This window comes from Tachyglossus aculeatus, chromosome X2 (genome assembly GCF_015852505.1).
Source record: "Tachyglossus aculeatus isolate mTacAcu1 chromosome X2, mTacAcu1.pri, whole genome shotgun sequence".
NCBI lineage: Eukaryota > Metazoa > Chordata > Mammalia > Monotremata > Tachyglossidae > Tachyglossus > Tachyglossus aculeatus.
The window spans coordinates 26,860,659-26,972,348 of record NC_052100.1 but is presented as its reverse complement, the minus strand read 5'-3'; the positions used below and the strand labels follow the sequence as shown (position 1 = coordinate 26,972,348).

Here is a 111,690-nt window from a genome sequence, read left to right as displayed (position 1 = left end):
TGCCTTTCTTTTCAATTTCATCATCTTTGAAACCCAGGAAGGCCATGAGATACCAGCATAAATAAAACAAGATGGCTTTTTGATACTCAAGCTGGACTGAAGAAACCGTATCCTTTGGCCCTTTACTTATTGATGACGTCCCCTGTCCAACTAGACCCATTCGGAAAGCTGGGGGATTGATTTTGGGTGGGTTTTTTTTTATGATATTTGTTAAGCACTTACTATGTGTCAAGTACTTTTCTAAGCCCTCGAACAGATACAAGATAACCAGGTTGAACACAGTCCCTGTCCCACATGGGACTCATAGTTTAAGTAGGAGGGAGAACAGGTATTGAATCCCTGTTTTACAGTTGAGGAAGCTGAGGCACAGAGAAGTTAAGTGACTTGCCCAAGGTCAAACAGCAGGGAAGTGTACTTCCCAAGTGCTTAGTACAGTGCTCTGCACACAGTAAGCGCTCAATAAATATGATTGAATGAAAGTGGCCCATCCAGAATTAGAACCCAGATCCTCTGATTTCCAGGCCCATGATCTTTCTATTAGGCCATGCTGTTTCCCAAAGGACTGGGCTTTGTGGCAAGATTCTTACTAGTCACTGAGGCCAAGTATTATCAACAGAGGTATGCGAATCAGAGGACAAGGATTCTAATCCTGCCAACGCCACGTGCCTCTAGACTGTAAATTCTCCACTAGACTGTAAGCTACATCTGGGCAGGGAATTTGTCTATCAACATCGGTATATTGCACTCTACATAGTTACAGTGTTCTGCACACAGTAAATACCCAAAAAACACCACTGGTTGGTTGCCTGCAATGTGACCTTGGGCAAGTCACATAGCTTTTCTGTGTCTCCATTGCCTTATCTGTGAAATGGGGATGAAATACCCGTTCTCCCTCCTAATCAGACTGGAAAGCCTCTCATGGGGCAGGGATTATGTATAATTTGATTATCTCCCACTAAATTGTAAAATCCTTGAGGGCAGGGATTGTGTCTTCCAACTCTATTGTAATGCACTTTCCCAACCATCATCATCAGTGGTATTTATTGAGCACTGACTGAGGGCAGTGCAACGTACTAAGCGCTTGGGAGAATACAACAGAGTTGGTAAACACATTCCCTGCCCACAATTATCTAGAAACCCAAGTCTAGACAAGTCACTTTTCCTCATCTGTGAAACAGAGATTAAAGGTTTGTTCTCTCTTTCTCTTGGATTGTAAGCCCGTGTAATAATAATAATAATAATAATGGCATTTATTAAGTGCTTACTATGTGCCAAGCACTGTTCTAAGCGCTGGGAGGATACAAGGTAATCAGGTTGTCCCATGGGGGGGCTCACAGTCTTAATCCCCATTTTACAGATAAGGTAACTGAGGCTCAGAGAAGTTAAGTGACTTGCCCAAAGTCACAAAGCTGACAAGTGGCGGAGGCGGGATTCGAACCCATGACCTCAGACTCCAAAGCCCACGCTCTTTCCACTGAGCCACGCTGCTTCTCTAAAAGGCATAAATGTACTGGTATAAGGTATAAGTGTACAAGGTATACATGTACATTTTATAATTATAATGATTCAATATATTTTTATTAATGATGTGTACATATCTATAATTCTATTTATTTATAATGATGCTACTTAGGCCTGTTTACTTGTCTTGATGTCTGTCTCCCCCCTTCTAGACGGTGAGCCAGTTGTGGGCAGGGATTGTCTCCATTTGTTGCTGAACTGTACTTTCCAAGTTCTTAGTACAGTGTTTTGCACACAGTAAGCGCTCAATAAATATGATTGGATGAATAAATGAATTAAAAGGACTATGTCCAATGTAGTTATCTTTCACTGGATTGTAAACTCCTTGAGGGCAGGGATCATGTCTTCCAGCTCTATTGTATTGTACTTTCCCAAGTGCTTAGTACAGCACTCTGCACTCTTTAAGTGCTCAATAAATACCACTGTGACTAGGGCAAGGATTATGGCTCTTTCTGGGCCCTGCACAAACCATTATCACTCAAACCAGACCCTTCAAGAAGCAGTGTGGCCTAGTGGAAAGAGCACAGCCCTGGGGGAGGGGGGCAGGGAACCTGAGTTCTAATCCTGGCTCTGCCACTTGCCTGTGGTATGGCCTTGGGCAAGTCACTTAACATCTCTATGCCTTACTTTCCTCATCTGTAAAATAGAAATAAGATATTCATTTATTCATTCAATCGTATTTATTGAGCGCTTAGTGTGTGCAGAGCACTGTACTAAGCACTTGGGAAATACAAGTTGGCAACATCTAGAGACGGTCCCTACCCAACAGCGGGCTCACAGTCTAGAAGGGGGAAACAGACAACAAAACAAAACATCTACAAAGCATCAAAACAAAAGATATCTACTCTCCCTACCTGAATGGGCCAGGGACTATGTCTGAAATGATTATCTTGCAACTATCCTGGATTTAGCCCAGCACTTGACACATAATATGGCTTCATAAATAACCGCAATCAAAGGTCTAAACAGATTCACAGGTACGCGAGTGGTAGGTATATCTTGATTTATAAGGTGGAAAAATGACTTCACCTTGAAAACATTACTAAGGCCACATCTCCTCCAAGAGTCCTTTCCCGATTAAGACCTCCTTTCCCCAGCTCGCTCTTGGTTCTGTGTCATCCATGTACTTCAATCTGTAACCTTTGGACTTAATATTCGCTTATGTACATATCTTTAAATTATATATTATAAATTATTTATTCATATTAATGTCTGTCTCCCCCTCTAGATTGTAAGCTCTTTATGGGCAGGGAACATGTCTGTTAATTCTGTGGTGGTGTACTCTTCCAGGAGCTTAGGATAGTGCTGTGCATGCAGTAAGTGCTCAATAAATGCTATTGATTGATTAATAATAATTATAATATTATTATTATTAATGATAATAATGGTATTTGTGAAGTGCTTACTATGTGCCAAGCACTGTTCTAAGCACTGGGGTAGATGCAAGATAATCAGGTTGTCCCACCTGGGGCTCACAATCTTAATCCCCATTTTACAGATGAGGGAACTGAGGCCCAGAGAAGTGATGGGACTTGCCCAAAGTCACACAGCTGACAAGTGGCGGAGCAGGGATTAGAATCCACTACCTGTGATTTCCAGGCCCGGGCTCTTTTCACTGAGCCACGTGGCTTCAATTCTTGACTTTTGTTTGATATGCCCTTCCTGAAGCCACACTTTGTTGAACTGAAGATTTGAAGGAACTTGACACTGATTCCCAAATTTCTTCTATAATTTGGAGGCTGAGAGGGATTGGGTGATTTTTGTGGTTAGGAAAACATAATAGACTAAAGAGCAACATTCTGGACAAGGCATTGGACTCCGATTCTAATTCTGACCGTACTGCTAGATTGTCTTGTGACCGTGTCAGGGGACTCAATCAATCTCCTAGTTTCTCCCAGGGAGAGATTAGAATTTCCCATCTGCCTTTTTGGGGTCCCTTGAGGATTAATAAAATGGCTAGGTAACATGGTTGGGGGTTCTGGGATTCTGATGTCACCTGAGCAGAATGAATAGAAGCAGCGTGGCTCGGTGGAAAGAGCCCGGGTTTTGGAGTCAGAGGTCATGGGTTCGAATCCCGGCTCCGCCACATGTCTGCTGTGTGACCTTGGGCAAGTCACTTCATTTCTCTGAGCCTCAGTGACCTCATCTGTAAAATGGGGTTGAAGACTGTGAGCCCACATGGGACAACCTGATGACCTTGTTATCCCCCCAGCAGTGCTTAGAACAGTGCTTTGCACATAGTAAGTGCTTAACAAGTGCCATTATTATTATTATTATATATAATATTATATATTGAGATGCAAGTGCAGGATAAAAATATGGTTAGGACTGAATGTTATATATTATATTATATTATATTATATTATATTATATTAATAATAATAATAATTGCATGGCCTAGTGGACAGGACACAGGTCTAGGAAGTTCTAATCCTGGCTCTGCCACTTGTCTGCTGCGTGACCTTTGACAAGTCATTTCATTTCTCTGTGCCTCATTCATCTCATCTGTAAAATGGGGATTAAGATTGTGAGCCCCAAATGGGACAGGGACTATGTCCACTCCACTTTGCTTGTATCCACCCCAGTGCTTAGTACAGTGCCTGGGAAAGTAAGTGCTTAACAAATACCACAGTTGTTATGCTTCCTGCTAGAATGTCATGGTGAGTTATAATTGTTGTCTTCATTGAGGGGATGGACACTGCGTTGCCATTTTGGGAAGTCTTGGTCTTTCTCTGAACCTACTTGTAAAACCCATCGAAGTTCACTGTGCCTCAAGATTTATTGTGTAGGGGAAAATGAGCTCAAGAAAGCAAAAGAGAATTTGGAATTAATGCCTAGGTTCACCCCCTATACCATGGTATTTATTGATAATTTACAGTGAGCAGAGCACTGAACTAAATGCTTGGGAGAGTACAGTATAGTAGAGTTGGTAGGTTCAATCCCTGTCCACAGGGAGTTTGCAGTCTAGAGGGACTGGGACAGAACTGAACTTCGATCAGTTGTCTATTTTGAGGATTTCATTCTTAAAATGTGGGCCTGACATTGCAGACCTTCCTTCCTTCTTGCCTTCCTGCCTTCCCTTCCCTCCTTCCTTCCTTCCTTCCTTCCTTCCTTCCTTCCTTCCTTCCTTCCTTCCTTCCTTCCTTCCTTCCTTCCTTCCTTTCTTCCTTCCTCCTTTCCTCCCTCCCTTCCTTCCCTCTCTCTTTCTCCCTCCCCCCTTTCTTTTTCTTTCTCTCTCTCTCTCTCTCTCTCTCTCTCTCTCTCTCTCTCTCTCTCTCTCTCTCTCTCTCTCTTTTCCAATGAGATCCTTGGGCCTCCCTGGAACCAGCGGCCAAGTTTGAAGCTTGAAAGTGGACTGTTCTTGTTTACCCAGTTTGCTTCCCTCTCCCAATCTGACTTCCACGCCCATTGCTAGGAGATTTCCCCCTTCTCATCTCTCCATCATCTCGTCCTTCAATTCCTCCCACCACCGCCAACCCAAGAAGCCCTGCAGGAAGCTTTAGGAGTCAACCGAGTCATCGATCTTTCCTTTATGATTGCTTCTGCCCAGCATAGAGTAACCGAGTGAGAGCAATGCTCGGAATAACGGATTTTCAATTAAAGCGGAAAAAAAGAGTAAATAGACAATCAGACGCCACAGGCATGCAATAATTCTGGGCTCTCTGCTGAGAGAATACAAAAATACATGCGTGAGATACTAGTTCCCATGGCAACCACAATTGCAAGACTTTTTTTTCTCCCCATGAATCTGAATTAATAACTGTTTATAAATAGCCCCCCAAAGTTGAGTCACAGGGAATGAAAAGTACAAGCCCCCCCATGCCCCTGGATATTGGGGTATGTGTCCTGGGAGCAGTGGGTGATAATTTCACACAGGAATCAGAGCTCTCCTACATCATATTCCTAGCATAATAGCCTGCCTAGAAGATGACAGCTGAAAAGACAACTCATTCATGTGCTTTGAGTCAACAAGGGATTCAAGGTGAGCACAGATTAAGAGCACAAAGACATTATTTATTAAGATAAGCAGCATAGCCTAGCAGATAGAGCAAGGGCCTGATAGTCAGAAGGACCTGGGTTCTAATCCTGGCTCTGCTACTTGTCTGCTATGTGACCTTGGGCAAGTTACTTAATTTCTCTGTACTTCAGGTACCTCATCCTTAAAATGGGGATTAAGGCTGCGAGTACCATGTGGGATATGTCTGACCTGGTTAGCTTATATCTATCCCTATGCTCAGAACAGCGCCTGGCCCAGTAAGCTCTTAACAATAATAATAATAATGATGGCATTTATTAAGTGCTTACCATGTGCAAAGCACTGTTCTAAGCGCTGGGGAGGTGATAAGGCCACGGGGAGCTCACAGTCTTAATCCCCATTTTACAGATGAGGTAACTGAGGCACAGAGAAGTTAAGTGACTTGCCCAAAGTCACACAGCTGACAATTGCCGGAGCTGGGATTTGAACCCATGACCTCTGACTCCAAAGCCCGGGCTCTTTCCACTGAGCCAAGCTGCTACCGTAAAAAAAATAATGAGCACTCACTAGGCACAGAGTATGGTGCTAAGCACTTGGGAGAGTACAATAGAGTTGACAAAGATTATTCTAGTGCTTGGAGAGATTGCAATCCAGTGGAAGAGTTTAAAATCTCACTTCCGAAGCAGTTTCACTAGCACCACCTACAAGCCCTGCTAAATGGCCAGAGAAAATACCAGACCCAAGATCTTGGAACAGTCGGCTAATCGGCATCGAAGCAATTCTCTGCACGATCCGGTTCTACTGGGAGGTTCATGGGAGGTGGATGGATGACGGCAAGATACCACACAAACTGCTGTGTGGGAAACTGGATTGCAATTGCAATTCCCGGAAGCTTTAAAGACAAGGTGGAGCACGCTCTCAAAACACATGGATGAAATCCCGGCAGCGGACAGACCAGCCTGAAATACGGCAACAGGGAGAGGGAGTGTCCTCTTAGAAAAAGGGCTTCGCGGAGATCAGGCTACCAAAAGGCAGGCTCGACAGGGGAAACAGGCGTTACCAGGGGACAAACCAGCAATCCTTCAATGCAAATAATTCTCCATGATCTCGTGTTGAGTCACACTCACCCACGTGGATGAGATCTGTACATATTTACTAATCTATTTATTTTTTTAATAATGTGCATCTAGCTTTATCTCTATTTGTTCTGACGACTTGACACCTGTCCACATGTTGTATTTTGTTGTCTGTCTCCCCCTTCTAGACTGTGAGCCTGTTGTTGGGTAGGGACCGCCTCTATATGTTGCCAACTCATACTTCCCAAGTGCTTAGTATAGTGCTCTGCTCACAGTAAGCGCTCAATAAGTACGATTGAATGAATGAATGAATGAAAGTAGGACCATCTTGAAAAATGGAAGACAGTTCCATTATGTTATGCTGCCATCCACAAATAGCCTCCTTTTGGTTTGCACTCATCCATTCATTCTATCGTATTTATTGAGCGCTTACTGTGTGCAGAGTGCTGTACTAAGCGCTTGGAAAGTACAATTCAGTAACAGATAGAGACAGTCCCTAGGTGTTAATACTTCTCCAAAGGGCAGAATTTAGTCCAGGGACTTCAGTTTGCTCATCTGTAAAATGGGGATTAAATACTGTTTCCATCACCCTCTTAGACTGTGAGTCCCACGTGGGTCATGGACTGTGTCTGACCTGATTAGCTTGTATCTGTCCCTTTGCTTAGCACAGGTCTTGGCACATAGTAAGTGCTTAACAAATACCACAGTTATCGTTATTATTATTATTATCAGGCCCTGGTCTTGTGCTTCATATCTGTGAATCCTCACTGCTTAGTTCTGTTGGAAGATAATAATAATATCTTATTTATTTATATATATATTAATAATATCTTATCATTACCTCATGATTACTTTCTATTATTAGAGAAGCAGCATGGCCCAATGGAAAGAGTATGGGCTTTGGAGCCAGAGGTCATGGGTTCGAATCCAGCTCTGCCAATTGTCAGCTGTGTGACTTTGGACAAGTCATGTAACTTCTCTATGCCTCAGTTACCTCATCTGTAAAATACAGATTAAAACTGTGAACCTGCTGTGGGACAACCTGATCACCTTGTAACCTCCCCAGTGCTTAGAACAGTGCTTTGCACATAGTAAGCACTTAATAAATGCTATTATTATTATTATTATACAATTATCTTGTATTCTACATTAAGAAGGAAAATTGTGAATATATCATCCAATTCTGGGCTTGGGATTAGTGGTGTAGATTGGGTTGGTGCCCAGAAAAAAAAAAATCTAAATACCTTCCCTTGGGGAGCTTGAAGGAGAAACTCCATTGAGCTCATTAACCCAGAAGGAATAAGATAAATCACTTCTCACTAATTCCTGTAATTTCCCCTTTAGCTCATTTAGCACTATTGTAAATATTCTCCTCCTTTTTTTATGGCTTTTGTTAAGTGCTTACTGAAGCCAGACACTGGGATAGATACCAATCGGGTTGGACAGAGTCCCTGTCCTACATGGGGCACACAGTCTTAATCCCCATTTTATAGATGAGGTAACGGAGGCCCAGGGAAATCAAGTGATTTGTTCAAAGTCATACATTAGACAAGTGGCAGGGCCAGGATTAGAACTCAGGTCCTTCTACCAGGTCTGTGCTGTATTCACTAGACCACACTTTCTTCCTTTGGTTAGAACCCATGCTTCCACTTTGCAAGCAGGTAATTAAAGGACACCAAGTTCTTCCTTAAACCAATAACTTTAGATTATAAAATCACTGTGGGCAGGGAACATGTCTACCAGCTCTGTTGTACTGGACTCCCTCAAGCACTTAGTACAGTGCTCTGCACACAGTAAGTGCTCAAAAAATCATTGATCGATTAATTGAAAACTTTCTCCCCTAAATGACCAGCAATGTGTTGAAATCGATTTACCTCTAAGAGGGTTCCGGGCAGCAATTGGGTTAGTCAGTCAGTCGATCAACCATATTTATTGAGCACTCACTGTGCGCAGAGCACTGTACTAAGCACTTGGGAAGTACAATGTAACAATAAACAGACACATTCCCTGCCCACAGCGAGTTTACAGTCTAGAGGGAGAGACAGATATTAATATAAATAAATAAATCACAGATATGGACATAAGTATTGTGGGGCTGGGGGGTGAATAAAGGGAGCAGTCAGGGTAACACAGAGAGAGCACAAGTGAGAGTACTATGTGCTCTGCACATAATAAACAGATAAAACAATAATAATATGATAATAATAAACAGACACAGTGCTCTGCACATAGTAAGTGCTGAATAAATGCAACTAATTGACTGGCGGCCTCCAACTCAACCCCTTTGAGCAGCTGACCTGTTGCTTGGGGTTGGGACCTGCTGGGATTACCCTGGCAGAGGTGCCACAGAAAGATGGGTACAGAAAGCCAACCCTGTGGATGTCATCGCCTCCATGGGGTATCCTCCTCCCTGTCTGGGGCAGAGGTGCCATATGCCACTTGGCATTACTTCCTACCTGTTCACACTTGCGCATTAATAACAGAAGCCTGGAAAAGAGGAAGAAAATCCAACCTGGTAGTTGTTTCTTGGGTTGCCAAATCCCCAGATCAGGCTGTCTTTAGGCATTTGCGAAACCCATTAAGCACACACTTAATGGATGGGAAAGCAATGAGTGGGTGGCACAGAGTCTTCCCAGAGCTCTGGAGCTTGGAGCCAAACCCTGGCAGTGGAAAGGAGCCATTTGACAAAGGTGATCGCCAAGGGAAGCGATAGAACGGTGAAAAAGATGCCCACCGGGACAGGCAAAACATCTGCCACTCGTTCCCAGACCCAAGACCAAACAGGCGTTTGGGAGGGGAGAAACAGGACCCCGGAAAGAAGGGCACACAAGAGGGACAACGGAGCAGCTGCTTGCAGAGGCTGACTGCGTTGACAAAGCAGACGGCTGCCATCCTGACTAGGAGCTGGCAAGGGGAGGCTAGGTGTCAGGTGAGTGGGCAGGTGTGACAGAAACGCACCTGCCCTCTTTCTGGAGGCTGCGAGCTGAGCTTGGCCACCTGAGAGATGCACACATTTCATCCCGTATTTGCTTTCTGCTTTGTTATGTCTCAGAGGCCAAGCTTTCTTCTCCTTTGTATTTCCCTGGGGCTGCAAGAGCTTTGGGGTTTTGGAAGATTAGTAAGCAGCCATGGTAGGCCGGCAAGTTTAAATTTCAGATTAGGAGTTAATTCTGGTTTATCGTGTGGCCTAAACAAGTTAATTAGCCTCTCTCTCTCTCTCTCTCCCTCTCTCTCTTTTTAGGGTATTAATCAAGTGCTTACAAGGTGCCAGGTACTGTAATAAGAACTGGGGTAGATACAAGCTAATCAGGTTGTGAGCCCACAAGGAGCTCCCGATCTTAACGTCCATTTGACAGATGAGGGAACTGAGGCACTGAGAAATGAAGTGACTTGCCCCAAGCCACACAGCAGATAAGTGGCAGAACTGGGATTAAACCCGGGTCTTTCTGACTTCCACTAGGCCACGCCGCTTCTCTACAGTTCATACCTTAAATATTATTACTTGACTACTATCAGTCTCCCCCTTCTCGAGTGCATGCCTTGTTCTGCTGGGAAGATCATTTTCCTAAAAATTCATTCTGCACCTATCCCCCGACTCTTAAAAAGCTTTCAGTGCTTACCTGTTCCTCTCCCTCCTGCTTACCCACTTTTTTCTGCCACTACACCCCCTGGTACTCAATCAATCCAGCAATGGTCTTCACTGAACTCTTACTCTGTGCATAGTACTATACTAAGTGCTTGGGGAGTACAACACAACAGAATTCATAGGCACGTTCCCTGCCCACAAGGAGTTTACAGTGTAGAGACTCTTCATTCCTCTTAAGCTAACCTACTCACTGTGTCTGCTTCTCATCACTCATTTTCCTTTCTATTTTCCCTTCCTTCTGTGTCACCTGGATCTGTATCCCCTAAGCACTTCAATACTCACTCCACCCCCACCCAATCTCCTGGCACTCTTCCGCTGATCTCTCCCTGATCTGTAATCTATTTAAGGTTTGTCTCACCAAACAACCTGCAAGTTCCTTGTGGTCAGGAATTGTGCCTACTAACTCCATTGCATTGTACTCTCCTAAGCACTTAGTACAGTGCTTTGCGTGCAGTAAGCGCTCAATAAATGCCACTGATTGAGAGATGGATCTTGCTCCCTTCCTCTCTTCTCCCTGAAACTTCATCCTCCTTCACCTCTGGCAGGCAGATGTTCTCCCCATCCTCGAAGTCCTTCTGAAATCACATCTTCCCCAGGAAGCTTTCCCCAATTCATTTCCAGTTTCTCCAACCACCACTTCAGGGTTTCCAGGTACCTAAGCACTTGGGTATTCAAAACCCCGGTAGCCCTTACCACACATCTCTTACTCTCTTACTTATACTCTTACGTACATCTATTATGTCCATTCTGCTCTCCCAAGTTCTTAGTCTAATGCTCCTGCACACTGTAGGCGCTAAATAAATACTACTGATTGATTGATTGACTGTTTTCAACTGTCTCACATAGTGGATAGAGCAGGGGCCTGAAGTCAGAAGGATCTGGGTTCTAATCCCAGCTCCACCACTTGTCTGCTGTGTGACCTTGGTGAAGTCACTTCACTTCTCTGTGCCTCCGTTACCTCATCTGTAAAATGGGGATTGAGACTGTGAGCACCACGTGGGGTAGGGACTGTGTCCGACCCGATTTGCTCCTATCCACCCCAGTGCTTAGTACGGTGCCTGGTCCATAGTAAGCACTTAAAAAATACTACAGTTATTAGAAGAGCAACTCAATCATGAAAGGAGTCTTTATGCTTCTACTGTTTTCCCCACTCTGACCATCCTGAGGGGGATGAAGAGGCGGGATGGAGAGGGAGAGGGGAGGAAAGGTCTCCATTTTGGATGGGGCAAATTTGGGTTTGGAGCTGCTTTGCTTCTGACTGTGCTAGTGAGGGAGGTCACCGCTCAGCTGTGCTCTAGGCTCCTAATTTAGGCTGCACTTAGCAACGTGGCCAGAGAATGCGAGATTGGCAGGACTCTTGGGAGCTTCAAAGGACCCGGCCTCAGAGAAGAGAGGGGAGGAGCGAATCCGGCCCTGGCTTCGAACTCAAAGAAATGGTTTCATTCTGAGACGAGCATCAACACGAGTGGGTCAACACGAGTGGATGCTCTCTCACCTGCGGTGATCTCCTTGGGTCCCTCTGCTCCCAGGGGCAGGACTATTTACCTCAGGGAGCCCCCGGGCAAGGGGGACAAGGCCACAGAGCCACCTCCGTCGAAACCAACATTCCGACCTCTGACCCTCCGTTCTCTGCCGATGAATACCCACATCCCTTAGAAAAATAAACCACAAACAATAAATCTCAAAAAAAATATCTGGCTCAACCGGAGTGCAACAGTTTCTGAGTTTTCCTGGCTGGGAGGGTATGCTTAGCTCACCCTCATTTTCGATCACCCCCTCCTTTTTTGCTCTGGTCTCTCCCCCCAGCTCCCTCCCGAAGGGTTGTGAGACTCCCTCCTCTGAGGCCAGCCAGCAGCAAGTTAAAATAATCTCATTTTAAGTATGTGACAAAAGCACAAAGAATCATCTGAAGGTCTCATGGAAAGAAATATTGGCCGGAGCCTGCCAGGACTCCTTAGATGGTCATGAAGACACTCAGGCTAACTGCTGGATTTTGATGCTTTTCTAGGGAAAGACAGTGTCCAGGCTCATTGTGGACATGGAGCCAGGCAGGTTGCCGACTGAAGTTAGATGAGATAAGGGACAAGAGCCTTTGAGGAAGAGTCTCTGGTGGAGTTGTGATGTTTTAACAGTTTTTTTTCCTTCCCTTGTCCCTCAGACCTGGTGATTTCCCTGGACCCTTCCTCTCATGTGGGTTAGAAAAGGTTCCAGTGCCAAAAAAGACTTAGCAGCAGTGAGTCTGTGAGATCTGATATGAATTGGGCCTTGGTTGTTATTATTTTTCCTGGCATTTATTAATCATTTAGTCAATCAACGGCATTTAAGGAATGCCTACTGAGCACTGTACTAAATACTTGGAAGAGTATTTACTTGGAAAAGCAAACACATCTTCCCTGCCCTCAAAGAGCTTACCCTTCAAGCTTTATATTAGCTACTCTACTCTGAAAGAAACAAGCCTTCTGTGTGTTTGCTGGAAATTTCAGAGGGCTTGCAAAAAGTTCCACTGTGCTCTTCTGAGGCTGTAATAACTGTGGTATTTGTTAAGGGCTTAGTGTATAACGAGCACTAGGGTAGATGCAAGATGTTCATTTAGGACACAGTCTTTGTGTCTCCAGTCCAAAGGGCTCCCAGTCTAAGGAGGAAGGGCAGGGAAAATGCCCCCCGTTTTACCGATGAGGAAACTGGGCATAGTGAAGTTAAGGGAGTCATATAGCAGCCAAGTGGCAGAGCCGGGATTAGAACCCAGGTCTTCTGACTTCTGGTCCCATGCTCTTTCCACTAGCCCGCACTACTTCTCTAGTTTTAAATTCTGACAACCTCGGCCTTTGCTCCTCACCTCTCAGCTTCCACTCGGCGGCCTTTCTTTTGCCTTTCTTTTGCACTTCTAAATTTAGTGTAATCTATTGTTCTGTCTCAATTATTCTGACTACTGTATCCGTAAATATTTTTGTCTGGGTCCCTCATTAGAGGGTCTATCCCTCTTGCTTCTCTTGCATTTTTCCAAACAGTTTAGTACAGTGCACTGTACTCAGTGGGAGCTCAATCAATCAAGCAATCAAATTTATTATTTACTGAGCTCTTACTGTGTGCAGAGCATAGTATTTACTTGGGAAAGTAAAATGTAACACAGTTGGTAGACAATGAGCTTGCAATCTAGCTCAATAAATACCACTCCAACTCCTCTCTTTTTTTAAAAAAAAATGACATTTGTTAAGTGCTTACTATGTGCCACACTTTGTACTAAGTGCTGGGGTAGATGCAAACTAGGCAGATTGGAAACAATCTATGTCCCCCATGGGACTCACTGTCTTAATCCCCATTTCACAGATGAGTTAATTGAGGCAAAGAGAAGTGAAGTGACTTGCCGGAGGTCACACAGCAGACAAATGGCAGAGCGGGGATTAGAACTCAGGTCCTTCTGAGTCCCAGGCCCATGCTCTATCTACTAGGCTATGCTGCTTCTCCTTCTCCTGCTCCACTCTTCCAAAGCCTCAAGATCTCCTTCCCAATGCCCAGCGTGAGAGATTATGCCCAATTATACTCTCACTTGATCCCCCATTGTATTTTGGGTGACCTAAGAGCATGATTTATCCAGAGGTGGGTCAGCTCTTTTTGCAGTCTGCAAGCTGCACACTGCCTGTTCTGCTCAGCACGGGACCATTGGATTGATTGGTGTTGGAAGTAAAATAATTCAACCTCTCAGGGCTGTGGTTAAACCGATCTCCTCATACCCGAGTTGGGGACTGTGAGGATGTCCTTATAACGGAACCAAAGTGGTTTAGAAAACTCTTTGGGTAGAAGACACAGACAAAGCCTCAGTGGGAGACCCTCTCCCAGGAAAACCACTTCGGCAGATCTGGCGGGAGGGAAATATTCAACGGCAAGGAGGAAGAGGCTCATTAAATGGGAGAAATGGTATATGCTAGAGCAAACTCTAGAAAGCCATAAACAATATCGTTAGGAGGAAAGGCCATAGAGATCTTCTATTAGAGTGGAAGCTGGCCCAGAGGCTAGAAAAGCGGAGCGAAAACTTAGAGAGAAAGCCCAACCCAGATACAAAGCTGCTAGAAAACAAAGTGGGTGGATGGGAGAGAGGCGAGAGATCAGGGCAGGAGATGAAGAGTGGGAGAGGAGGAGAGAGGGTCAGGGGGAAGGGGAAAGGAGAAGGAGGAGAAAGGGAGAATAAGAACAGATGATGTTCAGGATAACAGAAAGGGCAGAAACCTGACTTTCTCCCTTCACCTTTCTTTAAAAATGGTACTTGTTAAGAACTTACTACATGTCAAACACTGTTCAAAACGCTGTGGTGTGTTCAAGTTAATTAGGACGGACACAGTCCCTGTCCCTTATGAGGCTCACAGCCTAACTTCCTTCCAGAAAAAACAAAAGCAAGTCTTAGAGGAGCATTATGTTTACTAATTCTACTGCTCCCTCTTGAGGGTTTAGTACAGTGTTCTGCCCACAGTAGACACTCAATGCCACTGATTGATTGGTTAACTGAAAGCTAGATAATGAGCCTGGTCTGAGGGAAATCAGAAATAAGGAGCCTAGGTTTGCTCAAACTCCCAATGGGGCTGCCCTCAAAATACAACCAGCTTCCCACCACCCAAGCAGACACCGCTTCCTCGAAGTCCAAGGCCACTTGCCCTTCGGCAGGTGTTCACACAAATACAACACAGACCCACAAAGAAGACAGGCAGAGGGAAAGGGCAAGGGTCTGAGGGAGGGACACACCAAACCCTCAAACTGGGAAGTCACCGTTCAAAGCTACCAAACAGCTCCAAAAAAAGGAAGAGATTAGATAATGATGATAACAGAGAAGCAGCATGGCTCAGTAGGAAAGAGCCCGGGCTTTGGAGTCAGAGGTCATGGGTTCAAATCCCAGCTCCACCATTTGTCAGCTGTGTGACTTTGGGCAAATCACTTAACTTCTCTGGGCCTCAGTTACCTCATCTGTAAAATGGGGATTGAGACTGTGAGCCCCATGAGGGACAACCTGATAATCTTGTAACCTCCCCAGTGCTTAGAACAGTGCTTTGCACATAGTAAGCACTTAATAAATGCCATCATTATTATTAACAGTTATGTGTTGCCAACTTGTACTTCTCAAGTGCTTAGTGCAGTGTTCTGCACACAGTAAATGCTCAATAAATACGATTGAATGAATAATTGAACAGTGGATTTTGAGTACTTACTATGTGCTAAACACTATGGAGAAGCAGCGTGGCTCAGTGGAAAGAGCACAAGCTTTGGAGTCAGAGATCATGGGTTCAAATCCCTACTCTGCAAATTGTCAGCTGTGTGACTTTGGGCAAGTCACTTAACTTCTCTGGGCTTCAGTTCCCTCATCTGTAAAATGGGGATTAAGACTGTGAGCCCCACGTGGGACAACCCGATCACCTTGTAACCTCCCCAGCGCTTAGAACAGTGCTTTGCATATAGTAAGCGCTTAATACAATGCCATCATTATAGTAGGCAGCTTGATGCTTCTCACCTAATTAGAAGCTCCTCAAGGGCAGAAACCACAATTTAGGCTGTTGTATATTCCTAAGTGCTTAGGAAAGTACTCAGGACACAGAGAGGATATTCAATTCTTTGCAGACCAGACCGATCTTGGGAAACAATTATGGGTGCAAAAATCTTTGCACTCACAGGAAGAAGCAGTGTGGTTTAGTAGATAAGAATATGGCCCCAGACTAAGCCCCCCTTTCCTCTGCTCCTCATCCCCTCCCCATCGCCCCGTCTCCCTCCCTCTGCTCTACACTCTCCCCACCCCACAGCACTTGCTTATATATGTCCATATTTATTATTCTATTTATTTTATTAATGATGTGTATATATCTATAATTTCATTTATTTATATTGATGCTATTGATGTCTGCTTACTTGTTTTGATGTCTGTCTCCCCCCTTCTAGACTGTGAACCCGTTGTTGGGAAGGGATTGACTCTGTTGCCGAATCGTACTTTCCAAGTGCTTAGTACAGTGCTCTGCATACAGTAAGTGCTCAATAGATACGATTGAATGAACGAATGAATGAATGGAATCAGGAGGACCTGGGTTCCAATCCTGGTTCTGCCACTGGTCTGCTGTGTGACCTTAGGCAAGTCACTTCACTCCTCTGTGCCTAAGTTCCCTCATCTGTAAAATAGAGATTAAGACTTGAGCCCAATTTGGGACCAGGGACTGTGTTCAACTTGATTACCTTATATCTACCCCAGTGTTTAGAACAGTGCTTGGCACATAATAAGTGCTTAACATAATAATATTAATTAAATAATATCAAATATATTACAATAACACAATATTATAATATTATTTAATATTAAATAATAATATTAAATAATATTAATAGTATTATTATTATTATTATTGTCACCCACTCTACATTGCATCTGCAAATTAATTCCCCTCTCCCACCTCATGCATCTTCCTGGTGTCCCAGAACCTTCCATGTGACAGGGATCTGCCAGAGTCCGAGAGGCTTAATGAGACATCAAACTGGAAGAGGGAATGAGGTAGGACACCACCAAAGATAGTTTGGCCTTTTGTAGATGAGGCCAAAGAGTTGCATTAGTAAATCAGTCAAGTGACACGATGTATCACCTTACAATTTGATAATGTCAGAGACAGTCTCTTTGGTTAGTTATGAACAGGTCTCTAAATAAGACATGAGGTCCCCGTTGTGGGAGGGTGATTGAGTGGTCAGAGACGGAAGGCTAAAATCCGCTTCTTTTTTTCCATCCAAGCAGCAACCACGTTACTTGAAGCATTTATCCTATCCTGCTTTGATAACTGCATCAGCCTCCTGCTGACCTCCCTGCCTCCTGTCTCTTCTCACTTCAGTCCATTCTTCACTCTTCTGCCCGGATCTTTTTTTTTTTTTAAAGTTCAGTCCATGTTTCCCCACTCCTCAAGAACCTCCAGTGGTTTCCCATTCACCTCCACATCAAACAGAAATTCCTTACCATTGCCTTTATTATTTTGTGGCATCCCCTGTGGCTACAGATTTGCCTTGACCAGAAAATCTGTAAATGCCTTTGGATGGATCAGTTTTGGGGGCATTTATTAAGCACTTCCTCCAAGCCAAGCTCTGGTGTAGAACCAAGATAATCAGACAGTCCAAGGGAGGGCAGATAGTTTAGCCCCATTTTTCAGATGAGGAACACAGAGTCACACAGCAGGCCACAGGGCAGAGCTGAGACTAGAATCCAGGCCTCCTGATTCCAAGCCTCATCCTCTTTCCAGTCAGTCAGTCGATCATATTTATTGAGTGCTTTCTGTGTGCAGAGAACTGTGCCAAGCACTTGGGAGAGCACAGTACAACACTATAACAGACACATTCCTTGTCCACAATGAGCTTACAGTCTAATGTGTCGGCTTCTATTGGTTTGGTGGATTTTCCAGCATCCCCCACTGTAACCCGGCATGTCTGTGTTCCTTGGATACTTTTTCCCACTGGGAGAAGGCAGAGAAGGATGACCTGAACAGGGTTAAAGGGAGCCACTGGTCAGGGGAGGGCCATCCACCCAACCCAGAGTTTGTTTGGCACCAACATTGGGTGGAGACAGATAAGCAACTTGTGACCCGGCATTGTGCCACGGTGCCACATGGGCATAAGTAGCAACATCCAAGAAACAGCTATGAATGTCAAGTGCATCATATTTGCTGAGGCAGAAGACACTGAACCAGCCTGACCTAATAATAAAATAATAATGATTATAGTATTTGTTAAGTGCTTCCTATGTACCAAACACTGCTCTAAGCAGTGGGGGCAGATATAAGGTAATCAGGTTGGACACAGGGGTTCACAGTCTTAATCCCTATTTTACAGAGGTAATTTATGGAAAAAAGAAGTGAAGTGACTTGCTCAAGGTCACATAACAGACAGGTAGAGGAGCTGGGATTAGACCCATGACCTTCTGACTCCTGGGCCTGGGCTCTAGCCACTAGGCTATGCTGCTTCCCTAATCTATTTTCGTGTCTATCTCCCCCTCGGGCAGGGATTACATCTACCAATTCTGTTGTATCCTACTCTTCCAAGTACTTAGTACGGTGCTCTGCACACAGTAAGCATTCAATAAATACCACGGATGGTTTGATTGATTCCTTGTGGTGTTTGCTCCAACTAATACGTCAGGCAGAAGAGTCTAAGGGCAGAAAAACAGCTTAACCTAATGGAAAGAGCCCGGGCCTGGGAGTTAGAAGGACCTGGTTTCTAATCCCAGCTCTGCCACTTGTCTGCTGTATGACCCTGGGCAAGTCACTTCACTTCTCCATGCCTCAGTTACCTCATCTGCGAAATGGGGAATGAGGCTGTGAGCCCCATGTAGGACAGGGATGCTTTCCAATCTGATTAGCTTGTATCTACCCCAGTGCTTATTACAGTACCTGGCCTATATACCCCCCACCCCCCACCCCCCGATACACACAAAGGAGAGAGATGCTGGGTGTTGACTTTTTCCATCTTAGGCTGAAAACACACATTTTTCCCAAGGAAGCAAGAGTTCGCTCCCAGCCCTGGGGCCATGCCCGGTACTATTTCTGCTGAGAAAAGACAGGAATACATTGGGTCTTATTTTGGCCTATCCATAAAAATAGACCTAATTCTTTGGGGTTTATTAAATACAGTCATACACACAGATGTATGCATACACACTCAGTTCTGCCATAACATGCATTTTTCGCTCTCCCTTATGTGCTGTAATTGGTTAGGGAATTAGGCTATGTTCACACCTTAACAGAGCTATTCTGGGTGGGAGATGTGAAGAGAATGAGAAGGCAGCAGGAGACCCAAACAACTGTCCTATGGAGAACTCAAGTGGGGAAACTGGAAGCCAGGAGGGCAGAGAAAGGGTTTTACGGTCACGGTAAAATGAAACCTCTGACAACCATATCCCAGCTGAAGACTGGGAGTCAACTGCTGAGGATAAACCAGTAGAATAAACAGCTAGCGAGAATGGCACACCTCAATCAATATCTCCTCCAAGAGGCCTTCCCCAATTAAACCCTCTTTTCCCCAACTCTCTTTCCTTTTTTCATCACCTATACACTTGGTTCTGTCTCCTTTGAGTACTCAATATTCACCCCTTCCTCAGCCCCACAGCACTTATCTCCATAGCTTTAATTTGCTCATTTATATTAATATCTGTCTCCCTTTCTAGACCGTGAAGCTCCTTGTGGGCAGGGAGCATGCCCACTGACTCTGTTGTTTTGTTCTCTTCCAAGTGCTTGGTACAATGCTCTGCACAAAGTAAGCACTCAATCAATCCCATTGATTTTTTTTGATGGCAGTCATTAAGCGCTTACTATGTGCAAAGCACTGTTCTAAGTGCTGGGGAGGTTGCAAGGTGATCAGGTTGTCCCACGGGGGGCTCACAGTCTTAATCCCCATTTTACAGATGAGGTAACTGAGGCACAGAGGAGTTAAGTGACTTGCCCAAGGTCATACAGCTGACAATTGGTGGAGCCGGGATTTGAACCCAGGACTTCTGACTCCAAATCTCGGGCTCTTTCCTACTGAGCCACGCTTGATTGATTAAAGGAACAGCTCTCTTTATGCAAAGTCTTTGAAGAAGACACGAGGAGGCAAAATAATAATAGTAATAGTTGTGGTATTTGTTAAGCGCTTACTATATGCAAAGCACATTCTAAGCGCTGAGGGGGATACAAGGTGATCAGGTTGTCCCATGTGGGGCTCACAGTCTTCATCCCCATTTTACAGATGAGGTAACTGAGGCCCAGAGAAGTGAAGTGACTCGCCCAAAGTCACACAGCTGACAAGTGGCGGAGCTGGGATTAGAACCCACGACCTCTGGCTGCTTCTGTACTAAGTACCGGGGTGGAGACAAGCAAATCGGGGTGGACACAGTCCCTTTCCCATTGTCCCTTGCTCACAGTCTCATCAGGAAAACAAACATTGTCAGGTGTTGCAACTGTTAAGCATCACAACCCAAGGGACAACTATTTTGCTTACATGGTGTGGCTGTGACAGTGGGTCTCGCATTGGTCTTTTCAGCCATGCACATGCTCATAGGCAAACATCACTGGAGGTGATTTCTTTGAATACGAAGGACACTAAGAGAGAGGGAATTAGGAAACTTTTTTCTGGCAATGTGAGGTTGGATGGCTGTCCCAGGATCTGTGGACAGAGGGTGTGGGGCAGGTGACCCTTTCTTCCACCCCCAACCACGAAGGGGAGAATCAGATTCATTCTGTGAAAGGCAATTATAGGCCAGGGTGAACTTCAATGGACAATCAAGCCTTTAGTGTTTCTGAAGGGGCACTGGAGGAATAATTCTAGTAATCTTCTGGTGGGAAAGAGACTGCATCTACCCAATATGATGGAAACCCGCAATACCTAGGATAGTGCCACATTTGGTAGGAAAATGGTAGAATTTGGTAGAATTAAAGATGACAATCATTAATTTATTTATATTAAAGTCTGTCTCTGGACTGTAAGCCTGTTGTGGGCAGGGAACGTGTCTACCCATTCTGTTATACTATAATACTAATAATGATGGTATTTGTTACGCACTTACTATGTGCAAAGCACTGTTCTAAGCGCTGGGGAGGTTACAAGGTGATCAGGTTGTCCCACGGGGGGGTCACAGTTTTAATCCCCATTTTACAGATGAGGTAACTGAAGCACAGAGAAGTTAAATGACTTGCCCGAAGTCACACAGCTGACAGTTGGAGGAGCAGGGATTTGAACCCATGACCTGTGACTCCAAAGCCCGGACTCTTTCCACTGAGCCACGGTGGCTTCTCACTGTACTCTCCCAAGTGCTGATTACAGCGCTCTGCACACAGTAAGCACTCAATAAATGCAATAGACTGATTGATTAATTGATGATAATGGCAGTGAAACAGAATTATCAGTTCCCCAGACACAAGCAGAGACTTAAACTGGCTTTCCCACAATGCCATCTAGTGAACAGCCAACTCAAATAAACGTTTCCTTCCCGAATCTGGTCAATTTTTGTCAGTTATAATTATGGTATTCATGAAGTGTTGACGTTGTGCCCAACACTGTGCAAAACACTGGGGTCGTAGTAGTCATGGTAATGCCCACTGGATGCAGAAGACTGCACTTAAGCATTTGGGAAGTACAAAACAAGCAAGGGACACATTCCCTGTCCACAAGGAGCTCACACTCTAACGGGAAGAAGGGCATGAGAATGTTTACAAACAGAATAGTTAGAATCAGTCACTGAATAAACAATGGAATAAAACGTATTTGGAATAATTAAGGAACTCGTTAAGTGCTTACTAGGTACCAAGCCCTGTTAATCAGATTGAACACGGTCTGTGTCCCACATGAGGGTTCCAATCTTAATCCCCATTTCACAGATGAGGGAACTGAGGCACAGAGAAGTGAAGTTACTTTCCCAAGCTCACAGAGCAGACAAGTGGTGGAGCCGGGATTAGAACCCAGGTCCTTCTGACTCCCAGGCTTGGGCTCTATCCACTAGGCAATACTGCTTACTGAGGTTAGGTATAAATAGGTTCTGTACAGAGCTCATAAATCCCCAGTGGTTGCCTATTCCTCTCCACAACACTCAGACACCCCTATCCACTTGCTTTAAGGTATTCAGAGACCACTTATCCACCTTCCTCTCTCACTACATCCCAGCTCACACACTTCACTCTTCTCCTGTACCTTATTCTAATCTTTCCCTTTCACCTTCCAATAATAACAATGACAATGATAATAATTGTGGTATTTGTTAAGTGCTTACTATATGCCAAGCCCCTCACTAAGCACTGGGGTCAGTACAGAATAATCAGGTCCCACATAGGGCTCACAGTCTAAGTAAAAAGGAGGACAGATATTGAATCCCCGTTTTGCAGATGAAGGAACTGAGGCACAGAGAAGTTAAGTGACTTGTCCGAGGTCAAATAGCAGACAAGTGGTGGAGCAGGATTAGAACCCAGATCCTCTGACTTCTAGGCCTGCTTTCCATTAGGTCATGATACAACCTTTCTCCCTGGAATTCACTCCCCCTTCATATCTAGCAGACCATCTTCAAACTCCTTTTGAAATTGCATCTCTTCCAGGCAGCCTTCTCTGATTAATCTCTCATCTCAGTATCTTATATCCCCCACAGCTTCAACTTCAGCACTTCTGGAACATCTAAGCAGTTAAGTTCATGTCTTTATTCTCTATTACTTCCTCCATCTATTTTATGTATTTTAGTGTGTGTCTCCCTCACTAGACAGTAAACAACTCCAGGGCAAGAAACTACTTTAAATTGCTAATTCTATTGTATTCTTCCAAGTACTTACTACAATGCTCTGCACACAGCAGGCACTCAATAAATGCTATTGATTGATTGGCTTCCTAACAAGCTAGACAGAACTTTCCAGAAACCTCTAGAAAAGCAGCTGTGGCTTCAAGGATGGAGCAGGGGCCTTGAAGTCAAAAGGACATGGGTTCTAATTCTGACTCTTCCACTGTCTTCTGTGTGACCTTGGGCAAATTGCTTCACTTCTTTGGGCCTCAGTTACCTCATCTGTCAAATGGGGATTAAGACTGTGAGCCTCATGTGAGTCATGGACTGTTTCCAATCTGATTAGCTTGTATCTAATGATTAGTACAGAGTAAGCACTTAGCAAATATTTTATATATGTTTATATATATATATATATATATATAAAGAAAGATTTGAGGAAGTAAAGAACCAATCAATCAATTGCATTTATTGAGTGCTTACTGTGTGCAGGGCACTATACAAAGCACTTGGGAGAGTACAATACAACGGTATAAAGGGACATTCCCTGCCCACAACAAGCTTACCATCTAGTGGGGGAGATGGGCTTTATTATAAATAAATAAATTATTGATATGCACATAAGTGTACTTCCCAAGCGCTTAGTACAGTGCTCTGCACACAGTAAGCGCTCAATAAATACGATTGATGATGATGATAAGTGCTTTACAGCCCGGGAAAGTGTTCTGTGGTGAATAAAGGGAAGCAATGTCCTGTGCAGGTATGATGCAGGCCTCAGTTTCTCCTCATCGGGGAGGTTTTGCAGCAGCCCACGAGGACTCTTTCAGAGCTACCTTGCGTTGGCAAAGCTTTTTGAGCCCTGCCTATGTCAGGGACTAGAGATGCCCAAAGAACTATCAACAGTTCCAGGTGGGGGAAGCCAAGTACTTAAAATCACTTTCCAGGATTCAGCCAGTGACCCAATCATGGAGAGAACTAGAAATCAACGCCCCCCTGCCCTTCTTCCGCCTTAAGGTTTGATTCCTGCCCCATCTAATAGGGAAATTTCCAGGATAAAACCACCAAACCCAAGTAGCCTCAGTGTTTCTAAGGCCTGAACTTGTCTCTGTCTGCAGTCGGCTGGACTGCAGTGGCATCTACTGGTGATGGATAGAATCAGTACCTTTTTAGATGGGTTTGGATGGACAGGGCAACTGTTCTTGCCTTTTAATAATGATCATCATCATCATCAATCGTATTTATTGAGCGCTTACTATGTGCAGAGCACTGTACTAAGCGCTTGGGAAGTACAAATTGGCAACATATAGAGACAGTCCCTACCCAACAGTGGGCTCACAGTCTAAAAGGGGGAGACAAGAGAACAAAACCAAACATACTAACAAAATAAAATAAATAGAATAGATATGTACAAGTAAAATAAATAAATAGAGTAATAAATATGTACAAACATATATACATATATACAGGTGCTGTGGGGAAGGGAAGGAGGTTAGATGGGGGGATGGAGAGGGCGACGAGGGGGAGAGGAAGGAAGGGGCTCAGTCTGGGAAGGCCTCCTGGAGGAGGTGAGCTCTCAGTAGGGCCTTGAAGGGAGGAAGAGAGCTAGCTTGGCGGATGGGCAGAGGGAGGGCATTCCAGGCCTGGGGGATGATGTGGGCCGGGGGTCGATGGCGGGACAGGCGAGAACGAGGTACAGTGAGGAGATTAGCGGCAGAGGAGCGGAGGGTGCGGGCTGGGCTGGAGAAGGAGAGAAGGGAGGTGAGTTAGGAGGGGGCCAGGGGATGAACAGCCTTGAAGCCCAGGGTGAGGAGTTTCTGCCTGATGCGCAGATTGATTGGTAGCCACTGGAGATTTTTGAGGAGGGGAGTAATATGCTCAGAGCGTTTCTGGACAAAGATAATCCGGGCAGCAGCATGAAGTATGGATTGAGGTGGAGATGGCATTTGTTAAGCGCTTACTATGTGCAAAGTATACAAGGTGATCAGGTTGTCCCACGTGGGGCTCACAGCCTTAATCCCCATTTTACAGATGAGGTAACCGAGGCCCAGAGAAGTTAAGCGACTTGCCCAAAGTCACACAGCTGGCAAGTGGCAGAGCCAGGATTTAAACCCATGACTCTGACTCATTCATTCATTCAATCGTATTTATTGATCACTTACTGTGTGCAAGGCACTGTACTAAGCGCTTGGGAATGAGCAGAAAATGAGAAAATGAGCAGAACCTCGAGAAAATCCCCAGGTGGGCATCCCTCCCCCAACATACACTTGCTTCCCTGCTCCCAAACCTCAAGACTGAGCAAGAGTCAAAGTGGCTGGGTGTCTGAAAATAAAATTCCCGGCCATAAAGTAGTGAAGCAGAGAAGCAGTGTGGCTCAGTGGAGAGAGCCCAAGCTTTGGAGTCAGAGGTCACGGGTTTGAATCCCGGCTCTGCCGACTGTCAGCTGTGTGACTTTGAGCAAGTCACTTCACTTCTCTGGGCCTCAGTTACCTCATCTGTAAAATGGGGATTAAGACTGTGAGCCCCACGTGGGACAACCTGATCACCTTGTAACCTCCCCAGGACTCCCAAGCCTGTGCTCTTTCCACTGAGCCACGCCGCTTGTTCTTGCCCTTATTTTTTTGGAGGAGATGCGCCTTCAATAAGACTTTTGAACCCTCCCATCAATTCTTCTTGAAGCTCTTTTTCAGGCATCATTTTTTTTTAATGGTATCTGTTAAAGACTTACTATGTGACAGGCACTGTTCTAAATGCTGGGGTAGATATAAGATAATCATGTTAGACACAGTCCATGTCCTTCATGGGGCTCACAGTTTCAATCCCCATTTTACAGATGAGGTAGCTGAGACCCAGAAAGGTGAAGTGACTTGACCAAGGTCACGCAGCAAAGTGGAAGAGCCAGGATTACAACCCAGTTCCTTCTGACTCCCGGGCCTGTGCTCTAGCCGCCACTTCTCGGTTGCATAAACAATTAAAGCCTCCACCCGACCCGTCTTAACTGGTGGGATAGGTTAACAGCAGGAGGAAGGAATGGTGACCTCGGTTAGCCCAGCTGTCCACCCAGCCCACAGCTCTGCCTGAAGCTAGACTAAGACACCCAAACAACAAGGACAGGGTAAGCCGGGCTCGAAGGGATTATTAGTTCAGAAGGATGTGTCATTTGAGCAGTTGAAGGATACGTCTGATTCCAGAACTCGAAGCCCCTCAGCCCCACAATTCATCTCATTACTTTCAAATGCATATTCCCCGCCATGCAAACGATTGTCTTCTTCCGGGACATTCTGAGAATTTAAAGCTTGGCGCCCGTCTGTGACTGGAGAATCCGGCTTACCCAAGCCAGTGGGGGCCCAAAGGTCAATGGGTGTCCAAAGTCTGTCCCTCTGCAGTCTTCTCTTTGACCCTTCTTCTTGGGTCTGTAAGTGACAGGAGAATGGAATTCCCCTCCGTGAAATGGGAACAGCAGAGATGGGGAGGCAACCACGGCTCCAGTTTACTAAGGAACAGAGGAAAGGACCTAGAGAGGCCATCAGATCAATCCCTCTGCCTCCAGGCTGGAGCACGGTTAAAATACACCAGAAAGACTGCTGCCAACCAGGGAAGAATATGTCAACTCCTCTTCTGTTCCAGTGGCTCACTACCCTTTCAACAGGCTGTTTTATCTAACCTGGAGACCTCTGGCTGCACCACCAGGCTTGTCTGTTGCTAATGGCAGGAGGTTCCGTCACAACTGTGATTGTTGGGGTAACTCTTTTTCCCTTAGCTCAGCTCCCAGGTCCCATGAGGGGCTCTAGGATTCCCCAGGAGAATTCCCCCCTAGACTGCAAGCTCTTTATGGGCAGGGAACACATCTACCAACTCTGTTGGATTGTACTCTCCCTAGTGCTTAGTCCAGTGCTGTGCACACGATAAGCATTCAATTTTTTTTCTTTTTTATAGCATTAGTCAAGTGCTTACTATGTGCCAGGAATACACTAAACACTGGATAATTACATTGGGCACAGTCCCTGTTATAAATAGGATTCACAGTTCAATAATTACCATTGATTGATTGATTGGAAGGGGATTGGTCCTGTAAGCATCCTCATGGGCCAGCAGACTGCTTCTGGCGGAGGCCAGAGAGGACATAGATGGCTGGGCAATCAGTGTGGCACAGGACTACCTTCATCAATCAATCAATCAATCAATCATATTTATTGAGCACCTACTATGCTCAGAGAACTGTACTAATCAGCATAGCCTAATGGAAAGAGCCTGGGCCTGGGTGTCAGAGGGCCTGGATTCTAGTCCCGACTCTGCCACATCTGCTGTGTGACCTTGGGCAAGTTGCTTCACTTCTCTGTGCCCCGTCTGTAAATTAAATCCTACTCTCTCATTCATTCAATCATATTTATTACTTAGACTGTGAGCCCCATGTGGGACTGTGACCAACCCGCTGTTGGGTAGGGACCATCTCTATATGTTGCCAAATTGTACTTCCCAAGCGCTTAGTACAGTGCTCTGCATACAGTAAGCGCTCAATAAATACGATTGAATGAATGAATGAATGATTATCTTCCCCAGCACTTAGAACAGTGCTTGGCACATAGTAAGCACTTAACAAATACTATTTAAAAAAACCTAATCAGTTGCAAGAGTACAATATAACAGAGTAGGAGAATCTTGCTGTACCTCTCGACTGTAAGCGTAAACTCACTGTGAGCAGGGAATGTGTCCGTTTATTGTTATATTGTACTCTCCCAAGCACTTAGTACAGTGCTCTGCACACTGTAAGCACTCAATAAATATGACTGAATGAATACCACTGAGGATTAAGCTGGTTAGAGTGCTGCTTCTTGTGGGAAGGGAGTGTTCGTCGTAATTCTTGTAAGCGTTTCCCAAATGCCTAGTTCCGTGCACTGCATTTTGTGGGTGCCCAATAAATACAATGTGTCTGTTATACTGTACTCTCCCAAGTGTTTAATACAGTGCTCTGCTCAACAGTAATCAATAAATATGATTGACCAACAATTACTCCTACTAAGCTGGTGCTCCCTCTTGCAAAATTCAAGACAACCCCTGTCAAAGCACTGCCTTAGTTGGATGGGGGCCTAATTTAACTTTCTGTTGAAATGTTTTGGCACAAGTTTGCTTGCCTCCTCAGACTGAAAATTCCCCAGTTCAGGATTCTTGATTGTATCCATCCTCTGTGGATTCACACATAAGGGAAAATCTCTCAGTGTTTTGCCTAGGAGAGTGGTATTTTGTTTGTTGAAATTGTACCGCTTGAAACCCACAAAAGAACCACTTCATGGCTATTCGCCCTTTCCACAACCCAGACCCAAACCACTAAAACAATGTGAAATCCCTCGCTGATATCAATACATCTGCCCATTATGCGCTAGACCCCCCCAAATACTGGATTTCTCTTAAAAGGTCAGCAGTTCAAAGTTCAAGTTCAAAGGGGAAACTATTCTAGCAAACGGCAGCTCCCTCAACTGCTCTTGTCATACAGCAATCACCGTGTTACCTTCCACTTCTCTTTGGTACCCTTCCCTTCCTTCTCCAGGTCACTGACTGCAGAGCTGTGGCCTTGTTTCTTGGCCTTGAGTTTCTTTAGTTTGGCTGGGGGCTTCTGGGGTGGCTCCTCCATGTTATTTCCCTGGAGAAACAGACCTTGACTGTGACCATGTGGGAGGGAAGGAAAGAGAGAGGGATCATATGCCCACACGCGCCCATACCCTGATTGCTGAATCACAGGATGCTCGAGCTATGTTGCACACAGAGAAGACTTCTGATTTAGAGGTGGGAAAACCTGCTTCTATTCTGCTGCCTCTTATGCACCATCATTATCATCATTCATTCATTCAATCGTATTTATTGAGCGCTTACTGTATGCAGAACACTGTACTAATTGCTCAGGAAAGTTCAAAACAACAGACACAGTCCCAGCCCACAGTGAGTTTACAGTCCAGGGTGTGGGAGACAGATGTTAGTATAAAAAATAAATTACAGATTAGTACATAAGTGCTGTGGAGCTGGGAGGGGAGAAGAACAGAGGGAGCAAGTCTGGGCAGCGCAGAAGGGAGTGGGAGAAGGGGAAAGGGGGGCTTAGTCAGGGAAGGCATCCTGGAGGAAATGGGCCTTCAGTAAGGCTTTCAAGTGGGGGAGAGTAATTTTCTGTCAGATTTGAGGAGGGAGGGCATTCCAGACCAGAGGTAGGATGTGTCTCTGTCCTCTCCTGTTCTCCTCTTGTCTCTCCAGCCATTCATTCTCAGTCTCTTTTGCGGGGTCCTCTTCCCCCTCCCATCCCCTTACTGTAGGGGTTCCTCAAGGGTCAGTTCTTGGTCCCCTTCTGTTCTCTATTTACACTCACTTCCTTGGTGAACTCATTCAATTCCACGACTTCAACTATCATCTCTGCACTGATGACACCCAAATTTACATCTCTGCCCCTGCTCTCTCTCCCTCCCTCCAGGCTCACATCTCCTCCTGCCTTCAGGACATCTCCATCTGGATGTCTGCCCGCCATCTAAAACTCAACATGTCCAAGACTGAACTCCTTGTCTTCCCTCCCAAACCCTGCCCTCTCTCTGAATTTCCCATCACTGTTGATGGCACTACCATCCTTCCCGTCTCACAAGCCTGCAACCTTGATGTCATCCTCGACTCCACTCTCTCGTTCACCCCTCACATCCAATCTGTCACCAAAACCTGCTGGTCTCACCTCCACAACATTGCCAAGATCCGCCCTTTCCTCTCCTTCCAAACTGCTACCCTGCTGATTCAATCTCTCATCCTATCCCGACCGGATTACTGCATCAACCTCCTCTCCGATCTCCCATCGTCCTGTCTCTCCCCACTTCAATCCATACTTCACGCCGCTGCCCAGATTGTCTTTGTCCAGAAACACTCTGGGCATGTTACTCCCCTCCTCAAAAATCTCCAGTGGCTACCAATCAACCTACGCATCAGGCAAAAACTCCTCACCCTCGGCTTCAAGGCTGTCCATCACCTCGCCCCCTTCTACCTCACCTCCCTTCTCTCCTTCTACAGCTCAGCCTGCACCCTTTGCTCCTCTGCTGCTATTCTCCTCACTGTGCCTCATTCTCATCTGTCCCGCTGTCGACCCTTGGCCCACGTCATCCTCCTGGCCTGGAATGCCCTCCCTCTGTACATCCGCCAAGCTAGCTCTCTTTCTCCCTTCAAAGCCCTACTGAGAGCTCACCTCCTCCAGGAGGCCTTCCCAGACTGGCCCCCTCCTTCCTCTCCCCATCCTCCCCCTCCCCATCCCCCCCGCATTACCTCCTTCCCCTCCCCACGGCACCTGTATATGTGTATATATGTTTGTACGCATTTATTACTCTATTTATTTATTTATTTATTTTATTTGTACATATTTATTCTATTTATTTCATTTTGTTAGTATGTTTTGTTTTGTTGTCTGTCTCCCCCTTCTAGACTGTGAGCCCGCTGTTGGGAAGGGACCATCTCTATATGTTGCCAACTTGTACTTCCCAAGCGCTTAGTACAGTGCTCTGCACACAGTAAGCACTGAATAAATACGATTGAATGAATGAATGAATGAATGTGGGCGAGTTAGGTGAGATCAATAAATACGATTGAATGAATGAATGTGCCAAGCACTGGTCTAAGTGCTGGGGTAGATACAAGGTAATCAGGTTGTCCATGTGGGGCTCACAGACCTAATCCCCATTTTTCCAGACGAGGGAACTGAGGCATAGAGAAGTTAAGTGACTTGCCCAAAGTCACGCAGCTGATAAGTAGCAGAGCTGGGATTAGAACCCATGACCTCTGACTCCCAAGCCCGGGCTCTTCTAGCCTGTAAGCTCCTTGTGGAGAGGGAATGTGCCTACCAACTCTGTTGCACGGTACTTTCCCAAGTTCTCTGCACACAGTAAGCGCCAATAAATACCACCAATCAATTAGCCGATACTCTAAATCAGTGTAGGGGACTTGCCATGGTGTCTTCGGCTCCTCTGTTTCGGAATGTTTGACTCTGACCCTGGATTATTCCTTGAACAATGAGTTCCTCCAGGATGTCTGATGAGGTCTGCCTCTCCCATCTCTGCAGGGGCTGTGGCTTCGCGATTAATCTGCCAATTGCCGGATCTTGAAAAAGACAAAACCAACAAAGTGACCAATAAAATGAAGAAGTGTGGAGACTATAAGCTTGTGGGCAGGGAACGTGTCCACTAACCCTGTTATGCTGCAATCTTCCAAATGCTTAGCACAGTGCTCTGCAGACAGTAGTACTGAATAAGCGCTAGTACAGTGCTCTGCACACAGGAAGCGCTCAATAAATACAATTGAATGAATGAATACAATTGCCCGATTGATCGTTACTCATGCTGAGACCAAAAAGAACAATATCTAATTTCACTCGTGTCCATTCCCTCTTAGCTTTAATGCTGCAGTTAAACACATCATGTGGTAACTTGGTAATTCTGTTTTTAAAGATCCCTTTGAGCTGGTTGAAATTCCCCAAATGATCAGAATAAAGGGACTCATTAACACAGTGCATTGTTTATTTCATAGCCCCTTATTAAAAAAAAAAACTTTCAAGTGCTGCTCTCTTCTACTTTATTGTTATAACAACACTTGGTCCTATGCACAGTGTTGCCTGCACTAATTAAGAAACTCAACTGCTACTAAGAATAAGCAATTCTTCTGGTAAACCCTTCTGAGTCGCAGTTTGGTTTCTCTGCTTTGGATACAAATGATAAACAGCGTGATGTTGCCAAGACATTTCTAGTTTTGCAATCCTGAGTTTACAATTACACCATCTGCTCAATCTACATTAGGAAGAAAGAGTCTCTAGACCAGATCTGAATTAGATTTCCATGTCACCCACCAATCTTTCGTGAGTGGCATTAAAGACCACCAGAAAGACTTTTTAGTATTTGTTAAGCACTAACTATGTGCCAAGCACTGTACTAAGCACTGGGTTAGATAAAAGATAATCACAGTCTCACAGTCTTAATCTAATCCCTCTTTAACAGATGAAGGAATTGAGGTTCCGAGAAGTTAAATGACTTGCCTAAGGTCACACAGCAGACAAGTGATGGAGTCAGGATTAAAATCCAGGTCTTTCTCACTCCCAGGCCTGTGTTCTATTCACTAAGCCCTGCTGCTTCTCGGCTTCGCTTCTCAAAGATCCCTTTATAATTTGCCCAGATAGAGAAGAGACCCTCCAAAAATCACCCGCGCTTGCAAATGAGGTATATTTTGAAGCTTTCTTTCAATATTTACTCTGCTCATTTATTTTGGGCCATTGCAATTTAATTTCAGTTCTCTGGGATGATATTTCACAGGGCACCAAGAACCGAGCTGTTGGAAATTCTGCCCAGGAGGAATTCTGCAGGATTTGCCCTATCTGCGCTTGGCGGAGATTCTGTGGAAAAAATCCTTAGCTTTACAGGTCAGAAAGACCGAAGTCCTGCTCAACTGTGGAAAAAAGTACCCACCACCCCAAACTTGAGATCGCATCTCCCCAAAGGTGGTCAGGAGCCTTGGGAAGCCATTTTAACTGACCTCGTATAAGTGACCGTGAATAACGACACTGCCTTCCTACAACCCCTCCTTCGGCAGTTGTTTTTCTAATTACCAGCGAGACACTTTCAGCCCATTCACAATTCAGACGTGAACAAATCCCTGCTTCTGAGTCCATTAGAGGGTTTTGTTTACGTCTCGAAGAGCCAGTTGCCCAAGTTACAGTAATTAGAGGCGCCTGGAACACCACAAGACATCTCAGTCTACTTGAATGACTGTCATGAGGGCTCCCTTTACCTCTGCCTGCCAAGTCTTCAGTTTAGCCATACGGCAGTGGGAGATGCAGCCAGCTTTGAGCCATACTAGCTGCCCCCTGGCACATAGAGTTACTTTCCCTTGGGAGAGAGCCATCATATTTTTCTTACAATTAGTTAAGGAAGAAATGAAAGAAATTGGAAAATTCACTGCACTCTCTCATTATAGCAGAGTGGGAGACAAGGTCAACCTTAACTAGCTTGCCAGCCTTGCCCAACACCCTTTCTCCTTGCCTCCATCCATCTTGTTTATTTATTCATTCAATCACATTTATTGAACACTTACTGTGTACAGAGCACTGTCCTCTGTACCTCGTTCTCGCCTGTCCCGCCGTCAACCCTCGGCCCACGTCCTCCCCCTGGCCTGGAATGCCCTCCCTCCACACATCCGCCAAGCTAGCTCTCTTCCTTCCTTCAAAGCCCTACTGAGAGCTCACCTCCTCCAGGAGGCCTTCCCAGACTGAGCCCCCTATTTCCTCTCCTCCTCCCCATCCCCCCCCACCCTACCTCCTTCCCCTCCCCACAGCACCTGTATATATGTTTGTACAGATTTATTACTCTATTTTACTTGTACATATTTACTATTCTATTTTATTTTGTTAATAAGTTTTGTTTCGTTGTCTGTCTCCCCATTCTAGACTGTGAGCCTGCTGTTGGGTAAGGACCATCTCTATATGTTGCCAACTTGTACTTCAAGTGCTTAATACAGTGCTCTGCACACAGTAAGCGCTCAATAAATATGATAAAATGGACTGTGAGCCTTGTGAGGGACAGGGACTGTGTCTGATCTAACAATTTGTAAATTGCAAAATTCCTAGTGCTTCCTAGTAACTGTTTATTATTATTATTCAGTGCCAAGTCTTCAGGACAAAAGCACAGTCCAGTCTAATAGTGCATCTTTTCCTAGTTCAACCAATCACTGGTATTTATTGAGTGCTTATTAGGTGTAGAGCATGGTACTATAAAGTAGACAGTGTCCCTGCCCACAAGGACTTTATAATCTAGTGGGGGAAAGGGAGTTAAGTCATGTGTCACCTGGCAGAAATAGGAGTAGCCAAAAAATGAGATGATAACCTAAATCAGAGGTAACACAGAGGACGTTTGTCTGGGATCAATCAAGTTCAATTTCAAGTGACTCACGAAGGGATTAAATACAATTTCTCACGCCAATAGATGTGGGTAATTAAAGGCAGGGGAAATTATGCCGCAGGAATAGATTGCAAGTCGTTTCCAAATACCACATGCACTAGGACTTAATTAGTCCTTTTATGTGAAATTTGAAGCTGATATTGTGGCTGTGATTTTTTTAAGAGCCACACAGATTTTGAATAGTTTAAAAAATGTAAATCTCTATTTTCAACAGCGTGCCATTTTAAAAGAGGAAGAATAAAGCCAAGGCACTCCACCGCCCATCAAAGAATGATAAGCGTTGACTCATCCATCCAACAGTTGTCAAGGACAGTTCGATCAATCAATCCTATTTATTGAGCGCTTACTGTGTTTAGGAGCACTGTACTGAGTGATTAGGAGAGTATGATACAAGAGAGTTGGTAAACACATTCCCTGCCCATAATGAGCTTATGGTCTTGATGGGGAGACTGGACAAGAACTGGTCAAACCATTACTGACAAGATGGGGCTGGGCACCTACCTTTGCTATCCCCAAAAGAAGGGTCAGGGAAGATAAAAGTTCCACACAGCCATCAGGGCCTCCTTACAAGACTCTCTGCACAAGGGAACACCTCCATTCATTCAATTGTATTTATTGAGTGCTTACTGTGTGCAGAGCACTGTACTAAGTGCTTGGGAAGTCCAAGTTGGCAACATATAGAGACGGTCACATATAGAGACGGTCAGCATAGAGACCTCCAGCATTGAGAGAGAAGACCCACACTGACCAGAAGAGTGGGTATCAAATCCCATTGGAGGGTGATTCTGTTCATGCATATGTAATGTATGTACATATCCCTAATTTATTTTCTCTAGAAGGTGAACTCCCTGTGGGCAGGGAATGTTCCTACCAACCTTTTGTGTATTGTGCTCTCCCAAGCACTTAGTACAATGTCCTCCGCACAGTAAGTGCTCAATAAATATGGTTGAATGATTGACTGATTCATGGATATTGGGGGAGGTTTCCAATGAGGGATCTTTTAATAATAGTAAACAACAGTAATAACTTGAAATTCGCTTAGCACTTGCATTTATTTCAAGGCATTTGATCTCATTTGGTTTTCATGACGTCCTTGAGAGGTAGAGACTCTTCAAATTAGTAAGAGGTCTGCTTAATTCGAAGCAGTTGGTCCAGTGATGTACTGCTAATGGAGTTGGCCAACAAAGGAATCTTGACTTTTTTTTTTAACATTGTGGAAGGTTGGCATCCATTGCTGATCTTTTTTTTCCTAATGGTATTTGTCATGTGCTTACTAGGTGCCAAGCACTGAACTAAGCTTTGGGATGGCTACAAGATGACACGGTCCCTGTCTCACATGGAGCTTTTAGCTGACTGATCATTCGTTGTTTCCTTTGGGATATTTTGTCACTCTGTGGCAATGTAAAAGGAGTCTCCAATGGAGACTTACTCCTCCCTGTTTATTAAAAAGGCAAAAAGAGAATGTTCATTTAAATAATTAGCAGGCAACCAGAAAGGCTTCTAGCTCCCAATTATTATTTCTTCAGACCTGAGCAATCGTCACAAGAAGTTATAACTGAAGGCTGGAGGGATTAGAGAAGCAGCATGGCTCAGTAGGAAAGAGCCTGGGCTTTGGAGTCAGAGGTCATGGGTTCAAATCCTGGCTCCACCAATTGTCAGCTATGTGACTTTGGGAAAGTCACTTAACTTCTCTGTGCCTCAGTTACCTCATCTGGAAAATGGGGATTAAGACTGTGAGCCTTACGAGGGACAACCTGATCACCTTGTAACCTTTCCAGCACTTAGAACAGTGCTTTGCACATAGTAAGCGCTTAATAAATGCCATCATTATTATTATTATTATTGGGATTGTGCCACTGACAGCGTAAAGCCCCTAACCTCACTGGGAACAACCACACAACTCCAGTCACAATGGGGAAAAAGTTCATTATTCATTTTTTTCATAGTATTTGCTAAGTGCTTACTGTGTGTCAGGCACTGTTCTAAGCTCTGGGGAAGACACAAGGACACAAGCTTATTAGGTTGGACACAGCCTCCGTCCCAACTGGGGCTCACAATCTAAACTAGACGGAGGAGGATTTGAGCCCCTTTTTACAGAATGAGGAAACTGAGCCACAGAGAAGTTAAGTGACTTGACCAAGGTCACACAGCAAGCAATTGGCAGAGCTGGGAGTAGGCCTCTGAGTCCCAGGCCCGTGCTCTTTCCACTAGGCCTCCCTGCTTCTCACTTCAGCTGCAACATTGAAAATTCACTGCAGTTAGCTCGCTTTAGGCGGTCAGATCTTCTTCTATACCTGTGTTGACTTGGTGCTCTCCGGGTTGGGGCCTTCTGGGAGCAGTCACGGGGCTGCCATTCCGGGCCTTCCCTTTCCATCCCACACCACTGCTCACGGGATCTCTGAAGGCTTCAGGCTCATCCTGGAAGGGAACGCTCACTTCCAGGCCAGATGCAACCTGGGAGAGAACCAGCAGGGAACTGTTTCAAGAGAAGAGGCTGTTTTAGGGGCAACTTTAGGAAAGAGCTTGTTAAAAATAATTACCATTATTAGTATTACTACAGTAGTAGCAATAATGTGTTTATTGAACACTTTTTAGGTGTCAAAGCATTCATTCATTCATTCAAGCGCTGAAGTAGATATGACAATCCCACCATATACCTACCCTTATATTCTGCCACTTTCCCTTATCTGTAATTTATTTTAATGCCTCTCTTCCACTAGATTGTAAGCTCCTTGAGGGAAGGGATGGTTTCTACCAACTCTACTGTACTCTCCCAAGAGCTAATTTACAGTGTTCTGCACACAGTAAATGCTCTAATAATAATAATTATTATTATTAATAATATTATAATAATAATATAATATTTTATTATTAATAATAAAAATAATCTCTACCTCTGTCCCTCTCAAGAGAGGTGTCTCTGTACCTCTCTTTCTCTCAAGAGGGGTGTCTCTGTCTCTACCTCTGTCTCTCTCAAGGTTCCCAGGCATGCTCTTCCCACCGCACACACAGTTTTTTGGTGCAAAATCTCTCGGGCGGCTTCTCAGTTATTCACGTAGTAAAAACATATTTTTCACACAGAGGAGATTTCCAGATGTTTTCCTACACATCAGGCGTATTTCCGAAACAGCTTCTTCTCAAAGCTCCGCGCATGCCCCAGACTTGGGCAGGAATGAAGAGGACTTGATGGGAGATGTCAAGTTAAATTCCATCCTCACAGTACCAGGGGTGAAAGTAGGTGATGATGGCATCTCCTGTGGAGGAATCTTGCTCCTTGAGAGCAGGGATCTGGATTACTTACTCTACTGTGCTCTCCCAAGTGCTTAGTACAGCATTTTGCACGAAGTAGGTACTCAGTAAATATCTCTGATTGACGGACTAAGACAGTGCATGGAGAAATTGGGGAACAGAAGACAACCAGTAAGTAGGCCTAAGTGGATAGAGGTAAAGGATCCTTGACAGTTTTTTACGTGCAGCACATGTTTCAGCCAAAGGTTAGAGAAGTAGCATGGCTTAGTGGATAGAACACGGGCTTGGGAGTCAGAAGGACCTGGGTTCTAATCCCAGCTTGGCCACATGTCTGCTGTGTAACACTGGGCAAGCCATTTCACTTCTCTGCCCCTCAGTTCCCTCATCTGTAAAATGGGGATTAAGACTGTGAGCCCCCTGTGGGACAGCGACTGTGTCCAATCTGATCACTTTGTATCTACCCCGGTGCTTGCAGCAGTGCCTGGCATATAGTAAGCCCTAAACAAATACCATAAAAAACAAACAAAAAGATAAAAACAAAAACAAAATCCCCCACTCTCCCAGCCCTCAGCTCCTGAGTCCCCGTGCATACCCTGGAAACCCCAGATGCATTGGCACAAGATTTCAATCATTCGATTGTATTTACTGAGCGCATACTGTGTGCAAAGCACTGAACTAAGCACTTGAGAAAGTACAATATAACAATAAAAGGGCACATTCCTTGACAAAAATGAGCTTACAGTCTGGAGGGGGAGACAGACATGAATATAAATAAATTGTAGATATGGATGTAAGTGCTGCGGGGCTGGGAGTGGAGATGAATAAAGGGAGCAAGTCAGAGGGAAGCAGAAGGGAGTGGGAGAATAGGAAAGAGGGGAGCAAGTCAGGGAAGGCCTCTTGGAGGTGATGTGCCTTCAATAGGCTTTGAAGAGGAGGGCACAGTTGGACATGAGGATTTGGAAGATTCTGGGGAGAAGTGGGGGGCACGGGAGAATCAGAGTTACCTTGGGGTCCTCTTCCCAGCCCTTCTTGGATTCCGGGAGAGGCTGTGGCTTCTTGGCTGACTGAGAAGCTCCGCAGCCCATGGAGGGGCCCTTGGGTTCAAAGGCTGCGTCCAAGCCCCTGGACCCTTCCGGCCCCACGGCAGCCGCACCCAGGGCCCAGCACTCTGTCAGCAGCTTCCCAACCTCCTGCAGGGCTATCGCCGAGGCCCTGGGCCGTTGCTACCAACAAAGGAGCCGTCCAGAGTCGGACCCGTGGCCTCAGAGTTAGCTGCGGGATCCTTGGCAGTCAGTCAGTTATTCAATTCTATTTACTGAGTGCTTATTGGGTGCTGAGTATGGTCTTAAGTGCTTGGGAGAGTACAACATAACAACAGACGCATTCATTCATTCAATTGCATTTACTGAGCACATACTGTGTGCAGAGCACTGGAGAGGACAGTAGAACAATATGACAGACACAGTCCCTGCCCACAACGAGCTTAGGGTCTAGAGGATGAGCTTTGATCTGAAGGGCTGGTCGGTCCTGCTCTCTGCAGGGGCCAGCTGGCCACCAAGCATCTCCCTCTTCCCCGTCCTACCCCGTGGCCTAACTTAACCCCCAACCCCTGCCCTCACCAGGACCAATTAATTTTGTGCCAAATGGAGGACAATTAGAACTGAACAGCAAACAGGCTGTTTGATCTCTGCAATGCTTGATAAAATCTCGTGATGGGGGTCAGCTTTGAACTATGAATTCAAGAGACTGCTCCACAGACCCTCAGGCCTTGCTGTAGACCGAATGAGGCTGGGAGTCCAGTCCGGAAAGCTGCGTTAGTGACTCTACTCCCTCAGGAGGAAACCCATGGGGGCATCTGGTTGGCACTTCTGGTGGCATGGAATGGGTCTGTTTATTGTTATAGCATACTCTCCCAATGCTTAGTAAAGTGCTCTGCACATAGTGAGCCCTCAATAAATATCAATGACTGGCTCAGCCAGGCCTCGGGTGTGAAAATTAACCCAGTCATTCAGTCAATCGATGGCTACTGTGTTCCAAAGGTCTTGGGAAGGGAACACTAAGGCTCTGGAAAAAGAACCACCCCCTACCCCCTCAACACCCAAGTTCTTTTTTTTATGGTATCTATTAAGTACTTACTACATGCACTTGAGCACTAAGCACTGGGGTAGAGACAAGCTAATCAGGTTGGATACAGTTCTTGTCCCACAAGAGACTCACAGTCTTATTTTCCAGCATCATTATATTGGTAATTTACTTATTATATCCACTGGCCCGAGTTTATGTGGATATGGGTTCAGTCCCTTCAGAACTATCAGATCCCTCCTGGAGCTGGACATTTCCAAATGTGGCACTGACAGTTGCAGGCCCCCAGATACCATAAAAAAAAGAACCTAGGTTGTGGGGGGTTCTTTTTCCAGAGCCTTAGTGTTCCCTTCTCAAGACCTTTGCGGATATAATGAATAAATTACGGATATAATAAATGAGTTGCGGGTCTAGTAAATGAATTACAGATATAGTAAATGAATTACGGATATAAGGAATAAATTGCAAATGTAATAAATAAATTGCAGATATAATGAATAAATTATGGATATATTAAATAAATTACTGATATAATGAATAAATTACCGGTATAATGAATGACTTGCTTCACTTGGAGCTGGGATCATCATCATCATCATCAATTGTATTTTGAGAACATGGGTCCTGTGACTTCCAGCCCGTGCTCTATCCACTAGGTCACACTGCCTCTCGTTCCAGGTTCAGGTCTGACTGGACAGACCCCTGCTAAATGGTGCATATGATGTCATCACGCTATGTTGCAACATATGTGACACCATGTGCAATTGGGTCTGTTTGCATTTAGTGGCTCTGCTAGGCGATATCGAGGAGAGTGTGCCAGTGGCCAACAGCAGGGCTTGGCTTCCCTTGGCTTCCTCAAGCCCCCATGACACTCAACACCAGATCCTGAGTAGCCCTGGTGACTACATTCACTCCTGGGGGCCTGAAACTGCTAGGGCCACATTTGGAAATATCCAGCTCCAGGGGGGAACTTGTAGTTCTGAAGGGACTGAACCTATGTCCACATAAACTTGGGCCAGTGGCTTCAGTCAACAGACAAACTAACGATGCTTCATATCCATAATTCACTTGTTATAGCCATAATTCATGTATTGTACCCATAATTCATGTATTATACCCATAATTCATGTATTATATCTGTAATTCATTCACTGTATCTGTAATTTATTCATGATACCGGTAATTCATTCACTATATTGGTAATTTATCTATTATATACATAATTTATTCATTATATCTGCAGTTTATTTATTATATTTGCAATTTATTCCTTACATCCGTAATTCATTGATTATATCTGTAATTCATTGATTATATCTGTAATTCATTGATTATATCTGTAATTCATTTACTAGATCCGTAATTCATTGATTATATCTGTAATTTATTCATTATAGCCACAATTTATTCATTACATCCACAATTTATTCTCCATATCTGTAATTAATATTTCTATGATTCATTTATTAGATCCCTAATCAGTTAATTAGATCCATAATTTCTTTCTTATGTCCAACATTTATTATATCCATAATTTTTTTTACTATATCTCTAATTTATTATATCCAGAATTTATTTATAATATCATCTGTTTCCCCCTGTAGCCTCTAAACTCACTGTGGGCAGGGAACAAATATTGTACTCTCCCAAATGCTTATTAGAGTGCTCTGCACACAGTATGCACTTAATGAATACAATCTATCAGTCTATCATGGAGCATCCTATTACTAGGAAGACGACTTGGCCTTTTTCCCTGTTCTTCATCTCGGATCTGCTTCACGAGGAACGCCAAGACTCCTGGAGTGAGGAAGCCCTCCCCAGAGCCCACTCGCAGTCCAAGCAGCTGGGATTCAATCGTCCACTGGAAAATTCTGACACGATTCTGGCTCCTAACGGCCCATCACCCCATTGATCGCTCGCTCACGGCAGTCTTGGAAAGCGATTCTTTCCAGAGTGCTCTCATCCCTGTTCTCAGAGGAGAGGAGTCCCTGAAGTTTTAGTCTTTGGAATCCTGGTGGGGAAGGGGGTTGTCATGGTAATGGGGCCAGCGCCTTTAGAAGATTCACAAATCCGCCTGTGAACTTTGGCGTTTCAAAAACGAATGAACGGTTGCGGAAAATCGTAGCAAGATTTCTCGCCTTGCCCTGAAAAATCAGAACGTCCACCCGGAGGTTCTGTGGGGACCTGTGGGCTGAGTTTTGCAATGATCACGGCAGGGAGATAAAGAGACTGGGGTTCAAAGTGGGGATGCTGAAGACTTGAGGGGTTTGGGTATTCCTCTTTGGACAACGTGGTTCTAGCTGAAATAAACAACTATATAAATGTGCATGATGACCATTATCTGCCAAATCTCGGCATTAAGCCATAGACTTGATGTGCGAAGGCAGAATAAATACTGTGAGAAAATACCAATTTTAGGCTATTATCTCAGGGACAGGTCACTTACCACTGCTTATGGTTATAAAAATCTCTGAGAATTGTGCTAGTCTAATTCAGAGCTTCCACAAGAATGGCTATTAAACCACATTAGGACATTAAATGGGTTTAATGCTGCACAATAAGCTTATTTGGAGACGTGTAGAGTTGAACAATGCATGCTGAATGTCTGGTGGAAAGGCTTCGGCTTGTTGCTAAGTACACTGGGGAGTCTGCCCGCAATTAAGGAAAAGTAATATTTAAATTCTGGTTTCCATTTTCAGCCCTGTGAACACAGGCACGATTGCAGCATTTTCTGGTGGGTTGTTCCCGGCTGATCCTGACAGAATTTGTTTGACTCTCTAGGGGTGTTTGGTTGAGTGAAAACATGCAGGGGCAGGGAGGAGATGAAAGATTGTTACAGGATTAAGTCTTGGCTCACAGAAATACAAAGGAAATTCTATTAAATGGCTTCCAGTAGCATTTTTTTTATGGTATTTGTTAAGCACTAACTACATGCCAGGCACTCTACTCAGCTCTGGGATTGATACAAACAAATCAGGTTGGACACAGTCCCTGTCCCACATGGGGCTTACAGTCAATCCCCATTTTCCAGATTAGAGAACTGAGACACAGAGACGTGAAGTGACTTGCTCAAGGTCACGCAGCAGAAACATGGCAGAGCAGGGATTAGAATCCAGGTCCTTCTGACTCCCGGGCCTGGGTTCTAGCCACTAGGCAATGCTGCTTCTCTGGTACTGTTGTCCCTAAGGTTGCTGGGAATTGGACATCCCAGGGAATTCCACATCCCAGGACATGTGTGGAATTTCTGCACATGTGCAATAGTGCCCTGGTGGCTGGAATGCACTTTGAGTTTTCTGAAATGGTGGGGAAGAGGGTAGGGAGAGTTTCTTCCCGAGTATTGTCCTAATCAGGCACAGTAAGCACTAAATACATTAACAACAGCAACAACAATAGTAATAATCATAAAGCCCCTCGACTGTGAACTCGTTGTGGGCAGAGAATGCATCTGCTAAATTGTTTTATTATACTCTCCCAAGTGCTTATGACAGTGCTCTGCACACAGTAAGCATGCAATCAGTATGACCGAACGATTGCTCTGCATACAATACGTGTTCAATATACAATTGGCACAGAGTAAGTGCTTAACAAATACCATTATTATTATTAAGGAACATATTATTATTATTATTAAGGAGGAGCAGCATGGCTTAGTGGACAGAGCCCGGGCTTGGGACTCAGATTTCAGCGTGGCTCAGTGGAAAGAGTACGGGCTTTGGAGTCAGAGGTCGTGGGTTCAAATCCCGGCTCCGCCAACTGTCAGCTGGGTGACTTTGGGCAAGTCAGTTGACTTCTCTGTGCCTCAGTTACCTCATCTGTAAAATGGGGATTAAAACTGTGAGCCCCCGGTGGGACAACCTGATCAGCTTGTAACGTCCTCAGCACTTAGAACAGTGCTCTGCACATAGTAAGTGCTTAACAGATACCATCATCATCATCAATAGAGAGGGAGCCAGACATTAATGTGAATAAATCATCAAGCAAAAGATTAGCAGCAAATGAATGAGTTTGATAAGGGATTTTTAAGCGAATTTGTATGTCTTTTGGTCTTCCTGAAATCGCTGCTCAAGGAAAGCAGTCCCTTGCCTAGTGGTAGTCTGAGGACGGATTTTTTTGTCTGCTGTTGTCATCCAAGCAACAGTTGTCAAAACGCAGTGGGAAGTGATGAAAATAGCCACGAGAGGGCAATGAAGTCTTAGTGATCTTGTTGTGGTAAGAACCCTATTGGCACTGTATTCAAATCAATCAGTGGTATTTATTGAACGCTTACTATAATGCAGAGCACTGTACTAAGCCCTTGAGCGAGTACAATGCAACAGAATTAGGAGATAGGCCCATACGAGCAAATCAACTACAAGCCTCATCTTTGCTGAAGTAAACTGTAAAAGGATCCCACACCATCAGTAAGCTATTACGGGGTTGAACCATCAATCTATCAGTCAGTGAACTCTTACCATGTGCAGAGCACCCTACTAAGCATTTGGGAGAGTTCAGTACAACAGAGTTAGATGCTTTCCCTCCCCACAACAAGCTTTCAGTCTAGAGAGGAGACTGGCATGGCAAGAAATTACAGATGTATATGTTTATACATGTTATGGGAGTGGGCGGCATGTTCCATCTACCATATCTTACATATAATAATAATAATAATGACATTTATTAAGCACTTACTATGTGCAAGGCATTGTTCTAAGCGCTGGGGGTATACAAGGTGATCAGGTTGTCCCACAGAGGGCTCACAGTCTTCATTCCCATTTTACAGATGAGGTACCTGAGTCCCAGAGAAGTGAAGTGACTTGCCCAAAGTCACACAGCTGACAAGAGGCAGAGCCGGGATACGAACCCATGACCTCTGCCTCCAAAGTCCGTGCTCTTTCCACTGAGCCACGCTGCTTCTCTATGCTAGATATCTACATATGCTAGATTTTGTTCCTTGAGGGCAGGGATCATGCCTCAGTTTCCTCATCTGCAAAATGGGGACTCAATCCTACTCCCTCCTATTTAGAAAGTGAGCCCCGTGTATGACAGGGACTGTGTCTGACCTGATTATCTCGTATCTATTCAGCGTTTGGCACACTGCAAGCGTTAAACAAATACCACAGTTATTACTAATTGTGCTCGATAATACTATTGATCTACTGATGGCTCTTGCTCTATCCGGGAATAGCAGTCAAGAGTAAGGTACGGTGGTCTTAATCAATCAGTGCTATTTACTGATTGCTTACTATGTACAGAGGACTGTACTAAGTGCTTGGGAGAGTATAATACAACAGAATTAACAGATGCGTTCTCCGCCCATAACGAGCTTACAGCCTAGAGGATGATCTTACAGTCTAGAAGATGAGCTGTTATTATTATTATTGTTTTTATTTTTAATAAAAGACCTCTGAGTACCTTGATTTGGCGGAGTTGATTTAGGTGATCAGAAATTCTGGATTCACCATGAGCCTGACTACTCTTACTCTGAAAAGTCCAATTTTACTCTAACTTCAGGATGTGGCCAGTCCAGAGGACCCCCAAACAGATGACTCCTCATGGTTTTGGGGCAGAGTACTGGTCCTCAAACCTCTCTGTATCCATAAGAATCCTCAAAATGGGAGGAGAGTCCCCGACTAACCCCACCCACCTGTAGTATCGCCCAAGGTCACACAGCTGGTAAGGGCAGAGTCAGGATTAGAACCCAGGTCCTCTGACTCCCAGACCAGATTATCTCTGGCAGGTTGTGGCTGTGAGATGGAGATAAAATGATGGCTACCAAAATTCTGGATCTGACTACGTCATTCATTCATTCAATCGTATTTATTGAGCACTTATTGTGTGCAGAGCACTGTACTAAGCACTTGGGAAGTACAAGTTGGCAACATATACAGACAGTCCCTACCCAACAATGGGCTCACAGTCTAGTTGGGGGGGACAGAGAACAAAACAAAACTGTATGGTAGTATATACTTGGAGTGTTTTTTGGCATTTGTTAAGTACTTATTATGTGTCAAGCACTATTCTAAGGGCTGAGGTAGATAGATACAAGTTAATGAGGTTGGATGCAGTCAAAGTGGAGCAAATAGTCAAGTAGGAGGGAGAACACCATTTTGCAGTTGAGGAAACTGAGGCACAGAGAAATTAAGTGCTCAATGTTGCACAGCAGGCAATTGGTGGAGTCGGGATTAGAACTCAGGTCCTCTTGCTCCCAGGTTCATGCTTTACCTACTATTCTTTCAGTTAAAAGGGTAAAAGCGTGGCCTAACACTCAGAGATGTGTTGGCTACTTAGGATGAAAAAGAACAGATTAAACCTCCCAGTGATGGGGGCTCTGAAGGAGGATGACTTGACTGTTAATAATCAAGAAAAGTCAACTGCATAAATCAATAAAATAAAAAATGTTTCCATAGTATCCTGGTTGGAACCACTTGGTCACTGGCTGAGGGTGAATTCTCAGCATTTCTACAGAGAAATACCTGCCTCAAGAACATAATCCCTAGGAGTGTCAAAATGTTCTCAAACAAATTCCTCAATCTAAATGCAATTTTCTCCCAGGAAACCATCTGGAATAGACTCACAGGCTACTGCTTCAGACAGATCAAAAAAAAATCTCTCTCACATCTTCCTGAGAACCTCTCCTTTGCTAAGTAATCTGGGTGTCAAAGGCCCAACCTCATTCTTTGCTGTAGGTCTCTGAGCATGCTCTCTGACCGTAGCTATTCTTATGGGTACAAAATGGTTGCATTGAGACTATGAGTTATCCTCTTTATCCTGCTTCTTCAACTCTTCACCCTTATTAGCTGGCATCTCAATATTTTTAATGGTATTTGTTAAGTGCTCATTCAGGTACTGTACTAAGTGTGGGGTATATACAAGCTAATGAGGCTGGACACAGTCTGTGTCTTAATCCCCATTTTATAAATGAAGTCAGTGAGTAACAGAGAAGTGACTCACCCAAGGCTACAGAGTAGACAAGTGGAGAGGCCAGGATTAAAACTCAAGTCCCTCTGACTCTGAAATCCATGCTCTATCCACAAGACAATGCTGCTTCTCTAAATGATTAACCCTAACCTCTCCGGGGACTCCACAGAACGGATCCATATAAACCCACCACATTGAACCAGTGGTATTCACTTGGGCCGGCAGTCGGTAAAGATTACTGAGGAATAAATCCAGTATGTCTGGGCCAGTTATGGCCACCGTTAGGTGGTAGGCCTTCCCTGGTAGCCAGGATTCCTGTGGGACATGGCTATTCTGAGGATGTAAAGAGCTGGGCCAATGGAAACGCCTCAGAACTGAATCCTTCCGAAATTCTCAAATCAAAGGGATGACAATCCACTCTGTTCCTAATTGCTGGCTCTACCCAGCTCCTAATTATTTTATTAACTACCACCATTTAATAAGTCTAGGATTCTCTTCAGAATTCCCCATAGGAATCATCTTTCCTGAGAAAGTTTTCCAATTTTTAATGGCATCTAATAAAGTTTTAGGAATAATTCATTTGCCTAACTAATCTCCCGCCAACATTTTTTTTAAAGCTTGAAAAGAAAGCCCACAGATGACAATTTGCTCAGTCTCTGATACACACATTTTGGGTTCAAACAAGGAATAACTTACTCCAACTTCTCAGGTACAACCTCCCTTTAGAGATTAAAGAGTCTGGACATTTTCATAATTTTCCATCTACAATTTTGCCTTGGAACATTTCTGAAAGGTGAAACAAGTTGTTAACCACTAAGAGGAAGGTTAATAACCCACATTTTCATGTAGTTACTAAATTATAAGGTGGTAATGGGTAAAGAGAGTGGAAGAGAAGCATTCATTCATTCAATCATATTTATTGAACACTTACTGTGGCTTAGTGGAAAAGTATGGGCCTGGGAATCAGAGGACCTGGGTTTTAATCCCGGCTTCCCAACTTGCTTGCTGTGTGACCTTTGGCAAGTCACTTAACTTCTTTATGCCTCAGTTCCCTCATCTGTAAAATGGGGATTAAGACTGTGAGGCCCATGTGGACAGGGACTATGTCCAACATGTTTACCTTGTATCTACCCTGGCGTTTAGTGAAGTGCCTGGCACACAGTAAGCACTTAACAAATGCCATGAAACGAATAAACAAAAATAACAACAGAATTGGTAGACTTTCCCTGCCAACAAAGAGCTTCAGAAGAAGTTCCACAAATCTGATGAGCAAATTCATTCATTCATTCAGTCGCATTTATTGAGCGCTTACTGTGTGCAGAGCACTGTACTAAGCGCTTGGGAAGTACAAGTTGGCAACATACAGTGATGGTCCTTACCCAAAATGGAGTTCTGATGATAATCCCAAACCTTAATTTGAATGTAGACCCCTGCAAAGTCAGGACCACAGTGTCCAGTGCTTAGAACAGTACTTTGCACATAGTAAGTGCTTAATAAATGCCATCATTATTATTATTATTGGGCCTAAGTGCAAAAACGAGGTCAAGAGAACTAAGCAACTGCTGTTTGCTGAGAGGAAACTGGGCAACCACAGACAGGGCGGGTGGGAAGAAATTTCTGAGCTGAAACAGAACTCAGCACACATGGGTTTTCAGTAAATATGGAATCAATCAATTAACCCACATATGGCTCTGGCCAAGACCAGTTGTTTTTGGATGATCTCGGATAACACTTCACGGAGAAAGCAGTCATCACTTCAAGATGATTCCCACATTTTGCTAACCAAGTAGCAGAAAGGCTAGGCTTCCACCGGGGTGGGTGAGAGAAGGAAAGAGGTGTATATTAAGGGTGAGGAGGGGAGCCAGAGGGAGGCAGGAAGAGGACAGAAGGGAGAAACTGGTGTGAAGATACAAGGGGAGTGGGAATGAATCAATCGATCAATAAATCAGTTTATTAAGTGCTTAGTCCGTGCAAAGCATTGTATTTGGGAGGGTACAGTACAACAGAGTTAGCAGACATGTTCCCTGCCCACAATGAGCTTACAGTCTAGAGGGGAAGACAGACATTAAAATAAATAATTAAAATATATAATTGAAAAATATATACATAATAGAAGAGACGGTGAGAAAGAGAGGTGGGCAGAGACAGATGGAGACCCAACAAGACATGAAATATCAGAACTTGACTGAGGCCATTAGTAGGCCAGATGAAAGGCCCGTCCAGGAGGGTATCCTGCCTGCAAAATGGCAACAGGATGCTTGCACAGCCACGCCACTGTTGTCCTCCTAGACAAGAGGGCAGCTTGGCCTAATGGAAAGAATTTGGGTTTGAGAGAACTGTAATAGTGACCACCCACTGCCCCTAGGTAGAAAGAAACCCAACGAGGTTTTAAAAATAATAATAATGATGGCATTTTTTAAGCTCTTACTATGTGCCAGGCATTGGGATAGATACAAGGTTATCCAATTGAAGGCAGTCCCTGTTCCACAGGGGGTTCACAGTCTTAATCCCCATTTTACAGATGAGGTAACTCAGAAGTAAAGTGACTTGCCTAAGGTCTCACAGCTGACAAGTGGCAGAGCCAGTGTTAGAACCCAGGTTATTCTGGATCTCAGGCCCTTGCTCTATCCATTACACCACACTGCTTCTCAGGGGTTCATGGGGAAGCTCACTGTGGGCGGGGAACATGCCTACCACCTCTGTTATATTGTACTCTCCCAAGTGCTTAGTACAGTGCTCTGCACACAGTAAGTGTTCAATAAATACCATTGATGATTGACTGATTGATCCCCAGTCACTCAACAGGTAGATTTGCCCACCAAAGTCTGGGTGAACCAATCATTGGAGGGGGAGGGAATGATGATGATGGCATTTATTAAGCACTTATTATGTGCAAAGCACTGTTCTAAGTGCTGGGGAGGTTACAAGGTGATCAGGTTGTCCCACAGGGGGCTCACAGTCAATCCCCATTTTACAGATGAGGGAACTGAGGCACAGAAAAGTTAAGTGACTTGCCCAAAGTCACACAGCTGACAGTTGGTGGAGCCAGGATTTGAACCCATGACCTCTGACTCCAAAGCACGGGCTCTTTCCACTGAGCCACACTGCTTCTCTAAGGACATGTTAGGGAAGGACAGGAAAGGACATGTTGCCCACCAATGTTTTAATCGAAGGGATCCAAAAACCCAAAGTTGCCTGGAAGCCATTCACTATCGAGAGAGTAGTACATTAGCTAATCATGAACCTCCAGGGAGAGGGAGTCTTGGACAGTTAAATCCAGATACAATTCATAATAATAATGGCATTTATTAAGTGCTTACTATGTGCAAAGCACTGTTCAAAGCACTGGGGAGGTTACAAGGTGATCAGGTTGTCCCACATGGGGCTCACAGTCTAAATCACCATTTTACAGTTGAGGTAACTGAGGCACAGAGAAGTGAAGTGACTTGCCCAAAGTCACACAGTTGACAAGTGGTGGAGCTGGGATTTGAACCCATGACCTCTGACTCCAAAGCCCGGGCTCTTTCCACTGAGCCACGCTGCTTCTCTACTTACTTCTCTACTTCTCTTCATACTGCATCTGACCTGTCTCAGTCAGTAGTCTAGCCTACCCACAGTGCTCCAAATAATCACTCACCTCTTTCTTGCAACTAGGTAAATTTGGCCATAGAGATCAAAGTTTATAATTAATTGCTAGCTTAGACCGTAATGAAGAATATGAAGACAGCACATAAGGACTGATGCCTAGTAGATAGAACACAGGCCTGAAAGTCAGAAGGACCTGTATTCTAATCCCAGCACTGCCACCTGTCCGCTGTGTGACTTTGGGCAAGTCGCTTAACTGCTCTGTGTTTCAGCTACCTCATCTGTACAGTGGGGATTAAGATTGTGAGCCCCATGTAGGACATGGACTATGTCCAGACCGAATAGCTTGTATCTATCCCAGCGCTTAGTACAGTGTTTGACACATAGTGCTTATCAAATTCAATAAAAAAAGAACTAGAAATGATGTTTTGCTGTTTGGGATGTTGCCTTGTGACAAGCCTACAGTTTTGCTCGTATTTAGCAGCAATTTACTTTCTGCAAAATTTGGTCAGAGGGCAGGTGAACAATATGCCTTTGTCACAACTATATCATTCCTGCATAAAAGGAATCTGGGCCGCTTCCAAGTCAGCTGGGAACTTTCGATAGCAGAAACCCATGGCTAAGAAGAGCCAGGTATCCCTAAACAGTGTGGATGGGAAAAGGAATAATGAGAATCACTCATATTAACTTCTGAAGTGCCCCCATCCTAGATAAAAGATTCAACAGAGAGCAGGATATAGGATAAGAAAGAATATGTTGGCTCTGAATGATTTGAACGGTTAAATACCTCAGAATGGTGTTTCACTCGTAATGATAGAATGAAAAATAGGGCAGGAATTCTCCAGTGGCGTTCCGTAGACAGAGAACTTGGTTTGTTACTCATTTTCTAAGCAGTGAGCTTTGTGACCATAGCCTCTTTGCATTGAATTGAATCTTGCCTTCACATACCTACATGTAATTCCAAGATGTTGAAGGCAAGATGGGAGTGCTTGGAGTGAAGTGGACATTTTGCTTTCATTCTCCTCATAGAAAGCATTGTTCAAGTGTCTCACCTTTCTCCTTCTGCCCACGTAAGAAGCACAGAATAGGTTCAGATGGAGGAAAACTACTTGATTCAATTCTTTCTCCACACTGACTTGCTTTGAATTTACTTCACAAGGAGTTTTAGCCAATGACCCAGCTGGCTAGGCAGAGAGTGTTTATTCATGCTAATGACTTCCACTTACACTATCCATGAGTCATAGTAGAGAGAATGTATGACTAAAAGGTGCAACCCATGCTAAAGTTTGAAAATAAGTGGAAAGACTGAGAGCCTAATGCCCTAGGGGGAAATCAAAACTGGACATGACTCAATTTTCAAATCCTGTTCCACGGCTTTCTCAGCCTTTAAAAACTGGGCCCTTGGACTAGCTCTGGCATGAATAGAACGTCCTGTCTTGGACTAATCAAGATGAAATCCTTTGGTTTAATCGGAGGCTCCACACTAAATCCTCTCTCACTCCCATGTAAGAATCTCTGCACCATTTTTAGGAGCAGAGTGGACTAGTTGACAAAGCACCAGCCTGGAAGCCAGAAGGACCCCGATTCTAATCCTGGCTCTGCCATTTGTCTGTTGTGTGTGACCCTTTGCAACTCACTTCACGTCTCTGTGCCTCAGTTCCCTCAGCTGTATAAGGGGGATGAAGACTGCGAGCCCCATGGGGGACGGGGACTGTATCCACCTCATTTTGCTTGTATCCACCCCAGAGCATAGTACAGTGCCTGGCACATAAGTAAGCACTTAACAAATACAATTAAAACTAAAATCAAATGCTCGCAGTGGGCAGGGAATGCATCTGTTATATTGTTCATTCTTTCAATCTGATTAGTTGAGCATTTACTGTGTGCAGAGCACTGTACTAAGCATTTGGGAGAGTACAATTTAATGACAGATTCCCTGACTACAGCTAGCTTACACTCTCTCCCAAGCGCTTAGTACTGTGCTCTCCACACAGTAAACGCTCAATTCAATTCTTCTGGTGACTGAGCCCTGCCTCAATGTTCAGACATGACCAACAGCCACCTTGACCAGGAGCGAATAAACCACCCCCACTTTGTGTCAAACTTGCTGCTGATCTTGCCAGTTCTTGTCAGAAATAACCACAGACCAAAATTCCATTTAAAGCATTCTTCAAGGTGGGGGGAAATGGATCTATTCAAGTCTATTTATATCTACTAATGGTCTATTTATATCTATTAATGTCTGTCTCCCCCTCTAGATTGTGAGCTCGTTGGGGCAGGGGATGTGTCTGTTTATTGTTGTATTTTACTCTTCCAAGAGCTGAGTACAGTTCTCTGCATACGGTAAGTGCTCAATAAATGCGCTTGAATGAGTGACTGTGCTGACCACTGTAGGAAGAGCTGGAGTAGATTCGTGTTAATCAGGTTGGAACACAGTCTCTGTCCCACATGGGGCTCACAGTCTAAGTAGGAGGGAGAATAGGTATTGAATTCCCATTTTACAGAGGAGTGAACTGAGTGACAAAGAAGTTAAACGACTTGCCCAAGGTCACTTGGCAGAGCCAGGTTTAGAACCCAGGTGCTCCAACTCCCAGGCCCATGGTCTTTTCACTATGCTTTGCGGCAATTACTGTGGGTGAAAGGGTTTGGTATCCAGGCCGTAATGTCATGTTCACTTCTAATCATCTGGAAAATGGGGATTAACAATTGAGCCCCATGTGGGACATGGATTGTGTCCAACCTGAATAGCTTGTATCTACTCCAGCGCTTAGTATGGTGCTTGGAAAATAGAAAGCATTTAACAAATGCCATAAAAAAAGAGGAGCCTGGCTCTATTATAATCAGTCATGCCAATTTTTTTTTGTCTACCTAGGAGCCAGTATGCATTTCAGAATGGGATTGTGATGTGATATAAAATTGGGAGCCTGCCCTGGGCACAGATAATTATACATGCAGCTACTCTACATTTACACCGTTTATTCACCCCTCCCTCAGCTCCACAGCTCGTATGTCCATATCGGCAATTTATTTATTTATTGATATTTATTGATATTCCCTTCCTTCCTCTCCCCCTCGTCCCCCTCTCCATCCCCCCCTTGCCTCCTTCCCTTCCCCACAGCACCTGTATATTTGTATATATGTTTGTACATATTTATTACTCTATTTATTTATTTTACTTGTACATATCTATTCTATTTATTTTATTTTGTTAGTATGTTTGGTTTTGTTCTCTGTCTCTCCCTTTTAGACTGTGAGCCCACTGTTGGGTAGGGACTGTCTCTATATGTTGCCAACTTGTACTTCCCAAGCGCTTAGTACAGTGCTCTGCACAAAGTAAGCACTCAATAAATACGATTGATTGATTGATTGATTGATTTTAATGTCTGTCTCACCCTTTGGACTGTAAAGTCCTTGTTCTCAGGGAACGGGTCTACCAACTCTGCTGTACTGTACTCTCCCAAGCACTTAGTACAATGCTCTGCACACAGTAAGCACTCAATAAATGCGGTTCATTGTCTCAGAATCCCTCATTCGTTACGTTGAAGTGAAGATGGTTAAAATCACACTCATGTCTTCCCCGTCTCTGACTCCTGATTTTTCTTGCCTGTCCTACAGGGTCAAACGGCTCTATTGGCTATGAAACAAGAAAGTATGGAAAGAACACTTCTTCATTTAACTGCAAATTGCTCTCTGTACTTTACTCTCCAAACCTCCTTTGCCAACACTTTCTTCAAGTGAGGTACTATGTGTGGAAAGCCTGAATAATTTTTAATGGATTAGGTACTCTTCCATCACACTTTTCTATTTACACCTCTCTCAAGCTGGTGTATATATATGTGTGTGTGTATATATATAAAATCTGGGTATGTTTATAATATGGGGGCATATGCTCATAAATATTCATAAGTCGGTTCATACATAAGTGAATAAATTAACTTCTCTAACATCACCAGAGTCTGTTTATAGAATTTCCCTGCAGCCCCAGTTGGGTTTCACCTCATAAAGTTCCTCTAAGACACCTTTCCTCAACTAACACTCTGCAAAGATGCTGCCTAGGCTCAGTGTAGAAGAGAAAAACAGGTAAAGTCAATGTAGATGAAAAGGACTGATTCGCATGGCCTAATGGAAAGAGCCTGGGCCTGGGAATCAGAGGATCTGGGTTCTAAATCTGGCTCTGCCACTTGCCTGCTGTGTGAACTTAGGAAAATCACTTAACTTCTCTGTGCCTCAGTTTCCTAATGTGCAAAATGGGATCCAATACCTGTTCTCCCACCTATTGTTCTCCCACCTACATGCGAGCCCTATGTCTGACCTGATTATCTTATATCTAAACCAGAGTTTAAAACTGTGCTTGGCGGAGAGTTAACACAATGAATAGCACAGTTATTATTAGTATTATTTTTAAAGATATTTGTTAAGTGCTTACTTTGTGCCAGACACTGGGACAGGTAAAAGTTACTCAGGTTGGACATAGTCCACATCCCATATGGGGCTCACAGTCCTAACCTCCATGATGATTGAGATTGTGAGCCTCATGTGGGACATGGAGGGTGTCCAACTTGATTAATTTGTATTTACCCCAGATCTTGGTGCATTGCCTGTCACATAGTAGGCGCTTAACCAATTCCATAAAAAAATATATTTATTGAGCCCTCTAGACTATAAGCTTGTTGTGGGCAGGGAATATGGCTGCCAACTCTGTTGTACCATACTCTACCAAGTGCTTTGTACAGTGCTCTGCACATAGTTAGTGCTCAGTAAATACCATTGGTGATGATGATGATGACAAGCACTTACTGAGCGCAGAGCACTGTACCAAGTGCTTGGGAGAATACAGTGCAATAGAGTTGGTAGGCATGATTTGGGATCATTTAATAAGGACTTTGCATCTTCGCAACCAAGATATTCAGAGGAATTACCAATGAAAGCTAGTCCAGGGTGCTCCTCCTCTGCCTGATAAGGGATGCTCCTTGCTAGACCTTGAAATTCCTTTTATATTTTTACGGTATTTGTTATGTGCCTACTATGTACCAGGAACTGTCTTAAGCGCTGGGGTAAATACAAGTTAATCAGGTTGGACACAGTCTGTGTCCCATGAGGGGATCACAGTCTTAATCCCCATTTTACAGAGAACTGAGGCACAGAGAAGTGAATTGCTCTGTGAATCAACATCATACAATGGACAAGTGGCAGAGTTGGGATTAGAACCCAGGTCCTTCTGAGTCCCAGGCCCATGCTCTATCAACTAGAACACACTGCTTTCCTCCTGTGAATTCATTCTTGAAGGAAGGACTATTGCTCAGATGAGTCTTCCGCCCTCCCAGCAAAGGCAAACCCCCATCTCTGTTGGGCACAAATGTTGGAAAGGTGAGGGAGGTTTAGGCTTCAGTGTGAGTCTCTTGCCAAGCCCTTCCCTCCAGGCTGTGCCCACAAGTCCTGAAGCTAAAGGCTAGCCCTTTCCTCTCCATCCAAACTGCTACCATGTTGATCCAAGCACTTATCCTATCCCATCTTGATTATTGTATCAGTCTCTTTGCTGACCTCCCTGTCTCCTGTCTCACCCCACTCCACTCCACCCCATACTTCACTTTGCTGCCTGGATCATTTTTCTACAAAAACATTCAGTCCAAATTTCCCCACTCCTCAAGAACCTCCAGTGGTTGCTTATTCACCTCCACAATGAACAAAAACTCCTCACTATTAGGTTTAAAACACGAAATCACCTTGCCCCGTCCAACCTCATGTCACTACTCTCCTACTACAACCTAGCCAGCACTCTTGGCTTCTCTGATACCAACCTTCTCACTGTAACTTTGATCTCGTCTATCTTACCGCCAACCTCTGGCCCACATCCTGCCTCTGGCTTGGAATGCCCTCCCTTTTCATATCTGACAGATGATTACTCTCCCCTGCCTTCAAAGCCTCACTCCTTTTTTTCCCATTCCCTTCTGTGTCACCCAGCCCCACACCACTTATGTAGCGCATATCCATAAATTACTTATTTATATTAATATCTGTCTCCCCCTCTAGACAGTAAGCTTCTTGTGGGCCGGAAATGTGTCTGTTATATGTTGTGTTGTATTCTCCCGAGCACTTAGTACGGTGTCCTGCATGCAGTAAGCACTCAATAAATGTGACTCATTGATTCCCTAACACCATTCTTGCCAAAGCACTTAATGAAAATATGCATTATGGCCAAACTGAGTGAACCACTGATTAAATGATCAGAAAACTGAAGCATTTGGAAGGCAAGGCAAATTACACATCCTGCCTCATTAGGATTCAAGTGGAATAAAGCAAGAAAGTTGCCATGAGTTTAGGACTTGAACTCAAAGGGACCCTTTAAAGTAGTGTCAGCCATTTGTCAATCACGGAATGAGGAAAAGAGAGAGGGAGAAAGAGGAAGGAGAGAGAGAGAGACATACAGAGAGAGACAGAGTGGCTGAGACATAAGTGTGAGGAAAAGAAGGAGGGGGAATGGCAGAGACTAAGAGAAAGAGAGAGAGAAAGGAAAAGGAGAGGAAGAAAGAGAGACTGAGAAAATGATGGGAAGAGAGACAGAGGAAGAGACAGAGAAAGGAAGAAGGAGAGGGAGAGAAGCAAACAGGGAGAAAGATGAGAAAGAGAGGCCTAGAGAGAGACAGAGGGAGAGAGAGATATGAGAGGATGAGACAGACATCCAAAGGAGAGAGAGAGAGAGAGAGAGAGAGAGAGAGAGAGAAAGGAGAAGAGATAAAGACAGAGAGGGGGCTAGAGAGAGACAGAGAAAGAGAATGTGAGCGAGAAGAGAGAATGGGGAAGGAAGCACACCAGAGAGTGTCAAGGTTGGTTTTAAAATATGCAGTGCTGAGGTCCTAAAATATACCTTTGCCTGGAAGGGCCCTGCAGGCCTATTTCAGCACTTGGAAAAGTTTCCAGAATTCACCCCATCTCTTAGAGAATTCCTGCAGTCTGCCATGGGCACTGGGCACTGGAGCCCCTGACACAGTGAATTAGCATTTTTACAGGGGTGCTGGGTGGATTCAGAGTCGTGATTAGGGAAGTTTAACATAAATCTTAAAGCATCATTTTAAAAACAGTGTGGCCTCCCCCTCCTGACTGTAAGCTCATTATGGGGAGGGAATATGTCTGCTAACTCTGTTGTACTCTTCCAAGTGCTTAGCACAATGCTCTGCACATAGTAAGCACTCAATAAATACCATTGATTGATTGACTGACTAGTTAGTAGAGCACTGGCCTGGGAATCAGAAGGTCCTATCCATCAGAAGGACCTGGGTTCTAATCCCAGCTCCTCATTTGTCTGTTGTTTGACCTTGGGCAAGTCATTTCACTTCTCTGTGCCTCAGTTCCCTCATCTGTAAAATGGGGATTAGGATAGTGATCCCTATGTGGGACAGGGACTTTTTCCAATCCAATTGGCTTGCATCTACCCCGGTGCTTAGTACAGTTTCTGGCACATAGTAAGCGCTTAAATACAATGAAAAAAAATCAGATCAGTCTTCTGGAGCTCAGTTGCTTACTAGGCCACCTTTTGGCCTATTGAGACCTTTGATCCCAAAGGGATCTCCTGATTGAGGCTTCTGGGAAAATGAAACAGTTATTCTATGAGAAACCATGCAGGTAAATAAGCTACTGCTTCGCTACTGGTTTGGTAACAGTTTGGACCCTGACAGCCGAACAATGGCATTTTCTGAGGACCTATTGCCTACAGAGCACTGTCCTAAGCATATGGATAGCAAATAGAGGTGAAAGACAGTCCCTGACTTTAAGGAGAATCAAAAGGGGAATATAGAAGTCCACAAGATCCTATTCCCTCAGCATTTTCCCTGTGCAAATCTCTTCCTCTTGCCCTCAGAATTTCATTTGGCTTTTCCATTCCCATTTTATCTACCTATTCATTTTTATTGATAACCTCTTAAACAAGGTCTGAGCTCACCTCTGCTGCCCATATGGGTTATCTGTTCTTCTTTCTTTCTTCTTTGAGATACTTGTGAAGATCACTCACTGTGTGCCAAGCACTTTACTAGACACACGATAATCAGGGTGGGCACAATCCCCGACCCATAAGGGACTCCCAGTCTCAGCAGAAGGGAGATCGGGTATCATATCTCCATTTTACAGATGAGCAAACTGAGGGACAGTGAAGTGACTCGCTCAAGGTCACCCAGCAGGCTAGTGGCAGAGCTGGGATTAGAACCTAGGTCTTCTGGCTCCCAAGCCTGCATTCTTTCCCCTAGGCCACGGTGCTTTGCCATTTAACACAAGCAGCAGAAGAGCACCATGGCTGGAATGCATAACCATATGTTGTGGGTCTGTTTGTGCCTTTAGTTTAACTCAAACCAATCTTTTTTTGTATAATATATCCATCATATATCAACGTCCTCATTTTCCAGGCACTGGTGATGTTCGGTAATGGTTACACCCAGAGAAGGAGCCTGGGGTGGAGGGCATAAACCTCGGGTGACTCAGATGGGCTCTTCAAAGGGTAGTTAAGCTGGAAAAGAATAATCACCGCTTTCTTTCCCCTAGAGACCCTTACCAGTTTCCAAGTGGGCCAGAGTTACTTGCTGAGCAGTAGAAGTGTAAAACAGATGAGGAGCTGTATCTGCTTGTTTGTGTTTTGATCATTTGGCTGCAAGTTATTTAGAAAATGCATCAGCCAGACTCTCCATCACTCAGTGCAGTGAGCATTCAGATGAAGAGAGGGCGACCAGGTGGTTTATCCCCATTTTACAGTGGAAGAAACTGAGGCACAGAACAGTAAATGACTTGCCCAAGGTCACAGAGCAGGCAAGTGGCAGAGCTGGAACTCAAACCCAGGCTTTCTGGCTCTCTTGAGATTTCTTGTCTATCAAGACAGTCTAGTCACGGGTGATCCTTAAAATGGCAGAGAAGCAGTGTGGTCTAATTAATTAATTAATGATGGCATTTATTAAGCTCTTACCATATGCAAAGCACTGTTCTAAGCACTGGGGAGGTTACAAGGTGATCAGGTTGTCCCACGGGGGGCTCACGGTCTTAATCCCCATTTTACAGATGAGGTAACTGAGGCCCAGAGAAGTTAAGTAACTTGCCCAAAATCACACATCTGACAATTGGCAAAGCCAGGGTCCAGTAGATAGAAAACGGGTCTGGGAATTCTAATTCTAACGTGGATTCTAATTTCGGCTCCACCACTTGCTTGCTATGTGACCTTGGACAAGTTACTTAACTTTTCTGGGCCTCAGTTACCTCATCAGTAAAATGGGCATTAAGACTGCGAGCCCCATGTGGGACATAGACTGTGTCCAACCTGATTAGCTTATCTACCCCAGTGCTTAACACAGTGCCTGGCATGAAATAAAGCGCTTATCAAATATTAAAAAAAAAACCAGAAAAAAGACCAAATACAAAATAAAATAATGGTGGGTCATCAATTCACTGCAGCAAAGTTCTTCTAGAATGGAATTCCCTTAATTTTGCCAGAGGTTGAAGGAGGAGGCCATAACTGAGGGGTGGCCTGGTCTAGTGGAAAGTGAATAGGAAGTCAGACTTGGGTTCTAATCCTGCCTCTGTCACATGCCCTATGTGACCTCAGTTTTCTCACCTGTAAAATGGGGATTAAATATCTTTTCTCTTTCCCGCTAAGACTATGTGCCCCATGGGAAAAATTGCAACTCATTATGAATGATTGTATTAATATATATGAATCCCTCTAGACTGCAAGCTCATTATGGGCAGAGAACATGACTGCTAATTCCGTTATATTGGACTCTCTCAAGCACTTAGTACAATGCTCTGCACAGAGTAAGCGCTCAAATACCATTGATTGATTGATTGAAATTATATATAATATGAGTCCAAAACAATATAAAAGACGAGGTTTAGAGGACAGCAAGTTTGGGGGTAAACAGAACAAGAAGAGACCTTGGTGTGCTGCTATCCAAGTCATCCAGAGTCCACTACACAATCGTAGCTTCTCTCCCAAGCGCTTAGTACAGCGTTCTGCCTCCAGTAAGCGCTCAATAAATACCACTGATTGAATGACTGAAATGACTGAGGCAAACCCTGTTTGACGGTGTTCATTCATCACATTCATTCAATTGTATTGAGTGCTTACTGTGTTCAAAGCACTGTCCTAAGCACTTGGGAGAGTACAGTGCAACAACAAACAGACATATTCCCTTCTCACAACAAGCTCACAGTCTAGAGTGGAGGACAGATATTAATATGCATAAATAAATACATGAATGAATGGATAAATAAACTGCAGATATATACGTATGTGCTGCAGGGTTGGGAGAGAGAATGAATGAAAGGAGCGAGTCAGGGTGATAAAGAAGGGAGTGGGAAAAGAGGAGGGGGGGCAAAATAAGCAATTAAACACCATAAAATAAAGGAAAATAAATAAAATCTGTCAGCTCTGTTGTACTGTACTCTTCCAAGTGCTTAGTACAGTGCTCTGCTTGCAGTGAGTGCTCAGTAAATGCTATTGATCGATTTATTTCCTTGTGTTGTGGCCAGGCCCTAAGATACTGTACCTTGAGGAACTCCTTCAGGGGACACCCACAAGTCCAGATCTTTCCGGACCACTGGAAATTCTTTCCGGCACAACCCAAGCAGCTGGGATAAGGAATGGTTTAATTAAAAGCTATTTCGGAAAAAAAAAAAACCTCTCATCAACACCTCAAGGAGTTTTGTCGTCGCTGAGGGAACGAAGGTGTGAGTGCTTGGAGTTGCCTGCTGTTAGATCAAGTGAGCTGCCGGCCACACTTTGTGGAAGATGAAATTGGCAAGGGTTCTTCTGGGGCCTCCAGAAAATGAGATGTCTATCTCCCGTACAATCCCGGGAAGCCAGACCCTAAATAAAACCCAACCGCCTCTCTCCTCAGATTGTTTTGTGTTCACGATTCACAAGTCTTGTTTCTGCTTGTTTTCCTTAAGTCACATTTGGCACCTTCCATTTCAGCATCCTACCTGTATTGTTCACTCGCTTGCCTCCTCCATGCTATTCCCAGAGTGTCTTCCTTCAGTGGCAAAGAACAAAATTAAAGGGGAGGCTGGGAGATGCTGCTGCCAACGAAGAAGGTTTAACCAGACCCACTCCTGAAGAACATGAGCTGTGCATCATCACAGCATTTACTATATGCCAAGCACTCTGCACTGGGATAGACACAGTACAGTAAGATTAGAGACAGTCCCTGTCCCACACAGGTTCGCAATCTTAGGCGAAATGGCGAATAGCTATTTAATTCCTATTTTATATATGAGGAAACTGAGGCCTTGAGAAGTTAAGCGACTTGCCCAAGGTCACACAGCAGACAAGTGGTAGAGTAGGGATTAGAACTCAGGTCTCGAGTCCTGCGCTTTTTCCACCAGGCTACGCAGCTTCCCTCGATATCCCTGTTTCCGAGTTTGTAAAACAGCTCTCCCCCAGGGATTGACATGGGCTGACCCATTACTTAATACTCGGAAAGCGCTTTGAGAATGGAAAACTCCAGAAGGGCCCCAACTAGCACAATTTTAAAGACTTTTTCTTCTCCTCAATCTCCCTGAGGTTTCCTTTATTACTAAAAGAAAAATGTTCTCTTTCAAGCTGCCATCCTGCCTACACCCTATTTCTTTCTCCGGCAAAATCCCCGGCTGCGTTCTAGGTCAGATGTGTTTGATTCATCCCCTTTCTACATTTGGCTTTGTGCCTTTCACCAGGGGCACAGCTGCCCAGGTTGACCATAAAGGCAAGTCCTGGCACCCCTTTTCAGGCTACCAGAGGGATCTGAAGGTCACGAAACAAATCTAATGACCCCAAATTGGGGCAACCTCTCTCCCTCTCTAGACTGTAAGCTCGTTGTGGGCAGGGAAAGTGTCTGTTTATTGTTCTAGTGTACTCTCCCCAGTGCTTAGTACAGTGCTTTGCACACACTAAGCACTCAATAAATACGATTGACTGACTGGAGAGGGAGAGAGCCTGCGAGAATCACCGTGACCTAGCGGACAGCGCGTGAACCTGGGAATCAGAAGGATCTGCATTCTAATCCCAGCTCTGCCAATTGCTTGCTGTGTGTCACTTACCTCCTCTGTGCCCCAGTTTTTTCAACTATAAAATGGGGATACCCATTCTCCTTTCTACTTCATCGTGGCTCAGTGGAAAGAGCCTGGGCTTTGGAGTCAGAGGTCATAGGTTCAAATCCCGGCTCCACCAATTGTCAGCTGTGTCACTTTAGGCAAGTCACTTCACTTCTCTGTGCCCCAGTTACCTCATCTGTAAAATGGGGATTAAGGCTGTGAGCCCCACATGGGACAACCTGATTACCTTGTAACCTCCCTAGTGCTTAGAACAGTGCTTTTCACATAGTAAGCGCTCAATAAATGCCATCATTATTATTACTTCGGCTGTGAGCCCCGTGCAGGTCAGAGACTGTGTCTGACCTAATTAACTTGTACCTACTCAAGCTGTCAGTGTTTGACACATAGTGCGTGCTTAACAAACTGTGTTTGTTAACAAATTTAACAAACCGTCTCTATATGTTGCCAACTTGTACTTCCCAAGCGCTTAGTACAGTGCTCTGCACACAGTAAGCACGCAATAAATATGATTGATTGAATGAATAAACAAACACTATAAAAAAAAAGCAACATAAAAAAAACTATCCCCAAGCACAAACCCCACCAAGCCCCACTGAAATAGTTCTTTGTCAGAAAGAATTCTGGCTTGTGTAGCACTTCCAGATTATTTTAATTGATGAGATTATTTGCTTTTCTTCCTTCTCCATTCTCAGTACATTTTTCAGTGTGTTTCCCCTCATTTAATGCTGGGTGGGACTCTCATGAAGCTTTATTTTCCTTAAGGCTTCATCCTCTTCTGGTACATTCCTAATTTCCCTCTGTGGTTTTGTAGTTTTTATTTGCAGTGCTAATATTTATACACACACACACACACACTTTCATTTATCCTACCAACTCCACAACCTGGCTGCTATGTGACCCTGAGCAAGGCACTTGAATTTTTTGTGCCTCAGTCTCCTCACTGAATATGGAGATGAAATACCTGTTCTCCCTCCTACTTAGACTGTGAGCCCCATGTGGGACAGGGACTGTGTCTGGCCTGAATAAGTTATATCTACCCCAGCACTTCAAACTGTGCTGGACACAAAGTGAGTGATTAAGAAATGTCATAATGATAATGATAATACGACTGAATGAAAGAATAATCTTTTTTGGCCATATTTTTAGATAGTACTTGGCTAGAGAAGCAGCAGGGCCTAGTGGGAAGAGTATGGACCTGGATGTCAAAGAACTTGGGCTCCCATCCCTTTTCTGCTACTTGTCTGTCGTGTGACATTGGGAAAATCACATCTCCGTGCCTCAGTTACCTCATCTGTAAAATGGGGATTAAGACTGAAGGCTATGTGGGACGGGGACTTTGCCCCACCTGATTATTTCCTCCAGACTGTTGGCTCATTGAGGGCTGGGTAGTAAGCGCTCAATAAATACCACTGATGATGCTAGCATTTCCACCAGAAACATCATCCACAGTGGACAGCCCAATCATCACCAGTATAGACGTAACCTTTTTATATGCTTCTCCATTCATCAATGATTTGTTCCTCAGCTCTGCTTCCTACTTGTCATCAGTGACATTTTCCAGAACTTGTAAACACTCCTTGGCCTTTTCACCTTCTCAATATTAACGGCTACCTAGCAGGTAGTTCCCGTGATAATTTATCTCGGAACACTTTTTATTTCCTCGGCAGCTTTCCTTCCTCCACTTTATCCTGTTTAATTTCCCTCAGCACCACCACACTCTCCCAACATTAGCTCCTCTTGAAATTGAATATCTTTAGTTCTCCTTTTGGGCTTCACTTCAATCCTCCAGGTATCAACCTCAGTACAAGTACAATCACCGCCTCTGGCAGATTTCTCCGCTGCCACATCTCTGTTCTCACTCCCCCTTTCACCTACTGCGTTAATGAGCCCCGGCCCTGGATGGTGGACACAAACATATCGTTCAGGCTCTTCTATGTGGCTGAGTGGCCTAGTTTACCGTTCAAAGTGCGTGTCCAGATACTTGTTCCCCTTTGTGACACTGTCAAATATGCATGAACCACCACCATGATGATAGATTCCTCAGCAGACCAAAAAATTCTCTTTGCGGGGCAGTAGCAAAGGAAATGCATGGAATCAATTCACAGAGGTCTGGAACACACTTAAATGATGACTTCCAGGCCTGTTAACTCTTTGAAACCTGAGCCCACTTCTCACCCGCCACTAGAAAAGTTGGTAGGACAATCTAATGAGAGTCAGAGACTGCAAAATTGGGAAAGAGTGGGGAGGGGAGGACAGGAAGATTGGGAGAGAGTGAGAGCAGGCATGTGGACACACCAGGATAATCTCAAGAACTTGGCTTCTAGGGTGGCAAACATATAATTGTTTTCTTGGCCAAAATTCCAATTCCATCGGTGGTGCAGAGATGTTTAGGTGTGCTGCCTAGTAAATGGAGTCAGGTCTCTGCTTGAAGGAGCAAAGGGAGAATAAACCACAACAAAGTTCTCTTCCAGGACAGGTGGCGTTTCTGAAAGGCAGGCTGGTAGAGCAACGTTTCTGCACAGTTTTCCGCTCTAGAAAAGGCAGAAATGAGGCCGGGAAAATCATTCCCTGCAGCTCCCCAAGTAAGAAGAGCTCTCTGGCTGAGGGGAATATTACTCCTCTCATCTGGCTCACCCGCAACGTGTCACACGTATCAAAACAATGAACAACAAGTTCAGCCACGTCCAGCTTCCTGCTCTTCCTAATATAAAGTTCTTTGAATCCTCTTTCTTCCTAGGGCTACTATCTCTGGACAAGGGTCTGCCTTTGGTTGGGATCTTGCCTTGTTTGATGCCTAATGAGGTTTGTTAACCACAACTGCTACCCTGAGACTGGGTCTACAATACAGTCGGTGTGTTGGAGAGCCAGGTGAAACATGTAATCTTAGATTCAGTTTAGCCACAGGATGGCAGTAAATTCCCCAATAATAATAATAATAACAATAATAATAATAATAATGATAATAATAATAATGGCATTTATTAAGTACTTACTAAGTGCAAAGCACTGTTCTAAGCACTGGGGAGGTTACAAGGTGATCAGGTTGTCCCACGGGGGGCTCACAGTCTTAATCCCCATTTTACAGATGAGGTCACTGAGGCCCAGAGAAGTTAAGTGACTTGTCCAAAGTCACACAGCTGACAACTGGCGGAGCAGGGATTAGAACCCATGACCTCTGACTCCCATCATCATCATCATCATCATCAATCGTATTTATTGACTCCCAAGGACTCATTGATTGAGGACTCCCAAGCCCAGGCTCTTTCCACTAAGCCACACTGCTTCTCTAGTGATCCCCAAGTGATCACACCTGTTACAAAAGGATAATCACACACACACACATACACACACACACACACACACTCACACTCACTCTATAGCTCTCTCTCTCTCTGTCTCTCACCCTCCCTCCCTCTGTTCCCTCCCTTCCTTCCCCTCCCCTTCCCCCAATATATTCCAGTGATTTTCATTTTCATCGCTGCCCCTTTTATGTTCTGGGATTCTGAACTGGTTTTTTTTTTTTCCACTTGAGTTTCACATCTGTTTTAGCAGCAGCACTTTGACAACCAGAAAACAGAACTGTTTATTGGGTTCCAGGTGCCGCAAACCCGGGAGGGGGGGAAACCAGCCAGAAGTGACTGCTTCCTTGCTTAGCTCATCTCGCCCAATGGAACCTCCACAGGGTTGGTCGAAAGTTTTAACTGGAGTACTATCAGCAGCCCCCCACAACTGTGACATTCTCCTAGACACGTGCTTCCAAACAACCTTTCGAAGTGCCTGCGGTTTGGCCGGGATGGCCTTTGCACTTGCAGCAGAAACCACGCCTGCTCCCGAAAACTCTGGCCTGGAGCCTACTGTTTGAGGAGTCCAAATTACGTGGTTAATGTAAGGGAATGGAGTTTTCATGGGCTCCAAGTGGAGTCCAGTCTCTGCCTGGTCCCTGCTGCTCTGCAAATAAGAGAGAAGGGCCAAGAGGGGCTGGGGGCAAAGGGGGAGAGAAAGAGAGAAAAGGGGGAAAAAGAGGAGAACAGAGAGAAAAAGAAACAAAGACTCAGAGAAGATGGGGGCAAAAATATATATACATGTTCACAAACACACACAAATCACACCCCAGCATGACTTCATCTTCAGCAAGGTTCAGCTGTAATAATAATAATTATGGTATTCGTTAAGCGTTTACTATGCACCAGGAACTGCACTAAGCACTGGGGTGGACACAAGCAAATCAGGTTGGACACAGTCTCTGTCCCTTATAGGACTCACAGTCTCAGTCCTCATTTTACAGATGAGGTAACTGAGGCACAGAGAAGTCAAGTGACTTGGGCAAGGACACACAGCAGATATGTGGCGGAGTCCGGATTAGAACTCATGACCTTCTGTAAATACCATGGCTGCAGGATTAGGGCTGTCCGGGGTTGGGGAAGGGGAGGTTAACTGCTAGGACTCAGGCATCCGGGCACACACAGTGATAAATATCCATTGATCTACTGAATGATTGATAAGGGTACAGCTTTCCTTTACTGTGTTCTCCTCTCTCTTCAGTGACCTCCGGACTTTCCATTGGTCATCCTTTTCTTAAAAAAAAAAAATCTAGGCTTGGGCCTCTACATGTTCAGAAGTTAGGTCAAAGCTGAGTAGCTTGGAAAGTTTGAGTGTAGTGGTTGTGTAATTTCTCCATTTCATAAAGTCTGAGCTGGCTAATCCATGAGAGGGTGGGGGGAGGTTTGTTTGATTGTTTTGGGGGTTGAAATTTTGTGTTTAATAATCTCAGCTCAGTTAAGGTTTCCCCCGCCAATCAGTTAAAGCAGTTAATGGTAAACTGCTGCCTCAGCTCAAGGGTTTTGTCTCTTTGGAAAACCAGCAATAAATGTCATGACATTTATAAGAATCAAGGTGGAGTAGTTCAAAGCTGTATGGATATGTAATGGACTCATACACATTACCATCCACTCTAGTTTGGAAAAATATAAATTCGTACACAGAGAACCAAGTCAGAAAACCCTCTCATCTTTAGAACAGTGTTTGGCACAGAGTAAGCGCTTAATAAATGCCATTATTATTATTATTATTATTATTATTATTATCCAACATTAAATAACCAGCCAGTCCAGTTTTAGGGTTGGAAATTAAAACTGGCTAAGAGTCCCTTATCCTTTGTTAATCACCAGGATGATAGTTTCTTTTCTTCTAGGGATCAAACACATCTGTTTCTCAAGGCTCTCCATAAGCTCTTTCTTCTCTCCTCTCTTCTCCGACTACTCTGCAGCTCAGGCACTTTGTAGCTCCCAAACAAACCTAAGGCTTCTCGCTTATGACTCTCAACCTCAGACCTCCTCTTCCCTCAGCTTTGCTAAACTGCCACCCTCCCCTCCTTCCGATAATTCTCCCTGGTGCTCGGGGGTGATGTCACTAGAGATGAAATTTACCTCTGCAGCGACTCGCTCAAAATGGCAATCCCGTTAGGCTGGGATTCGAAGCTGGGAATCTGGGTTGTGTGAGTTTGTGACATAAACAAATTTGGAAACTGAAAACTCAATGACATGTCCCCTCCTTCAGTCAGTCTCCTTGGGGTAGGGGTGATGAAATGAGTTTGGGTAAGAAAAATAACTGTGGCTTTGGTGAAGTGTTTGCTATCTGCCAAGCACCGTGCTAAGCACTGGGGTAGATACCACACAATCAGATCAGACACAGTAGCTGTCCCATATGGATCTATACGCTTGATCACTCCCTTCTCCCCTATTTAAACTCTTAGATTGTGACCCCTACAAGGGAAAGGAATGTTATTTAATTCCGACTGGTGTATTGTCTCCCAACACTTAGAATAGTGCTCTGTGCACAGTAAGTGCTTAATACATACTAATTCAACAACAACAGCAATTACTACTACTATTTCCACTGTGGTGACAGGGCTTTGTGGAGTGGAGTTTTGGATCCTATATTGCCTTCTGGGGCAGATTGAATAGATCTTTTAACCCAGAGGGTAAAAAGCCAAGCAATGGCAGAGGCTTCTGAAGAAACTTCCCAAGAGCAGGAGAAAGTCACAACAGAAAAGTTGTACAAAGTGCTCTGTGCAGGAAAACTGTCAGTCACTTGGGGGACAAAAGACACAGCACTTAAGGGCTGTCAGTCATCTCCTTAGAAAAAGCCAAGAAATGTCTCTCAGAAGCATTACCGATATTTATAGGTGCAGAAGGGGAAAAAAAATCCCAGGGAAGACATTGGCAAATTAACTCAGATTTCATAATAATAATAGTAATAATAATAATAATAATGGTATTTGTGAAGCACTTACTATATGCCAGGCACCATACTAAGTGTTGGGGTGGGAACAAGCAAATCCGATTGGACACAGTCCCTGCCCCACATGGGGCTCACAGACTCATTCCCCATTTTACAGATGAGGTAACTGAGGCCCAGAGAAGTGAAGTGAATTGCCCAAGGTCACACAGCAGACAGGTGGTGGAGTCAGGATTAGAACCCATGACCTTCCAACTCCCAGACCCATGCTCTACCCACTGTGCCATGCTGCTTCGCCAAGCTGCTTTGACAGTATTGCCAGCTTAGACCACTTGACTCTAGCCAAACCTGTCTCCCAAACTTATGAAAATAGATATCGACCACCCTTAATCATTTTTAAAAACTGCCTCTTTCTCCTCTATCAATTCATTTAGATGCTGCCATTAATTGATTTAAGATAGACGTGCTTTGGTTACTCTCTTCAAACTGTGGGTATTCAAATTATTATTCATATTAATGTCTGTCTCCCCCTCTAGGCTGTGAGTTTATGGTGGGTAGGAATGTGTCTGTTGTTACACTGTATTCTCCCAAGTGCTTAGTACAGTGTTTTGCACACAGTAAGTGCTCAATAAATAAATTGAATGAATAAATGCGTGAATGACTCTCCCCCTCTAGACTGTAAACTCCTTATGGGCAGGGAACTTGTCTGCTAATTCTGTAGTATTGTACTCTCCCAAGTGCTTAGGACAGTGATCTGCAAATAGTACGTGCTCAATAAATACAAGAGAAGAAGCGTGGCTTAGTAGAAAGAGCCCGGGCTTGGGAGTCAGAGGTCATGGGTTCTAATCCTCGCTCTGCCACTTGTCAGCTGTATGACTTTGGGCAAGTCATTTCACTTCTCTGGGTCTCAGTTCCCTCATCTGGAAAATGGGGACTGTGATCCCCCCATGGGACAACCTGATTACCTTGTAACCTCCCCAGCGCTGAGAACAGTGCTTTGCACATAGTAAGTGCTTGAAAAATGTCATATCATTATTATTATTATCATTCTCTGGGTCTCAGTTCCCTCATCTGGAAAATGGGGATTAAGACTGTGAGTCCCACGTGGGACAACCTGATTACCTTGTCACCTCCCCAGCGCTTAGAACAGTGCTTTGCACATAGCAAGTGCTTAATAAATGCCATCATTATTATTCTTCTTCTTAATCCCGGCTCCACCACTTGTCAGCTGTGTGACTTTGGGTGAGTCACTTAATTTCTCTGGGCCTCAGTTCCCTCATCTGCAAGACGGGGATGAAGACCGTGAGCCCCACGTGGGACAACCTGATTACCTTGTATGTACCCCAGGGCTTAGAACAGCACTTATAGATGCTATTAACAGCCCACTGTTGGGTAGGGACCGTCTCTATATGTTGCCAACTTGTACTTCCCAAGCGCTTAGTACAGCGCTCTGCACACAGTAAGCGCTCAATAAATACGATTGATTGATTGATCACTATTGGGAAGCAGCGTGGCTCAGTGGAAAGAGCCCGGGCTTTGGAGTCAGAGGTCATGGGTTCAAATCCCGGCTCCACCAATTGCCCGCTGTGTGACTTTGGGCGAGTCACTTCACTTCTCTGGGCCTCAGTTCCCTCATCTGGAAAATGGGGATGAAGACTGTGAGCCCCCCGTGGGACAACCTGATCACCTTGTGACCTCCCCGGCGCTTAGAACAGTGCTTTGCACATAGTAAGCGCTTAATACCATTATTATTATTATTATTATTACTATTATCCAGCAATCCAGAGAAGAGCCAGCAATTGCAGTGACTGGTTAGGGCCACAGGAGGTCGCTCTTTTCCACACATCGCCCCCGCTCTTCACCATGCGGAGGAGAGAGAAAGAGGGAATAAATGGGGCATATTTATTATTTCTTTATTTCCCATCCATCACAGCCTCCGGCCACCAGTGCCTCTGATGCAGACCCCCATACTGCACCACCTGGAGAATGAAAACACGGCAAGGAAGAGAGATTCCCTCCATCCCCCTCTCCTGTCTGAGTGTCCAGCTCAAATCTCCTGCGCTCATCGGGTACACTTTTCCGGATGAGTTTTCAGAAGGTGGGAGAGGAAACCTGTGCGTGTGTCTGTGTATGTGCAAGAGTGTGCGTAGGTGGGTATGTGTGTGTGAAGGTTCTGCACGTGGGGGTATGGATGTGTGTAGATGAGGATGTGTGAATTGTGATAATAATAGTAATGATGGCATTTATTAGGTGTGTGTATAAGGATGTATGTATAAGTGCTCTGTGTGTTGACATGAGGGGTGTGGGTATGTATGAGTGGTGTGTGTGGGAGTGTGTGTGCCTGTTCTCCTGGCTAAGAGTCTCCCAAGTGTGAGTCTTTCTCTGTATGTGAAAGTAGGGAGTGTCTGATCTAGGAAGACCCGCAATATTTGACGGGGCTTTTCAGTCGAGGGTGAGGTGGTGTTTCCGGGGGTAGGGTGGGCCTGGACACCCCTGTGGCTCTCACCGCTGTGTCCTAATAATGTTGGGCTGAGCCTCACCCACGGGCCCCTAAATAGGCCACTGAGAGAGTAGGTCACGTTGCCACTCCAGAGCCGGATGCTAGCAAATCCGGATGGGAGGTGGGTGGGGCAGGGCTGAGGGTGGGGGGCGGCTGAGGCTTGATGGGAAACAGGCTCCGTGGGCAGTCAGAGACAGGATCCAGCTGGGATTGAGCCTCCTTGGACTTCCTGGTTTTGAGTATTCTACGATACACTCTCAAGTGTTCACCACAGTGCTCTGCATGCAGTAAGTGCTCCATAAATATCTTTCCTTTATTGGGTATAGGCTGTGTCTGGGCTGTTGGAAGATGCTCCCAGGTCAGCTTGTGTCTGGTAGAGGCCTGCATCCCTCAACACTACTCTAAATATCTCGTCCCCTCCCTTTGACTGACACACACAAACACACACACATACACACACTTTCTCTCTCTCTTTCTCTCTCTCTCTCCCCCCCCTTCCTCTCCCTCAGTTCACGCATCTCTGAAGCACTTCGAGAGACAGTAACTTTCTGCTGTTGACAAACAAAAGCTTCCACTGAATAGACCAGACAGTTCCTCCCAATGGGTCACTGCCTTCAAACCACTTGCTGAATCTTTTCAAACTGCCTTTTAAAAAAAAAAATGTTTGTGTTAAGTGCTTACTATGCACCAGACATGCCACTAAGCTCTGGGGTAGATACAAGGTTGGACACAGTCCATGTCCCACAGGGGACTCACAATCTTTACAGATTAAGAAACTGAGGCACAGAGAAGTTGGTGACTTACTCAAGGCCACCCAATAGACAAGTGTCAGAGCCAGGATTAGAACAAAAGTCCTCCAGCTCCCAGGGCCTGTGCTCTCTCCACTAGGCCTCTTTATTCTGAAGAACCAGTTTGGAGACAGGCTTCCTCCAAGGAAGGACCATTGCTCTGTGCCCTCCGTTAAACAGAAGAATCCAGAAATTTCCTGTTCAAGCTGGTGGGCAGACCAGCCTTTGCTGAGGTGACATCTGCCTACCTGCAATTGGGGTCACGGACCATTTTTTAGGCCTCCGTTGAAGCAACTCATCTATCAATCTCTGGGCTGGTGTTGGCGGGAATTCCTTGTTACTCTGCAATCTGACTCCCAAGGAACAGCAAGTGCTGAGCAGGGGAGACTTGGGTCTGTGCTGACTTAGCTAAGGCAGAATCCTCCAGAGCTGAATGGACAAGTCGAGTCAAAAGTCAAAACAGAAGATACATGCAGAAGGTTGAAGGACAGGCCAGGGAAATAATTCTCCTCTAGACTGTAAACTAATTGTGGGCAGGAAACGTGACTGTCAGCTCTGTTTCTGCTTAATATTAATAATAATAATGGTATCTGTTGAGCGCATACTATGTGTCAAGCACTATTCCAAGTGCTGGGGTAGATACAGGCTAAGCAGGTTGGACAGAGTCCCTCTTCCACATGGGGCTCACAGTCTTAATCCCCATTTTACAATGAGGTCACTGAGGCATACAGAATTTAAATGACTTGCCCAAGGTCACTCAATAGACAAGTGACAGAGCCGGGATTAGTACTCAGGTCCTCTAGATTCCCAGGCCTGTGCTCTAACTGTTAGGCCATACTGCTTCCCAAGCACTTAGTACAGAGCTCTGTATACAGTAAGCGTTAAATAAATACTTCCAAATTGCCCTCGAGAGAGGATTGCAAATCACTTTCTTCATCAAGTGTAAATTATTGAGGCAGTAACATAGCTTGGCTAAGTGACCTCGGGCAAGTTGCAAGTCATTTAATTTCTCTAGTCTCCAGTTTTCACTTCATTTCTCTGGACTTCATTTTCCTCATCTGTAAAATGGGGATTAAATACCTGTTCTCCCTCCTCCTCGGATTGTGAGTCCCACATGCCAAAGGGACTGACCGATTTGACTATATCACGCTTAACACAGTGCTTGCCACATAGTAAACACTTAACAAATGCCGCAATTATTATGATTAGATATTTGCTATGCGGTGACCAATCAGTGGTACTTATTAATTGTTTACTGTGTACAGAGCACTGTACTAAATGGGGATTAAATACCTGTTCTCCCTCCTCCTCAGACTGTGAGTCCACATGCCAAAGGGACTGATCGATTTGACTGTATCGCTCTTAGCACAGTGCTTGCCACATAGTAAGCACTTAACAAATGCCACAATTATTATGATTAGATATTTGCTATGCGGTGACCAATCAGTGGTGTTTATTAAGTGCTTACTGTGTGCAGAGCACTGTACTAAATGGGGATTAAATACCTGTTCTCCCTCCTCCTCAGACTGTGAGTCCCACATGCCAAAGGGACTGACCGATTTGACTGTATCGTGCTTAGCACAGTGCTTGCCACATAGTAAGCACTTAACAAATGCCACAATTATTATGATTAGATATTTGCTATGCGGTGACCAATCAGTGGTGTTTATTAAGTGCTTACTGTGTGCAGAGCACTGTACTAAATGGGGATTAAATACCTGTTCTCCCTCCTCCTCAGACTGTGAGTCCCACATGCCAAAGGGACTGACCGATTTGACTGTATCATGCTTAGCACAGTGCTTGCCACATAGTAAGCACTTAACAAATGCCACAATTATTATGATTAGATATTTGCTATGCGGTGACCAATCAGTGGTACTTATTAAGTGCTTACTGTGTGCAGAGCACTGTACTGAAGTGCTTGGGCAAGTCCAGTTCAATAGAGTTGGTTGACACATTCCCTGCCCACAATGAGCTTACAATCTACAGGGAGAGACAAACATTAATATAAATAAATTACGGCTACATACTTACGTGCTGTGGAGCTGAGGGTGGGAGGGGAGGAATAGCAAATAGCTATTTGATATTCAAACAATATTGAATCACTGCTTTTCTCCCGACAGTTTCACTCCAGGCTTCCACTCATCCCCCTTTACACCGCCTCCCTCCATCTACACATATAGACCAGAAAACATTTACAGCTTGTGAATATTTCAAAAGGGAGGTTTTAAAAGGCCCATTAACTGTATTCTAGCTGGGCAGCTTCTTAGATAACGTTACAAGATCTCCAAAGAATCTTCCCTATTAACAAACTTTCAGATAAAATGCAGTGCGCGAATCCCACTGCTTCCCGAAAAAGAAAGCAAGACTTCAAGGGTTGGAACTCGCTTGCTTTGGGGACAACGCTGGAATCCTGACAGGTTGGTGTAGGTGAAAAGCAGAAATTAGGAAAGCAAGTGAACTGTGGGAGTGTAAGCTTGTTGAGGGCAGGGAATGGGTGTCATGCTTCTGCTATATCCGACAGATGATCAGTCTCCCTCACTTCAAAGCCTTATTGAAGGCCCATCTCCTCCAAGAGGCCTTCCCTGACTAAACCCTCCTTTCCTCTTGTCCCTCTCCCTTGTGCATCACACTGACTTACTCCCTTTAGTCGTCTCCCCTCCCAACCCCACAGCAATTATTTACATATCTTTACTTTTATTTCTATTCATGTCTGTCTCCCCCTCTAGACTGTAAGCTTGTTTTGGGCAGGGAATGTGTCAGTTATATTGTTATATTGTACTCTTCCAAGCGCTTAGTAAAATGCTCTGCACACAGTAAGCGCTCAATAAATACGATTCACTGACATGTATGGGCAAGCCCAGACTCAAATAAGGCGACACAGTAAAGAATGGTTGGAAGGTTCAGCCTGAAGGAAGAAATCAGGGGAACAGTCGCTACCCCACTGTGAAGTTTCCAAGAAGCCTAGGCTGTAAGGAGGTATTCTGAAATAGAGCCAGGCCTGATGCGGGATGATTTTTTTTTTTATGGTATTTGTTAGGTGCTTACTATGTTCTAGGCACTGTACTAAGCGCTGGGGTTCCAGTAGTGCAACAGTTATTTGACCTTGGGTAGGAACAAGCCATTAGTATGCCTGGGTAAGCCAGTCCTCACCATAAAAGCTGTAGTCTGTGGGAGGGCGTTCCAAGCAGGAGTGAGGGTCTGAGCCGGACTTCGGAAGTGGGAGAGTTGAGAATGAGAAACAGTAAGTTGGTCTGAGAGGAAGGAAGAGAGTGAGCTGAGGGCAGAGTGGGAGGAAAGAGTAAGGAAGTAGGAGGGAGAGAGAGGTGATTTAGTGCCCTAAGTAGCATGGCCTAGTGGATAGAGTGTCTAGATAGATCTAGACTGTGAGCCCCCCTGTTGGGTAGGAACCGTCTTTTTATGTTGCCAACTTGTACTTCCCAAGCGCTTAGTACAGTGCTCTACACACAGTAAGTGCTCAATAAATACGACTGAATGAATGAATGAAGGAATAGAGAGCCGGCCTGGGAGTCAGAAGGACCTGGGTTCTAATCCACTTGTCTGCTGTGTGACCCTGGGCAAGTCACTTCACCTCACTGGGCCTCTGCTACCTCATCTGTATAATGGGAATTAAGATCATGAGCCTCACTGGGGATATGGACTGTATCCAGCCTGATGACTGTATCCACCCCAGCGCTTAGAACAGTGCCTGGCACATAGTAAGCGTTTCACAAATACCATAAAAAAATTGTTGGTAGAGGATTGGTTGCCTTGTGTTTGAATGAGCTACATTTCATATCTCCACGGGAGAAGCAAGTGAGAAGAGCACCCTTCTGCTACTTCTACCTCCTCATCCTCCCCTTCTTCTCCTCCTCTTCTTCCTCCCCTTCTCCTCCTCCCCCTCTCATCCCAAGCCTCTCCAGACTAACACCTCATGGTAAATGTGTTAGTTGAAAAAAAAACAACCCCATAGTTTAACAGCAACATTGATTCATTCAGGAAGTAGGTTTTGCCTTGTTTTAATGAAAACAGTCTTCGAGCGTGCATACACAAAAACCACACATGGAAAATGTGTGTAATCTCCTTGTACCTTAGCCCAGAGGAAAATGTTAGTGTTATGTCATATTTAGGTACAAATTGAATCAATGTTAAATCCCCAAATGATTTTCCTCTGCTAGTAGGAGAGGAATACAATTTACTACTCATAAGAGCAATCGGACATCAGCAACCCGATCTTAAGTGACTTGGCATTTTGGTTCACAAGAATGAAACGGAGTCGGGACTTAGATGTTCAGGATACGGAAAGAGGCTGGTTTAACCGCGTGAACGTGATCCCCGCTGAGATAAACCACGGTAACGGTCCAACTCCCCCAGCGCTCTTGCTGGAGTCATCTCAACATTCATAAATAATGGTAATTCTGACAGGAAACTAAATGGATGAGAAAGGGGACAGGAGTGAACTCAGCACAGCGAGCCAAGGCAGGTCTCGCGTGTGGCAGGCTGTAACTTTACTATTCAGAATATGAAGAGCTGGGCAGGAGTCCCAGAATACTTCCAACTCTCCTTCTCTGGATTGCAGTTCCAGTGATTTTTTTTTTTCTTCTGGAGCCATGTCAACTTGAGAAAGCAGGAGAACGTAACTTGCCCACTTCCTGGTTTTAGCCAGGGTTATTGCTCGATAAGCAGGCACTACCATGTTTAGCTTCTGCATTCATTCTTTCATTCCATTGTACTGATTGCATGCTTACTGCATGCACAGCACTGTACTAAGCGCTTGGGAGAGTACACTATAACAATAAACACATTCCCTGCTACAATGAGCTTAATTGGGGGTGTGGGGCGTGGGCACGTACAACATCGTGGTTCCCATCCCCCCTCCCACTCTGAATGTCAGAAAATCTGGGAGCAGGGGGAGGGGAAGGAGGAGAGCATAAAACCCCAAGGATTTCTGAGAATCTTGGTCCCAGTGACAGAGCTTGGGGATCGGGAGCAACTTCAACTACCTAAACGCATGTTCCAAATCCTGATTGTGGAAGCCTGGCTGTTAGACCCTGCTGAGAAAAAGACACCTGTCAATGCCCTTCTTCATAGGGGAGGACAGGTCCATCCACAATCCTTTAGGACCCTCAGACCCCAGAAGACTCAATGGTTGGGTCCACCACCAGAATGAATGGGCTTCCTTAAGATCCTCCGGTCCTGATACAGGCCCCTCATCCATTCTGGTGATACTTCTGGATCTGATGCGGTGCAAAGGATTCAAAGATGATGACCAGAAACCAGAACAGTAAATATCATTAATTGATTGAATGATTAAATTGACCACTGGCTCATTATTCACCGACAGCTTTAGCAATCCTGACGTCCTGGGATGCACTTGTCCATTTTTGCAAACCCAGTCCTTTTATTGGCTGAGGCACAGGCAAATTATTTTTTCTACGCCAGTCACATGCTCCAGGCCACTGACAGTTAGTTATTATACCAAAGCCCACTCTAACTCCACTGTATGAGTAATTAGATGGGCAGCAGCCAGTTAGTGGTATAAAAATAAAATTCCTTTAATAGAACACTGATTTGGAGGTTCCGGCAATTATTGCTCATAAGTGCTCTGGCATTTATCCATCTTCACAAGGCCAGGATCCTGTGATAGCAGCTAGAGCCAGTAAAAGTGCTTGCAAACCTAGAGGTAGATGCGGGATGAACTGACAAAGCCCGGTAATTATGGCCCTTTAAGTGGAGAGAAATTTAAATGAAGCCATTTCTGCTAGAACTCCCTTGAAGGGATTTGAGAAGCAACATGGCCTAGGGCAAAGAACTTGGGCCTGGAATTCAGGAGATGTGGGTTCTAATCCACTTGCCTGCTGTGTGACCTCGGGCAAGTCATTTAACTGCTTTGCCTCCTCATCTGTGAAAATGAGGATAAGATACCTGTTCTCCCCCATCTTTAGACTGTGATAATAATTGTAGTATTTGTTAAGTGCTACTGGGAGCCAAGCACTCTGTTAAGCATTGGGAGAGATACATGGTAATAATAATAATAATAATAATAATAATAATGATGGCATTTATTAAGCGCTTACTATGTGCAACGCACTGTTCTAAGCGCTGGGGAGGTTACAAGGTGATCAGGTTGTCCCACGGGGGGCTCACAATCTTAATCCTCATTATACAGGTGAGGGAACTGAGGCCCAGAGAAGTGGACTTGCCGAAAGTCACACAGCTGACAAGTGGCGGAGCCGGGATTTGAACCCATGACCTCTGATATGGTAATCATATCAGAGAAGCAGCGTGGCTCAGTGGAAAGAGCTCGGACTTGGGAGTCAGAGGTCATGGGTTCAAATCCCGGCTCTGCCAATTGTCGGCTGTGTGATTTTGGGAAAGTCACTTAACTTCTCTGTGCCTCAGTTACCTCATCTGGAAAATGGGGATTAATACTTTGAGCCCCACATGGGAAAACCTAATAACCTTGTATCCTCCCCAGCGCTTAAAACAGTGCTTTGCACATAGTAAGTGCTTAACAAATGCCATTATTATTATTGTTATTATTATTATTATTATTATTATTATTATTATATCAGACACAGTCCCTGTCCCACCTGGTGCTCACATTCTAATGGGGAGGGAGAACAGGCATTGAATCCCCAAACTTCCCAAGTGCTTAGTACAGTGCTCTGCACACAGTCAGCGCTCAATAAATATGATTGATTGATTGATTGATTTTACAGATGAGGAAACTGAGGCAGAGAAGTCAAATGACTTGCCAGAGATCAGCCAGCTGGCAGGTGGCAGAGCCAGGATTGGAACCCAGGTTCTCTGACCCCGAGGTCCATGCTCTTCCCACTGGGCCACACTGCTGATTCCATCTGCTTATATTGTAGTTTCCCCACTGATCAGCACATACCTTAGCGCAGAGTAGATGCTCAACGAATACCACAATTATGAATATTATTGCTTTTACTATTACTGCCCCTTGAAAAGTCACCCAACATCAGCAATCTACAGAATCCCAGCCCCAAAAGACAAAGAAAAGTTGAGGTGGGGACCCCAGCTTTCAGGGAGGAGGGATAGAGGGGCTTCTAGCCACAGAACTGGTGCCCCTCTCTCTCCCCTCACCTATTTGACCGCTCCCACTCTCTAGACTGTAAACTCCTTGTGGGTGGAGAATGTGCCTGCCTTGGTCTAGTTGGATAGATAGCTGGATAGTTGGGAGTCAGAAAGTCCTGGGTTCTAATCCCAACTCCACCACTTATCTGCTGTGTGACCTTGGTCAAGTCACTTCACTTCTCTGAGCTTCAGTTCCCTCATCTGTAAAATGGGGATGAAGACTGTGCGCCTTCATGGACTGTGTCCAACCTGATTTGCTTGTATCCATCCCAGAGCCTGGAACATAATAAATGCTTAAACACCACAATTATTATTATTATTGTCATTAGTATTATTATTGGTATAAGCACTTGGGAAAGTACAAAGATGTGATCCAAGGAGCTTACACTCTGTCAGGTAAGCTATACACCAACACTTGAGGAAAGTAAATGACTTTTGCAAATAGAGAAGAGTGTCTGGCACCCGAGAACATTTCAAGTTAGTCTGGTCCTTAAAAGCCAAAGATGAAACAAAGCAGAAACAGGACACCAAAGATGAGAGAAGAGAAGGGAAGCAGCATGGCCTAGTGCCAAGAACACAGGCTTGGGAGTCATAGGACATGGATTCTAATCCTGGTTCTGCCACTTGTCTGCTATGTTACCTTGGCCAAGTCACTTAACTTCTCTGTCCTTCAGTTATCTCATCTGTAAAATGGGGATTAAGACTGTGAGCCCCACGTGGGACAACTTGATTACCTTTTGTATACCACCCCACTTGGGACAACCTGATTACCTTGTGTATACCCCAGTGTTTAAAACAGTGCTTGGCGCATAGTGAGTGCTTAACAAATACTATTATTATTATTATTATTATTATTATTATTATTATTATTATTATGTGGAAATAAGCACCAGGATCTCTGCTTGCTAATTTCCAAGTGATCACCAATTCCTTTAGTCACTGAACTGCTTTTGAAAATCCGAGTCCCTCATTTACGAAAGGATGGTAAGAGTAATAAATTTCCCAAGAAACGAAAGTGAGGGGATTGACATGGGATTTAGGTTATATGAGGAAGAGGACAGGAAACATTATCTGACTAGGAACTGGAAAACTGCTGTGGGAGCTTGGGCAAGTCACAACTTCTCTGTGCCTTGGTTTCATTAACTGTAAAATGGGAATTCAAAACTCTTCCTCCTTCCAACTCAGACTGTGAGCCCCATGTGGGAAAGGGGCTGAGTCTGATCTGATTACCTGGTATCTACCCCACTGCTTAGTACAGTGCTTGTCACAAAGTAAGCACTTTAATGCCACAGTAATTATTGGAAAGCTGGGGAGATATTAACTGTAATACATAAATACTGCAAGCTATTAACAACTTAGAGAACCAGGAGACAACCGTTTTAAGAAGCTTCCTTTTTTTTATTCCCTAGGAGAGGGATGTTACTGCCAATTTTTAATTTAAAAATAGATAAAAGAAAAGGAGGCACCCCTTACTGGCAAGAAAATCCTGAAATATCCTCTCACCGATGTTCAGGAGTCAGAGGGTCAACCTTCATCTCTCTTCTGAAGAGGCATCGACAGAACCCTTAGAGGTTCGTGAGCTGGCTTTTACGTAACATCTGGTCAGGTGTGAGAACCAGTCATCGGGCTTCAAACCTGGATAAAGACCGAGAAATGTGAAGCTTTTGGAAAGAATTTTAATCAAACCAGCCGGTACAGTGTTTCTAAATTCAAGAACGGCTGTTGAAATGACAAAAGTCCCTTTGAGGTAAAGTTGTTCTTGGCTTGCAATGAGATCCTAGAAGAAAAAAGCCCCAGCTAGTTTAATCGGCTCTGTCTTTCCTGGGGTTCATTAAGTTCAGGCAGGGACCTTAAAACTCATCTTCCCAAACAGAGCTGCTGCTTTGAAAGCCTTCCTCAGGTTCAGGTGAAGAATGGAGCATCCTTTTATGTATTATTTTTCTTTTATGGTATTTGTCCTCTAGACTGTAAGTAGGGAACATGCCTGCTAATTCTGTTGTACTTTTCCAAGCCCTTAATAGAATGCTCTGCACACAGTAAGCACTCAATAAATACTACTGATATTGATTTGTTAAGCATTTACTATGTGCAAGGCACTGTACTAAGCACCAAGAAACACACTTATCAGCTTGGACACCATCCTTGTGCCACACAATAACAATAATAATAATAGTAATGGCATTTATTAAGCACTTACTATGTGCAAAGCACTGTTCTAAGCGCTGGGGAGGTTATAAGGTTAGAGAAGCAGCGTGGCTCAGTGGAAAGAGCCCGGGCTTTGGAGTCGGAAGTCATGGGTTCAAATCCCGGCTCCGCCGATTGTCAGCTGTGTGACTTTGGGCAAGTCACTTAACTTCTCTGTGCCTCAGTTTCCTCATCTGTAAAATGGGAATTAAGACTGTGAGCCCCCCGTGGGGCAACCTGATTACCTTGTAACCTCCCCAGCGCTTAGAACAGTGCTTTGCACATAGTAAGCGCTTAATAAATGCCATCATTATTATTATTATTATTATCAGGTTGTCCCACGGGGGGCTCACAGTCTTAATCCCCATTTTACAGATGTGGTAACTGAGGCCCAGAGAAGTTAAGTGACTTGGCCGAAGTCACACAGCTGACAATTGGCAAAGTCGGGATTTGAACTCATGACCTCTGACTCCAAAGCCCGTGCTCTTTCCACTGAGCCACGCACTCACAGTTTGAATCCCCATTTTACAGATGAGGGAACTGAGGCCCAGAGAAAGGAAGTGACTTGCCCAGGGTCACACAGCCAACAAGTGGCAGAGCTGGAATTTAAACCCAGATCCTTCTGACTCTCTCACCGCTGCTCTATTCCCTAGGCCAGGCTGTTTCTCAATTAGTTATCCTTGTAAGCCTAAGAATCCACACGAAGGAATTGATTGTAGAGCTGGTGGCTTACATAATGTGACTTGAACTCTTTCATCCTTCCAGCTGTGGTGCCTATGGATACAAGTGGCAACAAGGGAGTAGAAGACCCCACAAAGGTGTTTTTCCATGCAGCCAAAGTACAGCCAAAGTAACCACAGCACAGCATTCCCCTTCTTGAAGAGCTAGAACAATTCTCTTCACTTCTCTGTGCCTCAATTACCTCACCTGCAAAATGGGGATTAAGACCATGAGCCCTGTGGGGAACAGGGACCGTGTCCAACCTCATTAGCTTTTATCTACTCAGCATTTAGAATGGTGCCACAGTAAGCACTTACAAATACCATAAGAGAAAAAAGGATCCTCTGATTGATTGTGTTAGCAACAGAGGCAGCTCGGACATCAAGGAATCTGAGCAGCAGGCCAACAATCTCCGCCCCTGCCAAAGAAGCAGCAAGGTTTAGTGGATACAGCATGGCCCTGGGAGTCGGAAGGATTTGGTTTCTAATTCCGGCTCTGCCACGTGTCTACTGTGTGACCTTTGGCAAGTCAGCTAACTTCTCTGGGCCTCAGTTACCTCATCTGTAAAATGGGGATTGAGAGTGGGAGCCCCATGTGGGACTGTGTCTAACCTGATTAAGTTGTATCTATCCCAGTGCTTAGTACAGTCCTTGGCACATAGTAAGCGCTCAACAAGTACCATCACTATTACGAATGGCATCGGGTACTGCCAGAGAACAGGCTCCCTGTCTCCCCACCCCGGGTTTCAAGGGAAGAAGTCGGCAGATATTTTCCATCATATCCAGGACACATCTGGTCTCTTGGTCTCCCCCTCGTCTCCCTCTCCATCCCCCCCATCTTACCTCCTTCCCTTCCCCACAGCACCTGTATATATGTATATATGTTTGTACATATTTATTACTCTATTTATTTATCTTACTTGTACATATCTATTCTATTTATTTTATTTTGTTAGTATGTTTGGTTTTGTTCTCTGTCTCCCCCTTCTAGACTGTGAGCCCACTGTTGGGTAGGGACTGTCTCTATATGTTGCCAACTTGTACTTCCCAAGCGCTTAGTACAGTGCTCTGCACACAGTAAGCGCTCAATAAATACGATTGATTGATTGATTGATTGATTGACTGATTGATTGATTGGGCTCTTTAGAAACTGCTTAGCTGAGGGAGAGACTGCCTGCAGGGATCCTGAGACCCTTTTGGTTGACAAACCCTAAACAATAAGCTTCTTTCTTGAGTCTTCCCTTCTTCAGCTGGTTAGATACCGTGTGAACTGCCTTTCACCAGTGCCAGGCAAGTTTAATCGCGTAAATAATCTTTATCTCCCTTCTCTGGGCCTCTCTCCAGGAAATGCCACTCTCAAAACCCAAAATAAACCCCCTTGTGTATGCACTTGATAAACATCCCCCACAGCTCTTATCAATCAATCACTCCATCATATTTATTGAGCACTTACCACGTGCAGAGCGCTGTACTAAGCACTTGGGAGAGTTCAATATAATAGAGTTGGTAGACACACTCCCTGCCCAAAATGAGCTTACAGTCTAGAGGGGGAGACAGACATTAATAGAAATAAGCAAATTACAGATATGGATGTAAGAGCTGTGGGAAAGAGGGAGGGGTGAATAAAGGGAGCAAATCCAAGTGTAAGGGTGACAGAAAGTGAGTGGGAATAGAGGAAATGAGGGCTTAATCAGGGACGGCCTCTTAGAAGAGATGTGTTTTTAACAAGGCTTTGAAGGGGAGGAGAGTGATTGTATGTCGGATGTGAAAAGGAAGAGCGTTTCAGGCCAAAGGCAGGACATGGGCGAGAGATTGGTGACAATCTCTCATCTTGAGATGAACAAGATCAAGGTACAGTGAGTAGGTGGTTTTTTTTTATGGTATGTTAAGCACCTGCTATGTGACAGGCACTGCTTTGAGTGCTGCGATAGACCCAAATTAATCAGGCTGGACACAGTCCCTGTCCCACATGGGGTTTACAGCCTTAATCCCCATTTTGCAAACGAGGTAACTGAGGCACAGAGAAGTGGGGTGACTTGCCTTTGGTCACCCAGCAGACAAGTGAAGCAGCGTGGCTCACTGGAAAGAGCACGGGCTTTGGAGTCAGAGGTCATGGGTTCAAATCCCGGCTCCGCCAATTGTCAGCTGTGTGACTTTAGGCAAGTCACTTCACTTCTCTGTGCCTCAGTTACCTCTTCAGGAAAATGGGGAAGAAGACTGTGAGCCCCCCGTGGGACAACCTGATCGCCTTGTAACCTCCCCAGAGCTTAGAACAGTGCTTTGAAAATAGTAAGCACTTAATAAATGCCATCATTATTATGATCATCATTATTATTATTATAATCTCATTAACTGAATTACATACTTCTAAGACGCAGTCACGCCTCACACAAGTTGCCCAAACATCTGTGCCGAGATGGAGAAAAACACGGGAAAGGCACCAAAGAGGAATATTTCGACAGAAACGTGGGAAGCCAGTGCACACCATCTTGCAAATAGCCTTCTGGACGGCGTACCATAAATTAACACAAGATAAATTTATACATGTTTACACCACCTAGTCTGAACTATATAAATCCTCAATACTCAGACTTGTGTGGTAGGTGAAGAGAAGGTTCCATATGTTGAATCCGTGTTCCGCGAAGCTCTACAGACTCGGGATTGTGGGTTGTTGTGGGGTTTTTTTTTGTCCTTTTGAGGTTTTTGGGTTTTTTCTTTTGTTGTTGTTGTTTTAATAAAGGGCCCCTTAAAGGTGGCTGTGAGGTTTTTGAAAGAAAATTACGGTCTACTTCCAAAGCTTTGGTTCTCTCAGCATCTGGACCTACAGCCATTTTCAAAAACAATTACAGCAAAATGGAATTTAGATTATTTTTAACTTCGTGTTTACACAGTCTTCTCATGTATGCGAAAGATTCTGTAAACACTAGTTCATCTTCAAAACATCCATCTTAATGGAATCTCATTTAACCGATGGAAAACCAAACCACAACAAATTCTCTTTGATTTGGAGCCCACAGGTCAACCGATGGTGTTCATTGACCACTTACTGCGCGCAGAGCACTGTACTATGCTCTTATTCATTCAATCATATTTATTGAGCGCTTACTGTGTGCAGAGCACTGTACTAAGTGCTTGGGAAGTACAAGTTGGCAAAATATAGAGATGGTCCCTACTCAACAACAGGCTCACAGTCTAGAAGGGGGAGACAAACAACAAAACAAAACCAGTAGGACTGTACTGGTTGACAATTAGCAATCATTTGGACCGGAGCTTATCCCTTGATTCCCCTTTTTATCCCCCTGCCATGCTGTAAAAAAAGACAGGCTGGGAGTTAAAGATGGAAACAGTGATTTCTGCTAGGCCTAACAAATCCCCAGTTAAGCTGAAAGTTGCAGGAGATATATTCCAAGATAATACTCATGATTGACAGCTGATGCCAGAAGATTCTGGCAACCCTGGTCCTTCATCAAGCAGAAACTCCTCACCCTGGGCTTCAAGGCTGTCCATCACCTCGCCCCCTCCTACCTCACCTCCCTTCTCTCCTTCTACTGCCCAGCCCGCACCCTCCGCTCCTCCACCACTAATCTCCTCACTGTACCTCGCTCTCGCCTGTCCCGCCATCGACCCCCGGCCCACATCATCCCCCGGGCCTGGAATGCCCTCCCTCTGCCCATCCGCCAAGCTAGCTCTCTTCCTCCCTTCAAGGCCCTGCTGAGAGCTCACCTCCTCCAGGAGGCCTTCCCAGACTGAGCCCCTTCTTTCCTCTCCCCCTCGTCCCCCTCTCCATCCTCCCGTCTTACCTCCTTCCCTTCCCCACAGCACCTGTATATATGTATATATGGTTGTACATATTTATTACTCTGTTTATCTATTTATTTATTTATTTTACTTGTACATTTCTATCCTACTTATTTTATTTTGTTGGTATGTTTGGTTCTGTTCTCTGTCTCCCCCTTTTAGACTGTGAGCCCACTGTTGGGTAGGGACTGTCTCTATGTGATGCCAATTTGTGCTTCCCAAGCACTTAGTACAGTGCTCTGCACATAGTAAGCGCTCAATAAATACGATTGATTGATTGATTGATTGATTCCCTCTTTAATTTTTTATGATCTTCGTAAAGCACTTTTTGTGAACACTTCTAAGTGCTGGGGTAGTTACAAGTTAATTAGGTCAGATTCAGCCCCGTCCCACTTGGGGCTCACAGACCAAGTAGGAGGGAGAACAGGTATCGAATCATCATCGTCATCATCATCAATCGTATTTATTGAGCGCTTACTGTGTGCAGAGCACTGTACTAAGTGCTTGGGAAGTACAAATTGGCAACATATAGAGACAGTCCCTACCCAACAGTGGGCTCACAGTCTAAAAGGGGGAGACGGAGAACAAAACCAAACATACTAACAAGATAAAATAAATAGAATAGATATGTACAAGTAAAATAAATAAATGAATAGAGTAATAAATATGTACAAACATATATACATATATACAGGTGCTGTGGGGAAGGGAAGGAAGTAAGATGGGGGGGATGGAGAGGGGGACGAGGGGGAGAGGAAGGAAGGGGCTTTACAGCTGAGGAAACTGAGAGGCCCAGAGCAATCAAGTGACTTGGCCAAGATCATACAGCAAGCATTTGGCAGAGCTGATATTAGAACCCAGATCCTCTGACTCTGACTCTGACTCTGATCCAGGCCCTACTGAGAGCTCACCTCCTCCAGGAGGCCTTCCCAGACTGAGCCCCCTCCTTCTTCTCCCCCTCGCCCCCCTCTCCATCCCCCTGTCTTGCCTCCTTCCCTTCCCCGCAGCACCTGTATATATGTATATATGATTGTACATATTTATTACTCTATTTATTTTACTTGTACATATCTATTCTATTTATTTTATTTTGTTAATATGTTTGGTTTTGTTCTCTGTCTCCCCGTTCTAGACTGTGAGCCCACTGTTGGGTAGGGACCGTCTCTACATGTTGCCAACTTGCACTTCCCAAGCGCTTAGTACAGTGCTCTGCACACAGTAAGCGCTCAATAAATATGATTGATTGATTGATTGATTGATTCCTAGGCCCATGCTCTTTCCACTAGGCCATGCTGCTTCTCACTTCCCTCCTTCTCCCCTCTTCTGTCCTTCCTCTCTCCCTCCCTTTGCACTCCACATCAATGCTAGAGCATTTTCTGAAAGGGGATAGAAAGGAAAACAGAGAGTATCCTTCTGCCATTGGACAAGACGATGATCCGCCAGCTGCATGCAATTCTGGTCATTTCACTTAAGGGACAGAGACAGGAAACCAAGATAATAATGATAATAAATAATGATGGCATTTATTAAGCACCTACTACGTGCAAAGCACTGTTCGAGGTGCTGGGGAGGTTACAAGGTGATCAGGTTGTCCCACGGGGGGCTCGCATTCTTAATCCCCACTTCACAGATGAGGGAACTGAGGCACAGAGAAGTTAAGTGACTTGCCCAAAGTCACACAGCTGACATGTGGTGGAGCCAGGATTTGAACCCATGACCCCTGACTCCAAAGCCCGTGCTCTTTCCACTGAGCCACACTGCTTCTCTAAGACAATAATACCCCAGAGCTTAGAACAGTGCCTGACACGTAGTAAGTGTTTAACCAATACCATCATCATTATTATTACATTCTGTCAAAGATATCCTGTGACTTTCCCAAGGTCACACAGCGGACAAGTGGCGGAGCCAGGATTAGAACCCAGGCCCTCTGACTCCAAGGCCCTTGCTCTTTCCACTAGGTCACACTGCTCCACACTTGTGGGTGGAGAATATATCTACCACACTGTTATACTGTATTCTCCCAAGGGCTTAGTACAGTGATCTGTAAAAAGTAAATGCTCAATAAAAACAATTGATTGATTGATTCTGTGACAGTGCAAGGAAAATATAATTTTCCATTTAAAAAAAAAATGAACACTTCCACCAGGTGGATACCCACATCCAAGGGTGTCTAGTTCACAGGTAGTCTCCTGCCTCTGCTATAGTTTTCCCAGAAAGAACCTCTAGCCCCGGTCCTGCGGGTTGAGAAAAATACTTTTCACAGTGGTCAGGCATATCACAACATTGTTTGCCTGCCTGTTTTCAAGCAGGCTGTGTGTGGGTAGGGATTGTCTAGCTGTGCATCTTGGACAGCGCCCAGAACAATGTGTGCACTTATTAAATAAGGAATTCAAATAAGAGACAACATTATTGAGAAATGGTTGGCTAATCCAAACTCAACAGTCATTTTTGAACATGGCCGCAGTCAAAATGATGTCAAGCTACAGTATGGGCAGAGTTTCTCTGATTCAGAAGGCATGAAAAGATCAAAATGAGATGTCCTCTAGATACCCCAAAACAGCTCAGGGGAACTCCTCATCTTCCCACCCAAGCTGTATCCTCCCCGTGATTTTCCCATCACTGTTCTGTCGGCACCACAGTCCTCGCTGTCTCATAAGCCCACATCCAAGGCATAATCCTTGACTCATCTCTCTCACTCAAAACACATATTCAGCAAAATGATATTCAGATGAGGAAACTGAGGCACAGGGAAGTTAAACGACTTACCCAAGGTCCCACGGCTGGCAGGTGGCAGAGTGGGGATTAGAACCCAGGTACTAGGACTTCTAGGCCCGAGCTCTTTTCACTAGGCCTTGCTGGTTCCCTAGAAAACTGAAGTGACTTATCCAAGGTCACACAGCAAGGAATGGGTGGAACTGGAATTAGAACCCAGGTCCCCTGGCTCCCAGGGCCATGCTCTTTCCTCTGGGCCATGCCACTTCCAAACAGCACAATGGGTAAGTAGGCAGAAATAGGTATGGCACATTCGGCTAGTACAGTGCTCTGCACACAGTAAGCGCTCAATAAATACGATTGAATGAATGCAAAATTCGTTCAGGGTTTTCAGTGTTTTTGACCAGTACTGTGCTTGGCACGTAGCAAGCACTTAAACATCACAATTACTATTATCACACAGCCCATTGGCAGCCTGAATGACTCCAGCCTAGTGCCAATGCTATGCCTGGGAGCCATAACTCTAAAAGCAGTAAGCATTTAATAAACCTCAGCATTGGAGACAGCAGCAGGGATACCACATAGTCTAATGGAAAGAGCTTGAGCCTAGGAGTCAGAGGATCGGGGTTCTAATCCCAGCTTTGCCACTTGCCTGCTGTGTCATCTCGGGCAAGTCACTTCACTGAGCCTCGCTTTCTTCATCTGTAAAGTGGGGATTCAGTACCTGTTCTCTCTTCTGCTTTGATTGTGAGTTCTATGTGGGACAGGGTCTGTGTCTGACCGGATTATCTGGTTATTTGATGGCTGTAAGCTCCTTGTGGGCAGACACTGCATCTACCAACTCCATTATACTGTACTTTCCCAAGTGCTTAGGACAGTGCTCTGCACACAGGTAAGTGCTCAGTAAGTACCACTGATTAAACTACCCCAGTGCTTAATATAGCGGAGGGCACAGAGTAAGCGCTTAACAAATACCACTATTATTATTAGCATTAGAAACAGTAGACTCACGACCCACAACAGAATGGATGAGCTAGGATCTGGACTTAGAGTTTATTCAAGCGCTTAGTACGGTGATCTGCACACAGTAAGCGCTCAATAAATACGATTGATGATGATTTTTAAATGGGGTTGGATTAGCTATCCATCTGCTAATTCTAGAATTTTCTGGAGGAATTCTGGAGGTCCTCCTGAAATGTCCATGGCTGATAATGACGTATACATTAAACACCACGAACATCTCAGAAGGATCGCCAGAATATACATCAACATCATCAATCGTATTTATTGAGCACTTCCTGTGTGCAGAGCACTGTACTAAGTGCTTATATAGCTACATAGCTATATAAGCTATATATAGCTATATAAGATACATAGCTGTATCTAGAGGACATCTCATTTTGATCTTTTCATGCCTTCTGAATCAGAGAAACTCTGCCCAGACTGTAGCTGACATCATTTAGCAACACAGCTTATTCATATTAATGTCTGTTTCCCCTTCTAGACTGTAAACTCCCTAAAGGCAGGGATCGTGTATTGTACTCTCCCGAGCACTTAGTAGAGTGGTCTGCACACTGTAAGTGCTCAATAAATTCCATTGCTTGATGGCAGCCTGTTGAATTCTTCTTTAACCCCAGTGACCTCTGGGGACAAGGGGAGAGGAAATCCAGGGCTGGAGCTACTGTTCATGGTGTCCACAGGCAGACCCACCTCTCCAAGAAACCATTTATTGGGCTGGCTTCTCTCCGAGCCCCACCAGGGAGGGCAAAGGAGGTGGGAATTGAAAGGCAGCCCGGCCCATATGCTCTGGAAACATCTAATTGCAGCAACACAGAAACATTCAACGGGAGCCCCCTTCAAACACGCTGTCAGTTGTCCCCTTCAGTGTTCAAACCGGCAGAAATAGAAGCCAGGGCCAAGCCTGTTGTTTACTGCCGATCCCAGCCTTGGCAACGCTGCAGCGCTGAGAATCAACCAGAACCGGGGGAGAGGGTTGAGCCACAGCCCTCTCTCTCTCGCTCCCAATAATAATCACTATAGTATTTATTAAGCACTTAAGTGCGAAGCTCTGTAGTAAGCACTGGGATAGAGTCAAGAGAATCAGGTCAGACACAGAACCTGTCCCCTCGTGGCACTCACGGACCAAGTTGGAGGGTATTTAGAGAAGCAGCGTGGCTCGGTGGAAAGAACCCGGGCTTTGGAGTCAGAGGTCATGAGTTCAAATCCTGACTTTGTCAAATGTCATCTATGTGACTTTGGGCAAGTCACTTAACTTCTCTGGGCCTCAGTTACCTCATCTGTAAAATGGGGATTAAGACTGTAAACCCCCCGTGGGACAACCTGACCACCTTGTAATCTCCCCAGTGCTTAGAACAGTGCTTTGCACATAGTAAGCGCTTAATAAATGTCATCATTATTATTATTATTTCCTCCTCATTTCCAGAGGAGAGAGTGGAGGCCAAGAGAATTTAAGCTACTTGCCCAGGGTCAATCATTAGGATTAGAACCCAGGACCTGTGAGTCTAAGGCCCCTGTGGTTTTCCCAGTCAAGACTAACTGGGTCTTTTGCATCCACATCCCTGAACCTCCAGGCCCAATTCCCAAGCTCCTGACCACTAGCTTTGAGGCATTCCATGAGTGTCTTCTCTATAATCTGCTTTCTCCTCCCACTGTACCCAAGCTCATACTCTTCATTCCTCTCAAGCTAACCTACCCACTATATCTTATTCTCACCTCTCCTGACCCCAACCCTTCTTTCCATGCTCTTCCCCCTGCCTGAATTCCCTCCCACTTCAAATCCGACAGAACACAGTGCTCCCCAGTTTCAAAGTCTTTCTAAAATACTACCTCCTCCAGGAGGTCTTCCCTGATTCATTTTTCTTCTCCCCGGGTCTTATGACCCAACTCCCACTTCAGCAACTCTGTGCCAGCTGTTGACTTGGTAGGTACTCACAAGCCCCATAACGCTTCTGCGTCTATTGACGTATATACCCTACTGCTTATGCACTTACTCATCTATTTATCCAATTTACCTTTTACGTCTTCTTCTATCTGTAAGTGATTTTGTGTTTCTCTCCCCTCTAGATTGCAAGCTTTCTGAGAGCAGAGATCCTGTCTTCCAATTCTATTCCCTCCCTTCCCAAGTATTTAGTACAGTGCCCTCCGCACAGTAAGCACTCAATACATACTACGATTTGATCCAGTTCCAAGGTAACGAAAGGGCAGTTCACCATTTGAAACCCAAATGAATCAAGGCTAGCTACTTTGCAGTCAGTTCAGGCATGCGGCTGTTTGCGTCTATTATGGGTCTATTATGAATCCAACTATACTTGGAATATCTGTGAAAGAGTGTGTGAAGCTTTCTTGCAGAACAAAAAACCCCCACAATACCACCCATATTCAGGGACTGGGATATTCTGAGAGAGCCATATGCGACTATTGGGTCTTCAAAATATTCTATTCAGTGGGTCTGCTTTCAGGTTTGGGGAATTTTGATTTCTTGCCCTCTGGTTGCAGGAAGATTAAAGATGGGACAGCCTGGACAGTGGTGGTTCAAGTGTAACCATGGACTTCTGGAGGAGTTCACTTCTGCAGCTGGCATTCACCCTCACTCCTTTGCAGATCCCATGCGGTGAGCTCTAGTCTGACTGCCCAAGAGCTCAGGGGGTGATCGGAATCCGGGTCAGGGGATGGATCCAAAGAGGAAGGGGAGGAGAAGGGAGAAACGTCGGGGAGGGCTAGCCACTCGGGAATGAGTCGAAAGACCCTGGGAGTTGGAGGATCTGGGCTCTGCCACACGTCGCCTTGGGCAAATCACTTCACTTTTCTAGATCTCAGTTTCCTCATCTGTAAAGTGGGGATGAAATACCCATTCTCCTTCCTACTTAGACTGTGAGCCCCAGTTAGTACAGGGACTGTGTCTGATCTGGTGATCTTGTTTCTGCTCAGTGCTCAGTATGGTGCTCAGCACATATAGTTAACCCTGAACAAATACAATTACTATTATTACTATGATTAATAATACATTGGGATATTTGATCGCCATGGCCCATCTGTAGGGAGTGGAAGGGCGATCAATCAATCAATCCATCCATCCCGGGCACCCAAGTTAGGAGCGGGCAGCGGGGCAAAGGATGGATGGCCTTGAGTTTGTGAGTTTCACTCAAGGCTTAGAGCTGGGGTTTGCTATGGACCCCCACAGACACACATACAGCGAGGAGGACCATAGTACACTAATGTGGTTTTTTTTTTAACTGGCATTTATTTAGCGCTTACTATGTGCAAAGCACTGTTCTAAGCACTGGGGAGTTTATAAGGTGATCAGGTTGTCCCACGGGGGGCTCACAGTCTTAATCCCCATTTTACAGATGTGGGAACTGAGGCACAGAGAAGTTAAGTGACTTGCCCAAAGTCACACAGCTGACAAGTGGCAGAGCCGGGATTTGAACCCCTGACCTCTGACTCCAAAGCCCGGGCTCTTTCCACTGTGAGAACAACCAAAGCAGGGTGGCCTAGTGGATAGAGCACGGGCCTGCGAGTCAGAAGGGCTTGGGCTCCAAACCCAGCTCTGCCACTCGTCTGCCGTGTGACCTTGGGTAAGTCACTTCTCTGGATCTCAGCAACCTCATCTGTAAAAGGAGGATTAAGACTGTGAGTCCCATGTGGGACAAGGACTGTATCCAACCTGATTAGCCTGTACCTGCCCCAGCGCTTAGTACAATGCCTGGCAGCGGAAGGAGCACGGGCTTTGGAGTCAGAGGTCATGGGTTCAAATCCCAACTCCGCCAATTGTCAGCTGTGTGACTTTGGGCAAGTGACTTCACTTCTCTGTGCCTCAGTTCCCTCATCTGTAAAATGGGGATTAAGACTGTGAACCTCCCGTGGGACAACCTGATCACCTTGTAACCTCTCCAGCACTTAGAACAGTGCTTTGCAGATAGTAAGCAATTAATACATTCCATTATTATTATTATTATTAACAAATACCATAAAAAACCAAGAACATTGCCTTATTTTAAGTTGCAGTCCTTCCCTGTAATTTATTTTAATGTCTGTTTCCCCTGCTAGACTGAAAGCCCTTGGAGAGTGGGGATGGTTTCTACTTCAAGCACTTAGTACAGTTCTCTGCCCAGAGCAGGCACTCAGTAAATACCACTGATTGAGGTGACCAGACTCATTAAGCATGGTCTAATCAGTCTCATAGGGGTCCCATTATCCTAACACAAAATTCAATAAATCCACACTCCCTGTCAGCCCCCCAAATCCCTTGATATTTTGAGGATAAACAAGGGTTTCTAACTTTAAGAAAGTACGGATAGTTTCTGTTCCGAAGAAGTTTATCAAGATATAAGATGGAGCCATGTATTTATTTAAGTGCATAGAGAGATGTATTATCCTTTGTTCTTTCAACAGGTTAGTAATTACAGGAGCAGTAATTAGCCTTGAAGGAGAGTACACAAGACAATAGATGGATACTGTGTGCTGTAGTGAAGAGATATATAGTGCCAAGTGGATTATTTTCAGTCAGAGCTAATTATCCTCTTCATAATACGTGACTCTTTTTTTCTTGAATTGTAAGTAGGAAACTGCTGAATAGAGTTTTTTTTTTCTCCAAAACACCCTGAACCATGGAGAGAAATGGAAATCAAATACAATAAAAGGCTTGTTAAACAATGAGGAAGATCATATATAAAGGGAGTCTGAAGAAACGTTCCCGTTTATCTCAAGTTATAGAAATGAACAAATGCTTATCAGAAAAGGATCTTTTCTGCCACACCAATGGCATAGGTGCAACAAGTAAACGTAACTAGTTTTGGTTCTTGAGGCAGAGGTTAATAAGCAACAACTTTGACAGAACCTCTAAACTCTGTCAACAAGAACTACGGTTTGAGAGGTCTGATGAGGAGGCAGAGAGAGACTGGATTTGAAGCCATTCAATAGCTGGGGGTTGATGGATTGAGCTATTTTAACCCTCACTTCTTCTTTCATTCATTCATTCATTCATTCAATCGTATTTATTGAGCACTTACTGTGTGCAGAGCACTGTACTAAGTGCTTGGGAAGTACAAGTTGGCAACATATAGAGACGGTCCCTACCCAACCGCAGGCTCACAGTGTAGAAGGGGGAGACAGACAACAAAACAAAATGTATTAACAAAATAAAATAAATAGAATAGTAAATATGTACAAGTAAAATAGAGTAATAAATATGTACAAACATATATACAGGTGCTGTGGGGAGGGGAAGGAGGTAAGGCGGGGGGGGATGGGGAGGGGGAGGAGGGGAAGAGGAAGGAGGGGGCCCAGTCTGGGAAGGCCTCCTGGAGGAGGTGAGCTCTCAGTAGGGCTTTGAAGGGAGGAAGAGAGCTAGCTTGGCAGATGTGCGGAGGGAGGGCATTCCAGGCCAGGGGGAGGACGTGGGCCAGGGGTCGACGGCGGGACAGGCGAGAATGAGGCACAGTGAGGAGGTTAGCGGTGGAGGAGCGGATTCTCCCTAATCATATTTGTTAAGCATTTATTATGTGCCAGGCACTGTTCTAAATGCTGGGGTAGATACAAGATTGGACACAATCCATGTCCCACAGGGGGTTTGCAGTCTTAATCTCCATTTTACAGATGAGGTAACTGAGACACAGAGAAGTTAAGTGACTTGCCCAAGGTCACCCAGCAGACAAGTGGCAGAATAATAATAATGATGGCATTTGTTAAGCGCTTACTATGTGCAAGGCACTGTTCTAAGCGCTGGGGAGGTTACAAGGTGATCAGGTTGTCCCACGTGGGGCTCCCAGTCTTAATCCCCATTTTACAGATGAGAAGTTAAGTGAGTTGCCCAAAGTCACACAGCTGACAAGTGGCAGAACCGGCATTAGAACCCATGACCTCTGACTCCCAAGCCCAGGCTCTTTCCACTCAGCCACACTGCTTCCCTCATGAGCCAAACCCCCCAGAGATGGAAACTGCCGATTACTGACAGGACCAGATGGCAAATATGACTGTAAGCTCTCTGTGGGCAGGGAACTTGTCTACCAACTCTGTTGTACTCTCCCAAGATCTGCATACATTAAGTGCTCAATAAACACCACTGATTGATGTTCCTTCCTGTCCAATGTAGGATAGGAGTTTTGCACCCAGCCATGGAACCGCCCCCCACAATTTTTCCCTAGGTTGAAATATTGTAAACAAGCATGATTCCCCAGATGGTATGGTACTTTTGGAAGCGTGGTGTTGAAACGCGGCCCCAAATCCTCCCAGCATCTTCCCCTCTCTGCTTCTGCATTGCATGCGTTTCAGCGTGAGCCACTGATTTGTGGCACAAAATACCAATCAGAGCAGAAGAGGGGAGATGATTTCAGTATATAAGTAAGAGTCCAACCGCTAACATGGCTGCTATTATCGTGCCTGCGGTCTGAGTGTTGGAAACGCTCGGTTTCTGTGGTTACTGCCAGTAAACCACAGGAAAAAAATGTAGCCGGATCCTTCTCTCCAGTCACAGTGTACTCTGGAATGAAGATGTTAAATCAGATGATCCAAGAGAAAACTTAGAGATTCCTTCCTTCTTTTGCTTTTGTCAATTAGTATTCCCATGATTTTCTCAGGGTCACACCTGAAGAGTTTCCTGTACTCTACTAGTCTTGGATATGGGAGGGAGAATCAAGCAGAGGCCTACCCATTCCATTTCAAGCTTAGGCAGTGGCTAGTGAGTGGAAGGCAATCTACTACAAGTCAAAACTCACCCATGCTGGGCAGCAGTGGAGAGAATTGAGGGTGGAGACTTGAGTTTACCACGTGGAAGGTGGCAATGGGAAAACCACTTCCATATTTTTACCAAGAAAAGTCTATGGATACGTGACCAGAATGACTGCAGATGGAGAGTGAAGCGTTCTTGGAGGGATGTGTCCGTGGCATCATCGCTCTGGGTCGGAAACGACTCGACGGCATAAGGCAAGATTCCCATGATATTGCATCCTTATTTCCAGTTCTCACTAAAGCAGTTTTGGGGTGGGTAAAATGCTCAAGAACAAAAAAAGTTGGGGGTGGCTCAGGTCTCACAAACACTCCATCCCATCCCATTAGTCAATAGTAATTGAGTGCTTACGGTGTGCAGAGCACTGTATTAAGGACTTGGGAGAATTCAATAAAGTTCCGAGACGTGGTCCCTGCCCACAAGGAGTTTATAATCTACTGAGGACAGGGTACCTTACTAAGCACTAGGAGAGTACAACAATTTGAAGACATGATCCCTGCCCTCGAGGAGTGCATGATCTACTGTGTGCACAGCACTGTGCCAAGAGTCGCCTTGTGGATAGAGCATGGGCTTGGGAGTCAGAAGGACCTGGGTTCTAATCCCAACTCTGCCACGTGTTTGCTGTGTGACCTTGGGCAAGTCTCTTCACTTCTCTGCCTCACTTTCATCTTCTGTAAAATGGGGATTAAGGCTGTGAGCTCCATGTGGGACGTGGACTGTATCCAACCTCATTAGCTTGTATGTACCCCAGCTGTTAGTTCAGTGGCTGGCACACAGTAAGCACTTAAAAATTCCATTTTTTTAAGTGTTTGGAGAGTACAATAGCTAGTAGGTACTATCTCTGCACACAAAGAGCTTACAGTCTATTTTCCAATAATTCTTCACCCACTTTTCTCTGATCAATTCACATCCTCAGGTTGCTTAACTTTGCTTCGTTTACATGCTCTCCTGACCGGAAAAACTCCAGAGGAGGCATGGTAGACACATGCAAATGGAGGCACCAGCAGCTGAACTGAGGCTTCCCCATTCCAGGAAACCATTCCCACGATCAAATCCATGCCCTTGAATATTCTCAGACAGAGAAGTGGATCCCTCTTAGGGGCTTAGGCATACCAGCCCAGCCAGCCAGATCCCCAAAACTGTAATGCATTGCCTTCCAATCTAACTCTTCATGCCATCTTGGAGACCTTAGGCTGACCATTCCGGCTTCGTTCATACCATCTGCGATCACATTCGGCTGTTTCAGGCCATTTAAGAAAACTGCACAAATGTCCCCAAATTGGAACCAATTTGGCTGAAATGATCAATCTTCCTCCTACCAAATTTCAGCTTCTTTTGCTCCATTGAAATTCTTGGATTTCCACCACTCACGATACCCCACGGGATCAATGAATATCATTGATTGTCTGATACCATATAACACAAGATGACACTCAAGAATAGAGGACAACCCTTGGCCTCCTGCCCACCCCCCACATATGATTATGGGGGTGAAACTGATGAAAAACGGACTGTCCAGTATAATCCCAAATGGCCACAACAATCTAGTCTCAACAAAAGGAAAATAATCAAGCTACTTTGGCACTTCCCATACACACCATATGTGAAAATTCATTCATTCATTCAATTATAGTTATTGAGCACTTACTGTGTGCAGAGCACTGTACTAAGTGCTTGGGAGAGGACAATATAACAATAAACAGACACATTCCCTGTCTACATTGAGTTTACCATATAGAGGGGGAGACAGACATTAATATAAATAAATGATAGGTATGTACATAAGTGAGGTGGGGCTGGGAGGAAGGATAATGATAATAGTACTAATAATGTCATTTGTTAAGCACTTACTATGTGCAAAGCACTGTTCTAAGTGCTGGGGAGGATACAAGGCGATCAAGTTGTCCCATGTGGGGCTCACAGTCTTAATCCCTATTTTACAGATGAGGTAACTGAGGCACAGAGAAGTTAAGTGAGTTGCCCAAACTCACACAGCTGACAGTTGGCGGAGCTGGGATTTGAACCCATGACCTCTGACTCCCAAGACCGTGCTCCTTCCCCTAAGCCATGATGAAGGGAGTAAGTTGGGGCGACGCAGAAGGGAATGGGAGAAGAGGAAAGGGGGCCTTAGTCAGGGAAAGCTCCCTGGAGGAGATGTGTCTACAGTAAGGCTTTAAAGAGGCGGGAGAATAATTTGACTGCCAAATTTGAGGAGGGAGGGCATTTTATGCCTGCATTCAGAGACTCTGAGAAGCTGAGAACTAATGACAGGCATACAAGGAAGCTGAACTTATTTAAATATTTTATTTAAGAGCAGGATATAGAAAAGTCACTAAATCCCTCCTGCAGAAATGAGGAACTTCAAATGAGCACCTCAAAAGTACTCTGAGCCTTCTGCTCCACCCCCAGTTCAGCTCCCCAGATTGGAAAAAAAGTCTGCACCTGCCAGATTCTTATTTCACCATGAGCACACCATTTTTGGGAAAAGAAATCAGTTCAATACTATTAGAATGCTTCTGCTCATTTGGGATGCATAATATTGAAGACTTTTATAAATGCCTCAATCATACACACTGTGGTCAAAATTTTCTAGCTTGAATTTGTATTACCGAGCTCTACCAAAAACCTAGCTTGTTCTACTTTAAATCTACAACCTCAATCACTGAGATCATCCTATGTAGAAGGCATAAATACGAAATGGATTCTAAATGAAAGGGAAAAGCAGTACTTTCTCCAGTTAAAGAAATGCACAACCCACACATAAGAAGTAAATGTTACTAGAAATTAGACTTAGCCTAACCTTACATTGCATAAGGAGGATCGCATTATCCTTGGTGCACAAAAAAGTGCAGAGAATGTTAATCTAGAGTCAGGCAATACAACCTGACTTACTAGAATGAGCCTGGGAGACAAGAGACCTGGGTTCTAGTCCTAACAATATCATTTGCCTGCTGTGTGTCCTTGGGCAAGTCACTTAATCAATCTATGGTATTTGCTGAGAACTTACAATCTGCAGGAGAGAGTTCAATAGACCTGGTATTCCTGCCCACAAGGAGCTTACAATTTACCGTCTCAGTGTTCTGTTTCCTCACCAAAATTTGGGATTCGTTGTCTTTAACTCTTAGACTGTAAATCCCATGTAGGATATGGACTGTAACTGATCTTATATGCTAGAACAGTGCTTGGCACATAGTAAGCGCTTAACAAATGCCATAATAATAATAATGATAAAAACAATAATAATGATGATATTTGCGGAACATTTACTATGTGCCAAGCACTGTTCTAGACTCTGAGGTATTTACTAGAAATTCAGGTAAAATACATTCCCTGTCCTACATGGGGCTTCTAGTCTAAGGTGGAGGGAGAACAGGAATTGAATCTGCATTTTACAGTTGAGCTAACTGAGGTATGGAGAATTCAAGGAATTTTCTTAAGGTCACATGGCAGACGAGTGGTGGAACTGGGATTAGAACAGAGGTCTTCGGGGTCGCAGGCCTGGGCTCTTTCCACTAGACCTCTCTGCTTCTCATCTTTAATTTTCACACTTATGTGTTCAATAATCAATCAACAGTATTCACTATTTTCAGTGCCTGGGAAAGCACAATTTAACAATACAAAAGACACATTCCCGGCCCACAGTGGGCTTACAGTCTAGAACGGGACTGGTAATAAATACCATTATTACTACTGGTAGAGTAGTATTACTAGAGGATCCCCAAACACCTGAAAATCCAATTTTTCTGATGAAAGAGAGAATCCGTTTGACAGTTCATTGGATAAGCTTTACCTGAAAGAGTGAATGAAAATCTCTGTGAACTCCTTTCAAAGGGCCAGAGTTAAATCACGTTGGCAAAATAACTTCTGACATCATTAGATTTTTCAGTAACTGAAACATCACGTAGGGGGATTCATCTCCATGGAAATTTATGGGTTTTGTTTTGAACACTTCTCAACTCCAGAGTGATCAGTTCTGTTCATGCTGTTTTGGCGTTCGCTTGGCAGAGTGGCAAGCCGCTATCAGCTATCATCCATTGCATAAGGCAATGGAGAAGAGTTCCAGGAATTGCACTTAGACATCCTGGTTTTAGCGGGGCCTAAGTAGCTATCACTCTGTTGATGACACCAACCCCTGGTTCTCCTTGATCTTCACCTTCCGTCCCCTTTAGTGGAACAATTACCACCCCCCTCCACCATCTTTGACTGTGGCCCTTTGCTCCCAGATTAGATAATGTAAGGTGTCTTTTCACCAATAATAACCGTGGTATTTGTTAAGCACTTACGTTATGCCAAGAGCTGAACTGAGCAGTGGGATAGATACAATCAGATCAAACATAGTCCCTGTCCCACATAAGTCTTGCAGCCAAACCCAGTGGGAGAACAGGTATTGGATCACCTTTTTACTGATAAGGAAGCTGAAGCACAGTGAAGTTAAGTGAGTTGCCCAAGGTCACACAGCAGGCAAATGGCAGAGCTGGTTTTAGAACCCAGATCCCTCCATTCCCAGGCTAGGGCTCTTTCCTCACTGTTTCTCTAATACACACTTATTATTCACTAAAATGAATTTCCTGATATTAGACTAAGCGTGTGGTGGGCGAAAGCAGCTACCGGCTCCTTCTCAAGACACACTCCATCCATATGTGGAAACATCCACTGACTTAGTATATTAATGAGATTAAAGACCACCTAGTATGATGGAGATAGGATTTCAGAAGGGCCTTAAAGATGGAGAGAGTAGTGGTCTTCCAGAGGTGAATGGGGGGAAAATTCACCCAGAGAAGAACATTCTTAAAAGAACAGGCAGCGTTTACATTTCAGCTTCACTCAGGTAACTGAACAGAAGCTTAGGTAAGAGTTGTTTCTTAAAAATAGCTTCTTGAAAAAAAACATGTTGACTATCATTCTGTCAGTGGGCCCGTTCTCCGCAGCTCTCTGGGATTCAGAGTTTGGGCTATGGAGGCTAATCATAGTTCTTGCTCCTGGGAGCCTGGGATTCAGCTGGAATTCTGGAGTCAGAGGGCTTAGATCCTAATTCCAGCTCTGCTACTAGCCTGCTGGGTGACCTTGGGAAAGTCACAAAACTTCTCTGGCCTTAGTTTCCTCATCTGTACAATGGGGCTAAGATACCTGTTCTCTCTCAGACTAGGAGTTTCACAGGGTGGCTCAGAGCAGGTAACTCGTGCAGCCAGGACTAGGATGAGCAGAGTGGTCTAGTGGAAAGATGCCAGGTCTGGGAGTCAGAGGACCTGGGTTCTAATTCCGACTCTGTCACTCATCTGCTGTGTGACCTTGGACAAGTCACTTCACTTCTCTGTCTCAATTCCCTCATCTGCTAAATGGGGATTCAATACCTGTTCTTTTTTTTAATGACATTTATTAAGTGCTTACTATGTGCAATGCACTGTTCTAAGCACTGGGGAGGTTACAAGGGTGATCAGGTTGTCCCACAGAGGGCTCACAGTCTTAATCCCCATTCTACAGATGAGGTAACTGAGGCACAGAGAAGTGAAGTGACTTGCCCAAAGCCACACAGCTGACAATTGGCAGAGCCGGGATTTGAACCCCTGACCTCTGACTCCAAAGCCCGGGCTCTTTCCACTGAGCCACGCTTCTTCCTCCTATTTAGCCCTGGGAATACCCTGGGCCCTGATTATCTTGTATCTACCCCAGTGCTTAGTACAGTGTTTGACACATACCACTTAACAAATGCCATTATTATTATTAATCAAGATCTCGACTCCCAGTTCCATGCTCTTCCCACTAGGCCACGGTGCCTCAAAACTATACTCTGCTTTTCGTATTTTTTGGCTGCTTATGTCGGCTTCTCTCCCACTAAGGGCAGAGACCGTGTCTTTTCCTCCTGCTGAATGCTCCCAAAAGCATTGAACAGTCAGCCCACAGAACGCAATCAATGCTGCCAATTATGCGGGGATCATGAGGGGCCCCGTCCATGTATTCCGTGGAGCAGGAGTAAATAACCTGGAAAGTTATCGAGATGCTGTTGCACACTGAAACTTCGTTGGTCTACTAATCACCGAAGAACACACTCTCTTTAGCATGAGATTTCCCCTCCTTCCTGTTCTCGGCTAGAAATACCATGAGAACAGACTGTCTCACCGTGTTTTCAGATTTCCACTTCCAGCCTCTGCCAAAAGCAGGAAGTGCAGGAGTGGGTGAGGATTTGCTTTTTTTTTTCGTTTTAAAACACTTTATTGAGTTTTTGTTGATTTATATAATCTCATTAAGAGCCTTAAATGTAAGGAATAATACCTGGCACTGCATAGTTCCTCTCCTAGGGCAATCAGAGCTTCTCTTCCCACATTTGGCAAAGTGGTAAATGATTATCCTCATTTTAAAGGTGGGGAAAAAGACACAGACTTGTCAGTCACCCAGGCAATGGAGTAATTTTTCCCCTCTAGACTAAAAGCTTATTGTGGACAGGAAATGTGTCTACCAATTCAGTTGTATGGTACTCTTTGGGGCGCTTAATACAGTGCTCTGTCCACAGTAAGTGCTTGATAAAAAGCATATTGATTGCATTTTATGAAATTCAGGTCTTAGTGTCTCTCCCTGGCCCTGTTTTGGATCTGAAATGCTGCAAGGTAGTAGTAGTAAGAGTCTTTAGAGTATTTATTAATTGTCCACTATGCACCAAGCACTTTACTAAGCAACGGGAGAGGATACATGGCAGGAAACATGTCTCCCAACTCTGCTATATTCTACTCTCCCAAGCACTCACTACAGTGCTCTGTAAACAGTTAGTGCTCAATAAATATGATTGCTTGATAGGTGAGAATTAGGTTCCCTACCTCTCAATGGGCTCACAATCTAAAGGATCTATTGCCAACTTGTACTTCCCAAGCACTTAGCACAGTGCTCTGCACACAGTAAGTGCTCAATAAATACGATTGAATGAATGAATCGATTTTCAGCTCAGCAGCTTTTCTAACTGCCTGCATTCAAGACTTATAAAAAACAATAATAATAATAATGATGGTATTTGTTAAGCACTTACTATGTGCAAAGCACTGTTCTAAGCGCTGGGGAGGATACAAAATGATCAGGTTGTCCCACGTGGGGCTCACAGTCTTAATCCCCATTTTACAGATGACGTAACAAGCACAGAGAAGTGAATTGACTTGCCCAAGGTCACACAGCTGACAATTGGCAGAGCCGGAATTTGAACCCATGACCTCTGACTCCCAAGCCCGGGCTCTTTCCATTGAGCCACGCTGCTTCTCAATGGAAGTTCAGCCAGCGAAAATAAAGCATTCCTACACGAATGTTCAAAACTTCCTACGGCAGAGCAGACTATGAACCTATGAAGTTGTCCACAATAAACAAATAAACCCAAGCAGAAGTGTGTGCACAATGCTTTCTCAAGACAAGGAGTATTCCAAATATTTCTCTTCCTCTAGGTTCCAAGCACAAGGTCAGTCTGAGCGGCAGATCAGTTTCAAGATCTGAACTGCTCAGCTAGGCAAACGAAAGTCTCTAAAAGACAGCTCTGAGCCCAGGTACCCTGGGGCTTTTAGATGTATATCCCATAATTGATTGATTGATCCCATAAAACAATGACCGGCCACGAAATCTAAAATACCCATTTCATAAATTAAACGTCAGTATACATTTTGGATCCACCCTTGAACCTTGTCCAGAGTAAGCACTTAATTCCCTAAGTATTATTAATTCAAATGAGACTAAGAATTCCAAGTCTCAAACAATAAAGTTAATATTGGAAGGGGAAGATGTTAGAATCTATTATTATTTTTAGTGACATCATAACATATCCATTTCACCATACAGCAGAGCACAGGGAATCCCATTAACACACCTACTTATACCGTCCTGACAGACCCCTGAAATAAATTTGGCTATTTACCTAGAACTAATTTTTTTCCTGCCAATTTTCACATATTTTTATTGTTGCCATAGAATTCCTCTATGCAACTCAAGGAAAATATGCAAATAAAATCCCCAAGTGACGTTGTATTATGTATTGTTGTATGGTGTGTAGCTGCCATTAAAGCTGAGGTAAGAGATGTCCCCAACTGTGCCTTCCAATGACTGATTATTTTCTTTAGGATTTGTTGGTTTGGGTCAGTGAAATACCCAAACCCACTAACTACAATCTTTGAACTTCTAATATGACTGGATTTAAGAAATTGTAAAAATCGAGAAGTCTTGAAGTAGATGATGAGGTATTTCAAAAATGTGTGCTTCCAAGTACAACTTTTATTTACATATGTATTCATGGGGAGGGGGAGATTTTCAGAGCCACACTTCACACAGCTATCTAGTTGTTCTAGGCTACGTCCCTTCTTTGACATGACCACAACAAAACTCTTTTCTCCTCTTAGTTTTTAAAAAAAACCAAAACACCAGAAATTAAATGCAAAAACATGCAAATGTAACGCTGTTTGCAAATTTAAAGTAAAAGTCTCTGTCGAAAAATGCAAAAGTTCCCATAGCAACATTAGCTCCCATCTTAAATCTTTTCAATTCTATTAAGCCAATCAAAGCAGACTCTAAATGCAAGCAGTACATGCAATATGGATGATTTAAGATCTTTTTCGAAAAGGATAATTTTGTTCTTCATCTTTGCCCTCCAATGCCAAGCAATTCTTATTTTTCATGAATGCAGCTTTTTATTTTACTACCAGCTATTTCATGAACTCTACGGAGGAAAATCCCACATGGTCCTGAACGTTTCTTTAAAAAACTAATAATAATTGTGAATTCTTGCAAGCGATTTGGACGATGTTTATTTTTCCAAAAACCCGTGAAGCAGATGGGAATGGTAACAATGCTAAGAGACTTCCATGAATTCCCCTAACCCGAAACGGTATTGGATAGTTCTGGACATCTGGAGCAAACATGGGGGAGGGAAATGAAACATTTCTTCAATGTACTCTAAGTCTAAAATAGTATCCCAGTGTTGGAGCCATGAAGAAACCCTGAATGAAATGTAGCAATGGATACAGCAGAAATCTTAAAATGAAACCAGCTTGCTCGATTGGAGCTATTTATAGTGTTCTAATGAAGAAAGCAGCTGGGTTGGGAAAGCATGTAACTCTCTGCTTGCAAAACCAACTGGTCATTTCTCTGGGATTCATATCTGCAGAAAAACCTCCTTCAGTTTCTTCTGACAGGTGGAGCCTGAAAAAAAAAATTACAATGTTTTGGGCAGAACAGGGGAGTTTCCTTAAAATATCTTTTGACAGCTTGGTCAGAAAGCTGGATTTTCTGGTAACACTGAAAAGCTCAGAAGTTTGACACAAAAATTAGGGCTGTAGAAGGGAAAGGCTCGGGTTGCGGCATCCGTAAATGTGAGGATAGGTGTCCAGGAGAGTGGGGGACCTCATTATTCAAATCAGTCGATAGTATTTATCAACTGCTTGCTCTGCGTGGATTTACCCAAAGTCACAAAGTTGTTCTCAAAATCAAACAATACTCTATTTCCCCTTTTACCTGTTTGAAAACGCTGTTTTTTTTTACATAGGCACACACTGGACCCAATCTGGTTGGGGTTTGCTTAGTGGAAGTCCACACCCCATTTTACTCTGGGGTTATTTCCCTAACCTGGAGGCTAGAGAGAACCCTAAAGAGATGCCCATCTCAGAGTCCCTTGCACTGGGCAAGGAGGGGACAGGAGGGTCATTACACAAACTATATTTGCTTTATTGCTGGATCCAGGTCAGCGTTTCTGCTGTTCTAAACCCTCATATATCTTGGTTCTTACATGCACAGCCAGGCCGTTCTCATCTGCAATTTGTGCTGTTTATTTTTCCTTGCTGAACTTCATTCTGACCTGTCTCCAATTTACCAAGCAATCAGCTTCCCAGAAACTGGCCACCACTGTCCTTTCTCTCACCCCGCCAGCCCAGATGTCTTACCTAAGGGTTACTGGATTCTGAACTAGCTAATTCCTCAGGAAAAACATCAGGAGAGTTTGGGACACCTACTAGCCCTAGCCAGCAGAGTAAATGGGCAGTCCTCCCCTTGCTACTGCGTGGGCACCTATTCAGTTATGCCAACAGTGTGTGTGGGAGGGTAACCAACCTAAAACCATCAGACATTAAAAGCCAGAAAACAAAGGGAGGAAAACCATTTTGTGATAGGGTTGCTTTTTTTTTTTTTTTAAAAAAAAGGTATTTGTTAAGCACTTACTATGCCCCAGGCACTGTTCTAAGCAGTTGAGGCTTGGTAAAGGATTAAAAAATCAACCTGATAAGTTTGGACCACTTCTCTGAAATTTTTCTTAAAGTTGGGACTCTAAAGAACTCTAAAGCAATGAACCCAGAGAGACGTAGGACGTCATGTGTTATGCCAGAAGTGCAGTTTACTTAACGCGGTTACGTGTGCCATATTGTGGTAATCTGCTAGGGAGCACTTCCCCAGGGGAGGGGAGTAAAGCCCTGAGACCACCCACCCATTTGCTCCAGGGCCCTTGTGTGCTCCCTCCCAGGACCTTGAAAACACGGGTGCCACCTCCAAACAAAATTCAGTGCCAGGAGTTGAGAGGGAGGTAGGGAGGGAGGCTGGACACTAACTATCAAAATACCACATGTAAAGGAATCCGGTGCCAAATAATAATAATAATAATAATGGCATTTATTAAGCGCTTACTATGTGCAAAGCACAAATCCAGACTAGATCAGAGAAAGAACAATCAGACTGATACAAAACCAGGTAACTGGCCACCTTAACGCTTTTACAGTTGAGATATCTGAGGCCCAGAGAAGTGAAGTGACTTGCCCAAGGTCACAAAGCAGACAAGTGGCAGAGCCAGGATTAGAAACCAGGGCCTTCTAACTCCCAGGCCTGTATTCTATGACATCTTCATAACACCAAGATAATATTTCTGGAGGTTAGAGTCCTGTAAAGAATCTTGATTGCAAGTTCCAATGAGCTCATTTAAAATGGGAAGTGCAGTTTTCTTTCTGGAAATAAGTGCTCTTAATGGATACAGCATGGGCCCTGGAGTCAGAGGGCCTGGGTTCTAATCCCAGCTCTGCCACTTTCTATTGTGTGACCTTGGGCAAGTCACTTCATTTCTCAGTGCCTCAGTTACCTCAACTGTAAAATGGGCATTAAGATTGTGAGCCCCATGCAGGACAGAGACTGTCCAACCTGATTAGTTTGTATCTACCCCCATGCTTAGAAGAGTTCTTGACACATAGGAAGTGCTGAACAAATACCATTATTGTTATTATTATTATTATTATTATTATTATTATTATTATCATACTGCATATATCATAGGCGATGAACTCCTCAGCCCCCTCGTGAGGAAACTCGGGTTGACGTTCACCTACCTCATGGCCGTCAGCAGTGTTTGTGAAGTGCTTTGAAGCTCTGTAGTGCTTTGTAAGTGCTGAGGGTTATTATTATCAGAAGGAAGCCGTTTGAAACAGATTGGACAACACATTAAACTACACACGCTAACTAGAACCCTTCCTGGCTGGCATGGGGTCAACTGGGCGACTTGGAGCATTTTGGCTGCTTCTTTGTGATATTTTGAATTAAAGCCAGTAAGGAAAAAAGCCATCATATTTTCACAATTTTTTTTAAACCTTTTAGCACTGAGAGATTAAATGAGAGCATTAAAGCTCTGAGGATCAGGTGGGAAATTATGGAAAAGAAACAGACTCTCTAAATTTAAAAGGGGCCAGCTTCACACAATGAATTCACCACCCCCTCTCTTTACACATGATGTCATTATGTTATATTCTCACACCAGAAATAATAATAATAATTGTGTTATATGTTATGCAGTTTGTGCAAAACACTGAACTAAGCATTGGGGCAGACAAAATGGAATCAGAGCACATACAGTCCCTATTTCACATGGCGCCCACAGTGTGTGGGAGGGAGAAACTGGGGCAAAAAAAGTTAAAATGACTTGCCCAAGGTCACAAGGCAGGTAAGTTGTGAAAGAGGTATTAGAACTTGAGTACAGATGGCAAAACAAAGCCCTTTTGAAGACGTAAACTAGAGAACCCCTGCCCGCTAGCCCACCCTCCCTTCCCTTTTATTTCCTTACTCGAGAGACACCACACTCCTCTTGCAGATGTCTGTTCATATAAGGCTCAACTCAGGTATTACTTTCAAATCCTTACCAGCTGGATGCAATACACTGTACTTAGCGCTTGGGGAGGGAGACAGACATGAATATATTTTTGGCCTTTTCTATGTCTTCCCATGCCTGAAAGTCAAAATGACCAGGGCTGGCTTCAGTCACAGGGTCCTCTCCACTACTCATCCTTTGGAGTGTGAGCTCTTTGTGGGCAGGGAATATGTCTGCTTATTATCATACTGTACTCTCCCAAGAGCTTAGTACAGTGCTTTGCACACAGTAAGCGCTCAATAAATATGATTGAATGAATGAATGGCACAAGGAGTGCAGTGTAATACAGTGATGCTATACAGAAGTTGGCCCAAACATAACAACTTGGTGGCTTGCAAAGTAAGCCTTAGAAAGTGAAAAGTTTCTCATCGTCCTCTAGACTCAAAGTTCATTGTGGGAGGTGAACATGTCTACTGACTGTTCTGTTGTATTCTTCCAAGCGCTTAGTATAATGCTCTGCACACAGTAAGCATTCAACACCTTTAATTATGATCTTTTGTTAATCGGACAGTTGGCGGTCAACTAGCCCAATATGCTGATCGTTTTCGAGAAAGTCAATTAATGTGTCATGGTACCCAATTCAGGGGGTCTCCCAGCCCTGCTTCTTGGGAATTGGGGTGGGGGTGGTCTTCATAGTTCCCAGAGCAAGTTGGGTCAAGACAATAGTAGGGAAAGGGCTACCAGCATCCTCAAACAGCAGCTGTCAATCATCAATTGTATTTGATTTCTGGGTGGAGAACCATATCAAGCACTTGGGAGAGTTCAAAAGACTAAGCAGACATGTTCCCTGCCCTCAAGAAGCTTATAATTGTGTGGAAAAGGCAATAAACGAATTACAGTTAGGGAAAGGAACCAAGTATATAAACAGACGTACAGAACTGCTGTGGGGATCCGAAGTGGGGGTGATAAACTAAGTGCTTAGAGTCAGTCAGTCATATTTAGTGAGAGCTTACTAAGCACTTGGGAGAGAACAATACAACAACAGACACATTCCCTGCCCACAATGAGCTTTCAGTCTAGAGGGGGAGACAGGCAGGCATTAGTATAAATAAATACATTACAGATATGTATGCCATTGTACCAAAGCCATCAATATTTGAGCGCTTATATTTACTGAGTGCTTACTGTGTGCAGAGCACAGTACTAAGTGCTTGGGAAAGTACAGTATAATTGATTTGGTAGATGCAATCCTTGCCAACAAGGAGGTTACAGTCTATAGAGGGGGACATTAAGATAAAAGGAAGAGCAAACTTTCTAAAGTAGCATACTCATAAGTTAGATTCCACTAGAACCATTAAGTTATAGGCAGAGGGTGAAGAAAAAATAAACACAACTGAATTTGTGTCTGTAGTCCTGTTACTTCAATGAGGTAAAACCTACTGGAGGGTACAAACAGTCTAGTCAGAGGTGAAAATGTGAAAATCTATCTCTGGCCAATTCTTCTTTTCATCATGGAACTGTACCCTGTGATGGAGGAAAATAAAATTTAATGATCGCTAAGCTCGCTTAGTTCAATGAGATGTGAGCCACAGGGGCCGATTCTTTTCCCCTCTTTGGGATCCAGCAGAGAATGAGGGTGCACTTCAAATTCTGAAGACTACCCACCTCTCACTCCCCAGAACTTCCCCACCTTCAAAGCCTTATTGAAGGCACATCTCTTCCAAGAGGCCTTCCCAAACTAAGGCCCTCCTTTCATCATCTTCCACTCCCTTCTGCGTCACCCTGACTTGCTCCCTTTGCTCTTCCCCCTTTATTTGCATTCATTCATTCAATCGCATTTATTGAGCGCTTACTGTGCGCAGAGCACTGTACTAAACGCTTGGGAAGTACAAGTTGGCAACATATAGAGACGGTCCCTACCCAACAACGGGCTCACAGTCTAGAAGACTGTGTATTGATGTCTGTCGCCCCCCCCCTCCCCAGACTAAGCTCATGGCGGGCAGACAATGTGTTTATTGTTGTACTGCACTCTCCCAAGGGCTTAGCACTCTGCACCCAGTAAGCGCTCAATAAATACGATTGATTGAATGAGTGGATCAGTGAATTGGAGAGCTGGTCAGAGAGGCCCCCTCATCTCACAGGAGAATGTATCCTGCGGTGAGGAATCAAGCCTCAGTAGGGTGAGAAGTTAATGGCTCCATCGCTGGTAGGGGAAATAAAAAGTGCAGACTGCTTAGGGCTCCTGAGAGGTGATGACAAGAGTTAATATTCAGCAGAATATTTCCTTGGGGCCAGGAGATGGCCCGTTAACAGCAAACCCTTCCTGAGCGCTTGAAAACTCTGTGCAGCTTTTGCTGCTTGCAAAGACCCCGTTTGTTACCCACGAGCATTGGGGTTTTACACTCGGGCTCTTTTATTCGTTTAAGCAGTAACTTTGGCAGTTTACCACTATCCCCAAAGGCTTACTGGTTCAATAACAAGGTTACATATGCTTCTGGTACTTACCACCGTAGGGAAAGGGATTCAAAAGAACATCCTGACATTTTTCCTCAATCACTTTTTGTTTTTTAAACTGGTGTTTGTCAAGCACTTACTATGTGCCAGGCACATAGGGTAGGGTAGATAATAATAATAATTATTAATTTTATAAACTGTAATTTTAGACTGTGAGCCCACTGTTGGGTAGGGACTGTCTCTATATGTTGCCAACTTGTACTTCTCAAGCGCTTAGTACAGTGCTCTGCACACAGTAAGTGCTCAATAAATACGACTGATGATGATGATGATAATAATGGCAGCATTTATTAAGCGCTTACTATGGGCAAAGCACTGTTCTAAGTGCTGGGAAGGCTACAAGGTGATCGGGTTGTCCCACGGGGGGCTCACATTCTCCATCCCCGTTTAACAGATGAGGTAACTGAAGCACAGAGAAGTTCAGTGACTCGCCCAAAATCACACAGCTGACAATTGGCAGAGCCGGGATTTGAACCCATGACCTCTGACTCCAAAGCCCATGCTCTTTCCACTGAGCCACGCTGCTTTGCAGCGTGAAGATACACGCTGCTTCCCAGATACAAGGGTTAGGGTAGATACAAGGTAATCAGGTTGGACACGGTCCCTTTCCCACATGGGAATCACAGTCTTAATCCACATTTTACAGATGAGGTAACTGAGGCACAGAGAAATTAAGTGACTTGCTCAACATCACACAGCAGGCAAGTGGCGGACCCAGGATTAGAACCCAGGGCCTTCCGACTCCCAGGCCTGTGGTCTATCCATTAGGCCATGCTGCTTCTCCATTTGGTTCCGCATAGCACCCTTCCAATCTCCCCTCCCCTCCCCGCCATCTCCCTCCCCTACTAGATTGTAAGCTCCTCAAGGACAGGAATCACACAAACTACTGTATGCTCCCAGATGTCCACTCCAGTGCTCTGCACACAGCAGGTGCTCGGATACTATAACTGATTGGCTCACAAGACATCTTTATCACTCTGACACTCATGCCCAGTGAATGAGCAAATAAAACAGATGCTACGGTTTTTGTCATAGCCAGATGAATCTGCCTTTAAGTGCCTATTGGTGTCCAGCAAAGACTACCAAGTGCTAAGCAATAAATCAATTAATGGTATTTATCATTCATTCATTCATTCAATCGTATTTATTGAGCGCTTACTGTGTGCAGAGCACTGTACTAAGCACTTGGGAAGTACAAGTTGGCAACATATAGAGACGGTCCCTACCTAACAGCAGGCTCACAGTCTAGAAGGGGGAGACAGACAACAAAACAAAACATATTAACAAAATAAAATAAATAGACTATGTACAAATAAAATAGAGTAATAAATATGTACAAACATATATACATATATACAGGTAGACAACAAAACAAAACATATTAAGACTGTGAGCCCCCCCCCCCAAAGGGACAACCTGATCACCTTGTAACCTCCCCAGCGCTTAGTACAGGGCTTTGCACATAGTAAGCACTTAATCGTATTTATTGAGTGCTTACTGTGTGCAGAGCACTGTACTAAGTGCTTGGGAAGTACAAGTTGGCAACATATAGAGACGGTCCCTACCCAACAGTGTGTTCACAGTCTAGAAGGGGGAGACAGAGAACAAAACAAAACATATTAACAAAATAAAATAAATAGAATAAATATGTGCAAGTAAAATAAATAAATATCGAGTGTGTAGTCAGTGCAAAGCTCTTTACCCAGCAGCTTGGCAGTACAGTACTAGTCATTTCTTTAGTCATATTGTCTGACTCCCCCTCTAGACTGTAAGCTCACTGTGGGCAGGAAATGTGTCTGTTTATTACAATATAATATTATCCCAAGTGCTTAGTATAGTGCTTTGCACACAATAAATGCAATTGACTTGAATATAACCCAAGACTGGTGGCCCCTTCCCTCAAGGAGATGACAATCTAATGGTGTTCACCTTTTTGTCCAGGAAAAGGAATGCTGAAGTTCCTGGAAGACCACATTAGAGGTCTTGGAAAGCTTTTCCATAGGACCTGGAGGGGGGCGGGGAGGATCCGCGGAAACCCGGAGCA

General features: G+C 44.5%; 1 protein-coding gene across 1 annotated transcript; it reads right to left on the bottom strand.

The window, feature by feature from the left end:
• Window positions 1-25,591: 25,591 nt before the first annotated feature.
• Window positions 25,592-111,390, bottom strand: STMND1 (stathmin domain containing 1). Its single transcript, XM_038770726.1, is given in 5 exon segments — window positions 25,592-25,889; window positions 27,947-28,086; window positions 30,406-30,557; window positions 108,573-108,656; window positions 111,372-111,390. Coding segments are annotated over 5 exon segments (693 nt in total).
• Between the last annotated feature and the right edge of the window lie 300 nt (window positions 111,391-111,690).